The sequence below is a fragment of the Peromyscus eremicus genome, chromosome 17 (genome assembly GCF_949786415.1).
Source record: "Peromyscus eremicus chromosome 17, PerEre_H2_v1, whole genome shotgun sequence".
NCBI classification, from domain to species: domain Eukaryota; kingdom Metazoa; phylum Chordata; class Mammalia; order Rodentia; family Cricetidae; genus Peromyscus; species Peromyscus eremicus.
This window is the reverse complement of record NC_081433.1, coordinates 7838644-7980224: the sequence shown is the minus strand read 5'-3', so window position 1 is coordinate 7980224 and position 141581 is coordinate 7838644. Positions and strand designations below refer to the sequence as shown.

Genomic DNA, 141581 nt, shown 5'->3' with positions numbered 1-141581 from the left:
GGAACAGCAATTACTATTCCAGAAACCCAGAGAAATAAGCAGAGACAAAGCAGAGAAAAGGTCTAAGTTGTATGTAGATGATGGCTACAGGGTGTGAGTTGTGGGATTCACATCAGATTAGATGCAGCAGATTAAGACAGAGAGGAGCCTGAAACCTTACCCACCCCAACCATGTTCACACTCCCAGGCCTAGCTGGGGTCATGCACAGCCTGATAAATGTTAGTTCTATTTTCCTTTTGCAGCAGATGGAGACTGTTACAGAAGTCCACAACTGGTCAAAATACAGAGAATCAATGGCTGTGGGGTCCCCAGACATAATTGATACATCTTCAATGCAGCCCCTATACCTAAGGCCCAGGGGAAATTCAAGAAAGAGGTGGAAAAAACAAAAAACCCAGACCAGGATGCCTGTTGTGAGATAAAGTGTTCTAGACACAACAGGGAAGCTACATCCATAAAATCTCAGCAGTACAGTTGCCTAAACAAGACATGCATAATGACAACACCAGCTGACGTGCTAATGTGGGTGGAGAAATTTCACAAAGCCCCACCCTTAAAGAACAGCCCATTGATGTGTACTGAGAAAGGAAGAATCGGTTTTCTCCAGGGACGAGCCCCCTAATAGGTTATCCCACGTGGTCAGCCCTAAACACACAGACCTATGAGGTGTGTGTTCCCCAAACTCCCTCTCAAATTCATGACCTCTTCCTCACTACACACACACACACACTACTGAGTCCATTTGATGTTGCTCATATGTATACATATAAAGAAAATGGAAATCTGATATATTTTATATTTATAAATATTTAGTATATATTTGGATTGTATTAAAACATTACAATTATTGATTTGGATTGAATTAAAACATTATAATTATTGTCCCCTGTTTTTACTTATATTAGTGTGACTACCGGAAACTTAGCTCTCTGCATGGTGAGTACCACACCCTTCTGAACAAGGCTGCTGTATGGGACATTAAGATCTACAGGTCAAAGGCTGCCATGGAGACCCGAGTGGTGAACAAGGTGGAACACAGGGACATCAAAGCCAAGATGGGGCATAAAACCACGAGACAAAGCAAGACCCGTGTGGCCGGGTCACAAGCAGAGCACGCGGAGACTAAATTAGTGGCCAGAAAGCTGAGACCTACAGTGTGTGGCATGGAGCTGGGGACAGGGAGAAGTTCTGTATATCAATCACATCGCTCTAGATATGACTGATATCTGCCCAGAGCGACTGTTCCAAATGCTTCAGTTCTAAGTCAGTCAATGGACAAGGAGAACAAAGAGAAATGGGAGGTGAAACGGAGCAGCTTGGAGGCCAGGCCAGGGGGTGGTGGGGGAGGTGTGTGTGGATCAGAGGTTGTGCACAGATAACCATGTCCCCTGGGGCTGGGCCATGGCACAAGCCTGGTGACTATAACCAATGCACACTTCTAAGGTGGAGTAAGTGCTGCAGAGGGCCGAGCTTGTGCCCCCGGAGAACCCACGGAGCTCAGGAAAGAGTTCGTTCCCAATTCCCTCGGTCATCACCCATTTTGGGCCAGAAAGGGGAAATGACAGATGGAGTTTGTAACAGGACAGAAGTTGTTAGCGGACGCCGTTACCTGCCACGGGAAGCTAAGTGGATCCTGGCCGTCTTTTTCCATAGTCCTGATGTGTTTGGAAGTCAGGGCCCCACAGGCACATTTGTCTTCGTTTGCGGTGGCAACATGAGAAGAAAATCAGTGTTTTCCGAGTGGACGTGGGATCTACCATGGTGCTAGCCGGAAGCCTCATCTGAATGCTGGCAGACTCGAGGTCATTGGTGGCCATGGGGAGCAAGGCAAAGCTGAACTGCCAGCTCCCAGGCTTATTTAGGGGGCGGTTTGGATAACAGAGTCATGGGCCTCCTGACACAAAGCACTTACGGCACTCCGGTTGCTCTAATGTGGAGGCCAGAACCCCGAGTCAGCAATTACATCTCACTAACCACAGCACTCCACCCCGTAACCGTGAGGAGGAAGGAAGGGGCCGTGGAGGGTGAGATGGCCCACCGCTGTGGGAACTCACCACTTGGACTGCATGATTTGCGGTCCGTTCCCAGCTTGTAGCCTTTTGCACAGCTGCACATGTAGGACGACTGCCCTGGATGGCAGAAGTGCTGGCACCCGTCGGTCCTCTCGAGGTGACATTCGTTTTTAGCTGAAAGGGAAGAGAAAGCTAAAACCAGCCATGCCGATGTGGAATGGTCAGTGTTGTCTCCTTGTGCGTGGGTCTGGCTCGCCTGGCCCAGTGTTGTTTGTATGTTACATGTACAAAGATAAATAAATAAATAAAAAATAAAAACATGGAGCTACATCCACAGTCCTCATTCTCCCCCGCTTGCCAGTTTTCATATAAAGCTTCCCACACTCAAGTGTCCCAGGTATGTCCATGGAGACACAGTGAGATGGCGCCCATGTTCAGCCTCAGGAAGAGTCACCCAGTCCTGGACATCTGACTGGTATTGCATTATGTCCCTAGCTGTTTCCTTTCCCACTGCAAAGGCTGCTGCAGTCTTTGGATTGTTCCTTCAAAGAGCAGAAAGCGGACCAAGAGGTGGGTCAGAGACCAGTGTAGGCAGCGGAGCAGCTGAGGTGAGACACCCATAATTGCCCGGGAGGTGGTGGTGTGGGAATCTGGAGTGGGGAGCAAAGATCTGGGCTGAAGAACCTTTTCTCCCAGAGAGCTGCTTCTGAGCTACAGTCACGGGAAGAGTGACATGTATTTCTTTCTGTAGTTGACAATTATCAGGAATTCATTCCCTTGGCCCCATGAGGTCATTTGCATTGTGTATTTAAGGACTTGTCTTAGTCAGGCCTTGTGGTACAGGTGTCTATCACAGCTACTCTGAAGTCTGAGAGGGGAGGATCATTAGGACTGAGGCCTGCTTGGACTATATAGCAAGTTCCTTTATTTTTATTTTTTATGTAGAGGGGTGTTTTGCCTATATGTGTCTGTGTACCATATGGGTGCAGCACCCACAGAGACCAGAGCAGGTGTTAGATCCCCTGGGACTGGAGTTATAGAAGGTTGTGAGCTGCCATGTGGGTGCTGGGAATCAAACCTGGAAGAGTAGCCTATCCCATATACTGAGACCCTGATCAAAAATAGAAAGTAAAAAGGACTGGAGATGTAGCTCGGTGGGAGAGTGTGCCTGCCTGTGCGAGACCCTACATTCAAACCCTACAGCTTAGATGGGGGTGGGGGGCTATTTACTTATGAAGCTTTGCTTTGCTTTTTCTCTCTCTAGAGTATCCCTGACTGGCACACCAGTCAGACACATCTGTGGGCACCCCTTCCAACTTGTGTGCAGATTGTGGATTGGGATGGTTGGGAAAGAGGAAAAAAGGAGACCCTATGCTATGAAAATTTCAAGAGGGCTAGGGCTGGACAGTGGGTCACAGAATGCAGCCAGCACCTGTGGGTGATTTCTAGGGGTGGGGTGGAATAGGGGAACCAAGGAGTCCCCTGAGATGAGTGTATCAAAGTTCCCAGGGCACCCTTTCCTGCCTGAGCAAGCTGCTCTCCCACCGAGCCCCATCCTTGGTTGAGAGTGGGTGGAGCCTCCCCCTTTGCACAGATCTTGCCCTCCCCCATCCTTGGTTGAGAGTGGGTGGAGCCTCCCCCTTTGCACAGATCTTGCCCTCCCCCATCCTTGGTTGAGAGTGGGTGGAGCCTCCCCCTTTGCACAGATCTTGCCCTCCCCCATCCTTGGTTGAGAGTGGGTGGGGCCTCCCCCATTGCACAGTTCTTGCCCTCCCCCATCACGGGTTGAGAGTGGGTGGAGCCTCCCCCTTTGCACAGTTCTTGCCCTCCCCATCACGGGTTGAGAGTGGGTGGGGCCTCCCCCATTGCGCAGTTCTTGCCCTCCCCATCACGGGTTGAGAGTGGGTGGGGCCTCCCCCATTGCGCAGTTCTTGCCCTCCCCCATCACGGGTTGAGAGTGGGTGGAGCCTCCCCCTTTGCACAGTTCTTGCCCTCCCCCATCACGGGTTGAGAGTGGGTGGGGCCTCACCCATTGCGCAATTCTTGCCCTCGTAGCCAGGGGAGCACGTGCAGCTGTAGTTGCGGATGTAGTCCTTGCAGATCCCGTTGTTGAGGCAGGGCTGGGAGATGCATGGAGAACCTCCTACGGAAGCAGAAGGGCCTCTGAGCGTGCACTGTGGACTCCTTGAGTCAGGAGCATCCTAAGCTTGCTCCACTAGGGAAGAGGAGACCAAGTTCCGGGTGCTTCCTGTCCCGTTGGGTGTCATGTGCCCCCAACCCCGTCTCTCACCATTATCACGCACCCCAGGACCTTCTACCCATTTCAAAGTGCGTCCTTGCTTTCACCCACCCTGTCTTCTCCACTCACTTTCATTCTTTCTGTTGACACCCACCCCATGCTCTTCCTGAGGATAGCCTACAGAGCAGATCCCAAGACAAACATCTGGGTTACAGCTGCGGTTATCAAATCTGACCCATCTCCTGGCCGACACCACGCCCTTCCCAGAAGCAGGATGAGCTATGAGGTGAAGAAGGGCTCCTGTCTGTTTTCTGAGCCCCGGCTGCCTAGGAACTCACAGACATCAGCACAGTGAAACCAGAGGCCTCACTGTGGTCTTGCTAGCGGGAGCCTAGGGACCAACCTTCCCCGGGCAGACAGCAGGTCCCAGGAGCCACAGGTTTAGAATGTGAATCCATGGGCCCCAGTGGAGACTGTCCTGAGCCTCAGCCCAGGCCAGAGAGCTGAGAACGCACTTACCATTGTACTGTTTCCAGAATCTTTCCTGCCAAAGCAAAAGGTAAGAACGTTACCGTGGGGTCTTTCTGTATTCAATCTACCATGGATGGACTCAGGGGTAAGAAAACATGGGTTTTACTCACTCATCTGGAGGATGTGGACTTTTTCTGTGAGATTTAACAGCCTGTTTACATTGAACAGGAGTGGACTATTACCAGGCTACTTACCATGTCTCATGGAGAGGGAGGATGTTGTGTGTGAGGACACAAAGGTAGCTACAGCGCCTCCTTCCTGGCTGCTTTCTTTTTTTCTTTTCTTTTCTTTTTTTTTTTTTTTTTAAAGATTTATTTATTTATTTCTTATGTATACAATTTCCTGTCTGCATGTATCCCTACAGGCCAGAAGAGGGCACCAGATCTCATTACAGATGGTTGTGAGCCACCATGTGGGTGCTGGGAATTGAACTCAGGACCTCTGGAAGAACAGCCAGTGTTCTTAACCTCTAAGCCATCTCTCCAGCCCCCTGGCTGCTTTCTACCTCACTCTATGGAAATGCCTGGCGATTGTCTGTCTTTTTTAAAGTTATAATTTTAAAGGTTCGTGGGGGAGGCTGGAGTGGGACATCCACATGAGCTACTCAGACGTGTGGTGTGTCCCCAAACCATACTCGAACTTCCTAATGATGTGTGGATGACGTCATGATCACTCTTTCCCTCACTCAGGAAATCAGCAAATTGAAATTTAGGGTGGGCTACTTTAAAAACTTTTATTAAATGACAGATGGGCTGTTTCAGAAGGATCCTCTGTACTGTATGAATCTTTAAGAAACTATAATTTAAAAAAAAACATTTAAACACTCTATGGATAAGAAGCCAATGTTTTATCCACAACCACTTTTAAATATTGCTACATTAACGTGTAAAACTACTGCAGTGCTATAGAGATTGAGCTAGAGCTGCACCTAGACCAGCACTCCGCCGCTGCGTCACGCCCCAGCCTGGGAGATTGCTACTCAATATTTTACTGCTATATTCTGAAGTATTTACAGGAAAATAGTCACCGTTCCTTAAATTTTGGCTCCCTCTCTCTGTCTTCTGATAATCTGATGACTAATTAAAAACGCCAAATGCTTACCTGATTGTTAGTGTCCGTGCATGTGTGAGAAAAGGATTCACCTAATCCAGACCATGGAATAGGAAATTTCTCTCTCTCTCTCTCTCTCTCTCTCTCTCTCTCTCTCTCTCTCTCTCTCTCTCTCTCCCTCTCCCTCTCCCTCTCCCTCTCCCTCTCCCTCTCCCTCTCCCTCTCTCTCTCTCTCTGTGTGTGTGTGTGTGTGTGTGTGTGTGTGTAAGGGAAGAGTTTTGTCTTTCTAAAATTCTCCCAACATGTGCCAACCGTGGATTTTGGCGATTTGGTTGTGGTGTGGTGGGCAGGCCTCCCCAGCTAGGTAGCCCAGCAGAAGGAGTCTAGAGTGTGGTCCCCACCTGCTGCTGAGGCCCGCTTGCTCCCACCTCTAAGTCTGCCTTCTGGTCTGTGAAGTCAGGCTCACACCAACCCCACCACAAGGAAATGGGCGAATTAAACCTGTTCCCTGAGACAGCTGGGCCTGAACAGTTAGAAAGCACGGGTGCCCCGCGGGGCTCGTGGGGGCTCGCGGGAGCCCGCGGGGCTCGCGGGGCTCACGGGGCTCATGGGGCTCGCGGGGCTCGCGGGGTGGGGGGGTTTTCGGGGCTCGCGGGGGGGCTTTCGGGGCTCAGGGGGCTCGCGGGGCTCACGTACAGTCACGACATCATCTTCAAACACTTCTCTCGCTTCCTCATACTTGCAGATTTCCTCGTAGCATTCCTTTTCCAAGTTGCCCTCGAAGATTTCTTCCAGGAGATAAGAACCAGCACGTCTCCATCTCACCAGAACTTTGTTTGCCTCCGAGGCTGGAAGAAACACTGCGGGTGGGGGGTGGGGGTGGGGGTGCAGCAGTGTGAGCAGGAGCCCTCTCACATGGTGCCTCGCCTCGGCTGGAGCATGCTGTTCCCTCCTGTTCAGCAGGGCCTGGTCTGTGCTCCTCAGGCCAGCTAGCTGGTCATTCCTATGCTGTGCATGTATTTTCTGTGTTGAGTGGGTGGATGACCCTTATGGGTTAGGCACACACGGGCCCTGAGAGGCTGTGCTCAGTTAGCTGTGGTAGTTGAGTGTCCACGCAGAAAGCATGATACGGGACAGGCACATCACTGCTCGCTTCAACATTATCTACACTGGTACTTTCCAATCTCGGCGTTGCAAAAATGCACCACCTGTGGACAGACCCATGGGATAGATGCTTCACGGAGAGTGGGGAGTGTCTGTATGTGAACATCCAATAAAGGAATGTAAGGATTGAGTGGTTTCTCCATGGTGGGAAAGAGTCCTGAGCAGGCAGACTGAGACAGACACCTCTGGAGCATTTCACATGAGTGTGGGTTCAGGCGAACTCCCTCAGACAGAGCTCAGATCTACAGAGTTCTCCTTCCTGCCCATTCACAGGATAGTGTTGGGCTCTGCGCATCTCCTATCCATGCTGCCACCTTGGATACTTTGGGCAGTGGTCAGGGGAGAGGACGGTTTCCTCAGAGATGCACCACAGTTGGGCGTTAATGTGCCAAGATGCCTGTATCCACCCCAGGGACAGTGATGCTACCACAGGGCTTAGAGACATAGCCCTGCTCACGAGGAGCACTCAGCTCACAGCACCTGTCTACAGGGCGCGCATAGGTACGCAAGCTGTCTTTCCCCCAGTATACAAGGTACCAAGAAGCCCCGTTTGGCTAAAGCTGTGGCACGTGTGGATCACAAAGGCTCAGCAGGCTCGGCCCGACACCAGTGATTTTCCTGAGAACTTTGGTCGTGCTCAGGGGCCCAGGCCAGTGCTGAGAGCCAGCGGACAGGACTTGTCCGTGTGGGCTCCACCCTCACAGGGAGTTGGCATTGAGCAAACTGTTACACATGCAGTGACTGGTGGCGAGGAACGTCAGGTGTGGATGGAGGGAGTGTGGGAGGCAGAGAGAGTAGAGGCTAGTGGCCTGGAACCACAGCTGAGCTGAGGAGCCGTGGGCTGCAGTCAGGGTGGGGGAGAGGAGGGCATGGACAGACAGAGGGCCCAGAAGAGACTCCTGGACGCTGGGATGGGGGCTTAGATAACTCCAGGATGGAAAGAGCAACGTGGATCAAGGCTCAGGCTAGCTGTCCCCTGCAGTCCTTCGGCACAGAACAAGAACCCCGACATCTAGATGGACAGGCTACAGCCCAGCTTCGGCTAAGGGGTGCCCAGCCAGGTCTTGTCCTGCACGACTTAGGCTGTCCTTGGCTCGACAGGTCCCTGTCCCTTTCAGCAGCCTTTACCACATGGCAATGAGATCCATACCGACTTTCAGGAGGGAGAATGAGAACGTGGCTTGTCCTTAGGACCCCTAGAGACAGTACCATCTATAGAACCACTGGGGCAGTACCAAGGAGGAGATGGCTAGGTCTGGTGGTTCTAGCACTCGGGAGACTGAGGCAGGAGGATTGCCAAGAGCTGAAACTAGCCTGAACTACATAGTGAGGTCCCAGCTTTAAGAAAATGTTTTTATTTTATGTTCAAGCTATCTGTGTATTATTTCTCCTGCAGTTGTACATAAAATGTTTTTACATTAGAAAAAAAGGACAAATACTATGGAATTGTATTACATGAAATATATAGAATATACAAAAAAAGAAAAAAGAAAATGTTTTTAAAAGAAAAAAACAGCAAGTGCCTACCTGAAAGCTCCGCCTGGTGCAGGACAAGGGTAAGGGTGAAGGCGAGGAGGAGGCCCCGGCGCAGCAAGACGCAGCCAGCCATGCTGACCCAGAGCCCGGCTGGCCCAGGCAGGGCAAAGTCTGCAGACAGGCAAAGTCCAGGGCCCCGGGAGGCCCAGTGGTCAACATGGGCCTCAGAACACATAGAGGGCTAGAGTGAGTGACCCGTGGACCTAGATGTTGATGGCTTGTGTAGGAGATGCACCCCCGTTACGTTCCCTTTCTGCATTTACTGTCAGCCAGGGTGGGAGGAAAAGGTAGACGTGGAGGGGACGGTGGAGGCGCCTCTGTGCAGGTGACCTCCTTTCCCTGCAAGGCGCCATCCTGGGTCCGGACCCAGCCGTGAGTGGGAAGGACGCCACCACAAGGAATGTGTAGCCTTGTAAAGGAAGGGTACAGAGAATTCACAGGGGGAACGAGACAGTGCCAGATGAACAGTGGCAGGTAAGCAGGGCAGGCGAGGTCTGAAGGCTGGTGGACAGCGTGTCTACCCCAGAATCAGCTTCTCCAGTCCATCCAGGATACAAAAAACACCAAAGACATCTGGGGCTCACGTTCCTCAGCACTGGGAGGGGCATGGCCTCTGTGAAAGCCTCCTCCATCCGGAAGGAAGTCTTTTCTCTTGCCATTGGCTAGGTCTTGTTTCTGGATCAGGAGCAGAGCCGAGTGAGGAGGCTGCCTCTGTGCTCAGTCTAGAAACCATCATCATCTGCTCTGGGAATCCGCGCTCTCATCACCAGTACCATAGGGAACCTGGGTCCCCGTCGCACCCCAGGGAGCCTGTGCCCACATTACCAGCACCACAGGAAGCCTGGGTCTTGATTGCCAGAGCCACAAGGGGAGATGCCTCGCTAAATCTGGGGTTCCCATTCTTGGCCCCTGACACTCAGGGTCTGGGTGCTGGCTTTTCTGTTTGCTTTGAAATTATTGGTGATTCTCTTAATGTTTGTAGTGGTGAGCGAGGTCTAACATGATGTGCTCGTGAGTAAATTCCCTTTTCAATGTCCACTCCGGTTCCCCATGAGCTGACCTCACACCCACACAGACTCTTGCGCTTGTCTTTCTGTTGGTACGGGACCTGTGTGGGTGCTGACCTTGTCCTGGGGTTGTTGGAGACCAGGGAGTTCTTGTTCTTAAGGACAGACACAAAGTCCATTCATGGAGGTGGGTAAAATCGTGGTCTTCCCACTCCTGACCTGCATGTAGGACCAATGGGCCACGACATGGTGTTCTCCAGTGTCCACAACACTGACCCAGCTGTGGCTGCGGAGCTGAGCTCTGCTCTCAGACCCCAGCCTCGCTCTTGGTCATTATGGTTCTAGGAAATCAAGTGCTGTTTTTGTTGATTTTTCCCCAATCTTGCAAAATCTGTTTACAAAGGACTCTGTCCAGCTCTTGATTTGGGGGGAGGTTTTGTACTAGAACCTTTAAACTTTGCTTAGGAAAGTTATGCAAAATGCAAACTATAGGAAACCTTTTTGGGGAAAAAAGTCTATTTACTGAAAGTAGGCTTGGTTCTCACAAACATTTAACTTGGGGCTTAGAGGCAATGGAAGACTGGAGGCAGGAGACATGCTCTGAACACCTGCTTTGGTGGATGACAGTGTCTGGAAGAGTTCCAGAAACTTCTGGGGTGAGGCTCATTCTAGAGACTTAGAATTTAATGTCTGGGATAAGGCCAGGATTTAGGCTTTGCCAAGACCTTTCTGGAGTCTCCTAATCCAAGCAGGGCTAAGGCCCATGTGTTTGGGGGTAGGGTCACTATTAGCCCTTCATAAGCCAATAGCGTGCTCAGGAAGCAGGGCCCATGCACACTCAACACCAAATTTAGCTCAGGGAAATTCCATTCGCTCTCACCAGGCAGGCCATCTTGGGAGACTCTTGTGCACACTTATCACTCAGCCTCATTCAGGAAGACACATGCACACTTAGCATACAGCCCATCTTGGGAGACTCTTGTGTACACGTATCACTCAGCCTCATTCAGGAAGACACATGCACACTTAACATACAGCCCAACTCAGGGAGGCTGCATGCATACTCAGCACTCAGCTCAGCAGAGTCCGTGTGCACTCACCAGGAAGACTCCTGGACACACTCAAAGGCAGCCCAACATAGGATTGGTCCTTGGCTTGGATCTGGGTTAAAGGTCCCTTTATCTTTAGACAAAGATCTTAGCCTATCTTCCAGGGATTTTTTACTTTCAGTGGATGGCATGGTAGCAGCAGTTCTATGTTGCCTAGTTCCCAGAGGTGAGTGAGGGTTCTCTGGCCAAGCAAAGGAGTTTGTGAGTCTGGGCCCCCTAACCTAAACCACCTGCTGAGGGGCTGAAGTTCCTGTCCCACTGTGTGTGTGTGTGTGTGTGTGTGTGTGTGTGTGTGTGTGTGTGTGTGTGGTACCTATGGCTGTGGGCATTTGTTCTCAAGGTAGTTAAGCAAGTCAGTTGGGAAGATCATACACTGTGATGGTGGGCAGAGATGACTCCCTAAGAGTCCTCCAGTCTGGCTCAGGAAGAGGAACCTTTGCTCAATTAGAGCCTGTTTCTTATACCATGAGGTGAAGGGGACATCAGATTGGGACCCAAAGAGTCTACCACTGCAGGTGGGCAGCTGCCCCAAGAAACCTCCTGCTCAGGCGGCGGTGGCCACATTCACTAACACCGTATGTGACCCAGCAGGTCTGGAGAGCAACGGCTTTAATGGGGAGGGCTTGAAGAACTTGACCTTGGGCTCTCAGACGTGGGCGCCACCCTGGCTTTCATGGACTTGTCTATCCACTTGAGGAAGGCCGTGACCTTCGTGTAGACCCCGTACTTCCCTTTCCTCGCACACCCTTCTCCCCAGCTCACGATGCCAGTCACAAAGTAGGTGTCCTTGAACCGGGTGACGTGGGGGCCCCCGCTGTCCCCCTGGCAGGCGTCCTCCAGCTTGGCGTCATAGCCAGCACAGAACATGTTCTGTGTGATGCTGAAGCTGCTGGAGAGCTTGCAGGTGTTGCGGTCCACGTAGGGCACCTCCAGCATCTTCAAGATGTTTGACTGGCGGCCCTTCTCGTGCGTGCGTCCGAACCCACTCACGATGCCTGACTTCTGTGTCATCAGGGTGGCCTCGGCCCAGTCCTTCTGAGGCAGGCAGGCGGGGGCCACGTTCATGCGGAACGTGATGGGCGTCTTCAGCTTGAGCACCGCGATGTCGAAGTCGTAGGTCTCCCTCACGAACTTGTTGTGCTTTATAACCACATCTACCTCGTGCGACATCTCATTGCCTTCCTCCTTCTCTGTGTTCCGGTCGCCTGGAGAGAGAGGGAGGGGGGAAGGAGGGAGGTGGGGGAGGCAGTTAGTTCTCTGAGGGCCAGGTGTTTGTATATCAGCTACCTTTAAAGAAGCATGTCTTTAGTTCCGTCAGGAAGGAGGCAGAAGAAGGAGGATCTCTGTGAGGTGGAAGCCAGCATCATCTACATAGTTAAGTTCCAGGGCAGCCAGGGCTACATAACCAGATCCTGTCTCAAGAAAGAGAGAGAAAGAGAGTGTGGGGGGAGGTGAGGGAATGATCTGGTTGGTTTTAAGTCACATTGACACAGGCTCCTGCTTGAGTTCCTGCCCTGACTTCCTTTGCTGAGGAACAGTGATGTGGAAGTGTAAGTTGAATAAACCCTTCCCCCAACCCCACAAAAGAAGTTTTTTTCCTAATAAAAAGAAGACCAAGATGAAGAGTGTATGCTTGTACTCCTAGCACTCAAGGATGAGGCCAGTGCCTTGCAAATTCAGGAACAGCCCTGTCCTCCATAGAGAGACTAAAGGTACTTAAAAGGACTTCTGTCTTCCTTCCAGGGTTTCACCTTCTGATCATATTTTTAAAGACTCTTTTTTTAAAAAAGGTTTATTTTATTGTATGTGTATGAGTGTTTGCCTGCATGTATATGTATGTGTGCTTTGCACATGCCTAGGGCCTGTAGAGACCAGGGCATCAGATCCCCTTTGAACTGGAGTTACAGACAGATGTGAGCCCCCATACGGGTTCTGGGAACTGAACCCAGGTCCTCTGTGAGAGAGCGGTCAGTGCTGTTAACCACCTAGCCGCCTCCAGCTTCCTGACTGTATTTCTGTGTGAAGGTTTCGGACTCCAGTTCTTTCTAATTTCTCATGCCTTGGCAGATGTTCCCTGAGTATTTCCTGCAGGCTGAGTCCGTCAATCTGCTCAGAGCCCAGGGTCTCCTATTCCAGACCTGGGCTGCGGACCCAGCCCTGACCAGTCTGAGTTGAGATGAACCGAAAGTGCAGAGCTGCAGACTGTGCGGGGAGCATGCAGTAACATCTCGGTCACAGCACTGCAAACCGTGAGGGGAGCATGCAGTAACATCTCAGTCACAGCACTGCAGACCATGAGGGGAGCATGCAGTAACATCTCAGTCACAGCGCTGCAGTCCGTGAGGGGAGCATGCAGTAACATCTCAGTCACAGCGCTGCAGACTGTGAGGGGAGCATGCAGACTGTGAGGGGAGCATGCAGCAACATCTCATTCACAGCGCTGCAGACCGTGAGGGGAGCATGCAGTAACATCTCAGTCACAGCGCTGCAGACCGTGAGGGGAGCATGCAGTAACATCTCAGTCACAGCGCTGCAGGCCGTGAGGGGAGCATGCAGTAACATCTCAGTCATGACTGAAGTTTCTTTCTATACACACTGGAAGTTAAGGCTTTGGACACATAGCGTGAAATGAGACCCTGGACTAGCCTCACCTATCTATACTTGTTAAATCTGGAGCAGAGGGACTGGAGAGATGGCTTAGTGGTTAAGAGCACTGGCTGCTCTTCCAGAGGTCCCGGGTTCTGTTCCCAGTATCCACATGGCAGTTCACAACTGTCTGTAACTCCAGTTCCAGAGGACCTGACACCCATGGCCAAACACCAATGCACATAAAATAAAGTTAAATAAAAAAAATTAAGAAAAAATCTGGAGCAGAGATGTGTCAGACATTTTCAAACTGCATTTGAGGCTTGTGCTGGATTTTTCACTGGCTAGCTTGTGGGTCTTGTAGGAACATCAAAATGAACTAAATGACGTATAAATGAAAGTAAGAGACCCTGAGAGATCTGTGGAGAGAGGCAGCTGGGAAGGCTTTGGGGGAAAGGACACTAAGAGGGAAGTCTCTGTGCAGAATGGGCTGGCCTGGGGAAGTCTGTCCATGCCCACCCACTTCTCCTCCCTGACCTTCCTCCTGTGGGATGACCTCTCAGTCTCCAAGCAGAACTTCTGGGGTTGAGCAAGCGTTGCTAACAGACCCCATGAGTTCTAGAGGGCCTGGGGGACAGCAACGATAGTATTCCGAGGGCTTAAGATGGCGGTGTCCCCAGGGCTGGAGTGTCACTTACCTACCCTCACCTTGAATCGCTTGGCTTGGTGCAGACAGTGGGCTGCCGTGAGGATGTAGAACTCATTCAAGATGGTGCCGCCACAGAACCCCTCATTGTTTTCATTGATGAGCAGAGCCTGTGACCAGAACAGAACGTCTGCAAACCACCTATGGTCTGCACGAGGGTGGTGCCAAGCTGACTAGGCTGTGTGGGGCCCCCAATGAGTCTCAAAGAGCCTTTCCTGGGAGCCTTACACCTGTCTCTCTGACCACGTCCACTGGACTACCCCGAGAGCCTTCTGCCTGTCTGCTTCCTAGAGAGTGCATGGTACCCTTCTCTTAGTGCTAGAGTCAAACTCCTGAGCCTGGCAGAGAACCCATGTATTCTGCACAGCCGGGCTCTGCTCTCTGCCCCCACTAGCCAGCCCTACATCTCCTGACCCTGCATCTCTGGTGGCATTTACGCAAGTGGCCCAGCCCTTCCTGCCTGATGCTCTGTATGTTCTCTGGTGCCCATATTGTGACCAACCCCATGGAAACACCCAGCCTTGTTTCCTCACGATAGGTTTGGTCTACTTTAGAGATTGACCGACAGACATTTGCTGAGGCTCTAACCCTGGGCCAAGTGCCAGCCCTGCAGGATGCCTTTGCCTGTCTCCTTCCCATCAAGATGATAAGGTCACTCTAACAGGGCCTCCTCTTTAAGCTTTTCCAAACCAATCCTAGCATTTCCTCCCTACGCACAGAAAAACATTTCACTGTAGTAAGAGCCTTTGGGTTTACGTGGCTGTGACTCATGACCTAGAGCAGCCTGGCTTTGCAGAAACACCTTACTTCCCAGAGTCCTTCCTGCTCATGAAATGCCACTCTCTGGGATGACTGGCTCTGGGTCTGTATGTCTGCTTTTGAATGTGGTGTTCTGCTGACAGATGCTACTGAGCAGTGAGCCAAGGGAAGCAAGTGATGGCCAGGAGAGGAACCATGCCCACCCCAAAGCACTGGGTCTGAAGTGCTGGACACCAAGTGTTGACCAGCTTGCCTTTCTCCAGGGAATTCCCTACCCTCTTACACACTGGTTCTCAACCTGTGGCTCACGACCCTGTTGGGATTGCATATCAAATATTTACATTACAATTTGTAACAGTAGCAAAATTACAGTTATGAAGTAGCAACAAAATAGTTTCATGGTTGGGGGTCACCACAGCATGAGGAACTGTATTAAAGGGTCACAGCATTAGGAAGGCTGAGAACCACTGCTCTAATGGAAGTTAGGGGCTCCACTCAAAAAGTCAATGGACAGGCTGCATGTGGCACTCATCTTTAATCCTGGGACTAGGGAGACAGAGGCAGGCAGATCTCTTATAAGTTTGAGACCAGACTGGTCTACATAGTGAGTTCTAGACTAGCCAGGCCCACATTGTGAGACCCTATCTCAAAAAAAAGTACACGGAAGTATTAAGTCTTGAAAGAATTCTTGAGGTTGTTCATAGCTAAAAAAAGACAATTTGTCCTTTATTGAGTGTATTTTATTTTTCTTACTTTAAAGATGTATTTATCTTTATTCTTTATTTGTGTGGATATGTACACATGAGTGGAGGTAGCTGTGGAGGCTGAAGGTGGCAGATCTCTTGGAGTTGGAGTTACAGGAGATTTGAGGTGCCAGGAATTGAACTCTGGTCCTCTGGAAAAGGAGCATTCCCTCTTAACCACTGAGCCATCTTCCAGCCCCTGTTTATCTTTGATAATTACATAATCTCAAACTTGCTTGAGTGGCAAGAGAGGGGAAACCAGTCTAAGACCCAGCTCCACATGTTTTTTCCTAAGGAGGAACCAAATCTTTTAGGAACAAATTTCTCTTATCCAGACTCCGTCAGGGTCCCTGTGAGCATTCTCCAGCCTCCCTGCGGATACTTGATCTCATAGCCAACACACAGAAGCCTCTCTGGGCCCAGTGAGTCCTCAGTACGCACGTCCAAAGAGTTATACATAGGTGGGGACTGCTTCTCCTGCCTCTGATCAGCCACGCCTGCCCAGTGCCCTGTAGGTGATCTCTGGGGATTGCTGGTGACTCTAGGTCAGCGGTTCTCAACCTTCCTGATGCTGTGACCCTTTAATACAGTTCCTCATGTGGTGGTGAGCCCCAACCATAAAATTATTTCATTGCTACTTCATAACTGTAATTTTGCTACTGTTACAAATCATCATGTAAATATCTGATATGCAGGATATCCGATATGCATCTTCAAAGGGGTCAGACTCACAGGTTGAGAACCACTGCTCTAGGGTTTTTGCTTCTTGGATAGGCATTTAGGTTTTGGAAGTTGGAAATCTCAAATGCCAGTGGAGATGATGGAAGAGATTCAGAGCACCCTGCCAATCGAGGGTCAGAAAGTGGATGAGCACTTTCCTGCAGAGTTCAGGACATTTACATCAGGGAGTGTTCATTGGGGGAGGCTCAAGTTTTACTGAGGGGCTTGGGATTTTTTCCCCCTAAGTCTGGCAGCCCTAGACCACATCAATTAACCAAAGAGTGGTTGAAAACAAACATTTTGAACATAAATAGATGTGTCTTTCTTTAAGGTATTTTATCCCTCTTAGCATTTGGATGTTTTTGTTTGCAAAATATTCCCACACTAGAAGTGGAGTGATGACCCCTGGGAAGGCGCTTTGCGGGCCTGAGTTGCTGACCCTGAGTGGGTTGCCCCGCCAGCCTGCAGCACAAGAGGATGGTTCTATTTGCAGCCAGTTCTAGCTTAGGCCAGTTACCTGCCAGGGACACTCTCCGTCATCACATGCTCGGCCACCCACGATCCGAATAAGGTTTTTGCTGTCCTTTGTGGGCTGTGTCTCATTGAGGTTGAGCAGCTCAGAAGGACTCTTCGTAGGGAACAGCATATCCAAGTCCTGTATAAAGTCTTCAGTGACAGGCTCACTGTCGCTGGTGTTCTGGGCCACGGCCCTCTTCCTACGTCCTATGGTGGTTTTCCCACAGGGGAAGGATACTGGAAGAACAGGGGTAACAGAGGCCTCGTGAGGACCCCTGGAAGGCCAGGGTGTGATGTTTAAGCCTGACTGAGAGTCAACTGAGAGGTTAGTAAAACACAGCTTGCGGGGTGTGTGTGTGTGTGTGTGTGTGTGTGTGTGTGTGTGTGCGTGCGTGTGTGTGCGTGTGTGTGTGTGTGCGTGTGTGTGTGCGTGTGTGCGTGTGTGTGTGTGTGCGTGCGTGCGTGCGTGTGTGTGTGTGTGTGCGTGTGTGTGTGTGCGTGCACACCTTTAATCCCAGCACTCTGGAGGCAGAGGCAGGCAGATCTCTGAGTTCAGGGCCAGCCTGGGATATTGTGACAACTCTGGATTCCAGGCTCTGAGCCCAGAGGAGCATGGGGCTACCCTGCACAGAAGTCAGTGCCAGGGCTGTGGGTCGGCCCAGCACAGTGATGCCTGGGATCACCTCCTTTGCCAGGCATGAGGTAACAGTGCCAGCCCCTTCAGCTGCTGAGGCGGAGCAGCTGTTTGTCCCTGGGTCTGACGTATCTTAACTCAAGCCTAAAGCTTTTATGGTTGAACTGTCCAGAGCTCCAGTTCTCATTCTCCATCTCCTGGCATCACTGGCCTCCGCAAGTCCCATCAGAACATGCCACATTAGTGCCCACAGTCGTGCCACACTGTCTCCACGGCCTGACGGCCCCTACCTGTGGAGATGCAGGACTTGCCATCATCACCCAGGTAGTAACCGCTGGCACAGGAGCACACCACTGAGTTCTGCTCTTCACTGCAGAACTGGTCACAGTCCCCGTTGTCTAGGCTGCAGAGTTTCCGAACCACTGCAAGGCAGAGGACAGATGAGCCCTTCCTGATAGACACGTGCTGAACTCAGACATGCCAGCTGTGTCTGCCCAATCTCAGCAATGCCCAGGCTGGCGTAGGCAAAGGAACAGAGTCCCAAGAAAGACACACATGGGTGGTTTTCATGATAACAGGACAGGAAGCCAAGTGAGGTGCCAGTCTCACGGAAGCCTTTCTCCCTGCTGCTGCCTCCCCAGACCATGGGAGGGACATTCAACATATGCACAGGAGGAACACCTGGCATCCTCACAGGCCACGAGAGGGACATTTGACATACACGCAAGTTATGAGGGGAATGCCTAGTATCCTCACAGGCCGTGAGAGGGACACCTGGCATCCGTACAGGTCTTAGGAAGGACATTCAGCATCTATACAGGCCATGGGAAGAACACTCAGCATCCTCACAGAGCTCTCCAATGAGAAGCTTTGTGAGGAGGGGGCAGGCACATGCTCTCTGTTGAGGGCTGTGCACATCTTCCTCATCCAGGGTGCTGCCCTTGACATGGGCACTGTCACCTGCCTCATGGTGCCCCACAGCAGCTCTGACCCACAGGGAAGCATTCATGACGCACCCCACAGGGCCGCTAGAGGACACACACACCCAGCGGTTCAATGTGTCGGGGAATTACAAACGACTTAGACGGTCTCGTCAGGCATTTCAGTGCCTTCCCTCTTCCCTCCTCACGGCATGACCCAGGTCCATCAAGCAGAGGGACTTACACAATTCACAGTTTTTGCCTTCATATCCCTCCAAGCAGGTGCACGTGTACTCCCCAAGGCCATCGCGACACTTGCCTTGATTCTGGCAAGGACTGCTTTCACACTGGTCACCATCTGCAAGGAGAGGATGGGGAAACGGAAGCCGAAGGCGTTTCACCATGGGAACCACTGGCCCTGCATGACCCAAGCTTGCATCCACTTCGCAGACAGCTTGAGCCCTGCTTCTCCTCCTGAGAGTCATTCGTCAGACCTAGATTTGTTTGGGCCCCACTTCGGTGGCTATGTCTGTGTGATACCCCTGTCCATTGCTTCATTGGCTGGGTTCCTGGTTTCTGCTGGGACGTATGACAATGTGTTCGTGGCCAGGGAGAGGCGCTTTGCCTCCTCTGGAAAGGAGGACAAGAAGACAGTGTGTAGCACTTGTTTCTGGACTGGGTGCTGATCAGGGTGGCGACCCTTTTTCCCAAGGCCTCTGGGTGTGGAATGAGAATCAGGGGTTGATCCAGCTCTGGCACAGGTTCCACCTCTCTTGGTATGCCACTTACTCAGAGGAGGGGATCTAACTGCCATTTTGAAGTAACTTCCAGGTAGCCATGACCAGTATCGTCTCTGATGCTAAGAACAGTCATCAGGGTGACCATCTTTTAGAAAGTCCAGTATTTCAAGCTCCACTTTTTGCTTCAACTTGCTATACTTATTAAAGATGTCATGGAATTTGGTATCTTCAGGTAAGGAAGAACTTGTTTAAGTCTGTATCTGAGCCAGACACGGTGGAAAACACACACAGTCCCATTACTCAAGAGGCTGAGTAATGAGGGTGGCTTGAACCCGGGAGTTTGTGGCCACTGTGGGCACCAAGATCCCATTTAAAAAGATGTGTATTTTAATAAATAATAAAATTGGAATCAATATAAACTTACTATAAAATACTTTAAATAAGTATCATGGAAACCCAGAAGAGAAAAGTGTAGATAAATAAGATTTGAACAAGAATGTAATTAAAAATGTTTTCCAAAGCCAATCCTTTATCTTAATTTAAATGTTAAGGAGTCTCTCTCATGATTGAAATAGGAAATACCTTACCTTTGTATTTGTTCCAGAATTCATTCTAAAAGAAAAAATTATTTTAAAACACATTAGAAAAAACAGACATTTCACACTAACAGTAACCGTCTCCAGTAACCTGCCCTAAGGAGTGTTCCAGAACTTCTCCAACTGAAAGGTTGAGCTGCCAGGATACTTCATTCCTGAGAGGGCCTATCTCCCATCTGCTTCAACACATGGTCCTTGCCGAACATTGAAACCACATTTCAAGGTAACAAGAAATGGGCTAGAAGAAATAGCTCCATTCCTTACACACCACTGGAGCATGATGTTCAGTTAACAGACCCCCATGCTCACAATTAAGAAAAGATCACAGGCTGCCAGTCATAATTATGTGAATGGGAAAAGTATGAACTGCTAATTATCTGAAAACAGGTCAAGGCCAATGTTACACTAGCAGACAGTCACAGTACACCCAGCTGGTCACAGTCCCGCTCCCCATTCAGATCTATGTGGGACCTCAGAATACGACCTTAACTAGAAATGGAACTTTGTGGATGTAAATGAGTGTGAAGACTCAGATGAAGTCATCCAGAATTATCTCATTCTCTGAACCAATGAGAGTGTCCATTTCAAAGTTAAGAAAGGTCACCTGTAGCAAACAGTGGAGGGAGATCATGGGAGGTGACCACAGAGGTAGCATCTGGAGCCACAGCATAGCTTCTTCTGGCGCTTCCAAAGGACTCTGCCTGTGCTCATTGTCTCCAAAATTTCAAGTGAATAAATCTTTGTTACTTTAAGCTGTTCCGCTTATAGGAATCTGCTATGGTAGTCACAGCGATGAATGTGCTGTCTTTAAAATATTCAGTTTAGACTGGAGATACAGCCTGGGGTAGAGCGCTGGCCTAGTTTGTGGGAAGTCTTTGATTCACTCTCACGGGGAAGGAGAGAAAGACAGATCTTCTTGGTTCAGAATATATTTTCAAAAGTCAAACAGAAATTGGGTGTAACCACACATGCCTGTAATCCCAGCACTTTGGAGTTGAGGCAGGAAGACTGAAATTCTAAGTCATTCCTCAACTTCATACTGAGTTTGAGGCCAGCCTGCTACATGTGCTCCTATCTTAAGAAAAAAATAAAGTCCAGTTTCTCCTAATTTAAATGTTACACAGTAAAATCCATTTTTTGTGTGTGGACAATTCTTTGAACTTCAGCGTGTGTGTAGACTTGTGTGACCACCCATACAATCAAAATACACACAGCCCCCATCTTCACCCAACCCCTCAATCACAGCCCCAACCTCACCCCCAAACCCATCAAGTCCCGGTATCCACCGCAAACCTGCTGCTCTTCAGTAAAGCAGTGACTTTTGAAGAATGTCTGATAAGTGAAATCATACACGAAGCAAGCTTGTGAAAGTCTCTTCAGCACCGTGCCTCCAGAACATGTCCAGCTACCTGTGTGCCTGAGTTTGCTCCAGCTTGTTGCTGGCTCGAAATGTGCTTGCATTCATCCAACAGGGGATGATGCTCGTGCTATTTCCAGCTTGGAGTAATTATGATTGGAGCTGCTGTAAACATACATGTCCGGGTCAGGCAGTGGTGGCGCACGCCTTTAATCCCAGCACTCGGAGGGAGGCAGAGGCAGGCGGATCTCCAAGAGTTCAAGGCCAGCCTGGTCTACTGAGTGAGTTCCAGGACAGCCAGACTACAAAGAGAAATCCTGTCTCAGAAAAAAAAAAAAGAAAGAAAAGAAAAGAAAACCCCATTTGTGTTTTATGTGAGATGGTTTTTATGTGAAAATAAGTTTTCATCTCTGTAGGGTAAATGCCCAGGGATGGCTTCCCCCACAGCAGTGGGTCACTTTATATGGCTTTCTGAGAAACTCCCACTATTTCCAAGGGCGTGTGAGGTGCACTTCCCTGCAGGTAGCACACGAATTTGGATATCTGGTGGCTCCCTTGCCCCAAAGCTCTGCCTTATCTGCAGTCAGCCACTGGGCACAGCCCTACTGATAACCACTGTCAGTAGAGTAGGCCTTGCTGTGCCTGTTCCCGAGCCCCACGATGGTTAGCGGTTGGAGTGTCTCCTCAGGCGCTTGCCACCACATTTCATCTTTGGTGATGTAGCTCTTCCGGGGTTTTTCTCATTGAACTTTCTCAGGTGTTCATTTCTTCTCTTGGGCTATGAGTTCTTTAAGGAGTCTGGATCACTCATTGGAAGTGTGAGTTGCAAACTCTTTCTTGGTCAGTAGCTTGTATATTCATTCTCTTAACTGTTTTTTCCCCCAGAGGAAAAAAAATCCATCTGACCAAGTTTGACTGATTAATTTTTCTCTTTTGAATTATTTTTGGGCACTGTGCTTAAGAACTGGCTACCTCCGCATCCTACATTTCTATGAAAGGTTTTTCTTGTTTTGCCTTTAGGTCTCTGATTCAGTTTGTGTTAGGTTTTGTTTAGTGTGAGGTTTGTCATTTTAGGATATAAGTATTTGAATACCGTGTTTTGCCCTCCGGTTCAGAGGTTGAAACTCAGTATTTATGAAGAATGGAATCTATCTCCTGGTGAAGACATACCCTTGTCTCCTCCTCTCTTAAGGGTTAATCTTGTGTGGTGGGTCAGGCACCGGGCTAAGAGTCCACGTCTAGGAAGATGGGTTCACCTTAAGATGATATGTTTTTCTGAGCAGACCCAGCCAAACTTTATGACAATCTATAGGGGCTATGCTAGGGCAGCAGGAATTCTGGGATGGGAAAATGTAGTTCATAAAGGGATAATTAATTTAAAAAAAAAGATAATATATTTTTCTTCCCACAACTCCTGTGCTCTTACACACTCCATGGGGGTGAGCTGGGTCTTCCCACCCTTCCAAGTCTTTGACGTTACGAAGGCATAATTACATTTTCTTTCTCTTCGCTTTCATTTGGATGCTGGCTAGAGTCTAACTGTACCTTTAAACTCCCCAGCCAATGCACTGGGCTTCCTCCTTCTTTTTCCAAAGCGCCTCTATCCGCTGGGTGACTGCTTGCAGCCGGTGACTGACCACCATGCCACCTTACAGCAGGCATGGCTCCTGTCCCTTGTTTTCACGCCCCTCCTCGTCCCCCACCCAGACAACTTACCTGCCCTTGGGCTGTCCTTTTCAGCCTTAATCAGTTGTCCCTGAGCCTCCTTTGGAGTCCATTCTTAGCCCAGGAGCTTCTGTGTGGGTCTTTTAAATACTGAGTTTATTAACAAGACTGAATCCAAAAGAGAGGACCCAGTTTCCCAGGTATCATATGGTAGCTTTGCTGGGACTCCCTGCCCCAAGACTCCCAGTAATACTTCTTCCATGGCTCTTAATTCTTTAGCCTCTTCTGCAGCCCTGGATGGCATCGTATTAAGAGTTAAGGCTTTATGCAGTGGCTAGATCGTAAGGGCTCTGCCATTGTGAGGTGACTGAAGCCTTGTGAAGCTTTTATACATCCCTTCTTGAGCTCTTCCTCCATGAGTGGGGCAGCGAAGCCCCTGGAAGCAGACACAGGGTCCTCATCAGACACCAAAACTTCTGCCGTCTTGGCCTTGAACTTCCCACCCTCCACATCTACGAGCAAAAACTTCATGCCATTTGTGAATTCCCTAGCCTAGGGAATTTTGTTAGAGCACCACAAAGGGAGTGAGATGGATTCCATGTATTGAAGAAAGTAATTCCTTATCTATTGAATAGTTTTATATTCATACATGTGTAGCTATTTTAAACAGATGCTTAAAATAAAAATAGTTCCCACAACTATGGATTTTTTTATTAGATATAAACCATTGTTTTGGTATTTAAGTAATTAAAGGAATTAATCTCTCTCTCTCTCTTTCTCTCTCTCTCTCTCTTCTCTCTCTCTCTCTCTCTCTCTCTCTCTCTCTCTCTCTCTCTCTCTCTCTCTCTCTCTCTCTCTCTCCTGAGACAGGCTCTTGCTATGTCTTCCTGCCTGGCTTGGAACTTGCTGTGTAGACCAGGCCCTCAAATTCACATTGGTCCACCTGCCTTTGCCTCCTGAGTTCTGGGATTAAAGACGTGCACCACTACATTTGGGAATAAGCAGCAGCCCAGGAGCTGGGATGCGACAAAGGAACTGAGATGACTCGGCCCAGCCAAAAAGGAAGGTGGGATGGCCTAGCCATCCTCATGTGGACCTGGCCTGACTCACCGTCATTTTATCATCCTCAAAGACTTCTCGGGCCTCTTCATAAGAACAAATTTCTTCCATACACTCTCTTTCCAGATTTCCTTTTTTCATCTCTTCAAAAATTGAGTTTGCCCTCCGAGTCCTCGACAGGACGTTGCTGGCACGTTCCCGGTTAATAAATACTAGAAAACAGAGGATTCTGGTGAAGGACCCTCACCAGTTACCAGGTCTCCTCCCCCGCCCCCAAGGCCTTTGCACATGCTTTCTTCCCTGTCTGGACCATTCTTCCCTGGTATGATGATGATTCCGCATTGTCAACCTAGACTGGGACACGCCGCTGGGTGTGTCCGTAAGGGCGTTTCCAGAGAGAACTAGCTGAGGGAGAAAGATGCACTGTGAGCGTGGGTGTGTCACCACGAGGGCTGGGAGCCTAGAGAGAATAAAGGAGGAGAAAGGAAGGCCCAGCAGACCACATGCTCTCCTTCTCCCTTCTCTCGGCTTCCTGGCTGCTGCGGTGGGAGCTGCGCCACTCTGTCACACCCTCCCTGCCATGACCGATTGAGACCTCTGCAACCAGGAACCAAAAGGAACCCTTTCTCCCTTGATCTGCTGTACCAGGCATTTGGTCACAGGGACGCAAAAGTGATTGATTGCCCAGCGGCACACGTGGATCGCCCCATCGCAGGACCCCCTCGGGAGGCCCAGCACCCTGACCGCCTCCATGTCTCTGGGACCCCCTTGCCTTGCGCTGTTTCTTGTCTTCTCTGATGTTATGTGTCTCTCGGTTTGCTGCTGTCACCTCACTGGGAATATGGTCCTATGAACAGATGTGGCCTATCTGCCCGTGGCTGGTCCTAGGCCTGGAAACAGTATGTGCTACTGAGTCACTGTCCAGTGAATGAAGGCAGCTGGTCTGGCCTCCAGGTCCTGCTCTTTTGACTAAACCTTAGTCCCCATGAATGACTTTGCTGGAAAGCTATACTCAGCTTCTAGACAGTCATGCAGATCCACTCGGCTGGCAGCCAAAGGATCTGATTTGAGTAAAATCAAGGTTGGCCACATGAAACTAAAACAGGGTAACGTTGTGAACACTGGTCCATGGGAACCACCGAAGACTCCAAATGTCCCGACACAGGGCTGCTCAGTGTTGGCGGTGTGTTTTGTTGCTTGTGGCCTTCGATTTTCCCAGCCCCTGCACATCGCTGTCCTCAAACATGGGGTTGTCTCTGTGGTGCCGACCTTGGCAGTGACTTGCAGGCATTGACCCATGGATCGGGTGTCAGGTTTGCCAGTGACTCTTTCCTCAACAAGGACCAAATGTGTGGGAAGTGCCCCTGTGTTTCCAGAGGTTGATTCTTGTCCTGGTGCAAGGCCAGCTCCGTGTGAGCGGGTGTGAGTGGAGCCTGCTCCGGGTTAACTAAAACAAGCCCTTCTTTTGAGCAGGCCTGGGGGCTGCTTGTTGCCTGTCTGCACAGCCTTGCCTTGTGCAGTCTCTGGCCCAGCTGAGCTTCCAAGCTTGGGGGCCCTGTCTCCTGTCTCTCCCGTGTCTGGGTGGCTTTATCTCCTCTGTTTATCTCTGTCCTCCCCTCCCTCCTCATCACTGCCCCCTCTCCCTCTGTCTCTGTTTTACCTCTCTTCTCCTTGCTCCAGACCCCTTCGCCCGTAACGACTTGTGCCCTGTGTGAGCAGTCGCAGCTGGCCCTAACTATACCAGTAGAAGACAGCCTGTGGCTGGGCCAGTGTACCCACCATCCCACCCTTCCGACTACCCACCCTCATGCCCTCCTCCTGGGCGCTCTGCAGTGTGAAGAGCTGGAGCACTCACTCACCACTTCCTCCAGGTAACAGGAGGCTGGCCAGGACAACACAGAGCAGGCTGAGTCGCTGCAGGTTCCCCATGGTGTGGTCAAGGACAGCAGCTGCTGTGACAGGCACAGGGCAAGGTTCACTCACCCTGGGCCCCAGGTGGCTGTGGTCCTTCTGCTTATCTCAGCCTCCTGATTGGAGCCCAGGCCAGCAGTGAGGTCAGGGGACTGGGAACTGTGGTCACCAACTCCAGCCTTTCAGGGCGGGCTATCCTTATCCCAAACTGCCCGGAAAGGCCTGTTTTGTGCTGAGAGCTGTGTTGGTTATTTGTAATCTAAGACATAAAACTGGCCTAAAGTTCAGAGGACAGGGCCAGCCACAGAGTTAGCCACAGAGGTCAGGCAGTAGTGGAACACACCTTTATTTTTTTCCCCATTATGACATTCTTTATTAGTGTTTTCTAGATATGAAATTCATTTTCATATTTATATTTTTATGTCCCTTGAGTTCATAGGAGGTAGCATTCAAAATATTCGAGGGACAGCACAATTATCTTTTAATCAACACACTAACTTCTGTTTGAAGTAGATAGGGAGTAAGGACAGCCTGGTTCCTGCTTTGTTTTACCAGCAAAACTAGTTGGGTATAGCCAAGAGCCTGCGTTCAGTTTCAACCAGCAGTAGCCCAAGCTGAGAAGTAGGATGAATTAACCAGCACTCTGCATTCTGGGAAAGGGTATTTTTTAAAAGTATGTCCTATGAGGAACACAGCAATGCAGGAGCTTGAGCAAGGCGTGCAAATCCTGGGAATTACACAGCGTGCTGTTCTCATCACCACTCACAACTGAGCACAACCGACCCCGTCACTGAATCTGTAACTGAGCTTTCAGTTTTTCATAATCGGACATTTACAGCAACATCCTCAGGGCCTTTAAAGATGTAAAGTACTATAATACAAAAAAGAATATTTGCAATGCAGTTTAAAGATCTCTATGTCAATATCTACACCAAGCAATACATACAGTATACATGTCAACGAGGAAGACATTAGAATTAAAATGTTACATCATATTTTTTAATACTTCTGGGAATGGCACACACCTTTAATCCTAGCACTTTGGGAGGCAGAGATCCGTCTGGATCTTTATGAGTTCAAAGCCACCCTGGACTACATGAGATTAATCCAGTTTAAAAGAGAAACAGCCAGGCAGTGGGGGCACACACTTTTAATCCCAGTACTTGGGAGTCACACACCTTTAATCCGAGCACTAGGGAGGTGGAGACAGGAAGTGATATGGCTGGGCAGAGAAAGGAATATAAGGTGGGAGGAGACAGGAATTAGACCCTTTCAGCTGAGGACTCAGAGACATCCAGTCTGAGGATTGGTGGAGACAGGATCTTCTCTTTTCGGCTGAGGAGTTGGTGAGGTGAGAAGTGGCTGTGGCTTGTTTCCTCTGATCTTTCAGCATTGACCCCAACATCTGGCTCTGGGTTTTTAACTATGAGACCATTTAGGATTCGTGCAACAGAGAGTGACAATACCATTTGATGGGTATTTTCTGGGTTTCTGATACTCATCCTATCCCCTGCTGGTACTTATACATCTGGTCAAAGTGTCACTTTCTCATCCTTTTTTTTTTTTCAGAAACAGAAGCTGAGATGGAGATGAGGTAAAACCTGGGTAGCAGGGCACATGTGGCATTTGCATCCAAGCCCTCAGTCCTCTGGCTAGCCCCAGCTAACTCTGGGCACAAGTGTGTCCCTTGGACAATGGCTGCACAGTCTAGTCACAGAAATAGTCTAGGCTACTGGGGACCCAAGCCCTGAACTGTTGGTGTCTTGGCACAAGTTCACTTCTCTGTGGTGACATCCAAGATAGTCCACAGGGACCCATGGCACACGTCAGGGTTGGTTGGGGGAGGGTGCAGGGAGGGTGTGACTGTCCACTGAGCCTGACACTTCCAATCTTGCTGTAGGCCTGGAAGGTGGAGAATGTGTGAGGGGAGGTCTGGGTTTTGACGGTCACGGACACTTATGCAGAGCACATGGCTCACACCTTGGGTGGGTTCTACAAAGGGGTGGCCATTTTCCCTCAGTTCTGAAAGAGGAGGCCAGAGAGGGGCAAGTCATTGGGGGGCTGTAAATGTGGAAACAGCTCCTCTCCCATGCTGTGGCCACGTGACTCTGCTGCGAGTGTGTCTGCACGTAACTGGGACTACAAGCCAGCCGGCGGGGCTTCCCCGAGCCCAGACGTCTTTCTCGTAATGTCAGACTCAGAGGTTTTGAGCTCACAGCCCGTCACCAGGAGGTACCACTGAGAGTCTATGCTTTGGAGTCCCCGGAAAACAGCAGCAGCGGACAACAAAACTCTCTAAAATTCAGCATTCACCCTGTCCCCACTTTCTCCAAGTGGACGAGACTGCTGGAGCTCATGTTGACCAAGTCCTCCTTAGCAGCCTCATCTGGTGAAGACGTTTTTGAGCTGGGGAGTATGCATACAGTGTCTGCACGTTAGCGGGCAGAAACGGGGCTCCTTATGCCCACTGTACTGGCTATAGCCTGTGCTGCCTACGGTGGCTGATTAGGCAACAGCTCATGCCCGTGGCTGTATGCACGTAGCCAGAGAATACTGGAATGGTGTTTGGCTTATCACGGTTGCCAGTGCCAAGAGGGCCTTGGCACGCTGTGGGTGCCTGACAAACACACCCAGGGATGGCAGATGTTGAGGCTGATGCTGGCATCTCACCAGGAGGGAAGTCACTGCCCTTAATCGGGCTGTGCCAGACTGTAATAGAACTTGGAAAAGGTGTGTGGTGCTCTGGTGACTGTCAGACCTCTGCCCTGCCTGGTGGTGCCTATGTGGAGGTCACGGTGCCTACACTGAATCTGTGGTGGCATCAGGGCTGAGGAGGCAAGGTACTCATAGCAGACCTGTGGTCTGGGATTAGGGCCAGAAACTAATGCTGGTTTGACGGAGGATTGTGGGGGGTGGGGTGGGGGGGGTCCTTCCTTTGTACCCTACCCTCTCTCTGGCCCCACTCCAGAAAGGAAGTGCTGGATAGAGAATCAGCACATCTCAAACTGATCGTGTCAAGTAAGGCCTCTCGGGGGCTCTTGGTGCCATCTCAAGACGGCTCTGTGAGCTGGACACCTGCGTTACCTACTCATGATCGGGGAGACCGAGGGCTCGCAAGCACTTGATGGAACCCTCTCGGCTCCCCCTTGGCTATCAGTCTGCCTTCTCTTTCTTCCCAGGAAGAACAGCCCTGCCCACGTGCATCTGACTGGGCATCAGAGGCTCCACTCAGGGAGTTAAGGTCAACCCAGGGGCACAATAGGCATCCTCAAGATGTGCTGAGAAGGTCAGTCATTCGCTGTCAGGTGGGAAGCAGTGAATGACAGGCGCATACACTACCTCAGGAACACTCTCCCTTGGGAAACCCGGAAGGATGACCCCCACAAGCTCAGGTGGTATTTCTCATTTAATTGAAATAGAGACAGGGTACTCACACAAAAAAAGGAAGAAATGAAAGTGAACAATGGTGCAGATGATGTATGTGTCATGAATGCACACACATGCTTGTGCACACACGTGTTCCATATGCGTGTGTGCACACCTACTGTCTGTAGCACCGCAGGCAGACGGGAGGTAGCTGCAGGGAGACAGTAGCAGAGGCTGGGCCTCGTCTCCCTCAGGACCGCCCTGTCTCTTGGGGCTGCCTGCCTGTGGCTCTGCTACCCAGCCTCTCTGAGTGTCTTTGTTAGTCTCTAATTCAGACTTCCCTCTGCTTCCCTTCCTGTTTCCCTCTCTCTCAGCCTCTTTCCTTTACCTCCCTCTCTGCCTCCTTCACTCTATCGCTTTGTTTACTTCACGCTTGGTTTTTTAATTTATTTTTGTTTGTTTTTTTGAGACAGGGTTTCCCTGTGTAGCTTTGGAGCCTTTCCTGGAACTCACTCTGTAACCCAGGCTGGCCTCGAACTCACAGAGATCCGTCTGGCTCTGCCTCCCGCGTGCTGGGATTAAAGGCGTGCGCCACCACCGTCCCTTCACTCTTGATCCTCTCTTTATCTCTTTCTCCTTCCCCACCCCAGGAATAGCAGGAGAGTCAATAGGTTTTGATACATAACAGCATCCCCACAGCAGCAATTTCCTCCTTCCGAAAGGCTGGGCTGTCCAAGGAGCTACAATAGTTTGACTCGCTGAATCCCAACCTGGAGCTTGGAGTTCATGACTTGGATCAGCCAGTCCGTGTACCTGGAGACCCTGGTGTACACCCCAATGTGGCCGACAGCTGCACAGCCCTCCCCCCAGCTGACCACACCTGTCAGGTACCACGTGCCACGGTAGTGTGTGGCGTGTGGGCCACCGCTGTCTCCCTTGCAGGCATCCTTAGTGCCGTCCATGTAGCCAGCGCAGAACATGTTGTCTGTGATTTGGGGCGTGTCAGGACTGTGCTTGGCATGCTCCAGGCAGTCCTGAGTCATCATCCGGGGCACTTCGACAGCCATGAGCTCCAGGGCTGTGGCGCCACGGTCCAGCAGCTGGCCCCAGCCACTGACCCTTGAGAAGCGGATTCTGGATAGGGTCATCTCAGAGAAGGCCCTTTCAGGCAGACACAGGGGTACCACGTGGTCAGTCAAGGTCACAGGCCGGTGGAGGCGAAGAAGGACGATGTCGTGGTCGATCTGGCCTCGGACGTACTTGTCAGGGAATACGACCTGGATCACCCGCCGTACTTGTTCGGTCCCATCGCTCTCACTGAAGTCATGCTCACCTGAGAGGAAGCCGTACCTCTCAGGGTACATATCCTACCATGTGTGGTCACATCCCCACACAGAATTCCTGCTTGTCTTGGCCCTCTGGCCTAGAGCATATGGACAGGGCTGTGGCCAGTTCAGCCTCTGGTATCTGGAGAATCTGTATCCTCTACAGGGTCCCAGGGAAAGCCAGCACCAGGGCCCGCTGCGTTCATGGATGGAAGGTTGTGAATGGGCTGAACCTGGGGCCTGGGTACTGAGGGGGAGTGAGGAGTGGATGGACCCAGGTTCATGAGAGGAGTAGGATGGAAAAAGCAGCCCCAAACCTTGCCCTATTCCCTGAGTTGGGGGGCGGGGGGAGAAGCCCAGAGGACAAAGTGGGTCAGCTCCAGGGTGGCCCTCCTTGGAGACGTCATCTGGTCAGGGAGGCTGATGGGCCATGGAGCCTCAGCCCCTGAGCCATGGTCAGTTTGAACATGCCCAGGGACAGGTCATACCTACCCATCACCACCGTTATGTTCCTCCAGCTCGGGATCCTATCAAAACAGTGGGCTGCAGACACTATCCATGCGGTGTCCAACAGGATGGCCCCACACAGCAATGCCCCACTGCTTTTCAACACAGCCTGGGCAGGGGCACACAGACACGGAAAGTCACACTATTGTTATGGTCTCCTTGCCTCCAGGAAGCAGATGGCTTGACAAGATTCCTGCCTGCAATACAGGGCCTCTGGGGATTTAGAGCAGCCCTGGATCTGGTGGCTCTGGTAGACAACAGGGATGCTAGATGATGGGGTGTGCATGCAGGCACTCAGGTGACCCACCTGAGCATGCATGTGTGTGTGTGTTTGTGTACCTTGGGATGTGGGTGGGGTGGAGGCCCATGTTCCTTATGTGTAAACATGACCCAATTCGAAACTTCCACACTCGGGGTACAAACCCTGAAGTCAGAGAGGCAGAGCTAGAGAAGCGGGGTCTGCACAGGACCGAGGGCCTTACCTGCCATGGACACTCCCCTTTGGGGCACTCCTTGCCTCCCACAATCCGGCCTTGGGGACCACTGGAATTTCTTTTTTCCAGAACAGGTATTTTTCCACATGGATACTCAACTGTATAAAACAGAAGACAGGAAGGGGGTGTGTGCTGAGGTGAACGTGCTTGTGGGAAGAGGTTCAGAAGCAGCGGGCCCCTGCTAGGGACAGTGGGAGGCCTCAGGGCAGAGGAGATGGGTGCTTCCCTCTAGGGTGGGCAGGGAGGCCTATTGCAGCATCTGGGAGAGGAGATAGACATTGGTTTAGGGAAAACTGAGGTCCTGCTTTCTAGAGCTGCAGTCTGGCGGGTCTTCCTAGGGTAGACATATTGCTCGGGTTTGGTAAGTGATGATCTGTGTGGAAATGAACAGAATGATGTGCTATTTTGACCTCACTCATCCTTCCTCCCTTACTGCAAAGTCCTTGGGTAAGAAAGAAGATTTAGTTGTGGGGTCCGCTAACCTTCCAGTTTCACGGACCAGGCTGAATCCATCCTCTCCTGAGGAAGCCGGGGCCTTTGGAAATAGAGATTCAATAGTCTCATTATGGAGAACTTTTGTTTCCCTTCAATAGTCTCATTACGGAGAACTTTAAGGCATCTGGGGCTGAGGCTGGGGAGATGGCCCAGCAGTTCAGAGCGTCTACTGCTCTTGCAGAGGGCCCGAATTCGGTTCCCAGCCTCTACATCAGGCAACTCCCAGCTGTAACACAGTAACTTCAGGGGATCTGACACCCTCTGACCTCTGCAGACAGTGCATTCACAACACGTCCCCCAGCCACATGCACGTCATTTGTTATGACAAGTCATCTCACGTTCTTAACTGTGCAGCAGTGGGCACATTCGACAGGTGTGTCTATGTGACTCCCAGGTGTGTCTCAGAGATGTCCAAATTGGGCATCAGAGGAGATGAAGGGCCTCATTTCCCTCCTGGCCTGCCTTCGATACTCAGGGCACTTGAGACAGTGCAGGATGCTGGCTCAGAGTTCCAAGCTAGGAGCTCCCCGGCAGGGTGCCCTTCAGCTCCCCATTTTTCACCTGTCAGCCATTCAGTGTCTGTCAGATGCTGGCTTAGCAGGGGTCTGGCCTTGTTATACGTCTTTGGGTTGATAACTTGCCGCAGGCCAGCGAAGGTGACCGGCTCTTCGGCGTGTGAGACAGCACCAGCCCTTGGGGCCTGTTACCTTTCGGTTTGCAGGACACCTCATCCGGCTGGAGCACATAGTCCTCGTGACAGGAGCAGGTGCGCTTGGTCCCCGGATGGTCAGCACAGTACTGGTCACAGTCACCGTTTTCCTTTGCACAGATCAGCTGCTCATTCTTGTCTGAGGACGGGAGAAGACAGTCTGAGAGGCCTTGACAAGGCTGGCAGGTCAGCCACGAGGGTGGTTGCTTTCGTCCCCTCGGGAGGCGGTGTGTGGCTGCAGATACTGAGGCTGAACTTGGTGTCACCTGCCCTGCGGTGACTGAGCTGGAGGGAGGAGACCTGGAGCTGGGAGTCAGACATCTAAGCAATCCTGACGGCGGCGGCGGCGGCGGCCTCGGTGGCATTTGGAGGATGCTAGGCTAGGGTGCAGTGGCTTCTCCTTCCAAGAATCTAAGGAGATGCTGGGCAGGGTTCTGAAGGTAAGCAAACGCTTCCCAGGGACAGTGAAAACTCTCAACAGAATGGGAAACTGGCCCATGGAAGGGGCAAAGGGGGAAATTATTCTAGGGCCAACCTTCAAGACCACGTGAGCCATCCAGGCCCTTGGTTCCAGCATAGGCCACTGGCCCAGACAGAAGAGGGGCGTGGTCAGTTCAGTTGTGCAGCGCATGCGCATTAGAAGCTGGCTCAGCATGTGAGCCCAGAGCGTCAGTATGGAGGCCCGTCCTGTAGCTCACAACCAGTGCTCACTAAGATGCACAGGCCTCTCAGGTCAGGGACCTTTTGTGAACCCCTTCTCGCCTTCCTGTTTACTTTTTCTGGCCTCATCTGATGAGAACAGGAGGCATCCAACACCAAGAAGAACCCACTTAGGCAATAAGGAGCCCTTGGTCTGAAGAGAGGAGCCCTTTGCCCTGACCCAAGAGGCGACCTTGGGAGATTCTCCGACCAGAATACTGCTGCTTGTCTGGGGCCTTGGGCCATACAGATAGATGGCTAGCTGAAGGTATGATTGAGAGTGGTCCTTGGGCCCTGGGAGGGGCTGGAGACAGGGCTTTCATATCTATGTGACTGCACATAGGGCCGGGGTTAAAGGACTAGCTAGGTTGGTGATACTCCACAGTACTTTACATGCCATTCCAGAAGGATCGAGGGCGGCCTGTGCGAGGCCACAGAAGAGCACACCTGGAATCCTGCTTCGGGTGAAACAAAATACTCATGTGTCTTTCTGCAGCCAGGAGAGTCTATGAGGCCCACTAGGGGACTGCTGGGGCCAGAATGCTTTGCTGCTCTCCAAGCTTAGCGATCGACAATTTGATGTTTTAATGCTGAAGAAAGACTTCATACCTTCAAACCCGCGGGCAGAGGATGGTGTTTACCCGGCTGACTTGCCTGGTGGGGACAGAATCTAGATAGTGACACAGGGACCCTCCCTCAGCTCTCTCCAGACCACCAGAATTCCCAGAGAGCCGAAAGGGAAACCGAGTCGGAGACCCCAAATCTTAGACTCATAAATCAAAGGCTCCCAATTTGAAAAGAGTACTTAATGTCTCCTAGATGGATTTCCCACAGGGGCTGAGGCTGGACTGGACACCCCCCCCCTTTCTTGATGGGGCTGTACACCCTGGAACCAGGCACTCAGGCCCTCCCCTCCCCACTCCATCCATCTGTAAACTGAGGCAGGGAGCTGGTCTCACTCGTCTCACAGTTGCGGCCCTCAAAGTCTAGGAGGCAGAAGCAGATGTAAGCCTGGAGGTGGTCCTCGCAGGTGCCCCCGTTCTGGCACGGATTTGAGGCGCATTGGTCCCCATCTGTGGGTGAGTCGGCATTAGCGGGCTACAAAGAAGGGCTCTGGGGGAGGGGCACAAATAACTTCTCACCTACTCACCAGTGTAAACAATCCAGAACTGCTTCTAGGGGGAAGAAGAAGCCGTATGAGGCACGTTCACAAGGAGTAGAGTTAGTGTCCATGGAGGGAGCCTGGGAGCTAGGGGTGGGGCTCCTGACCCGGGCCTCTCTGAGGGGCTTGGGAAGACAGGTTTCCTTTGGAAATGAGGAGGGCTTATCTGAGGTTGATGTTTTCTACGCCTTTTCTAGAGATATCTAAAGCCACGAGGCAGGTCAGAGCACCTGAGTTCTGGCCCTGAGTTGACTTTCTCCAGCTGTGGCCTGGAACTCTAAGTGTCGGGGCATCATCCCAGGGGAGCCCTGGACTGAATAAAGAGGAAGAAGTGAGGTAGATGAGCACCAGCATCCATTGCTCTCCGCTTCCTGACTGGATGCACGGTGACTAGCTGCCTCCTGCTCTCACGCCTTCCCTGCCGGCTACGATGGACTTCCTCCTGAACCGTGAGGAAAGCAACTCCTACGGGTTCCCGGTGTGAGGTGTCCCACGCGTGTGAGAACACTTGTGAAAGAGCTGTTCTGTGAATGAGGGGTCTCACCCTGTGTGACGCATCCTCCGAGTTTGTGAGGTATCCCGGGAGAACGAGGTGTTCTGTGGGTGTAAATTCTCCTGTACGTGTGAATTTCCTGTGTGAGGCCTTCTGAGTGTGAGGCCTCCTGTGAGTGTGAGGCCTCCTGTGAGTGTGAGGCCTCCTGTGAGTGTGAGGCCTCCTGTGAGTGTGAGGTCTCCTGTGAGTGTGAGGTCTCCTGTGAGTGTGAGGCCTCCTGTGAGTGTGAGGTCTCCTGTGAGTGTGAGGTCTCCTGTGAGTGTGAGGTCTCCTGTGAGTGTGAGGCCTCCTGTGAGTGTGAGGTCTCCTGTGAGTGTGAGGTCTCCTGTGAGTGTGAGGTCTCCTGTGAGTGTGAGGCCTCCTGTGAGTGTGAGGTCTCCTGTGAGTGTGAGGTCTCCTGTGAGTGTGAGGCCTCCTGTGAGTGTGAGGTCTCCTGTGAGTGTGAGGTCTCCTGTGAGTGTGAGGCCTCCTGTGGGTGTGAGGCCTCCTGTGGGTGTGAGGTCTCCTGTGAATGTGAGGTCTCCTGTATGAGAACTCCTGTGTGTGAGAGAGAGATGTTCTGTGAGTGTGAGATGTGATTTGAGTCAAAGCTGGTGAGGAAAAAAAAGCCCTCGGAGAATGAACAGGCCCCTCACATAACTTGGGGATGTGACTGTGACTGACTACTTTTTCCAGAGATGAGGACAAAGGGAAATGGGATGAACCCAGTCTCCCCGACACACCCATCCTAGGAAAATGTTAAACCAGAAAGGGAAAATGTTAAACCAGAAAGGGAAAGGCTCAATAATGTTTAAATATGCCTTGTCCACAAAATGAAACCACAGGGCCAGGCAGAGTAGCGCAGACTTGTAATTCCAGGAATTGGGGGGCAGAGGCAGGGAGATGGAGGGTGGAGGCTAGCCTGGGCTACATAGCAAGACCTTGTCTCAACAAACTAAAACAAACAGATCAAATCCGAAGCGAAGACAGATCTGTGCACATGGCCAAGTGTGGTGGAGGAGGCCACAGTGTTGTCACATGTTTCCAGAGGGGCTGCCTGCTGCAGGGACAGCAGCGAGGAGTGTGTGTGTGTGTGTGCGTGTGCACGTGTGTGTACGTGTGTACGTGTGTGCGTGTGTGTACGTGTGTGCATGTGTGTACGTGTGTGTGCGTGTGTGTGTGCGTGCACGTGTGTGCGTGTGTGGCCAGCCCTTCCTGGGAGGGCAATCTCCCCTTCTCAGGTCAACTTCTGGGGCAGCCCTGGATCCCTAGGGAATAAGGGATTTTCCTTTGGGAAAATAGACACATCAAGTGTGCTTCAGGAGTTGTGTTTTTTTTTTTTTTCTGTTGTAAAAATTTGTATGTTGAGAGTAGAAGCCTGTGTGTTTCAGGGTTTCTATGTGTACTGAGTGACAACTACCACAGGAATGGGGAGACAGGTTCAGAGACAGGTGTGACCCTCACAATCCCCAGCTCACTTCCTGCCAGTCTCAGTGCCACACAGGAGCCGGTACCCGGGGTGAGGGCACTCACGGTCCTCTCGGGGCTCTTGAAGATCTCTTGGGCCTCCTCAAAGGAGCACTTCTCCTCAAGGCACTCTCTCTCCAGGGAGCCCGGCCAAAGCTCCTCCATGAAGGAGTTGGCACGCCTTTGCCTGTGTAGGACACTGTGTGCTTCCTCCTGGGTTATGAAAACTGAGAAACAGAAGGTCCCATGCAGTACTGGCGGCTTTCCTCAAGCTGCTCAGAAGCCACCTGCACTGGATCCTCCACACCCACACCGGATCCTCCACACCCGCACCGGATCCTCCACACCCGCACCGGATCCTCCACACCCGCACCGGGTCCTCCACACCCGCACTGGGTCCTCCACACCCACACTGGATCCTCCACACCCGCACCGGATCCTCCACACCCACACCGGATCCTCCACACCCACACCGGATCCTCCACACCCGCACCGGATCCTCCACACCCACGTCGGATCCTCCACACCCACACCGGATCCTCCACACCCACACCGGATCCTCCACACTTACACTGGATCCTCCCCAGCAGCACTGGATTCTCCGCACCTACACTGGATCTTCCACACCAGCACTGGATCCTCCATACGGACATTGGGTCCTCCACACCAGTACTGGATCCTCCACACCCACACTGGATCCTCCATACCCACATTGGATCCTCCACACCAGTACTGGATCCTCCACACCCACACTGGATCCTCCACACCAGCACTGGATCCTCCACACCAGCACTGGATCCTCCACACTCACACTGGATCCTCCCAGTGAGTGAAGGAAACCACACTGGGTCAGCTCATGGAAACCACACACGCTAGATTTCTCAGTGATGGACACAGCCATATCCATCTCCCTCAGTGATTGAACAACCTACCCACTTTAATCTTTTTCTATTCTGGGGTAGGAACCAAAGAGTTCCTGTCCATCTCAAGGAATGGAAGGCCATAGGTTGGTTCCTTCAATGGCATACCCTCTTCTACGGGCTGAAGGTCACAGAGAATGACAGCTCCCAGCTCAGCTGAATTTAAACTGGGTGGGTTTTCACTGATGGTTGGTGACAGATAACACGGCACAGCTTACATAGAAGTGTATGGTGATACATGCATTAGATGAAATGAAAACTTACCGTATGCACATGGTTTGACCTGCTTACTATCTCTTTCAGGGATTTACAATGAGAAAACAGTTGGAGGGCATACAAAAAACTCACTAAGTGATGTTTTGGTAGGAATAGTCTGGGGCTGCCAGTCTCCTGTGATGTCAGTGAACACAGGCTTAAGACATGACATCCAGCAAAAGGGAGGCAGTAAACCACACGTTGTGAAATCCCCTTCTGTGTACACAGAAAAAACATGTGCACAAGCACTATTTAAATTCTTTGTCCATTCCCACATCTGTGTCCCCTGTGCTGTGTCCTGAGTCAATTCAGGAACCTCAAGTCATACAGGCCTAGGGCTTCAGATCTTATGAGAACATATCACCAGCCCTGGGTGCCACGGTCACACCTGCCTCACCTGGGCCTCCTGGGCCTGTGATTTGCTACATTGGAGATGTTCCATTAGGTCCCAGAACCAGATCCAGCCTTCCCCACACAGCCCTGCCTGCCAGCGATCCTGACAGAAACTAGGTGACCAGTGCTTCCCACCTGGCTTCGGAAAAGCAAAGGTTTGGTGAAGGCAGCCACTATAGTTTGGACATGCTGAATTTGAGGATTCTTTGGGACACCCCAATGGACATGGGGTCTGAACCCCAGATATGAATGTGGGGGGAGGGGATGAGGGTTTTAAGTAACCTAAAATTAGTCAGGAGTGGAAACCAAGTGTGAAGATGAGGCCCTGAAAGTCCCCATAAGACAACTACGCTACATGAACTGTGTGCCTGGGATGTCCGTGAGAGGGGCAGCCATGGGAAGGCGTCTACCTGGGGTCGGAAGAGAGAAGACAAGAAGAGAGACAGTTAGGGAAGAGTCAAAAGCAGCCAGTGTATTCAAGAAGAGGGTAAAGGAGATGGGGACACAGGTCTTCCCTATGCAGAGGTGGCACATTTAAGGAAGGAAAACCCACACGGGCCTTGCTGGGAGGGATTGGCATTAGGTGGGGCTGAAAGGGTGGCTCTGGTCACCAGGAGGATGCTAGCATACCCAAAAGGAGGGTCCTCTGGTAGGACAAGAATGGAAGTCAGATGAATCATCTTGGGAAGGGACAGCGAGAGGGAAGAGGAAGGGCCGAGGACCACTGTGTCTTTTTCAAGTTGGAGAGTCTTTCATAAGTGGTGTTCCTAGAGACTCAGTCTGGTTTGGAAAGGAAGGATGGGAATGCTGTCAAACATAACCAGTCAAGGACCTTCACCAGGCAGAGGAAGACCCATCTGTCACCAGCCACCGGACACATACAGCTTGATCAGGCTGAGCGGTGAGCCCTTAGGAGAAGGCAAGTTTGCTTCCATAAACCTCCTAGGGTTCCAAAGCAAACCTGATCCCGAGGTCCCTACCCAGCTGCAGAGTGTCTGGGAAAGCTGGGAACGTCTGGGAAAGCCATTGCTGTCCTGTTGCCACTCAGCTCCACAGGAGAACAATCCGCTACAATCCTCACTTGCCATAGATTTTCAAGGGGACAGTACCAGCTGGACCACCCATGTCACTATGCAGCGGACCATTAGTGGCATCCTCTCTTCCTGTATGTGAGGCCCTGCAACTTTCCACATATGTTCTCAAACTTTCTCCCCTGAGGCCTCAGAGCTGTGTGTGTGTGTGTGTGTGTGTGTGTGTGTGTGTGTGTGTGTGTATGTGTTTAAATGAGGAACTATGGCTGTGACCACAGTGAGCAAGCCCTGTAGCTCAATGTCCTGTGGCTGTCCTGACATGTTGGACCTCTGGCCCCAGAGCTGTGCACTAAGTGGCCTCCAGGGTCCAACTTCACAGGCAGGTGTCCATAGGGGACAGTAAAGCTCCCTACTTCTAAAAAGTCTTTGGAAAACAATTCCCAAAGCTCCCGCCCCTGTGAAGAACAGCCTATCTCCTGGTGGTAAACATCTAGACATTATTTGCTTTTGGCTGGGACATACATCAGATGGAGCCGCCTGTGAGGGGGTTCCTGTTGATGTCCCAGCCGCTGCTGCAAACAGCTTGGCTTCTCAACTCACCCAGTCCACAGAGTAACCCTCCCCGGACAGACAAGACTTCCATACCTACAGCTCCCAGGGGTCCCTGAAGCTGGAGCAGAAAGCAACACAGTACCAGCCCACGAGCCCGAGGAACCATGATGAGACTGTCGGTTCCTGCTGAGGCTTGTCCAGATGCTGCTGGGAGGGCAAAGGGCAGCGGGGAGGGGAGAGGGGTGGAGAAAGCTCGAGCATAGGCGGGAAGTGGTGTGAGGCTGGCTGGAGGCTGGCATGCATGTCTCCAGCAGCTGTCCAGGAAAAGAGGGACGCTGTGGCAGGCAAAGCTCAGACCAGAGGTGGGACAGATGGACGTCCAACACAGTCATGACGCTGTAAAGGATAGAATGCTGGGTATGGCCCTAAGACCTGGAAAAGACCTGCAGGGGAGACCTGGGTCATGCAGCTCACACTTGCACATGTACTTGTACCCATGCACAACATCTTCACACTTATGGACCATCCTTATGCATGCTACACTCACTCACCTGCACATACGTGACCCCTACACAGATACAGGCTCCCTCACTCCACAAGGAACAAGAATCTTAGGAGTGGTCCTGAGTAAGAGCAGAGCTTAAAGATGCCCGTGGGTTCTGATGCCCTGGGAAGGTTGTGGACCAGTGGTGATGATGTTAATAATTGGAAGTTTAAGAGCTAGAGAGCTGACCCGAATCCTAAAGATTACAACTGTGTCACTTTTATTTTCTCTGGATCTGTGCCTTGCTTTGTGGGTTCGTCTTGAGAACTCTTTTGCTAATAATGGGTGATGCTAAAATGCTCCTGGATTTTCTAGTTACAGACAGTTACACGACCCATGTCCTTTTCCTCTGTGCCGTTCCCTAGTCTTTCTAGTAAATGATCCCAATAGTGGGGCATCCCCGTGCTTGTCCTCTGGGCCACAAAGGCTGTTGCTCATCTCTCTCTTCTACTCCTGCTAGGATGAGGACTCTTAAGACATCTAGAAATGGAAAGATTTTGCTTTAAAGATTGTTAGACATGCTTTACCAGGTTAAAAACTGGTAATTTTTAAAAAGCATATCCTGGTATGATAACCATGATAAAGAAATGATCAATAAAAATCTTGTACATCTATGAAGCTGCTGACTTACATGACTGAGTTTAACATGCTAAATTATTGCAGTGTTTTTCTGATTTTGCACCCACCATACTTCAACGACATGGACCCATTTACTTGATTAGAATATGTGGGTCTGCTTTCCAACACAGGCCATTATTCTTGGTTGCCCACCGTAACTAGATGATGGCTGAAGATACACCATATTTGCTGGCAGCATAGAGAAAAATCAGACTGGAACTGACCTGGAAACTTCCTCCCTGGTGGCTAGTTTTCACAGTCCTGGAGGTACCCACCAGGAGAAATAGTCATCAGCTGTTCCACCCATCAGTGGACCCTGCACGCTAGGACGGTGACCTGCCAGGTAAATGAGCCTATGTAGTAGTGGCATGACTGTTACGGGGTAAACTGCTCTTCTCTGATTTGGGTTTGAGGCCGGCTCCACAGGAAGGAATTCATGTCTGGTACTGTAAACCTGGCCAAAAAATAAAACAAACAAAACAAAAAAACCCATGGCTTTGGAGGTTATTGGCCCTATGGTGCGTGCGTGCGTGCGTGCGTGCGTGCGTGCGTGTGTGTGTGCATGCCACCACTGTGTTTTGTTAAACAGACATGTTGTCACACTGTCTCCTAAACAGCTTCTTGGTTTTTCTATAAATTATAGTTTTTCTATAATCAAGGTTTTGATTTTTTTATTTGTTTTTATTTTCTTCCCTCAAGGTCGTAATTTCTTCTTTTTACTTTGAGTTTTACTGATTGTATTCGTTATCTTACTCAAGGGAGTAACTATAATTTAGTCATGTTAGATTGAGGGTGGTACAATTCCAGTCACGATTCAGCTGCAGCCCTCATGTGCTGAGGCTTAGCTATCTGTTCAGCTCTAGGGAGCAGAGTTTTGGTGACATCAGAGTAATGGCTACAGACTTCCAAATACCCTTTACCAACTGCATATTCCATTGTTTGGTGTATGCCGTGTGTGCGCTGAAAACGACGTCATTTTCTGTTTGATGGACAGGTATCAGTGTCTATGACAGTAACATCTGACTGCTCGGGCTTGCTGTCTGCACTGTGGGCATTACTCCTGGCGTACAAGTTTGTGATCACCTCCTGGTTCCTTATTCTCTAACCGCCCTAAATTTCATCTTTGTTATCAGCATTGCTATGTCAGAGTTCTTCTGTGTTCATGTGGGCTAATCTTCTTGCTTTCATTTCAGTCATTGATTTAAATTTTACACACCGTTCAGGGTCTCCTTCAGCAGCTATCTGAAGCCTAGCCTACTTGGAGCTTGCTGCCCGCCACATCAATCAGGACATGAGTCACACTGTGAGTCAGACATGTCGGGATCCATCTCTTCATTATATTTTTGTGTTTTCTGCTCACCATTTGTAGTGGGTAGCCATTCCAGCTTTGTTCTGGAAGTTCCAACCCCCATTGAGACTTCGGCAACTGTCACGCCTACAAGGCGGGGCCAAGGGAGGCGCCTGGGGACCCGAGATCCGGATCGGCGAACGCTCTCTTGGTTCCAGGACGCTGGATGGCGGAGGTAGACAGAGGAGAGCTCCAGAGAACACCGCTGGACTGTGATACACCTTCCCCAGACCCCGCGACCTACCTATCCCTTAATTTGTAAGTTACGCCATTAAATAAATCTCCTTTTAACTACGTGGAGTGGCCTAAATAATTCCACCAATATCTGGCGCTCACGTGGGGCAAATCCCAAAAGCCTGGGTGGCTCCTGCCCTCAGCCTCCTCCCCGGCTAGCGGGTACCTAAACCCGCCTGCAAAGTTCCATATAACCAGGGAACACCTACACGGTTCCATTCCCGAAAAAGGGAGCAGCTAGTCCGGTCTCAGCTCCCTAGCTTAGCTCTGAGACCAGCGAAAGAGGCACTCCCCGGCTTCCTGAGTGCACGCACGCCAGCTGCGGCTCGGCTCCGCCATCTTGACTCCAGCGATCTGCAGTCAGCCAAGATCACCAGCAGGCCCTGCTTTGGAGCTGTACCATCGCCACCTGCTGGCTGAAAAGTGCTACTACACCCCCCAAAACCACGAAAGGTAAGTAAAAGTACCTGATAATTTTACACCTTAAAATTGACTGACAAATTTTGAGTAATTCTGGTAATATGGCTGACAACATTACCTCACAAGAATTTGAAAACCTTTTTGCCTGTATGATGAATAACATCTTCCTGGAAATATACGACCTTCCTAAGGCATATCTGGCCTGTACCATTTTGGCATTCATCGTAATAATTCACACAGTGTTCAAACACTGGTTTAAAAACAAGAACAAAGATGAGTTATTATTGGGACTGATACAGGCTTTAAGCGAGAGCAATGACGGCTTACAGAAAAAGATTCTATCTCTGGAATCTGCTTTAATGGATAGCAATGAGACCTTAGAGAAAAAGATTCTCTCTCTGGAATCTGCTAACCAGGATTTACAGGCTTTCAAAACTAACAATGATGGCTTACAGAAAAAGATTCTATCTCTGGAATCTGCTTTAATGGATAGCAATGAGACCTTAGAGAAAAAGATTCTTTCTCTGGAATCTGCTAATCAGGATTTACAAAACAGGCTTGTACCAAAAATTGATCTTATTGATAATAAATGTGAATATTTAATGGACAGAACACTAACTCTCCAGACACTATATAAGGAAGAAAGATTATCATTAATTGATAAGATAAGGTCCATGGAATCATGTGTTTCTGAGGAACATAAAAACTTCTATGATTCCATGAGAAATCTGGAGTCCCTTGCCAGAGAGGAGGTTCACTCCCTAGAACAGACCCTAGGTGCTCGTTTGCAGGCCTTAGAAGAAACTCTCAGTAAACATGACAAGGGACCTAATAAGCAGAAGGGCAAGGCCATAGAGGTTGTAACATCTCCAAATGGCTCTCACACAATGGCTTATCCTGTTATCATCCATGAGAAGCCAGCGGATGACACACACCCCGAGCCATATAATACATATACATTACAACCAATTTCAACAAGGGACTTTAAAAATATAAAGGAAGCAGTAGTTACGTATGGGATACACTCCACATACGTAAAACAATTGTTAAATTCATGGTCTACCTCACATAGAATCATCCCAGATGACTGGCATCAGTTGATTTCAGCTGTTCTAGAATATAGTCAGCAGCTACAGTGGAAAAGCTGGTTGAGAGAAGAGGCAAAAAATTTAGAACAACAAGGTAAACTCAGAGGTTTTGTGATCTCCCAAGATCAAATACTTGGTGAGGGATGTTTTGCTGACAGGAATGTACAAGCCATTTATGATGAACATACAATATCCCTATGCCGTACAGCAGCTCTAAATGCTTGGGAAAAAATTCCAGAACCTGGAAAACCAACTGAGGTATACACAAAGATATTTCAGGGACCGCACGAACCCTTCACTGATTTTTTACAAAGACTGAACACAGCTATAACAAGAGCTGTATCAGATAAAGAATTAAGAAAAGTATTAACTGAGTCCTTGGCATTCGACAATGCTAATGCAGAATGCAGAAGAATACTTACACCATTAAAGATAAGATCAGCTCCTTTGGAAGAATGGATTCAGTATACTAATGGTGTTGAGTCTCGTAACTACAGTAATGAGGCTTGGATAGGAGAGACAAATCCCAGAGGTGAAAGAAGGCCCCGTGTTACCAAATGTTTTAAATGTGGTACACCAGGTCATATAAGTAAAAACTGTACATGGGGTACTCCTAGGAGTAATACTCCTTTTAGGAATAGCCTAAACAGGAGACCCCAACCACCTCCCGGATTATGTAGAAGGTGTGGCAAAGGCCGACATTGGACCAGTGAGTGCAGATCAAAAATAGATATACGAGGTAACCCTTTACTGGCGGGAAACGCTTCAGGGGGCCTCTTGCAGGCCCCCAAATCAAATGTAGTACGAACATTCCCAGCCACTGTGGAAGAAATTCCTCTCCAGGACAACTGAATAAACCACTGCCTAATGTAAAAACCGATACTGCAATGGATGATAAAACAGCTCTGATGGATGGATCACAGTTTACAAAGAACACTATAAAACAAATATTTTGGCAGACTTCCATAAATGGTCAAAGACCAAAGCTTAGAATTCGAATTAATGGCCTGGTTATGGAGGGACTGGTAGACACAGGTGCAGATGTGACTATAATTACACCAAAATCATGGCATCCGAATTGGCCTCTTCAAGAGGTAGATGTCCAACTTTTAGGGATTGGCACCCTATCTCAGATAAAACAGAGTTCGAGATGGGTTGAATGCATAGGGCCAGAAGGACAGAGAGGAAGACTGAAGCCATATGTAGCAAATGTAGCAGTAAATCTTTGGGGCCGAGATCTGTTACAACAGTGGAATACCCAGATTAAAATTCCTACACTTTCAGAAAAAGAATACAGACCAATGCATGTTTCTAGGAATAATATCATCGCATGCTATAAAAATCAGGCACCAACCATTCAGGCTGTTCACAAACAGAGCACAACTGCTGTTGAACTCTCAGAAGTACCAACTGCCTTACCTTTAAAATGGCTAACTAATAAACCTGTCTGGGTTGGACAATGGCCTTTGACAAAAGAGAAGCTACAAGCTTTAGAACAGCTGGTTCAAGAGCAGTTAAATGCTCAACACATTGAAGAATCTACCAGCCCTTGGAATTCTCCTGTATTTGTTATTAAAAAAAAGTCTGGTAATTGGAGAATGCTGACAGATCTGAGAGCTATTAATAAAGTAATTCAGCCAATGGGCTCCCTACAGACTGGGATGCCCTTGCCCTCTCTGCTACCTAAAGAATGGCCTATAATAGTTATTGACTTAAAAGACTGTTTCTTTACCATACCCTTACAAGAAAATGATAGAGAAAAATTTGCCTTCACAGTACCTAATTATAACAATTCTCAGCCAGTCAAGAGATATCAATGGAAGGTCCTCCCACAGGGAATGTTAAACAGCCCTACTTTGTGCCAATACTTTGTGCAGAAACCATTGGAGATAATTCGTGTAAAGTTTCCACAATCCATAATTTATCACTATATGGATGATATCCTATTAGCTGATCCAAAGTTAGATACATTAGAAAGCATGTTTGAAGAAGTAAAAAAAGTTTTGCCTCACTGGGGACTGCAACTTGCTCCTGAAAAAATACAAAGAGGAGATTCTATTAACTACTTAGGATATAAGATAGAGCTACAAAAAATTAGACCCCAAAAGGTACAGCTAAGGAGAGATCGATTGAAGACTCTTAATGATTTTCAAAAGTTATTAGGAAGCATTTCCAACTTACTGGGTATCATGGGAATACCCAAAGATGGACTACAAAATTTGGCTAATACTCTAGAAGGGGACAAAGAATTAAATAGTCCAAGAGAATTATCAGCCGAAGCTGAGAAGGAATTGGCTCTAGTAGAAAAGACAATTCAAGAAGCACATGTGGATCGTGTGGATCCAGAACTTAAATGCATTCTTGTCATATTCCCCTCCAGACATTCCCCAACAGGTATTTTGATGCAGAGGGAAGATATTATATTGGAATGGATATTCCTACCACGTAAACCAAATAAGAAATTAAAGACTTATATAGAAAAGATCTCTGATTTGATTCAAAAAGGTAAACTAAGACTTCGCCAGTTGACAGGAATGGACCCAGCAGAAATTGTAGTACCTTTAACTAATGAAGAAATTTCATCACTATGGAAAGATAATGAATACTGGCAGAGAGCCTGCAGTAACTTTTTGGGAGAGATTAACAACCACTATCCCAAAAGCAAGAGAATAGAATTTATAAAGAAAACCGAATGGGTCCTTCCTCACATTGTACGACAAAAGCCAATTTCTGGAGTCCTCACATTCTATACTGATGCAAATAAATCAGGGAAAGCAGGATATAAATCAGGAGACTTAAGTAAAGTGGTACAAAGTCCATACAGCTCTGTACAAAAGGCAGAACTGTATGCCATTCTTATGGTACTGATGGACTTCACAGAACCCCTCAATACAGTCACTGACTCTCAATATGCAGAGAGAGTTGTTTTACATATTGAAACTGCTGAATTTATTCCTGATAATACAGAATCAACTTCATTATTCATACAATTGCAGGAAATCATCAGAAAAAGGGAACATCCTATATATATAACACATATCAGATCCCATACAGGTCTGCCAGGACCTCTAGCACAAGGTAATGATGAGATTGATCAGTTACTAATAGGTAATGTGCTAGAAGCTTCAGAATTTCATAAGAAATACCACACAAATAGCAAAGGTTTGAAGAAGGATTTCTCCATCACTTGGCAACAGGCTAAGGATATTGTGAAAAAATGTCCTACTTGTTCCATCTATAACCAACTTCCATTACCTGCAGGGAGCAATCCAAAAGGTATACAAAGAAATGAAATTTGGCAGATGGATGTGTTTCATTTTGCAGAATTTGGAAGATTAAAGTATGTACATCATACCATTGACACCTATTCAGGATTTCAATGGGCAACTCCTATGAGTTCTGAAAAGGCTGATTCTGTGATTACACACCTATTAGAAGTTATGGCCATCATGGGGATACCTGTACAAATTAAGACAGACAATGCTCCAGCATATGTCTCCAATAAAATGAGACAATTCTTTGCTTATTACAATATAAAGCATGTTACAGGTATACCACACAATCCCACAGGCCAAGCAGTCATAGAAAGATCCCATCGAACTTTAAAGGATATGCTAAATAAACAGCAACAGGTAACAATGACTCCTAGAAATAGATTGCATAGTGCTTTATTAACCTTGAATTTTCTCAATGCTGATGAGAAAGGAACAACAGCTGCAGAGAGACATTGGACGACAGACAAAACTCCCGAGCTAAACCAACCGGTTTATTTCAAGGATGTGCTGACCTCAGAATGGAAACCTGGATATGTTCTACGTTGGGGAAGGGGTTTTGCCTTTGTTTCTGCAGGAGAAGAAAAGCTATGGATACCAACAAAATTAATAAAAATTCGATTTGAACAGGAAAAACCCCTTGATGAGGTGAAGTAAAAGATCATCCACCAATGTGACATCTCTACAAGTTGTAAGAAAAATTTAACAATCAAGGTTGGGGTAGGGTTCTGTTTTTGTCTTTCCAGGATAATGGAAATACCCATCTTCCAAAAATCATAAGGCCTTGGATATCCGGATGTTTACAGCAGAAAGAAAGAATCTATTGGTACCAATCTACACACGGTAAAATCTCACTGTCTAACATCTATCTCTCTATTAATATAGAAAAGTTGTGGTCCCAATTCAATTATAAGCCAAGCTGGCTTTGGAGATGGAATTGGCTCACTCCTTCTCTAAACCCAAGCACATTGCTAAAAGAAAAGTTTGAGAGATTCTTCAGTACCATATCAGAAGAGCCCTCTGGTGTGGGACAGAAGGAAACCAATAAAAAGGGACCATTGTCTTCTAGATTCTAATTCTCTCCATGCTTACTCTTGATTTCTCAGAATCCTTTCTTACATGCTATGTCCTCTTTAAATCCAAATCTTCCATTTTGATAACAAATAAGTTTTTCTAATAGCAATCTCAGAAGTCTCCAGAAGGAAGATGGGGCCCCAACAACAACTCTACCCAATCCAGAATGATGCCATGGTAATCATCATCATACTACACTTCTTACCAGAATTTCAGACAATCTTACCCATTACTCTAAGACTTGCTGCAGAACCTACAGTTAGTCTAACTGAAATTTAACTATCTGCGCTTTCTCACAGTACCCAACAGAGATAACATCACCCCCTAAACAGCAGGAAGCAATCCTAAGAAAACGACGCCCCTTCTCCCTTAGGTTTCATAATTCTCAGGGTTATGGATGATGGTTACAGGGTTGGGGGTGGAAGGAAATATTAAACTCAGTACTCCCAAAAAAAAAAAAAAAAAAAAAAAAAAAAAAAAAAAAAAGGAAAAGAAGAAATGGAATGGATACGTATAAGACATTATGGTAGATTATTGTGTATACTAGTAAACAAATTTAGTAAAATAGCAGCCTTAAATAATTTGCACTGTAATTTACACTGTTATGGATTCTTATATGTTGATACAAATGTAAACTATTTTTATATTCCTGTTTAAGATAATTTGTATATTGATACAAATACAGAACTATACTTGGTATAATGTACATATATTTCTACTCTTATTTGAAATGTTTGTATATTGATACAAATGTAAATTTATATCTGTCATACTTTATGTATGTTCTACTTCTGTTTAGGATATTCGGTATATTGATATATATTTAAGATTATTGTCATATTGCATATCCCACTACATACTCCTACCTCTGTTATAAATATTGATATATATTTAAGATTATTGTCATATTGTATATCACACTATACACTCCTACCTCTGTTATAACATCTTGTGTATTGTCACAACTTTGAAGTCATCGTTCTTTACCATACACTTGCTTATAGACTGTCTACCTTGTTTACGTGAAGCCTTAGTCCTTAGGTTATTTCAGTAGATAAGACTTGTAGATTTATAGTCACCTATGCTTGTCATCTCTATAGTTACGTTAGTCAGGTTATACAGATTTACAGATACATAGGTCAGATGGACAGGTAATCTTCAAACACTTCATAGACCTAGAGAATATGGCATTTAAATAACTTAGAATTCTGTTGATGCGAGACACAATTGCTCCTGGCTGCACCAATTTGATCCCGAGAGAATGTTGGGCTTCTAGACATTTCCATTTGGAAGTTTGTCTTCTTGGCACAAAATGGCCTACTGGGCAAAGAACTGCCCTTGCCTCGACAGCTGACAGTACAAATGCAATGCTATCCTTTCTGGACAAGCGGGACACAAGGAAAGCGACCACTGTACTCTGCCAAGACAGGGTAAGATGGTCTTTCAGAATTCCTGCTTCTGAAAATGGTCTGTCAGATACTTTAGGCCTGTAGCCAATTTGAATGCACCAACAATGCTGAGAAACATTAGGTGATTGTCCAGGCTGCCAGCTGTCTCGGTCTACTCTCGCAAGATTCCCGAAAGTTGCTTGCATCCATCTACCATTTCTCAGGTACCATTATATTCCTTCTCAGGTCTTTGATGGGATTGAAGACTAGCAGTTATAGTTACAACTTAGTAGATAGAACATATTAAGTATTAGATTCAGGTTCTTTAGGGTAGGACACCTTTTGGAATGATCTTTGTAACATGCCATTTATCTATGCTCTATACTTCTCTGGATTTTAATATGTGTTTCTTGCTTGATATTGTTTGCATTGGTTGTAGTTCCATCTTATCTAGGTCATTATCCCTCATTATTCCTGGACAATATTTGATAACCATTCCTTTGTATATAGTCTTGTATTAGGTTAGAACCTTCTTATTTAGACAAAAAGGGGGAGATGTAGTGGGTAGCCATTCCAGCTTTGTTCTGGAAGTTCCAACCCCCATTGAGACTTCGGCAACTGTCACGCCTACAAGGCGGGGCCAAGGGAGGCGCCTGGGGACCCGAGATCCGGATCGGCGAACGCTCTCTTGGTTCCAGGACGCTGGATGGCGGAGGTAGACAGAGGAGAGCTCCAGAGAACACCGCTGGACTGTGATACACCTTCCCCAGACCCCGCGACCTACCTATCCCTTAATTTGTAAGTTACGCCATTAAATAAATCTCCTTTTAACTACGTGGAGTGGCCTAAATAATTCCACCAATAACCATTCTTTCCCCATTTATCCACCCTTCTTTTCTCACAGATAAATAAACCTCCTTCATTTTCTAACTTTTCAGCGAAGAGTTGTCGAGTGTGATATCGTTGCTCTGTAACGTCTCTGCTGCACGTCTCTGGTCCCCTTCACGTTTTTCACAATTATATCCTGGTACTATTTTAACATCATCACTGTCTGATGAACTAAAACAGACATCAAAACATACTTGGTGCCTGCACGCCCTCTATATCCTGCCACCTCCTGCCTCGTTCCTCATCCTTGCCATACTGGGCATTCGTGACCATCACCAAGGGTCGGTGTGCTGGGAGCCCGGTGCCTTCGCCAACATGGTGGACAGCGGGCGTTGCTGGCCAGTATCTAAACTTCATCCATACAATAAAGACTTCTGACTTTAAGTGTTCATTTATATCAGCAGTAGAAAGTAAGAGCAACCATGAATGAAGCGTGACATGTTTGTTTTTTTGAGACAGGGTCTCACTGTGTAACTCTGACTGGCCTGGAACGCTCTATGTAGACCAGGCTAGCCTCAAACCCAGAGAGCCACCTACCTCTGTCTCTGCATCTGCAGAGTTGGGATTAAGGCGCGCCACATGCCCGGCAAATGTGACATTTTGAAGTGTCTTTATGAGGATGAGATCATAAAAGAGGGTGGCATTTTTCGAACAGGCTGGACAGATTATATTCCATGATTCTTCCCACGTAACATATACACCAGAAATGCTACAGAATCTTTGTACGTTTTTTATTTTGTTACCATTCTCTGAAGGTGTGGCCAGTAATGGCTCTGCAAGCCGTAGGGCGGGGGGAGGAGGGCATTTTACCTGGACGTACAGTGGTGAACGAGCCTCGGTGGCCTCCCATGGCAGCGGGGTGAGGAGACAGGGAGGGACCGTAAAGTGACAGATGTTCGGCAGCATGAGGCCATAAATACATCCTTTACACCCAGACCATATGTACACACATGAACATATATACATACATATAAAAATATCGGCCCTACCAGGCACAGAACGTTTCCAAAGAACAGAATTTGTTTCTCAGACACACACACAAAGGGGGAAAAAACAATGGTTTTCATGGCAATTCTGCCGTGACTTGAATGAAGGCTGCAGGTCCCCCGAGAGCTAGGGGAGGGGAAGAGGGGCCTGCCCTGACATGGAGAAGCAGCCAGTGCCCATGTTGCTGAGGATGGCTGACAGCATGGATTTTTACATCTTCTTTAAAAACAATAAAAATATCCTAATTTAATGACATTCTTTTAAAAAATGGAGAGTCTCCCTTTTATTGTAGAAAAGAAGGTTAATATTTTAAATTATACTTTACATTTCTTGTGAAAACAAAACCTATGCAGATGTGAGACTCTCAGTGATTTCCAACTGTTTCTGGTGGAGGAGACGTCCGCTGACTTACCGGGCCTTCCTTCACCTGGGACTGATGTGTTCCAGGGAGTGCCAGGTCTCAGTGAGAGTGCCCCAGAAATCATTTAGTTGTATAAACAACATGCTTCGATGTAAACCCCAGTAACAAAAAATAGTTTTATATCAAATACGGTATCAAATTGTCATTTCATGTAAACACAGTGATTCTTGGTAAAGATTTGAGGCCAGAGTACCACAAAAAAATGGCCGTGGGATTAATCCCTGTTTAAAAAAAAAGTCAAAAACTTATAAAAGACAAGAGTCCCTTGATTCCCCTCCTGGGCTGTTGGTAGCAAACTGTCCACTCCTGTTAGAAGTGCCTTCCTCGGAATGATGTTCCCATAGAGAGCACCAGAGAGGTCAGGACACCTTGGAGAGGCTGCACAGCAGGGTCTGTTGGCTGCCCAAATATGAGAAGGGGCCTCTCCCACATTTCTGCACAGGGGTCTCCTGACCCATAGCCCCTCCTCTGTCCACTCTGGAGTTTTGAAAGTAGCTTTGGTGGTGGACTGTGGTCTCCTGGCTTCTGCACATGCAATGGAGTCGTGGTGCCAAGGCCCCAGTGTCCTCTGAAGCCCACGGCTGATAGGGTCCTCCTGTCCAGATGTCTCCGAGCACCATCCCCTCCCACACTAAGCAAGCCCAAGCAAAAGAAAACTTAGAGATCTGCATGCTGGTCTACTGCACGGTGGCCTCGAGCGCCTGCCGCAGAGGCCTGGCCACTATCCCTGGAGCTCGGAGAAGGGGGTGGAGCAGCCCTCGCTGCAGCTGGAGGAGTTACTCAGCACGGCTGACCCTGGACTGGAGTCTGCGGGAAACCAGCGGAGACAGACTTCGGCTCTGGCCCTTTCCTCTGCACACCTAGAAACCTCTGCCTTTAAACAGGCTCCGGGCTGAGGATCTTGGCAGGCTCAGGGCACAGCTGGCGCGCACAGTAGGTCTTACCTGAGCTGCTCAGACACTGAGCCGAGCTGGATTTGCCCAGGAGGGTGGACAGACTGCTGGCTGGCACCCATCCCTCCTTGCTGCTGGTCAGGTCCCGGACATACCTGCAAGGGGAATTTGGTGGCTATAAGGTGCCCCATGCCTACAACCTGCGGTTGGTGTCTCTGAGGTGGCATGCGGATACACCTGAGGTGAGAACACACAGAGATATGTCTGAGGTGGGATCACACAGGGGCATGTATGTCTGAGGTGGGATCACCCATGGTCATGTATGTCTGAGGTAGGATCACACATGATCATGTCTGAGGTGGGATCACCCATGGTTATGTATGTCTGAGGTGGGATCACATAGGTCATGCATGTCTGAGGTGGGATCACACAGGTCATGTTATGTCTGAGGTGGGATCACCCATGGTCATGTATGTCTGAGGTGGTATCACACAGGTCATGTATGTCTGAGGTGGGATCACACAGGTCATGTATATCTGAGGTGAGATCACCCATAGTCATGTATGTTTGAGGTGGGATCACACAGATCATGTTATATCTGAGGTGGGATCACTCATGGTCATGTATGTCTGAGGTGGGATCACACAGGTCATGTATGTCTGAGGTGGGATCACACAGGTCATGCATGTCTGAGGTGGGATCACACAGGTCATGCATGTCTGAGGTGGGATCACACAGGTCATGCATGTCTGAGGTGGGCTCACACAGGGGCATGTCAAAAGTAGGATCACACAGATCATGTTATGTCAAAAGTAGAATCACCCATGGTCATGTATGTCTGAGGTGGGATCACCCATGGTCATGTATGTCTGAGGTGGGATCACACAGGTCATGTATGTCTGAGGTGGGAATCACACATGATCATGTCTGAGGTGGGATCACTCATGGTCATGTATGTCTGAGGTGGGATCACACAGATCATGTTATGTCTGAGGTGGGCTTACCCATGGTCATGTATGTCTGAGGTGGGATCACACAGGTCATGTATGTCTGAGGTGGGATCACACAGATCATGTTATGTCTGAGGTGGGATCACTCATGGTCATGTATGTCTGAGGTGGGATCACACAGGTCATGTATGTCTAAGGTGGGATTGCACAGATCATGTTATGTCTGAGGTAGGATCACACAGGTCATGTATGTCTGAGGTGGGATCACACAGGTCATGTATGTCTGAGGTGGGATCACACAGGTCATGTTATGTCTGAGGTGGGATCACCCATGGTCATGTATGTCTGAGGTGGTATCACACAGGTCATGTATGTCTGAGGTGGGATCACCCATGGTCATGTATGTCTGAGTTGGGATCACTCATGGTCATGTATGTCTGAGGTGGGATCACCCATGGTCATGTATGTCTGAGGTGGTATCACACAGGTCATGTATGTCTGAGGTGGGATCACACATGATCATGTCTGAGGTGGGATCACTCATGGTCATGTTATGTCTGAGGTGGGATCACTCATGGTCATGTATGTCTGAGGTAGGATCACACATGATCATGTCTGAGGTGGGATCACTCATGGTCATGTTATGTCTGAGGTGGGATCACACAGGTCATGTTATGTCTGAGGTGGGATCACACAGGTCATGTATGTCTGAGGTGGGATCACTCATGGTCATGTTATGTCTGAGGTGGGATCACACAGGTCATGTATGTCTGAGGTGGGATCACACAGGTCATGTATGTCTGAGGTGGGATCACACAGGTCATGTATGTCTGAGGAGGGATCACACAGAGGCATGTCGGAGGTGAGAGAGCTTACTGCCGTCTTACCAGAGGCCCTCGGCGCCCTCTTCCACGACCTCCACCATATCTCCGGTCCTCATGGCAAGCGTGTCAGGGCCCTCCTTCTCGTCATCCATCACCACCGTGTATTTACCCGGAACCTGAGATGATGAGGGGACAAGGCCGAGGTTTCAGCGTGTTAGCACTCGCTGCCTCCCAGTGCCAGCACGCTAACAGCACAGCTACCCGCTCTCTCCCGTGTGGTGCCAGCTACACACCAGCAGCAGTGCCCACATCAGAGCGGGCTTCCGAGGGCCGGGATGGGGGCAGTGCTGTGCTGAGGTCCTGCCATTTGTGGAGGTTTGCTGAGGTTTCTGGTTTAAACCAGAAAGGCTCCTAGTGTTGGGGGATGGTACAACGCGTACTGTGACCATGTTAAAGGTAAAAATGGATGCGCCAATGTGTCCACAGCACTGCATGTCTTTACAGGCTCCTGAGCTCCTTGCTAATTTCCAAGCCAGTATGGGTACTGCTTTAGGAAAGCTTGGTTAGAACATTCTGCCAATGTGAGGTGTGGGCTGCCCCCTTAAGAAGGGGTGAAGCATGCCTGAGCTCTAGGCAGGTGGGCACACAGTTCCATGGGACTATGGGGAGTGGATCGTGATCCAAGTGAGCGTTGTGTATTTCTGCATGAAGAGCAGTGACCGCAAAGGAGGGCCCTGGGCCAAGGTGGATTTTCTAGACTACTTCCTCTTCAGGGGACACAGGGCCCACCCTGAGCCCCCCACAGGGAGGCCAATGTTACCAGCTTTTTAGGGCCCACTCCACCATCTTCTTCTGCATCAGAGGAATTGATGAGCTCCTCAGCACTGGACCAGCCTCCATCTTCTTCAGGGGCCTCCAGTGAGTGGGATGTTTTGCTCCAGCCTAGGAGAAACAGCTTCCTGTGAGGTCCACACCCAGGATGCAGTCACTGTTGCCCAAGTGTGTTCCATATGAGGTCCACAGATCCCCTGGAATGTTTAGCTGTGGGACTCTGAACATGAGCCCATTATCTTCCTAGGTTCTTCAGACTGTGCTGCATGTGACGGCTCTCTGTCTTTGTTGGAATCACCTGCTGAAGACTCTCCACTGGTTTCTACTATACTGTTATGAAATGCTGGGTACATTCTGCTATGACTGCATAGTGTAATGGGGTGTGAGCATATCTGCCTCCATCTGCTGGGCTACTCTAAGAGGTAAGATGAAGCCCAGAGCTGCCCTGGACATCTATACGTTCTTCAGGTCCCCAGCCCTACCAAACCCACCTACTTGGATTCTATAGCAAACCCTGTGAAGGGAAGGTGTCTTCAGCTAAGACTATGATAGCTAACACCTACTTTTCTGGCCAGGAAACAATTTCCAGCAAGAATGACTAAATAAATTGTGAAATGCACACGATTGTGGTTCTCACTGGACAGGTTAACAGCCAGGAGGATGTCAAGCCATGTGTGGGTAACCTAGCAACCCCAGTCCTGCCATCTGGCAAATCTACTGGATTGGCCCATGGGCCCCCACATTTCCTACTGCTTCATTCTTGTCTCCCTGCTATGTGCTCCAAAGAGTAACATCAGTATTTCCCTTTTTGGAGAGATGGAGATGACAAATTCCTATTGAGTAAATTCCTCAGACAGTAATAAGGTGAGGCCACTACCCTGTCCCTCCTGGTACTAAATAGGGTCACTGTGTGACACTGGAGAACACATCGACACACCAAGAAGCATACCAAGGAAAGCCAGCCTGCTTATGGGATCTCAGTCTAGATACCCCTGGTGTCATACTGTACCAGGTGCTGGTGCAGTGTGGGGAGCGATGGAATTACAGAAGAGCCCCCCATGAAATCAGGGTGACAAAGAGGCCTGTTAGCTCTGCAGCCACTCCCATGGCTGAGCATGCCCAGAGCCAGTGATGAAAACCCTTGGCTAAAGAACATTGGGAAGGCTCTTCTGTCTTCCTAGGGAACATGTGGGCCTAGACACTCCCCAGGTTCCGACTGTGCAGACTCAGGGCTCACCTCACTATGGCAGGACTAGCTAGAGCCCCTCTGATCTACCTCCCTGAGGCCAGACTTCAGAGCCTGGGGACAGCTGTGTACGTGGAAAGTGTTACACTAGGCTTGCAGATGTGTAAGAACTGCGTTCTGGGGGTTTCCAACTACAACCATATATCCCTCTTGCTCCAAGCACATGTGCAGGCAGCTTGACTTCTTCCCCTACCCCCAACCATCCTGTTGCTACAAAGCTCACATGGGGGCCCCTCAAAGTCTAAGGACAGTTGGAGCAGATGAAAACTCCCAAGTACAAAAACCTCCACCATCAGAGACCACACAGTTGGTCACAAACTATATAGAAATCATTGCCTTCCTTAGTGTATCTATGAGAGACTTCCAGTAGCTCACGCTTTGGCAACTACCATCAGTCACAAGTGTCTGTTGACCCAGAGTAGCACGGGATCATGCTGCTGCTGCAGCTGTTGGACACTATTAAGAGGAAGCCCAACATGCTGGTCCAGCAGTGTCCAGGTACCAGGTGTGGGACAAGGACACAAAGGGGTTTAGAAGGCTGATGACCTCAAATTAGCTGGCATCGCTCTTTCTGGGGATTCTGGAGACTGCATGAGAATGTTAGCCAATTGCCTTATACAACTATCAGCTCTCCCCCGGCCCTCCCCCGGTGTGGGCTGCATCTGCACTCCAGAAGGCAGAAAGGAAGGAAAGGGATGACTGGCCCTCATCTGTCACCTGGCCATCTTCTCTGCAACCCAGAAGGCTGCATTGTGGCCACTCAGACTCAAGGGAAGAGATACTGGCAGAGACAAAAGCACTAAGCGGGAAGAAGATGGGAACAGCTACAGAACCTGGCCGAGCCACAGCTACATCTGTCACCTTCAAACACCATGTCCCATGGGGGGAAATCTCGGGGTTCTAGGTAATGCGTGGAAAGGGCTGGATGGATAAAAGCAGACCTTCACAGGAGATCTTAAGATGGAAAATGACTCCTGAGCAACTGGGAGCGCAGCATTAGCGAGCTGGGCATCTCTCTATCCATCCGTGAACTCTAGGCTGCTGCTGACCCTCTGAGGGTTGCATTTGGGTAATCGGGGCTTGGAGCACGGTTTGGGGGAGGGCAGAATTAATCTAGCAGTATGATGAGCATGGCCCTGGGAACCTCTCCTGGAATCTGAGATCCTGGCCGGGGGTGGGGGGGGGCACGACACGACAAGGGAGGACTTGGGGTTTCCAGGGGGAAGGTAACAGGGACCCAAGGTCCAGAGTGGAGCTGAACTCTGGTGGCCCATATGAGTGGCCATCTGCCTGCTGTGAAGACCTGATCCTTCCACTTGTTTCCATACAGAATAGTTGGGCCAGCTGGTGACTGGCGGGGGGGTGGGGGGTGGGGGGGGGTAGGGGTTGGGGGTGGGTGGGTGCTGGTACCGTGACCCTTTGAACAGGGCACCTCTAGCCTACACCAGCACTGAGAGATAAATCTCAGCGTAAATGCTGGTCAGCCAAGCTGTGCCTGAGCATCTCTGCTTGCCAACGACGGGCCAGGCAGACAGCGGGACTGTGGCCTCTTCCAGCACCTGTCACCAGGCATCAAGCTGCGAACCATCAGTTACTGCTCCTGGCTTGTCTGATCTATTCGCTTTCATCCTAGGTGCCCTGCACAGCCACAGACAGCGTGCGTGGCTGGGGGTTCAGGGGCTGCCGCGCTACCTCGCAAACCAAAGGGGGTCGGGTCGCTCTTGACTTCATGCCGCTTAGCTTTTTTGTCAGGACTGGTCGGAGAGGCTGCAGGAAGAGGAAGAGGCAAAAACACAACAGTAGAGAGAAAGCAGAGGAGGCGTCAAGTGAGTGGAGGAGGCAGATGAAATGTCTGTGAGATGAGATGGCTCGGGGATCGCACAGGGAAGCGGGGAGGCCCGGAGAGCGGAGCTGGTAGACGGTGGCCCTAGCCGTCAGTCATCCTCTTAGGGGCTGCCCTCAGCTCTGCTTTAGAAAGAACGTCGGGAGAGAACAAGCGTCTCTTTCATTCAAATTTGAAGCCGACTAAGAATGATAAACTGGGAAGCCCTCTAATTCTTTGGACCCATGCCCATCACTTGGGAGAGCTGGAGTATTGGAAGGGAGCACTGTGCAGAACCAAGGCATGCCAGGGCTGTCCCAAGCTTTGGTCACCAAGGAGCATCCCCAGGTGACAAAGCTATTTCAGCTCTCCGTTCAAAGGCTCTTTTGCTGCTGTTCACTAGCAAACACCCTATAGAAGACACCTGGGCTTGGCACTCAGCCTCCAGAGTCAAGGCGGCAAGAAAGGTGGAGGCCTGCAGAGCCAATGGGAAAGTGCGAGGTGAGGCGGAAGGGGCGGGGACGGGGGCGGGGACGGGGCGGGGACGGGGGAAAAGTGGTTAACAGCTCCAGTTTTTAGCAGGCCACACTCGCAAAGCTGCCTCTCTCTGTATCCAAAAGGCACCCCTAAAAGATAACGTCGGGCATCTGCGTCTACACGGCGTCAGTTGGCAAGAATGACAGGGTGGGAAATGTGCTTGTGTGGCTGCGTGTGGCGCCGGGGGTCGCCACACAAAGATGGTGTGGAAGGCAGTTGCGGGGTACTGCCTCTTTACCTTTCTGACCTTTGAGGTTAGCCAAGCCCTGCAGCGTGAAGCGCTTTCTGGAAAGCGCAGAGCTTTCAGAGGTAGAACTAGGGACCGCATCGTCTAGGAGGGAGGAGAGACAGAATGCAGAGACAGCATCTGGGAGGGAGGATGACAGGGTGCAGAGGGCACTGGCCATGGCCCTATGCTCGGGGGTTGGTGGGCAGAGAGAAGCTGCACATTTTAGGGTGCACCAGATGGAGGCACACGCTGACCATGAATGAGGGGGGTCTTCTACTGGGAGGTCAGGGTGCCGGAGCGATCCTGAGCTCTCCCATGCCAGATGGTGGACATTCCATGAGCAGTGCCTGACTGGGCCGCACTGCAGGTGACCCTCACCTTTGCCCTTCTCAGGGGGCTTTGGCAATGACGAGCTCACATATCCTTCCAGGCTCAGTGGGTCCGTCTTCCTGTCTTCGAGCTTCTTGACATTTCTTGAGGTCCCTCCTTTTGTGGGACTGAGGGCACCACGGACCGATAAAGGAACAGTATGTCAGTTAATTTCTCAGGGCTGTCTGAGGACTGTAGGCACCGAGACATCGTGGCTCCTAGACTGTCTTCCAGGCACCGTCCCTCATTCAAAGCTGGTGACCAACTGTCACCAGGCTGTACCCTCCGCACGCTGACTACCGTGAGTAGTGATCCACAAACAGGAAGTTGTGAGGCAGGGGACGTGCTGAGGGAAGCAGGGGGGGAGACCAAACCCTTGGGCCTGACGTTCAGGCATAAGCCACCGACCCAGAATCCCCAGGTGACGCCGGAGAGCCTTGTGCAAACTCATCTCAGTGACACAGTGAACGCTGTGCATGTGCAGGAGCCCTGCTATTTTCCCTCGTCTTGGAGACAGTTTCCCTGTGTTGCTTTAGTAGATCCCTTCGCCCCGCTGTCCGGGGTGCTAGGACTACAGCGTGCCCACCTGCTTTCTAGGCTTCTGACGCACACACTGGCATGCTCACCTGGTGCTGGATGGCGCAGGCAAAGGCAGGCTGTGGGACTGCTCCAGGGCCCTGTGTTGGCTGGCCTCTGTGGGAGGGCAAACGACCGCGCATCGTTTATCAGCGGGAACTGAGCACCGCTGTGCTCACAGGTTAAAGGCTCTTGGGCAGCTGACTATGGCTGGCCCGCGAGAAAACAGACAGAAGCCAAAGGGAGCCTCACCACGGCAGGCCTGGAGCTGGCTGGTCAGAACCTTCCGAATCTCATTCACCCATGCCGCTTTAATCTCAGGAGTCGGTGCCTGTCCCCAAAGAGAGATGGGAGTCGGTGACCAGAAAAACATGCCGCAGGTCCCCATAGACACCCTCCAGGGGACTTCTAGGAATCAGCAGACCCCTGCGTGTGAGGGACAGAAGAAGCAGGTGGTGGGAATGTCCCTTTGTGGGTCTTTTAACCCTGCAGCACAGGACTGGCTGCAAAAGGCCGAGGGTTTATGTTTATGTTTATGTTTATGCAGGTGCCCAGGGGCATGGCAGAGAGGGCCAGTGACTAACAGGAAGGCCAGCTCTTCTGCTGCTGATGGTGTGCTGGGCTAACTGCACATGTGGCTCGGCCTGCAGAACAGGTATCCTGGGGTGCCCTCTCTTTGACCTTGTTTTAGGTGATAGGCACAACAGCGAGTCTCACGCTCACACCAGATGAGTGTGACCAGCCCAAGAGCATCACCTGAGGCCATGACTGCTATTATTAGTAAAATGGTCTGATGCTCAGCCTGGGGATTACTGCTAGGACAGCTGCTGGGCCCCAGCCTTGATTCAGCTCTGTGAGGTCTTCTGGGCTGGGTATAAAACTCCAAGGCACACTGGGGCTGTGACACCACCATGGCCACTGTATGCTGGCCAGTTGTCAAGTCTTCTGTGACTCCGAGGGCAAGTGAAAGGTCCAGCTAGGTTGGGCTAGGACCTTCATGGAGTATTATGTTCTTGCCAGGGTCTCATGGAGAGAATGTTATCCCAAGAGTCTATTTCCATAGCTCCTCCCTCTCTCCCATTGGCCAATAAGGACAGGTATGTCATATACTCCACCAGAGAGCCAGACTGTGTGGACAAAGCTCTCTAGGGCTATCAAGAGGTGTGGGAGCCAAAGCCATTTCTGGTAGTGCCTGTCTATCACCTGATATGCACTTGCTCCCAAATTCCATCCTGGGCCTAGCACATTCTGTGACCTGACCCAGGGAAGTATCGTAGTATGACAACCCCTGCTTCTAGGGGATGAACCTCGTGAGGACTGTTGACCTGGTTCTCATCAGAAGTCTCTCATTGGCCACCCTGAAGAGGCCCAAGGGCTCCCTTGGCTCCTGGTTTGCAGGGCAAGTGAGTGGCTCTACCTGGATGATGTAAACCTCCTCTCTTGCGTTGTACCAGATCTCAAACTTCTTGGCGTCACCTTTCACGTTCTCTGTGATGCCAACCGCTGTCATCTGGAGGTATAGAAACAGAGACAGGCATCAGTGTGCCCGGTGGAGCCATGCATCCTATTCAGCGATGATGGAAACTGATGGGGCATTTGGAGGTGGGGGTAAGGGCTAAGGATGGTGGGAGCCCCAACGCCCCCTTCCATGGGTAGCAGCTGGTGTCTGGTAACCCTTTGTGTTAGTTTGAGGCTTGTTAAACACAAAGTGGTGACTTATTTCCTCCCCTCCAGTTGCTGGCCGAGTCACTCACATTCAAGGACTGCTTGTAGCTGTAGGAAGGAGCCTTCTCATATCCCTCCCCGTTTTCCTCCCTCTTCTTGCAGAAGAGGACAGCCTTCTCGTGCAGAAACAGGTGCCGCTGCATGGGCTTGAACCTGGCTAGCTCCTTCACCTTGGTGTGGCCCTTCTTGTGGTCTGTCCACACACTGAAGGAACCTTGCATCAGCAGCTTCCCCAGGTCACTGAGGTTTCCCTGGAAGACAGGACACATGTCGGGGCACCCAAAGCGGGTGAAACTTGGGCGGGCTGGGGTTCCGGTGCACACTGGAAAGACTACACACTGTACGGTTCTCCTGGCAGGATATTCCGAAAGGGACACATCTCAGGAGGTGACAAAAGATCAGTCGGCTGCAGGGGTGGGGTGAGAGAGGAGCCATGGGACACTGCTGTGGTGGAGAGGGGACAGCACCAGAACCCTAAGGTACAGCGGACTTCAGTTAATGACATACTCCACAGGCCTGTCGGTGGAATAGGTTGTCACCACCAACACAAGAGTTTATGATGAAGGAGGCTGGGGGCGGGGCTGGGTGTTTAGGGAATATGAGCTTCACACTCAATTTTAGTAAATCTAAAACTGTTAGAAATAAATAAAGTATAGTCATTTAAAAAAAATCAGAAAATGAATGCTAAATGGACATTCAGAGAAACAAAGCCCTTCTATGCTGACTTGAGGTGGGCCTACACAGAGAAATTTATTCTAGGCAGCCACTTGACATTACTCTAGGCAGCCCTGGACACACACTGTATCACAGAAAACACAGGGCCCCACCTGCTGTCCAAGAAGTAGACAGGAGGGAAGAGTTTTGGGGTATACCCCTGTTGGAGAGGCCTCACGCTCCTGGGGGAACAGTCGTGGCCTGCTCCACATATGGACAAGCTCCAGACTCAGAACCTGGGGCTGCCCTAGGCCCTGGACCACATGTGTCCACTTCCAGACTCAGAGAGCTTGGAAGTATTGATAGGCTCGCTCCTATCCATTTGCTCCTGAGACAAGGACCAAGACAGGACAAAGGGCATGGTGTCCTTGGCACCATGGTGCCACTGTGGGGCCTTACATCATAGCCAGTGATGGCGATGAGGTGCATGGAGTCGTTCACCGCCTTGAGGATGCCCAGGATGGAGCTCAGCGCCTCTTGCAGGTCCTCAGCCCCCTCACAGTTCTTGCTGTATTTCAACATTTCCTGAGGGGGATTACAAGACGGTGCAGTTACACACCAAGATCTTCCCTCTCCACCCCCAGGAGCAGCTGACGGTCGCACAGATTCAGACTCCAAATGGGGTCCCTGGAATCCTGGTGTGGCGCCCGGACAGACACCAGCACACCAACCACAAGAACCCACTTAAGAAACACAAACCCACTGCCGGGCGGTGGTGGCGCACGCCTTTAATCCCAGCACTCGGGAGGCAGAGCCAGGCGAATCTCTGTGAGTTCGAGGCCAGCCTGGGCTACCAAGTGAGTTCCAGGAAAGGCGCAAAGCTACACAGAGAAACCCTGTCTCGAAAAACCAAAAAAAAAAAAAAAAAAAAAAAAAAGAAACACAAACCCTCCTCGAAGCCGGGATGGCAGATGGTCAGCTGGGTTCTGCAGGGCAGAAGCTGCCAGACTGGCAGCTTATCACACTTATCACACTTATGGGCACACTTATCACACTTGCCTCCTACTGTCGCCATGGCCCTGCTAAAGGCACAGTGCTACAAACCCTTTCCTGCCCTGCCACACTGTGCAAACTCCAAGACAGAGACCCCTTACTCCCACTGTGCCAGGGACCAACAGGACAGACATGGCTCTCATCCTCCCCCTGGAGAGGCCACAGGCTCCTGGTATAGCTGGCCGTCTCTGTGTCCCTGGCACTCTACAATGTTCAGCACACAGTAGGCCTACACAAATGGTTGAATGAATCCAGGCCACAGCAAGGTGGAGGATCAGTAGCTTTTAAGAGTGCTTCTGGGCCTGGGCCAGGGCTCGGTGAAGAAGAGCTGGGCTAGGCCCTGGGCCCCCACAGACACCTGGCCAGAGGCAGGTGTGGCTGACCCAGGCAGCTGCCCTGGAGGCTCACCTTGAGCAGCAGCTGGTACTTGGTTATTCTCTGCACAGGTTTCAGCAGGTAGGAGTCGAGGCTCAGCTTGTGGTCCAGCTTCTTCTGGCACTCCTGCAACCAGCAGACACTCGGTCACACAAGGCCACGGCTCTGTCCGAGCCCCGAGGAAGAAGTACTAGAGTGGGGAAGGAGCTCAAGACAGACCTGGAAGAAGGGACAGTCGGAGCACTGTCTCCACAGGCTCTCGGACCGCGGCTTGTTCTGACAGTACTTCTCGTAGATCTGGAACTCCTCCATCTGCAGCCGGAGAGACAAAGACAGTACAGGCTGCTCTCCAGGCACACCCAGCACCTTTCCGTTCTCAGAGCTGAAGCCGTTGCCGCTCCCAGGCCAACTCCCACAGCCAGGCTTGCTGTTCACCACCATCGGGGCCTCATACTCTAACCCCCTCGCCGCTGATCATTCACAGCCCAGAGAGGTGGAGGGTGAGCTCCGTCAAGAGGTCGTTTACAGTACAGTCTGTTTATGTACATGGAATTCCAGGGTGCTCTCAGGCAGTTTCGCAGACTATACAGGGTATTTTGTAGAAATCCACCTGAGCAGGACTCAAGAGATTGCTCGGTGGTTAAGGGCACTGGCTGCTCTTGCAGAGGACACAGGTTTAGTCTCCAGCTGCCACATGGCAGCTCACAACTGCCTGTAACTCCAGTTACAGGGAATCCAGTGCTCTCTTCTGGCTCCTGCAGACACCACACACACACACACACACACACACACACACACACACACACACACACACACGGTATAGATACGTACACTCATATATACACATTAAAAAATAAATATGAATATTATGTGAATTAAATTTCCCCTGGGCACTTCACAGGATGTAGAAAGTCCTAGGCTGCAGCTAGAATAGAGAGCTCTGGGGGTTGCAGATGATTTCGGGGTACAGAGGGCTCTGGGTCTTCAATAGCTGTAGGGTACATATGGCTGTAGATGACAGAAGCTCCGAGGATACTTGGATCTAAATGGAGGGGGCTCTGGGATAAAGACAGTCTGGGGATACAGATGGTTTGGGGATACAGTTTGAGACACATATTTTGGAAAGCAGACAGTGTTGGGCATATGGTTTGGGGCACACATGTTTCTGGGGCATGAAACGGGTTTGGAGTATAACCGCAATGACTTATGGGCACAGAGGACCCGAGGGTAAGGGTAAGCTTCGGGGTGCTGTGAGCCCACCTCTCCTGGCTTGCTTTGGCAGGATGGCCGGGCCCAACTCCACATTCTCCACCCCTGGATGTCCTGCTCTGCCTCGGACGCTCGAGTCCTCCTGGCCTCTGATTTGATGCTGTCCCCAATCTGTCTGACCCTATCAGCTCCGCGCTGGATCAAGTGAAGCGGAGGTCAAGCATCCATGGATGAGGGACATGGGCAGGCAGCCTCAGCTGCCTGCTGGCAGGGGTCTTGTGCCTCAGTCTCCCTGATGATACAGCTGCTGAAGGTCGGCAGGCTATGGGCACTTGGTGAGTGTGGAGCTCTGACAGTTCCAAAGACAGAGGGCATCCTGCACCTCACCCCTGCCAGTGCTGGCCCCTCTGACCCCAGGTTACCCCACCCTCACCCCTGCCAGTGCTGGCCCCTCTGACCCCAAGTTACCCCACCCTCACCCCTGCCAGTGCTGGCCCCTCTGACCCCAGGCTACCCCACCCTCACGGACAGCTGGGTAACACCTCCCCCAGAAGGTCACTTTCTAGGGCTCTGTTTGTCCTAACTACCTTTCATTAGCTCAAAATAAGCTTGCTCAGCAGAGGAAGGAGCTGTTCAGACCTGTGATTAAGGACCACACAGACTCCTACTCTATTGGAGGGACTTCAGAGCTTGACCCAACCACTATGCTACAGACTTGAGGAGCACTTTATGGGTTATTTTGTAAAAGCACCTGTGAGCTCAGTGTAAAACAAAGTTGTCCCTAGGCATCTCAAGGGGACTCATACAGCTCTCAGGTATGAATGACTGTAGAATAGAATACTCTGGGGTGCAGAGGGTTGTAGACATTGCATGGGGGGGGGTCCTGATGCTGCTGGTTAGGGACCTCTGACTTGCAGAATGATGACCACCTAAGGTTTGGGGACTCTGGAGACACATTAATTGCCAGGCTGAGTCAAGAAAAATATGGCTCCTTCTTCTTCCCTTCTACTTTGAGACAGGGTCTCACTGTGTTGCCGTTGCTGGTCTTGAACTCACAGAGATCTACTTGCCCCTACCTCCTAAGTTGCTGGTGTCATGGAGGTGTATACCACCATGCCTGGCCCTTGGTGGTGACTTACAAGACCTTCAGCATCCGCTTCCTGCCCCCTACTCTCCAGTTCAGTCTGGGGTGGAACCTGGGACCCGGTGTGCTGGACAAGCGTTCTGCCCCTGAGTTGTACCCCAGGCCCCTCTAGTTCTTTATTTCATAATGTTGCTTTATTTTCCCTGCCAGGGGACCTCCCTTCTGTACCATGTGAATCCCACTGGTCCCAGTGCTCAACATGACAACATCCCATGGGTCTGAGACGTTATGTATGGGTTCCACTCTTTCTGCTCAAAGAATTTATTCCACACACCTCTCTTTTTAAACTCATCTCCATTCTCCTGATGAGGGAACATCTGCGATTCCAAAGAGGAGAAAGTGGACCTAGAGAGGCCCCAGGGCCTTCTCCAGTGTTCCCAGCTAGCAAGGCTTAGACAAAGATGAACTAACCCACAAGGAAAGTTCAGCGGCACCAGGCCTCAGAAACTGATTTCTGCATCCCCAAACATTGAGCTTTATGGTTTTTCTCTTTTACTGAAGTAGTTATTAGCCTTCAAAGCAAGATCCTATTCCTTTTTTCTCCTCTTCCCACGACACTGTGCTCTCTGGTTTCAGCTGTAGTGGGATTGTGGTGGGAGCTGAAGGCATCAGTGTGAGCAGCTTTGATGAGGTAGTCAAGGCGCTACACATGGTCAGTGATATGGAGGTACCAAGGGTCTCCCACACACTTAACGATGTACATTCAGGCCCCCTCAGAGGTTAGAGATACGCACCTCCTGTGAGGCGTGCAGTTAGAGATACGTACCCTCTCCAGAAAGCACCTCCCCACCAGCTCTGGGCAGTCTATGCAGCTCTCCAGGTCCCGCAGGAATATTCTGCATGGAGAGGGTGTCAGTGAGGCAGGGAACCCAGTGGAATCAGATGACACTGTCTTCCAGAGACCTCGAACAATCTCATCCCAGAGTGGCAGCGACTCCCCACCTGGCCTGGGAGCCTGCACCCTGCCAACCCTGGCTCCTCAGTGCCCACAGCCCAGGCTGTCTCCCTTTATTTCTGACCTTGTAGTTAATACTAACGTTGGAGGTGACCTTCTGTGGGCAGGGGCAAGAAGGGCGGAGTCAGAGACGGAACATGCAAAGGCTCTCGAGGCCCTACACACTGGCCATGAGCTTGTGGGTTTTCTGGGGCCCACCGAATCCCCACCGCATTTCCTGTCTAAACACTGACTTGCACCTGACCTCTGGGGAGATCCCAGGAAGGGAAGGCTCCATGGGGTCCACTGCAGTTTGAAGCCACTGGGGCCAAGTCCAGGACCAGCCTCAGTGATTCTAAAGGGGAGGTTCTAAACGCCCTTGGAAAGGAGCAGCTGTGGGAGGAGGGATGGACGGCTGTTTCCTTTGTAAGTCTTGAAATCCTGCTAAAGGACGTCGCCTCTGGAGGTCCCAAGTGTTAGAGAGAACATCGGGGCTAAACTGCTTCCCAGCAGCACCCCGGTCCTCCCAACAGACAGCCTGCCTATCACCCAGCCACCTTCGGCATGAGCCGGCAGGACAAGGGACCACAAAGGTGGTCAGAGAACGCATCATGGGCACCTACTACATGTGCCTGTGACTTTCTGGAGAGACTTGGGCTGTGGGGCCCGGCTTCCTGCAGGCAGCCATGTCAGAAGCAGGAGATCACAGACGCCGCGTGCATCTATGTCCAGACGGAGGGCCCACCTGTTATGGAAGTGATAGATCTCCTCCATGTTTCCGAACAGAATGCTCTTCTTGTTTTGCAGGCCTGTTGAGATGAGATGTGCCATCAAGGGGTTGTCCATCTCTGCAGCATAGCCCTGCAAGGGAGCGGGAGGCGGTCAGCCAGGAGAGACTCCCGTCGTCCTTTCTGACCTTTTTATCCAGGTGTAACCTACACAAGGCAGAGCCCATGCTGCTCTTGTGTGTATCCAATGTGTCTAGCTTTCACTTCCAGGTCACTATTGGGAAGACTCAGGACCCAGGGTCCCCTCCTCAAAGTCCTCTTACTCCAGATCTGCCTACCTGCCTTGCTCTGGAACTTTCTCTTTCTTCTTCCTTTTTTTTTTTTTTTCTTTTTTGTGGATCAGAGATAAGGTAGGGTCTTATTCTTTAGCCCAGGCTGGCCTAGACCTCATTATGCAGCCCAGGCTGGCTCTGAACTCAAAGCGATCCTCCTGCCTTAGCTTCTGAGTGCCAGGATTATGGGGTGCACCTCTACACCATACACAGAACTGTGTGCACTGTTTCCTACGATCCCAATCATTGTCACTGAGGTCGTGTGGGCCATGTGTTTACTATGTGCATGGGCAGCTCTCTTGTGGCTGATATATCTGCTCCTGTGCTGGTCCAGCCACTATTCCTGCTGATGGACATTTGGGCCGTTTCTCATTTGGGCCTGAGACACCTTGAGCTTTGGTCTGTGTCTGAAGCAGAGTCTCTTGTTTGGTGTTGTGTATGCCAGGCTGGCTGGCCCGGGAACTTCCAGGGGTTCTCACGCCATTACCTCCTGTCTCGCCACAGGAACACAGGGGTTACAGATGCATCCTGCCATGCCTGGCTTTCCATGGGTCCTAGGGATTTGAACTGAGGTCTTCATGCTTGCATGGAAAGTTCTTTACTCACTGAGCCACCTCTCCAGACTCCTAAGAAGCAATCTGTGTATGTGTGTGTGCATGCGTGTGTGTGTGTGTGTGTGTGTGTGTGTGCGTGTGTGCATGTGTGTGTGTGTGTGCTGATGGTGGTGGAAATGAAACTAAGGACCTCATACACGCTAGGCAAGTGCTCTTTTCACTTTTTATTTTGAGATAGAGCCTTCAAGCTGGCCTTGAACTCGCTCTGTAGCCCAGGTGGGCCTTGAACCTATGATCCTCCTGCCTTGGTCTCCAAGGGTAGCTGGAAATATCAGTCTTTGCAACAGGCCTAATTGTAGTAAAAATTTTAAAAAACGAAGCTATGGTGTGGTAGCGAGCAAACACCTGGACCCGTGTCCAGCCTCACCTCTAAGACACAGAGCAGCTCCTCCACGTAGGCCCGTTCCGTGTCCAGGAGCTCATTCATCACGTGTCTGTGGACGGGGACATAGAAGAGCAAAGATGTTAGCGTGGGAGGGTCATCCGGAATCACCGAGTCCCTAGACTTACCTGTGAAGGAAGAAATCATGGCATGGAGGACTTGCCCGGTACGGGAGCTGTGGAAGAAGCTGGCTCCCTGGCCTCTTGACAACGGCCTCCTGTTTCCACTGCCTTCTGGGATCGATCTCTCTACCCACCTTCTAGCCTTCTGGGGCCCATCTGTACAAAACCAATGCCATCTCCACACACACTGGTGAGTGAGATGCCTCCTGCTTCCGTCACAGGCCACTGGAGTCTCTCCAAGACCTCTTTACCAACGAGACCCCCCATCCCGCCACCCCAGAGCCTCTGAACAGCTGTGGCTCTTTGGGTGTACTACCAGCTCCTATGTGATAGCTACAAGGTGACCATCTGCAGCCATGCAATGTGCTGTCATTTGTGGAGCCCCAGGAGGGGATGAGGGCTGGCTTACAAAGCATCCAGTCATTCACAGCTTTCAGAGATGAGGACCACCTGCCAATGGCCTATAGCCAGTCTGCCCACTTCATCTCCAAGGCTACTAGATGGACAACCCCATTTCAACCCCATGGGCTACTAGATGGACACCTGGGCATAGACTAGAAAACAGCCAACAGCCAAGTAACTAGGCTTTGCAGGGGAGCCTGGGCCTGCTTCTCATCCATAAACTGCCTGGGCACAGGGAGGTCACCTCCACCTCAGGGCCCCGTGTGTCGCTCTGCCTGGAAGCTTCTCTACTGTCTCCCCTTCTCTGCCTCTTGCTTGTCATCGTCCATCAGAAGCCAGAAGTGACAGAACTCATGTTCCTCTCAGCTGCTGCTCTAGTTACATAATTCACCCTGTCCTGCATCTCCACAGCGGGACACTGCTGAGTGTGTTGGGGACATCCCAAACAAGTCGCCTGTGTATATACACCTGTTTGCTCACGTGCTCCCAGGAACCACAGCTTCATTCCTACTGTGTTTAGAGCAAATTCAAAGAACAAGGACAGTGTAGGGGTGATGTTTCCTTCCGCCTCCGATGCCATGGCCCCAGCTCCTGGCTGACACTCTCTCCCCCCGACCCCCACTCTGGGTGTCCTTCTCTGCAGTTCCAACCTCTCATGTTCACATTGTCTGGCCTGGATGCTGCCCAGAGACTTCGTGAGGGAAGGGACTCAGCTGAGGGCAGTGGACAGGCAGGTCTCAGTGGGGGCATTCCGAGTGCACATCTTGAGTATGTCACGGCATTTCACCCACTACTCTGCAGGACCCTTTGTGAGTAGGTATGAGTCCCCGTATAGCAGAAGGTAGGCCATACAGGAAAGGTGACAGGTGGCCCCAGGAAGGGCTCAGATGATCACCAGCCCAGCCCAGACAAATGGTTGTGTGTGTACGTCCCATAGTCTACGTTTGTTTTCAGTTGGCATATACATGGTGCCAGCTTCCTTCCTTCCTGCCCTGTACACCTGGGTAAAAGTGCTGCTTGCCATCTTTGTGTCTCTAACACCCAGACACTGGAGGTCACTCACCTGCGCAGGATGGCCAGGCTCTCTTCCTCCTCCCCCGTGGAGCTGGTGCGGCCTTGCCGGGTCTCACTCATTTCACTCTGAGGAGAGAGCAGCATGCTGGGTTTTGAGAATGAAGAGGGCTGCCTCCGATGCTGACTGCCCAGCCTCGTTTCCCGTCTGGAATAGAGTCTGAGGAGGGCAAGTACCTGCCCCGGAGGCCAGGAGACCCAGAGAGACAGACCAGGTGGACAACAGCAAATGGAGGATGCTGAGATAATTTGCTGTGGCTATGAGCAACAGACAGACGCATGAAGAGCCGATGTGGTGTGAACCTCACCTTGGCTCTCCTGTAGGGCCCTCTGCGGAGTGCACTGCCCTCAGAGCTGGAGTTCTCAGAGCTTCGCCAGGAGCCTAGTTTAGAAAGAGGCAGAGATGGGCGTTAGCTCTGCTGAGAAGTGTGCCCAGAGGGAAAAAGGAAGGGAAGAGGATTATAGCAGTGAAGACAGAAGAAAGGGGTGATCGGCGAGCGAGGGATGGAGAGCTACCTGAAGGAGCCTCTGACTGGGGCTTCCGCCGCCCCTAGGATGGGAACTGCTCTAGCTGACAGGGAAACAGTGGGAGGGAACTCATGCTGGCACCCTGGAAACCTTGGAATTCCTGGCTAGGGGCATCTCTGTGCAGGTCAGGTCAGAAAGCAGCTCTCCTCCTCCTCCTCCTCCTCCTCCTCCTCCTCCTCCTCCTCCTCCGAGGCTGGTGTTGGAATGTTTCCCCAGGACATTTGTGGCTGCTGTTGGCCAACACAGAGGCACCCAAGCCCATTCATCTCTGGGTTCTTGTCCCAGAGCGGAAGGGAGAATGCTCTCCTGATGTAGGGAGGAGGAAGTTGCTAAGCAAAGGTGAAGGTTAGCAGGTCAAGGCACCCTGGTCGCTACGGGGTCTGGGGCATGGTTCCATAGTCAGTGACGGCCTGGAGGGCTTGTGAAGAGGTCAGAGCTTGTGAAGAGGTCAGTGGCAAGGTTCTGGCAACAGCACAGGGAATGGATGGAACAGGGACACACTGGCTCAGAGGAAATGACCGAGGACCTTTCTTTTTTTTTTTTTTTTTTTTGGTTTTTCGAGACAGGGTTTCTCTGTGTAGCTTTGTGCCTTTCCTGGGACTCACTTGGTAGTCCAGGCTGGCCTTGAACTCACAGAGATCCGCCTGGCTCTGCCTCCCGAGTGCTGGGATTAAAGGCGTGCGCCACCACCGCCCGGCCCGAGGACCTTTCTTAAAGGCTCAGTGTCTCCAGTTCTGAGGGCCATCAGGACTCAGCTGAGAGGACCCAACTCTGCTGTGGCCAAAGCATAGAAGCAGCCATAGTTGATGAGACATGGCAGAGCATGGCTGGGTCTTGGTAAAACTTCATTAATCAAAATGGGTGGCAGATCAGAACAAGCCCTGGCCTGCAGACTGCTGACCACGGACCAGGGCAGGAAGGACAGAGAGGACAGAAGCATGACGGCAGGACTTGGCACATTCGGCCTCCTCAGGTGGCTGCCTGGGAGGAAGGTGCCCCGCGTACCTGGTGACGGGGAGGGGGACTTGGTGAGCGCCTCCGGCCGGGGGGCCACAGGCTGCACAGGCCGCGTCTGCTTGGCTGCCAGTTTCTTCAGGCTGGCCTGCCTGCGGTGGAACATCTCCTCAGTGCTCTCTTGCTTCTGAAAGACTTTTTGCACGTGTTCCTGAAACGACACAGCTACTGAGACGCCCTGCGAGTGTCAGTGCGGGCCCTAAAAACCACCGTCATCCACAGAGAGTGTGTCCGTGTGTGCAGCTGCCCCCGCTTCCGGTGAGCACCGCACTGTACCGGCTCTGGTCAGACAGTGAGAGCTGTGGGAGATTGCACGGCAGGATGGGCAGCCGTCTCCAGAGCTCTGGAAAGGGGGTCAGTTTCTTCCCATTGCCTCAGAAGGGGAGTTCAGGCAGCTGGCTGGGGGTGAGGAGGAGCCAGCCCGCCTTTGGTGTACTAGCAGAGGTACTATGGCAAGGTCAGGGTTCCAGTGAGTGCCACACCACGGACCACACCTATCTCAGGTGATGCTGGGGGAGATGGTGGCATGGTTAGAGTAACTTCTGCAACGGAAGCCGAGCCGAACTTGATGTTCCTCATCCCTGCACGTCTACCTAGCCTCCCCCACCTCTCCTACTCAAAGGGTTCTTTGAGGGTTGGGGATATAGCTCACTGAAAGGGAGCTTGCCTAGCATGTGGGAGGCCCTGCGTTCGATCCTCAGCATCTCAAAAACATATTCTTTGAAATATCCTATGAAGTGGGTCCCCACTTCCCAGGCCCCAGATGGGAACCCCCGTTGGCATTACCAGAAGGTCCTGGTTGAGGATGCATTCGTATTCTTTGTAAATCTTATTGAGCTCCTGAATCTTATTTTCTGCACCAGTCTCCAAAAACTTCTCGATTTCCTGGAGGGCGGCCTCTGCGCCATCCTGGGACTGGCACTTGTCCACAGGCTGTGAGGCCAGCAAGAAGATCCCCTCATCACACCACTTCATGGACTGGAAACAGAGGAAGGCTGTCAGCATCAGGACCTGAGGCACCATCCTTCCCCTTGTGAGGCTGCCTGCTGCAGCTGGGCGCTCCCCACTCCTGACTAAGGCACTCTCAGGATGGGAGGCTCCCCGCCACCAAGACAAAGGGTGCCTGGAGGGGACGAGACACTGCAAAGCTGACTGGGCTTGAGGGCCCGAACTCACCGTAGGAGGGGGGTCAGAATAAAGCAGGACTAAAAAGGAACCTAAGTTGTGGTCCCTCCTAAGAAATCATTGCTGGAACGAGTGAGCGCATCAGGACCAATGCTCTGAGTGACAGGACAGAGGATGCAAAGGGGAGGGTTCTCTGGCTGTCCTGTTAGTGACTCTGATCGGCTCAGCACCCCCCTTGCTGGTAAGGGACAACAGCTGGTTAAGTCCAGCCCGGTTGCCTACCATCTCCAGGAGGCTGTGCAGCTCCAAGGACTTGCTGAGAAGGCCCCTCCTCCTGGTGATCTCAGTGGCGAAGTGGTCACAGAGGTGCTGGAGCTCCTCACACTTGGGGTGGATGGAGTCTACAGCGTAGTGCTTGTTCTCAATCAGCTGCTGACCCTCCAGGGACAAGGCTCGGGCCCTGTCCACAGCCACCTGCAGAAAGCATCAGGGTATCAGTTTAGTCCTGTGTGGAGAGACAGACAGGGGACATAGTCCTATATGGGTGTCTGTACTGGAGGTGGGCGATGGATGTGGAGTTTGTGGATTGCTGTGGCTGACTGAGGCCACTGAATCCTCGAGCCATTCCGAGGCCCAATTCCTAAAGGTCAGGAAGGTATTGGGTTGGCTTGGCCTAGAGGAAGTACAGGTTTTAAAGCCAGGGAATAGTGAGAGGTCAGGACAAAGGGGCTGTGGAGGACAGGGCGTGCACCTGAGACAGAGGAGGGCAGCTTGGGCTCTCTGCACACTGCCTGTGTTACCCCCTAGGTGCCACAGGAGCTTAAGTCCAAGTGGGAAACTCAGGTCCTGTGCCCTCTGCATAGCTAAGGTGATGTGACCACCATCCCCTTCCACCCATGCCCGACTCTCACGCTGGACTTCTCCTCAAAGCTGGTCAAGTCCTTCAGGAGGTGCTGCACGTGTGCCAGGCTGTTGCCAACGTCCGTGAAGGCGGCTATCTTCTGAGACATGGAATCCAAGGTGGTTTTGACCTGCAGAAGAGGAAGACCCGCTTGGAGCACCTGTGCCTCATTCAAGAGCCCATGCCTGGAGGGGCAGGGGGTCGGGACCCCAACAGCAGCAAGCTGATGGGGGTCATCAGGGCCCAGCCAAGCCACCCAGGCCTGCAGAGCCTCTGGGGGTGCTGGCCCTTCCTAGGGCCTCGCTCTCTGAACACTTGGAAACAAAACAACCCAAAGTACTTCTAAATGACCCCAGGCCAAAGCGGCTTCAGAGGAAAATCTCCAGACACTGCAGTGGATGAAAATGGAAATGCAGCATGTCAACACTGTGGGTCACATAAAAAAGACAGTGATAGGGAAACTGGTAACATTCCTAACAAATACACACATTATCAATCAGCTGGGTATGGTGGATCACACCTGTGATGCCTGGACTTAGGAGGCTGAGGCAGGAGGATAGCTGTGGGTTTGAGGCCACCTGGGCTACATACTGAGTTCCAGGACAGTAAAAAACTGTATACAGAGTGAGACTCTGTCTAAAAAACCCAAAATAAATAGATAGATAGATAGATAGATAGATAGATAGATAGATAGATAGATAGATACGTGTATTATTAAAGAATAATCTTCAGTAGCTAATGCAGGCTCCTACCCCAAGCGCCTACAAGAAGACTGAAATAAATTCAAAGCCATCCATAGAAATAAATGATAGAGATATGATCAGAAATCAATTAAACTGAAAACAAAAAACATAAATTGTTGTTTCTTTGAAAAGACGAACCGCTGCTCCTCATGTGGTACACTGTGACGTATCACAGTCAGTACCTTGCATCGTGAAAAGATGCAAACCGTTACTGTCAGGGAGGAAGCAGGGGCCATCACTCCAGGCTCCCACAGACAGGAAGAAGCAGAAGCCCCTCTGGAACCGAATCTCACCTGACATGACACAGAGAAAAGGGACCACCTCCTGACAGCGCCCCACCCCATCTGTTCAGCGTGAAACAGCAGGCACTCTCCACAGCTGCAGAACTTCTAGGATGCTCATTCACTATCTAACCATCCCCCTGCGCGCGCGCACACACACACACACACACACACACACACACACACACACACACACGTACATATACTACATACACACATGCAAAAAAGCACAGCTTTGATGGAAGGAAAGACACACCCACCACACACCCGACAGAACACTGGCACCGAGAACGATAAAGAACCCTTAAAATTCGGCAATAAAAACAGAGGCAGATCATGCAGCTAGAAAATGGGCTCTGGATGCCAGAGGCAAGTGCCCCAGGCAATGGTGACATCCAGTGCTGTCAACAGAGTGAGACCACAGTGCACCCACCCACCTAAGTGTGCAGAGCATAGCAAGAGTAATCTTGAGCATGTGTGGGGATGTAGAAGAGCTGGGGAGTGCCAAGTGTCACAGGGAACAGTCTGGCAGTTGCTTCTTCTCTTTCCTTTACATGTGTCTATCTATGTGGGGTTTGTGTGTGTGTGTGTGTGTGTGTGTGTGTGTGTGTGTACAGATAGAACGTGAGTATGTATGGGTGCTTGTGTACATGTGGAAGCTCAAAGTTGACAATGGACATCCCCCTCAATTTCTACTTCATGTGATTCTGGGGATCTGAACTCCAGGCCCCATGGTTGCATGACAAGATTTTTAATCTACTGAGCCATCTCCCTAGCTCCAGTCTAGAGCTTTCTAATATTCAAACAGATGGTCCCTATCACGCATTTCAGAGAACTAGAATTTATGTCCAATGTGCAAATGTCTACAACGGTTTTATCTGTGACAGGAAAACCCGAAACAATGATGTCCTTCAACAGCACCATGGCAGGCTGCTCAGACATAAGAAGAGGGGGCTGTAGGATTTGGCCACCACCTGAAGGACACCTGTTGTGCTATAGTGTCCTGACTACAGTGTTCTTGAGTTGGCCAATATGGCAACAGAGAAGATATTAATTGTCCCCAGGGACTGGGGACATGGGGAGGGGGTTGGGAGCCTGCAAAGGACATCCCAAGGGTTCTGGTTGGTGTCCTTCACCTACAACTTCAACGTCAGTCTGGGCTATTGAGCTATGTCTTGTTACCACTCAGGGAACTGGCAAAGGGCATCAGGATCTTTCTGGATCACTCTGTATGATTACAAATGAATCTAGAATTACCTCTGAGTAAAAAGTTTGATTTAAAATGCTATCTGGGGGCTGAGGAAGTGGCTCAGTGGGAAAGAGCACTCAGAGTAGGTGACCTGAGTTCAAATCCCACAGCACCCACATAAAAAGTTGGGCATGGCTGTGTGTGCCTGAAATCCTGAGAGCTCTCAGGCCAGATGGTCTAGATTAAATAGCAAGCTTCCAGTCCAGTGAGAGACCCTGTCTTTGGGCAGCGAGGTAAAGTAATAGAGTAGGACACCCAACTTCTGTTTTAACCTACAAATGCATACATATGGATTTATGTACCTACACACTCACATGCTTATACCCCTCCCACACATAAATACCTTTTAAGTGCCACCTGCTTCAAGCCTTCCTCAGTTTCCATGTAAGTTAGACCTACAGCAGACAGACCCACACCCCTCACTTCCTGAAAGGCAGCATCCCACACCTCGCGGCCTAGCCACTCACCTCCCGGAAGCCTTGCTCAAAATGCCGCAGCTGCAGACACTGTTCCAGCTTCTGCTGATGCTTTGCCCAGAACTCGTCAAAGGCGGCTTCGGTTTCATTCAGCTGGGCCAGGAGCCTGAGAAGGAGGAAGGGGCCGCGGGGGTGAGGAAGACTGTGCCTCCCAGGGTGCACAGCGGTCTCCCTGACATGCTTTCCTGTGATTCCTTGGCCTCATCACTGACTCCTAGGGTTCTCAGAGTTCAGAGTTCTGAGAGACACGAGAGATGCACTCAGACAAGACTGTGGGCTCCCCAACCTGTGCCACATTGACACAACAGATAGAACTCAGTTTGCTAATGTGTGTGTGTGTGTGTGTGTGTGTGTGTGTGTGTGTGTGTGTGCGCGCGTGCGTGTGTGTGTGTGTGTGTGTGTGTGTGTGTGTGTGTACACCGCATATCTTCTTCAGTGGCTTTCCATTTTGTTATTTAAGGCAGGGTCTCTCACTGAACCTAAAGCTTGCCAATTCTAGCAGAATGGCTGGCCAGTGAGCTCCAGGAATCTGCCTGTCTCCACCTCCACAGTATGGGGCTTACCAATATGAGCCGTTACACCCGGGCTATTTTCCTGGGGATCCTAATCCAGGTTCTCATATGTGCATGGCAAGCACGATCAACTGTGCCATCTCCCTAGTCCCACATTTGTTAATTTATGAAAGGCCACTGGGTTTTCTGTTGACAACCCTGGGCAGGGTGGACAGCAGTCTGCTGCTGAGGTCTAGAGCTGGTGTTTGTGACCTCACTCTCAGCCGTGGGATGACTTCTTGCTAAGGGACTCTAAATAGGACCAACGAGCACCGCCCTATTCTGTCCCTTGTCCTAGTCTTGGAGGAGTTGACAAATTCCCCAGGGTGAACCTGCCTGGATCTGCTAGTGAGCCTTGGTCTCCTACTGTGTGCCTTTCCCATGTTCCCAATATAACATGCCTGTTCTGCATTCAGCCACGGTCCATGTGGGAGAGACTCATGTGAAAGCCAAGAGCCTGGCTGCCTATTGTTGGGTTTCTGGGCAAATTCTATCCATACAGGTGCTCTGAGCCTGTCCTGTAGGTGGGAATGACACCCATCTTGCCTGCAGCATGGAGAAGGCAGAATGCCAGGAGACATGTGGGGCTCTAGATGAGCCAAAGCATTGGGGGCACTAATGGACATTGACTGATGACACTCTGACCTTGTGCTCTGTTATAAACATGGAGAAATACAGACAGTGAGAAACACAGACAGTACCCTTTACTATGAGAGTAAAACGCATGCTCTAAAACAAGGCTGGACCACAGGCACTCCGAGCTGCTCTCCTACCTACAACGACTCACTGGGGATGTAGGAGCCACGTGAGTATAAGGGGTTATGCTACTACTGTTCTTGACTCCTGCCTCCTTGTCATGGGTGCTGGGGTCCACTCCAAGCCCCGAGAGGGAGAAGGGCCAGAGGACTGGCTGCTGGGATCTGTTACAGTTGCCTTAGCTATTAGCCTTGTGTTTTCACAATGGCTGCATATCTGCAGAGGTCGGGCCAGAGCAAGGTAGGGCAGGAGGGTGTGGGCCTCACCTCTGCACGGTGGCCTGATTGTCCAGCTGGTCTTGGTTCACGCTGTGGGAAGTGCTCTCAGCCAGTGGCTCCCTGAGGCTCTCGAGGATGCCGTTCCCCTCCTTCAGCGCCAGCTGAAGATCCTCCTGCAGAGAGCGTGCACACAGAGCTTGGACTGCAGCCAGCTGCCTGGGCTCAGGTCTCAACACTGAGTACGTGGGGACAGCCTGGGATGGGGCACTATGCCCTGTGGGTGCCAACTGTCCTTCTGTATGATCACACAGTGCACTTAAAACTGTCAAATGTATATGTGTATTGTATACATATGTGAGATTCTCAAAGAATTAAATTTACACACACATACACACACACACACACACACACAAACTGGCAAGGAAGGTGTCACACTCCTGCTTGCTGCGGCAAAGCTAGGGTCACTCAGGGCATGGAGATAAGGTCAAAAAGTAACTGGAAACCAGACTTTTTAACCATCCCTCTCCTGCAGCTGGCCATGCTGTGCAGGCAGAAGGCCATCTCTAAGGAGTGGGTGGTGTGCCTGGCAGAGATGGAGCACTATCCTAGGACACACAGTGGTTTACAGCCACCCAGACCCCGCTGTCTCAAAGCCATCAGGAACGCAGATGTCTACAGCAAGTGACGCAGCGTGTCTCTGCCCTAGAAGGCCATGCAAACTGGTGGCACAATGGTACTTATGCAGCCAATTCAACCATGACTTCTTCAGTCACTGGTGAGAGGAGCCAGGGTAGAGGCCCTGCCTGGTTACCCTGGAGCTGCCCTGCCCCCCCCCCCACACACACACACAGTGCACAGCCACCAGGAACTGCTCTGGTCTTGGCTTTGCACAGACTCTGAAGTCCTTCGGGGTTTCTGGGCTGAGGGGTGCCGCCCACAGATGCACATGCGTTTTTAACAGGGCTCACTTAGGGGCTTTGAAAAGGAGTATGGTCAGTCTTCTCAGCGTCTCAAGCATCTCGTTGACTTGCTGACTTCTGGCCCTCCTTCCGTGCGGCGACTCACCTGACATCTCGCATCAGGTATCACATTTCCCGGCCCCCTGATCTGCACTCACCTTCGCTTTTGCCTTCTTCTCTGTGTGAACGCTGAGCACCAGGCTGGTTGACTGGACATCGTTGGGCAGTTCTGTTTCAGCCAGCTCGGTCCCAAAGGTCTGCAGCATCTGGGCCGTCTGCTTCACCATCAGGGCAAAGCTTTCAATTGCCTTGGGAGAAGGGAGAGCCCGGTCACAGAATCCTGCACACGGCCCGTGGCCTGCAGCTCTGAAAGCTGACACCATGACTGTTGTTAGAGAGGAGAGGGTGGCCCCCAAGCCCTGTGGACACAAGCGTGCCAGCAAATACCTTCCCATGAGTGTCTCAACCTCATGCTTCTCCTTCTTCTTCTTCAGAGACATACCAGGAAGGGTCTGCAAATGTCCCTGCCACCCAGGGTCATTCTCAGCTCAGAGTCTCTGCCTCCACCTCCTTGTTAGGAGACTCGTGAGTGTCGAAAACCACCACGACATAGGGCTTGATAATTGTTTTTTTTTTTCTCTCCAAGCCCAGAAAGCCACGCCCGGCTTATTACTCATGCTATTTCTTTACAATGACTAAGGTCTACTGAGACCATCTCCTCATTCTTGGGGAAGAAACTTCAGTGAGCATGTGTTTTAAAAGACGGTGTTGTCATGTAAAAAGAATTCTGCTGGGTTAACTATGAGCTAGTGAGAACACAGCTCCACAGCGCCCAGGCCCACTCACAGTGCGGTGGCACAGCCACCTGGAGTGGCAGTAGTCCAGGGTCCCCCCGAGGTCCTCGGTCAGCTGGGATTTATCAATGTAGCCATGTAGCTCTGGCACTGAGCTCAGCATCATGACCTGGGAGAGAGAGGGGATTTAGCACCAGGCAGCTTGCCCCGACTCCAAGTTGACTTGGGACTTGAAGGGGTCCAGCTCCGCCCTCTGGTTGGTGGGCCTAGACAAGCCTCTTATTCACACTGTTCACTTGGCTTCCTTGTCTACACGATGGGAATATTATGATGAATCTCACTGGGTGATGGTGAGGACCCCGTGAGGCCAGGGGACAGGAACAAACCCTGCATAGGGTACCCGGCCTGCCACAGATACTCGGTGGGTGTCAGTACCTTCTCTGGCAGGGGGAAGACAGGAAATAAGATGAGGAAGCTCTGCTTCCTAAGAAGCCAGTTTATGCTTGCTCCTGCTGAGAACACCACAAACTCCCTTTTAGGCACTGGTGAGGATCATTTTAGCCGGTCCTATCTCATCAGACTGACTGACAATTCCGAAGAAGTTCTACTTCGTGTGGTCACAGGGGCCAGGCAACCTTTTCATACATGGCTTGATTTCATCTTTCTCTGGTCATTTTCAAGGCTATTCTGCCCTTGAGTTTTAGATTAAAAATATAGACTTTGCTTTGTAAGCGGCCAGACAGATACTCAGAGCGAACTACAGAGGCTCGGCTCAGATGTTACTTGATACCACGGTATACATTATTCAACACTGAGTCAGTTTAAAGTGGGGCTCATCTGGAGATAACCCAGGTGGTTACAATAGAGAAAATGCTCCTGGTGACTGCCGGGCAGAAGTCAGGGTTGCTGGGAACCCTACCACACGTGGGTTGGCCACCAGCAAGGAACTATTCATACTGCCCAGAAGCAGTATGGATGCTAAGTCCTGAACGAAGCATGACTGGCAGACAAAAAGGCGTCAGAGTCTCAGCTTGAGCTAGAAAACAGAGTTCTCACAGAGCTGTTCCATTTTCTCTTGGTTCTTCTAATAAATTTTTCCACAAGCTGCCAAACAACCTTGGCTCATGGCCAGTAAGCCAAAGATGGATTGGGTCATCCAAGGAAGCATGCTGCCTCCTTTCTTAACCTTAATACTGGTGTGTGCGTGCGTGCGTGCGTGCGTGTGTGTGTGTGTGTGTGTGTGTGTGTGTTATACATTTTCCAACACAATAGAGAAGGCTAGGAGCCCAGGGATGCTCCTAGAGACCTCTCTTGCCTGAGGTCAGTACTGTGGAGAAGCATCAGATACCTTCTAAAAGCCAAGTCCTTTGGTAATTCTGGAATTTATCTAAGATTGGTCTGAGCTTTCAGGTGCCATGGCAGTTTCTGTAAACCTGTTTTTTGACACCTCTTAACATAATACCACAGAAGAGTTTACAAAAGAGACCATACACTATTATAGTGTATGCTCAGAGGCAAGAGAAGCTGTTGTTAGTGTGGCTCACTTGCTGGAGTGTGTTGATGTCATCTTATCATAAGAGGGGAGGGACACACTGTTACTACAAGTATCCATGTATTTGGAGGCAAGAGCCATGGACACAACTCCCACATCTAGTTTCGGATTGGGACTTGAACCTCGAGCTGGGTGAGCTACTGCCCTGGGTAGTTGTGCCCTTAACTAGGTCTAATGAGTTGTCCAGGAAGAGATGCCACAAGAGATGGGGTGTGGTATCTTCCCACAGACCTAGGGGCTGGTTACTTTCAGATCTACTAAGGCATGACTCTTAGACAGAGTCACTGTCACCTCTTGAGGCCTTGGGCCATGTTGAACATCCTTCCCTGCCTTTACTCTGGTTCTCGAGGAAGGCTGTTATGAAGGTGGGACAGGGTGGGGTAGGAACCCAAGCTCCACTGTTCCTGTTTCTCAGAGAATGGCTCTACCCTGTTGGAGCAGAGGACAGGGAGCAGTCGTGGGGGATGGGCAGAGGCTTTAGACAGCTGGGAAAGAGGGTATATGCCACCTAAACACTGAGACACAGCCGGGCGGTGGTGGCGCACGCCTTTAATCCCAGCACTCGGGAGACAGAGGCAGGCGGATCTCTGTGAGTTTGAAGCCAGCCTGGACTACCAAGTGAGTTCCAGGAAAGGCACCAAAGCTACACAGAGAAACCCTGTCTTGAAAAACCAAAAAGACTGAGACACAGCAGACAGCATCGTGGACAGCAACCGGCCCAGATTCTTCCGTTTCCAAAAGCAAGGGTGTCACTGCAGGGGAGTCCCACAGCCTGGCAATGGCCCCTGTGTTCCTGTTCTCTTTATGAAAAAGACATGAACCCACAGGGCCACTCTGGCAGCTCCTGGGTGCCACACAGGTTGTGGCCAGGCTTCACTGGCTGTGGAGTGTGTGTGTGCTTTCAGGAGCTTTAGAGCCTTGGCTTTTTGGGGGAAGCAGAGCAGTGTTAGGGCCTTTCTCGGGGGACGATGGGAAAGGGCTGACCCATGCTGGCTGGAGACGTGGCGATAAGGTAGGGACTGCCTGCTGGGTTGTTCCTGGCTGGGGTCCAGCGCATGTGTGGCTGGCAGCCGAAGCTCTGTCCGTGGACTCAGAAGATGCCCATGTCCTCTTTACTAGCCCTCCTTTCCCCGGAGACATCTGGGGTGTGCCCCTCACCGTGAGCTAGCATAGGACTATCCCGTGATTTACAATATTCTGATGGAGCTATCCCATGGGACCTGCCCGAGGCCGGGGCCTCGCATGTATGGACCGCTAGTTGGGGGCAGGGCAGGGCAGGGCTCAAGGGAAGAAGAAATCACAGCGCTTCTGCCTCCAGAACACAGGGGAAGTGTAACTTCCGACCAGATCTCGTGGGGTTTTACTTATGGCCACGGAATGGAGGTCACTCCGTGAGAGTTTACCACGCGCCAGGAGCGCACTTAAGCTGGGTTCTGCTGACACAGCACGAGGGCGAACTCACGGGTACTTTCATCTTAAAGTCATCTCGGTTGAACTTGAAGGCGATGTCGGAGAGGGTCCTCTGGAAAAAGCCCGTGGGCCGGAGAACAAGGACGAGCTGCAGGTTTGCTGGGAAAGACGCCTGCAGAACACAGGAAGAAGGGCGTTTGCCGTGAGCGGCCCAGGCCGTGGAATGGACCTGCCGCCGCCGCAGCTGATGGTGGGCGTCTGCAGGGACGCTGCTTAAAAAGAAAAAGCCGGAAGCATGTCATAGCTGTCAGGGGTTAAACGAGGATCTTCTCCTCCCAGTGTGGAGTTCTAAATCCCAGTACTCAGAATAGACTCCTTTGTAGCATGGGTCTTCCCACAGGAAAGGCACCTGGATCTCAGACTAGTCTAGAGAATAAGTTTCTGTTGTTCAAGCCACTCCATCTACGGCACCTCATCATGCCAGCCACAGGGCACTGATGGACTTGTTAAAGAAAAAAGAAGACATACTTGTGGAGTACCTGAACCCAAGATCAACATAAACTCGCCCGGCATGCACAGGCACATGCCTACCCTTGAATAGTTAGTTCCCTGTGTTTGGTTACTCCTTGGCCTAGTGCAAGGTGTTTGATTGTGCATAAGTTACAGCAGATGAGACATGAAGCCGATGCCTGCCTCATTCCACTGGGTGAGGAGGGAGTAGTCACAGCTCATGTGGTACTAGACGCTCATGTTTGCCACCCCCAGCTGACCTTCCACCCACCACACTGTGCATCAGTGTCCATCACTTGTGGCTGGCCTTCCATTCAGGAAAACGGACATGGGTCTTCCCCTGGAAGGAAATGTTCTTCTGTTGAACCCTGTGTCCTTGGTCCTCACGGGGCCTCCAACATGGTGATGTTCACATCACCTGTGACGTCACACTTTTCAGTCACAGGCACGCTGAGAAACGGGGGCCTGGTCAGAGCTCTTCCTGAGTGGATATGGAAGCAGGGTGCTAGGAATCTCTGAGGGCCCTGCTGTAGACAGTGCCTTCCAGTTCATACCCTTCCCCTGGTGTCATGGCTTCCCTCTGCCCTCCATGGCAAGGAGGCTGGGACATGCCTCTGTCCACAGCCTTCCTATACCGTGCAGGCATGCACCAGCTGCTCCCTCAGGAGAGAGTTATGAATACGCAATGCTAGTGATCAGGCTTCGTCTCTGGTGTCCTGGGAGAGGGTGAGTGCCCAGACCAAGGACAGAACGCAGCCCTGCAAAGGCAGAAGCTGAGGGCAGATTCTGGGCTACTGAACACAAGGACCTCCAGACTTGTCCTCTGGGTGAAATCGGACACCACTATTTAAGGCGACACTGTCAGGGCCGGCAGCTTTCCTCGAGGTGACAATGAGTCACATTTTTCTAAGCTTCAATTAGCTTTGTCACCCAGACCCACACCTCCCAGAAGACTGGGTCTGGAGGGCAGGCTAATGATCGGACCCTAAAAGATAGACAACACCTGTGCATTCCTGATAGGTACAGGGCTCCTGGGGTGAGGGGCCCTGCCACTGGCCGGAGGTGACCTCCAGGCTCACAAGCAGCTACTTTCTCTTCCTTAAGCTGCTTTAGTTTCTGTTAAGCTATTGACTTTGCATATTAAATAGCTGTATAAAAAATAAAATAAACAGAAGCCATGCGGGAGGTTCTAAGGATGTGCACAAGCATCCATCATGAGTGAAAACAATGGCAAAGTGAATATTCTCTGCTGCAGAGTCAACCATCCGTGTTCAAAGCTGGGAAAAGGCTAACATAAAACCTTCATTTCTAGAACAGGGTTAGGCAGATGAGAATTGGATATTGGTGTTTTGTACCATACTCAATAATTGTGAATTGTAAATTGACAGTAGGTTTTTATCTGATGTAAAACATCACTCACTTTCTGTTGTGTGCCGAGGTGTGCCCAGCCTGCTGTTCTGTACTTAGTAGTAAATAGGGCAGCTGGCACCTGGCCAACCTCTCTTGTCTGATCTCACCCAGCAAACACACGTTAATATGAACATATCAGAGTTTGACTCTCAGTGTTAACCAGTCAGAAGACCCTGGCTCTGAGTCGGAGGTTCCTTTTGCAAAGCTAAATGCTGGCTGTGGAGCCTATGATGAGGTTTCACAGATGCCAGCGAAAGGAGCATGCATGAGACCAGTGGTAATAAACCCCACGGCCTCCCGGGACTGAGGTCTCAGGATGGATCTGCACTGACATCCCACCCAGCTGTGCGTCCCACAGGTGACATGCAGCACATCCTCACGGACTTGACATCAGTCAGACCTGGGAAAACAAACACATATGGATCCTACTACACAAACTTGGGAGACGCTGTGTCGGGAGCCATTAGGAAAATGGGACAATACGATACTGTCAGAGAAGCAGCTGACTCTCCTGTCCCCACCCCACCTCAGGCGGGTGTCTGCACCTGTTCTTTCTGCTCTGCTGTCTAGAAGCTCCAGCTGGCTCTTGTCACATCTCCCATGTGGGGGGCAACGTGACTACAGAGCTCACACTGGGAGCCGGGAGGGTTTTATACACTATTCTGGTCCGTTTGTAGCCCCGTTTTTCTCTCAGTGGTGATGGAGTCCACACCTGCCCTTCAGGCCGAGAGTAAAGAGTCATCCAATCATCGATGGGCATGCACAGCTGCAGAGACATGGGTGCAGGTTGAGTGGGAACCAGGAGGGGCAGGTGGGGACGCAGCACCACCTGGCACAGGGCCACACAGGGAGAACATTCATGAAACTACCCCAGCACAATCTCAACTTGGGTGGGAGTCCAGGAATCCCTGTGGCTGCAAACACAGGCAGGGAGAGTATCGAGGAACAAGCTGCTGGTTGGCCCCAAAGCATCGCCACAGATGACGTGACATGCTCATCGGAAACAGAAGAGACATCTTCTGGAGGGGAAGTCGGGGATTGGACCTGATGGACACGTGAGTGCCCTGTAGCCAACTACAGAGGTTCCTGCTGTGGTGACCAGCGGAAGCTGGAGGCAAAGAAACCCAGTCGGGGGTTTCCACAAAGTCCCGGCTTCCGCCGACTCAAGAGTCACCATCACAAGACTTAAAGCGAAACGCAAACCGAAGGATGAAATGGCTGCCGCCCTCCCCGTCACCGACCTTGGATCTTAGCAGAAGATATAAAAAGTGTTTCTGGGAGATGGGGGGATCTGAAAACACAGTTTGTTAGGAAATAGAGTGTTTCAATAGTATGTCCCCACCTTTACACACCATTTTTACTGCCACAGTTGTGTGTGTGGTACACTCATGTATGTACCTTGGTGCATGTGTGTTTATGTATATCTGTATGTATGTGTTGGGGTGTATATCTAGGCACATGTCTGTGTGTGCAAGTGTACCCATATATGAGTGTATGTGGATCTGTGTACATATGTGGGTACATAAGTGTTCATGAACTAATGTGTGTGCACACAGACCTCCTCATGTGTCTGTATGCATCCATGTGCACATGCATATGTGCACCTGTGTGCATATCTCTTTATGCATATATCTTTGTGTACATGTGCAAGCGTGCCTCTCTATGTATATGCATGCATGCTTATCTATACATATACCTGTACATGTATCTAGGTACACACATGGTGCATGTCTGTGCACGTGTCTCTATGTGCATGTTTCTGTTGTGTATGTGACAATGTACAAGTCTGGCTGTGTGTGTGCATATCTACATATGTATACGTGCATGCACACGGGTGCATGGGCACATGGGCAAAGTCTCGATGGTGGCAAGAATGTCTGTGATGGCCAGCTGGGCTGGCCTGTGGCATCCAGGCCACTAGTGAAGAACCTCCCTCTGGTGAGTGAGTCCCCAGAGAGGGTTAGATCAGGCTCAGTAGTTAACTCATCGGTTGATTAAAGGCACAGCCTATCCAGAGATGGAACTGTGGGAGGTGGCTGTGGGATGTGTCCTGAGGGTGTGCCTTTGACAGGTGCATTCTGTCCCTGAGTGCGGCCTTTCACTCCTCTCGGGCTCCTGGCCTCTGTGAGTGGATACTGTCCCCTGCCATGACCCTCCCTGTGGAGTCTGTCCTGTCACCAGACCACAGGCCGGACCCTCGAAAACTGTGAGCTCGAATCCACCTCCTCGTCTAAACTGCTCCAGTATTTGTCAAAAGAAAAACCATAAACCAGTTCCAGTACGTACACACGAGAACTTCCCCCCTAAATATTAAGACTGCTCAACATCATTAAGAAAAAAAATCTTAATAAGAACAAGTAGGAAAGTGTGGTCACTGAATGGAGGGAAATTGTTTAAGTAGACACCCTGAGGCTGTGCCCACTTTCCTTCTGGAATATTCTGTAAGAATCATCTCACCCAGTTGTTTTACTGGGACCCCACTGTAGGGAGAGCTCAGACTCCAGCGACAGGGAGGCCTAGGCTGCCCGTCCCGAGCCATCCTGGCCTCTTGGTATGGGAAACTGGAGCATTTCAAGGGAGCAGTGGGTGCCTGGGTGATTATCAGCAACTGGTCCCCAGCCTTCCACACAGACTCACGGGGGCTGTGTTCACTTGGTCAGCTCGGGGTGCACACATCTCCATGTGCCACGTGGCTCCTCACCATCCATGTCAGCTTCTCTACCCAGTAAGGGAACTGATCACATGACCTATTCTCCCTAAGTGGTCTTAGCTCTGCCCAACTTCTGGGGTTCACTGACTGGCCTCCATCTCTGGCCTGCACCCTGGCATAGTGGCCCATGGGGAATCCATCTGCTCGGCTGGGAAAGCACCCCTGGGCACCTCTCAGACACCTGTGCCTGCCAGTCCTCCGGTGCTACCTCCCCCTCTCCCTCCACGACGCTCCTGACCTCTGGTGGCCACTTGACCTTGCAGCCCTGGTGACCGGAGCAGGACAGGGATCAAGGACAATACTTAGCGCAGCAGATGTGACTGTTGGCTGGATGACCTGAGAGCCCAGGTCCCTCCTCAGACATAAGTTTTAGATTGCTCTGCACAGACTACATCAGTCCCAGAACAACAGCAACAAAAAGTTCTACCCCTAGGCAGACTGAGCAATACTTTCAATTCCATTTTCTTAGGGGCTGAGGAGATAGCTCAGTTAGAAAATTATTTGCTATGCAGTGTGGGCCCTGACTTCAATCCCTCAGAACTCACATAAAAGGAGGGGGCATGGTAGTCCATGGGATATGGGAGTCTGTACCTGTAACCCCAGCACCAGGGAACTGGAAACAGGAGGACCCCTGGGACTTGCTGCTAGCCAGTCTAGCTGGATCAGAGTCCCAGGTTCAGCGAGAGACTTTGTCTCAAAGAATAAGGTGGAAAAGTAATTGAAGGAGACATTTGACCTTGAACTCCAGTCTCCTCACTCACTTAAACATAAATACATTCTCGACACACAGGTTCACACATACACACTTATACATACATACATTCTCTCTCACACACAGGTTCACACATACACACTTATATATACATACATTCTCTCTCACACACAGGTTCACACATACACACTTATATATACATACATTCTCTCTCACACACAGGTTCACACATACACACTTATACATACAGTCAGACACACAATCAATTTCCTTGCATAAAACATGTTAGGGCATAGATCTAGTTTGAACTAGGCTACCTACATGAGTATAAACGTGTACACTCTATGGTGATGTCCTCGAGGGTAACACACCCATGAGACACACAGAAAGAAGCGCACACTGTATCGTAGGGAGGGTGAGACGTTGACAGGGCTCAGGTGTTTTTTTATCCCTGTGAGGATGGCTACTCAGAACTTTGGGCCAATCTCTTGGCAGTGAGGAGGTGCCTGCACTCCCAGCCTTAGGGCTTGCCGTCTCTGTCTTTGCTCACTGATGGAGACCAGGAACCTGGAGCATGAACACACACACACACACACACACACACACACACACACACACGTGGGCAGATGGACACACATACTCTGGATGGAAACACTGGGGTCTGATTTTAGGGAGACTGGATTTTTGGCTCCTCTACTTTCTTTCTTTCTTTCTTTCTTTCTTTCTTTCTTTCTTTCTTTCTTTCTTTCTTTCTTTCTTTCTTTCTTTTTTAGTTCCAAGCCAAGCTGAAGGCATCAAAAAGGAAAAAGATCACCCCAAAGCAGGGAACGCCAACTCACGAGGTAGCACAGATGGTGCCTAAGAATAGCAGTCATAGCGAGGCTTACGTAAGTGTGGCTCAGCAGGAACCCAGGCAGCAGGAGGCAGAAGCCCCTTCAGCCTCCTTGCTTCTGTGGCACCCTGAGGTGGCACCCTGAGTGGGCCTATTTGGATGGCCTCCTGGGGGCCTGGCTGGTTGTATCTGATGCTAAGCAGTAGTTTCCCTGAAGCTACCTGGACAAGAAAACCCGGTGATCAGCAGAGCTCTGATCTGGGGGGTTGTGCCCACGCAGCTGCTTCGGACACACTCTACCGTCAGGATCCTGGAGGAGCTGTATGGGTCTGCCTCCACAACTACATGCAGTGTGTGGATGGGGCCTGGATGGCTTCCACAGCCCCAGCCCCCACCCCCGGAATAGATCCCACTGTGCTCATACTGTGCCTCCTTGCCAGGTGACCCTTGCCAGAGGCTCTGAGGAGGCCAGCTGAGCACCTTGAATGGAGTCTCATTTCCTAGTGTGCCATCCTTCCCTGGGCTTCAGCTAGAGGGGCTGAGATTCCTCATGGCAATAACCCAGACTTCTACCTCCTCCTGGAGACACGCTCAGCCCTCGCTTCCTTCTGCCTGACCCTGCCCTCTGTGCTGTCCTCCCACACACGCAGCAGCCCTTTCAGGGGGCCTCCCCAGGGGTCCCAGCCAGACAGGAAGGTGGGCCCAGTCCTAGGGCAGCAACAAACCGGCTTGCAGATCCTGCCTCCACACCGGGGGATCTCAGCACCTTCCTACACTGCCTGCCTTTCCGGTACCCTTGTGGCAACCTTCCCTCGCTGGACTCCACACCCAGCTTGGCTGCACACTCCTGGGTCACTTTCCTCTGCATTTTCACAGGCCTGCCCCAGGCCTGGTCTACAGTAGTTTCTCAGAACACCTGCTGGGTATGTATGAGTTAATACCCTGGATCATTTCTTCTCATGAGAAAGCGCTAGAGATCAAAGAGAATTCACGGCAGTTTGCTGGAATGAATGGCAACCTCTGCTGTTTCCAAACTCTCACCAGCAAATGCTAAGAGTCACAGGAGAAACGCTTCCTGTTTTACAGTGTAAGAATCAATACACGCCATGGTGGTACGCACCTACGATTCCAGTGTTTGGGAGGCTGAGGCAGGAGGGTCAAGATCCTTGACCACGCTCTGCTATAGCATAAGATCCCGACTCAAAACCAGGCAATAACAACAGAAAACAAAGGACAATGTAAAATTAAAGTCAAATTCTTTCCTTATAGCCACGTTCACAAAGCCAGGTTTTAAAGATAAGCCAGCTTGCTCAGAAGTCCACCTTGTTCTAAGCTCAGCGACATCCACACTTGACAACAGGAGCCCAGGCTACACCGGGGTGTGTGCAGCCGCCATGCTGCATGTGGGACAGGTTCACAGGACCACTCCAGGCTTAAAACGTAATTCCTGTGTTTCCTGGGGAGATACTTTGTATTTGGAAACACATCTTCTAACCTGGGTGTGACCCACTAGATAAAACAGATGGCTCAATGGGTGAAGGTTCCTAGGACCCACAGGTTAGAAGGGAAAAAACTGATTCCCGAGAATTGTCTTCTGACCTCGACACACGTGCCACAGCACGTGTCCCCAAATAAGTAAATGAATGTAATTAAAAAAAATAAAACTCTCTCTCTCTCTCTCTCTCTCTCTTTCTCACACACACACACACACACACACACACACACACACACACACACACTGTGATGGTCTTGGCAGACATGTGACCAGGTGAGTACATGTGGTATGTTTGCCCAAACCATGGTCACGCTGGCCCCACGCAGGTGCACAGCTGTACCTCTGTAAAAGAAGTAAACAGGAGCTGTGGAGAAGGGAGCCTAGGCTCTGAGTAGATGTGAGCAAGCGTGAGTCAAGGAACAGAGGCTGCCCCAGTGGCTGCTGGGGACTGACGGTGCAGCAGAAGTGTGTGAATGAAGGTTCTGAGGGCCTGCTCTCGTCACAGACAGGTCAGGGTCATCCTGGCTCCCGCCACCCACATTGGCTTCTGTGCACAGACGGAAGAGCCGGAGGGAGGGGGAGGATGCCCCCGAAATGCCGGGGTGGATAGGGGCCTCGTGGTGTCAACCCAGGACACCGCTCCACTCCAAAGAGCAGTCCCAGCAACAGGTTGACCTGGGCCCTGCTGCTGGACGTGGAGAAGCCTGTCACAGCCTCCCATACAAATCTATACACCTGGAAATGCTGGTGTGGACACATGTCTGTTTACAGTTGATGGGACACCAGAAGCCCTGTATCTTGTGGGACCCCTCCTCGGTCCCCCCCTGCACTGGGTGTTCTTATTATTTCACGTCAATGATGACAGGAAGACTAGGTAGGGACAAGGGAGATGGGAGCTTGCTCACTCCTAGGCACCCCTGCAGAAGCGCACCAGGTGCTTACAGGATGATGCTCAGTGAGGGCTTGCACCCGGACTGTAGCCTGCGAGAATCACAGTAGACACAGAGCCTTTGATTTTTCTTATAGAGGAATGGGTTTCTTGTGGCACCCAACCCTCAGCACGGCAGGCCCCGGGGGGGCCGACCCAAAGAATCCCTGACCCAGAGCAGGAGGCCACAAAGAACCTGAAACCATGGGGTCGGTTGCCCAGAGACCTTAGGAGCAGCTAAACAGTCCCAGCCCAGAGCCACAGTGCTGGTGGACAACCAGACTTGGGGTCCTTCATGAAGCTGTGGGTGACAGGTGGGGACGGCAAGTGTGGGTGAACTCATCTCGGAAGCAGTGGCCTGTGTTAAGTCTGTGGGTGGGTGGGGAACAGCTGCTGAAGGAAGATTTCTGTTGCCTCCGTCTTGCTGTTCCGAAATGATAATTGCAGCCTGAAAATGCCAGCAAGTCCTGCCACTTTACAGCTGTGGGGACTGCAGCCAGTCCTTGAAAGTGAGGGTCTCTGTACGCTACTAGGGCTTCGTCACAAGGACCAACACATCTCAGGACTAATGTCAAACAAACAACCCAACGTGGAACGGTTAAGGTTGCTTAGCAACAACGAGTGGATTCAATATCCAACTTCTAGCCTAAAGCCCGACATGCTCAGAACTTTTCTGCTCAAAACTCCTGTGATCCATTATTGAGAAAATCACAACAGACCTTATGAATGACCACCTGGGCAAATGAACATACCCAGAGATCAGGAGTCCCTCTGGGCCAGGCATGGCTCAGCCTACTCCCCACCCCAGGTCCCCTGCTAGCCACCTTAACCCCCCACCTTCCACCCAGACTAGAAAGAAAAGCAGTGAGCTGCCACCCTCCAGGAGTGTGGAGAGCTCTGTGAGGTACTTACGGCTATTCGCAGGACCGATGCCTTCACGGAGGTCCATTTGTCCTGCCTTCGGTCTATGACCAAGATGAATCCAATGCCAGCATCTTGCAAACTGAAACAGGGAGAAACACTTGCAGTCAGCATGTGCTGGCAGCCAACCTGACTTCCACGTACATCGGTGACCCCACCATCCCATGCCATCTCTGCACCGCAAGCCAGAGTGCATGCCAGAGAGAGGTCTCGGCAGAGGAGCAGGCTTCCGAAGGCCCGAGCAGCCCCACCCTGTAATCCCAGGACTTTCTTCTATGTAGAGGAGAACAGATATTTTCGGTATGGTGTTTATTTCTGAGCGTCAATTCACAGAGCAGCAAGAGCCCTCCTCCTGGAACAGAGTGACATCTCACTGCAAGGGCCAAGCCACTTCTTGTTCGTGTGCACGGACAGCCACACAAACCAGCCCAGAACAAGCTTCAGGACCCCATACGTCACGTAAGTCCCAGCATCTGAGGTCCCGTGCTCATCCACATTAAAAAATGGCTCCTGATGACATCACAATTTGGGGTGAGAATCTCCAAGGCTTGGGGGGGCTCCCTGGTGTCTGTGGGGTGTGAGGCACGAGCTTTCGCCCTCCGCAGCAGCGACATCTGTGATAAAGGCAGGGCAGCATCGTGCAGCGGTGTAGCATGCCCCGAGCCTCTCCGCTCACTCAGCCTGGCGGCAGAAGCCTGAGTCATGGGGTGGAAGTGGAGGAAGTGGGAGGCCTGCTTCTGTTGGGTAATTTCACATCCAAGCCAATTGTGCAGTGCCAGCAGCCACCGCTCCCAGCCAATCCTCGGCAGAACGGACCGAGACGGGCTGGCGGAGGCACTGGCTCCTCCGAGGGCCTGATTTCCAAATCGACGAACGTATCTCCTCAGCAAGCCATTTCTGTACTTAAGGGAAAGTCAGAACTCCACTGCGCACTATAAATTATGCAGTCGGCAAAACTCCGCATGCTGCAGCTCCATTAATAGACCACCCTGAGTCCCAGGAAGTAACGTGGCAGTGGTGTGCAAAGCACACAGTCGCTAGTGTGCTGCTGAGCATCCGGCACACCAGGGGGGATGACATGCAAAATGCTCCTGATAAAAGGCCCATATCCGAGTAAGCTCTCTCCCCTCTGCTGCTGGTGCTCAACAGAATTACAGACCAACCCACCTGCCCAGCTGGTTCCGCTGGGCCAGTGCCTGAAGCAGTGGAGACAGAACAGACCTCCTGTCCTGCTCTGGCCTGGGCAATACAGGCGCCCTATACCCTAAGGTTGTATGGGGGGCTTCTGAGTGACCCTACACAGGGCTTCACTGTAGTGCTTAATGGTTGGTGGGTGAATCCAACTAGCCTGTCCTGGCCTGTACCATGTGGTCCACAGCGCAGCCCGAAACCAGGCAGGGAGGTGACAGCATTGTAGTGGCCACCTGCAATACAGACCACTAACGATGCCAGGGTGATGGGTACCTGACCATCCCCTCAAGGTTACAGGCCATTTCTCTATGATGCATGAGATTCACACACAATCACAGAAGCCCCGAGGCCACAGGACAGCTGGGCTGATGGGAGCCCACCTCCCGCCTCCCTCCTCTGCCACAGGGGAATGTGTTGGGGCTGCCACTGTAGCTCCGAGTCAGTCATCCAAGCCTGACCCTTCCCAGAGTGACAGAGAAAAGAGGGTCTGGAACAATGGGTTGTCACCATACACACAAACAGTCCAGCTGCATGCTTCCAGTCCCAAACCCGTGGCGCACAAAGGGCTTCCTAACAGCAGCCCACACCCAGGGGGGCGCATGAGGCGAGACACTGCCCGTCTGTGACTCACCGCGACCACCTCTGGGTCCTCTTCTACAAACACGGGAACCTGCTGGGGCCCCTGACATGCAAACCCAGGAAAAGGGGAGCTCTATGGCTGGGGTCACCATTTCACAGAGCACCACAGCCTGACTCAGTTCCCCCCTTCTTTTCTGAAGCAATTTTGTGGAGGAATCACAGCCTCTTTCTCCAATCTCTCCATGTTTCTCATGGAATCCCTTCTTGGAGGAGCTGGTGAGATGACCAGGAGGTAAGTTTGCTTGCCATGCGGTATGAAGGCCTGTGCTTGGAGTCCAAGCACCCACATAAGAAAAAGCTGGCATGGCCGTGCACACTTGTAAGTTTAGAATGGGGGGAGCCTGAGATAGGATCTCTGGGGCTCATTGGTCAGCCAGTCAGGCCAAATCAGTGAGCTCCAGATTTGGGGAGCAACCCTGACACAAAAAAGTAAGCTGGAGAGTGATTGAGGAAGACATTGGATGTTGACCTCTGACCTCCGCATACACATACATGTGCATTTGCACATGCCCATACACAAACGTGTACACATGCATCCAATACACTCATATATATGTGCATACAAACATAAAGATACCCCTTCACAATTCCACAACAGGACCTAGACGTGAGGCCCTAGTGAGTTCTGAAGCCAGAATATTCTCTTCAGGAACCAACTTCCGCAAAGCATCTCAGGGGCACTGGCCCTCCCCAGCCTAACGTAGAAGCTTGAGAGCCTACACCCAGCTTGCCAGTTCCTGAGTGCACCCGCCCAAATGCCCAAGCAAGCAAAACACTTGCCCATGGCCGCACACAGCACAGCATGTCCCTCGTCCTCCGCCTGTGAAGCTCTGTTCCTACACCCAGTGCCATGGGCGTGGCTTTACTCACTCAAACCAAACACCTGGATTTTTCTAAAATCCTGTACTATGAACCACTTCCTCCAACACGTCCACATCTCCTAATCCTGTCCAATAGTGCCAGTCCCTGATGACCAAGCATTCAAACCTACAAGCCTATGAGGGCCATTCTACTTCAAACTACCACAGACACAAAGGATTAAACACACACACTAGGAGGACGGGCCACATTGCAAGCTGTGCTTCTGGATGGTCTGCTCACGATGGCTGGTTTATGGCTTGACAACCGAGGGTGGGAAGGCAGCTGTGTTCTCATTCCGCTGCCCAGCAGCTCACAGTCTGGGCACAGAGGACTCCCGGGGCAGTAGGCCCCATCACGATTCCTGCCGGCCAGGACCAGGCCCCTCTTTCTGGGTGAGGACCTTCTGACTTTCTGTGTGGCTATGGGCCAAGTGTGAGACTAACACCACCACAGTTCTTTATCACGGCCTCATGGTGACTCTGTGAGGGTGGGCACTACCTTGTCAGGCACAAGAAGGTTACATTTTTGCCCGTTGTCACAGAGCTCAGACATGGATCTGCCATACTAGGTCACTAGGACACTATGGCTGCCTCCCAGAGTCACACTCACTGTAGGAAATCTTGGGATGAAGCAGTCCGTTTCTCCTCACCGTCACTGGCAGCCTCCAACCGCAGGGCATACTCAGTTGGTTCCCAGCCCCAGCTCTATCTTGTGTCTCTCCATGTGGGCTGAGGCAGACCCTCCTCCTGCTGCTAACATCCCCCCCTCCCACACCAGGGAACACTGATCTACAGGAAGAGGAGGCACAGCTGGAGGTGGTCCCACCATCACAGCTGGAGGTGGTCCCACCATCACAGCTGGAGGTGGTCCCACCTTCACAGCTGGAGGTGGTCCCATCATCACAGCTGGAGGTGGTCCCATCATCACAGCTGGAGGTGGTCCCATCATCACAGCTGGAGGTGGTCACACCATCACAGCTGGAGGTGGTCCCATCATCACAGCTGGAGGTGGTCCCACCTTCACAGCTGGAGGTGGTCCCACCATCACAGCTGGAGGTGGTCCCATCATCACAGCTGGAGGTGGTCCCACCTTCACAGCTGGAGGTGGTCCCATCATCACAGCTGGAGGTGGTCCCATCATCACAGCTGGAGGTGGTCCCATCATCACAGCTGGAGGTGGTCCCACCTTCACAGCTGGAGGTGGTCCCACCATCACAGCTGGAGGTGGTCCCACCATCACAGCTGGAGGTGGTCCCATCATCACAGCTGGAGGTGGTCCCACCATCACAGCTGGAGGTGGTCCCACCTTCACAGCTGGAGGTGGTCCCACCATCATAGCTGGAGGTGGTCCCACCATCACAGCTGGAGGTGGTCCCATCATCACAGCTGGAGGTGGTCCCATCATCACAGCTGGAGGTGGTCCCACCTTCACAGCTGGAGGTGGTCCCACCATCACAGCTGGAGGTGGTCCCACCATCACAGCTGGAGGTGGTCCCATCATCACAGCTGGAGGTGGTCCCACCTTCACAGCTGGAGGTGGTCCCACCATCACAGCTGGAGGTGGTCCCATCATCACAGCTGGAGGTGGTCCCACCTTCACAGCTGGAGGTGGTCCCACCATCACAGCTGGAGGTGGTCCCATCATCACAGCTGGAGCTGGTCCCATCAGCACAGGTCTCCTTGCCTGCACTCCCAGCAAGCCAGGCCCTGGAGTTGGCCCCAGGAGGGTGGTGGTTCCCCTGGGATCCTGCAGGGAGGTTTCCTGGGCCTTGAGAGACAGCATGGCTGGTTTCTCTAAGAGTGGAGAACTGGAGGAGGCGGCGTGAGGGAGCCTCAGGTGTTCCCTGCGTTCAGGCACCAGCATTGCTAGCGACACCCACTGTGATTCCCAGCTCTAAAACATGGTGTGTGTGGGGGGGGGCTTCCCAGGCAGGCACTTGAGCTAAATTTTATACAAAAAGGCCCAGCGGTCTCACAAAGGCTGTTTCGGGAGTTTGGAATTTGCTGGAATCTTCTCTAAGGTGGCTGCTGCTCTGGTTTTGAAGGCCTGATGTCTGACCACTGGGTAGGAACAGCGATCACAGAATGACAGGCACAGGGCCAGGCTGTCCTGTGATAGAAGTAAACTCCCAGCTTCACATTTCCCCCAGGACCTAGCCCAGCCGGATCTTCTCATCTGACTCCGCAGGGGTGGAGGAGGACTTCCTTCATCCCACATTGGTTTTGGGGCAGCAAAGGTCCAACATCCCAAGCCCTCTGACATCAGTGAGGGAGGCCCCATCAGAGCTGCATAAGACTCACTATATAGAACACTGTCCTCCGGCCATGGTATGGCTGCCTCCCTCTGTAGGTCAGAGCATCTGTGAATAACCACAAGAGACCCTCACAAGGTCAGGCCTGCTATGCCCACATAGATGGAGGGGTTGGGGGATCTCTAGACTCTCACCTGAGATTCTCGGCACTCCCTCCCTCCTACCTGCCGCCCCACACCTTCACTGCACATCATCCTGTCCCAGCTTCACATGGTTTTGGGAGATTGCACCTTTTCCATGATGCAACTCTTTTAGGGTTACCCATGTGCCTACAGGAAGGCCCCATTAATTCATCACAGTGATTGACAACATGGACTTGTTGGGAATCTTTTCTCTGGCTGGTCATCTGTCCCTTTGGTGTCCCTGGCATCATCTCTCCTGGAAAAATTAACCCCACAGCTCACCAAAGTAGAAAGCGAGATGCGAGATGTTAAATATTTAAGGACCAAACAGCAAAGGTGAGTGTTAGAGCCAGGGTGGAGCAGCCAGCCCTCAGAGCCGGGGTGCAGCAGCCAGGGCTCAGAGCCAGGGTATCGCCACCAGCACTCAGAGCCGGGGTACAGCAGCCAGCGCTCAGAGCTGGGGTACCGCCGCCGGCGCTCGGAGCCGGGGTACAGCAGCCAGCACTTAGAACCCACGGTCTAACCCAGTGGATGCTTGCTTTCCAGTGGTTGGTGGAGGGCTGGATAAGTGTGAAGCATTCCCCTGTGGTGCCTGGATGTAAGGAACCAGCACACGGTGTGTGTATGGGGGTGTTTGGGGGACCTGGAGAGACAGCTAGTTGTGAGGTGAGCCCAGACCCAAGGGTCACAGGATATGTTCACCACAGATGGAACATCTCTGGCCAGTGGGCCATGTTCCCTTCGTTTCTCAGTGTGTGAAAAGTCTCATCCCACCTGAATGCCACTGTGTCTTAGTGACACTGGAGTTTAAGATCGGGTCCCGGAGCACAGTGTACAAGATTTACAAAGTGGTTATAAGAATGAAAGGGGGCAGGGAATTATGTGAAACCAGGGCAGGTGGGAGGAGCCATGCAGTGCACGGTAACGTTCGGGATTTTACAATGGTTTGACTAACGGCGCCCCCAGGTGGTCGGCCTGAAGCTGCACATTCAGGACGGTGCTGGGGCTGGACCATCCCCCTAACCCTCTGGCCTCTGACCAGATATCCAGTCCTCACTGGTTGAAGCCACAGCTGGCTGCCTAGGGCATCCTGAGATCATAAAGGTAGAGTCTGTGAGGACCCAGCCAGGGCACAGGGGCCGTCCAGGACAATAAGGCCATCTTCCTGAGCGAATCCACCTTCTCTGGGCCGCCTGGCTGGCTTCTGTGGGTTCAGGAGGCCTGGAGTCAGTCAGCAGACTGGCAGCTCCACTGACTCTCCTGAAACACACAGGACCTAGTCCCTTCTGGGCAGGAACAGGGACGGGGTCACGGAACCAGGTGGACTCCCTCCCATCTGTGGATGTTACTTAGGCCTGGCTCTGGGCAGGTGTCCCCCAGCCTCAAGGCCTCTCCGAAGGTACAGGAATGTGCTGTGGGCTGGTGGAGGGCAGAGGGACTCAAGACACTACACGATCAAAATATTCCTGGCTCTGGAGGACGAGGAGACTAACGGAACCCACAGTTCCACGGCAGCTCCCGAGCTCAACCGCCTTTATCTGGACATCAGAAGAGAAGTGGATTCAGGGGCCCTGTTGTCTGAAATGGCCTGAGTCACCCAACTCTCAGCCATGTTGGCTAAGCAGTCTCTGCCTTCCCCTTTCCCTCAGCCTCCAGAATCCATGGTCTCTCCACAGAAGGCCTCTATGAGCTCTGCTGAACTCCTGAAGACCTGAGTTGGACTGTGCTCAGAACCAGAGCTCAGCACACCTCACAAAGAAATCACTGGTGTGTGTGTGTGTGTGTGTGTGTGTGTGTGTGTGTGTGTGTGTGTGTGTGTGTAGTGGGAGCCATGCCACTGATTGTCTCCACTGTGGCTGCAGGCGTTTGCTAGTCTCCTCCCTGAGGGCTGCCCAAGGCTGCCAAGACCTCCCCCATCAACTCTTTTCGACCCTAGAACGAGCATTCTAACAAGCAGTATTCAGACGCACTGGCCTCCTCTCAGCCATCATAGCTCCCAGGACAGTGTGTGACAGGAAGGCCACCCAGGGTCACTATTTGTGCCTCCCTGAGCTTCCTTACAGTCCAGTGACGCCGCCTCTAGCAGGGTGACAGATGCTGTCCCTCCTCTTGGACAAGCGGCCAGGATAACCACTGGCCTGGGCCTGCCTGGGATTTGAGGCACAGGCTGTTAACATGGCATGTATTGCAGACTGCAGCTGCCCAACATGGGATCCCTAGTCATGGGTGAGCAGAAACAACTCTTTTAAATTTAAGTGACCACGTGTGGTCGGTGGCTATCATGCTGGAAGACAGTTACAGAGAAAGATAACTAATAAACAATTAAGAGGACATGGCCTCTGGTGGGGTTAGGAGAACGTGACCCAGGAAGGCACAGGGACAGAAACTCATGAGAAGGTCACCTCAGTATGAGGTGTTCAAGGGCAGAAGTTGTGGGGACTCTGGGAAACCTCGGGGGGCTCCCAGTACTCAAAGCACCAGACTATAAACCTAGCACTTTATAAATCGAGCTGATGTAAGAAGCTGAAGTCTAGGGCAGTCTGTGAATACTCTGAGAAGGGATGGGGGCTCGTCCATGCGAGCGTGAAGCAGCCCTGGCTCTCTGCGGTCCTCCTGGCCTGGCTCAAAGCTGGCAGAGGGATCTGAGCTCCTCCTGGAAGCCACGCACTGTTTCATTGACACCCCAGATGTCCTGGCTAGTCTTTTGTCTACCTGACACAAGCTAGAGTCATTTGGGAAGAGGGACTATCATTTGAGAAAAGCCCCCCATAAGATCAGGCTACAGGCAAGCCTGCATGATATTTTCATAGTGTTTGATGGGGGAGGGTCCAACCCAGTGTGGGTGGGGCCATCACTAGGTTAGTGGTCCTGGGTTCTATAAGAAAGCAGGCTGAGCAAGCCATGAGGAGCAAGCCAGTAAACAGCACCCCTCCATGGCCTCTGCATCAGCTCCCACCTCTAGGTTCCTGCCCTGCTTGAGTTCCTGCCCTGACTTCCTTCAGTGATGAACAGCGATGTGGAAGTGTGAGCCAAATAAACCCTTTCCTCCCCAAGTTGCTTTTGATCCTGGTGTTTCATCACAGCAGCAGTGACCCTTACGAAGACCAAGGAGCAGACCTGGATACATGAGGCTCAAGGGAGCATCGCCTGGGTAATTTAGGAACTGTCATCACCAAGGGACAGAACATGAAAACCTACTAATCTAGTAATGGCCCGTCACCGCAGCAGGGTCTCAACTGTGAACACAAGGGCCCCAAAGCCCCCGTTGACAAGCGGGTGCACTTGGCCCGTTTACACTGTGGGGGACCGATCAACAGGGCGCCATGCTGCCCACCACATGTGGAAGTGAGCAGTCTTGAGGTTCACCGACCCTCATCTGTGGCTCCCAGTGAGGAGGAAGCAGAAGCAGAGCTTGCACATTGAACACGGGCATGGCTGTGGTGTGGCGCATGCATGGTGTGCACACACTCTCTCTACCTGCACACTCACATCCATGGGAACTCTCATCTGAATTCATGGCACAGGTAAGGTTGTCTCGGGGCCACACGTCTGGCTGCTTTGGGGCCTGCGTGAGTGGGCAGCAAGGGAGGGTGAAACAGGCGTCCTAGAAGACAGCATGAATACCACCTGACAGAACCCAAGTCCCTTAGCTGTGCTTCTGTCCCTCGCATCCACCCTCATCCAGTCCTCACAAGCCGTGTATCATTTCAGTGAGCACTTGCGTCTGTGCACACTTGTGAGCATGTGTGTGAGTGGTCATGCCTGTGTGCATCTGTTCATTTCTACCCACACGTTTCCGTGCACATATGGCATGTGTGCATCTGTACATGCGGACGTGCACACGGGCACCTCTTAGGAGCAGCGGGACCTCATCACCAAGAACAGCTGGAGAGCTGTCCCTGTCAGCCTGTGTGAACTGTGGGAGCTTTGTAAATGGAGGTGCGGTGTGCCACAGGGGGAGGGGGTCCGGTACCCTCTGGCCGCTCCCAGGCCTCCAAATGAAAAGGGCCTCCAGGGGATTTACATCTGCTTAGGAGAAAACACTCTCTGCACTTGGCTCTGAATTTGTGCTGGACCAGTGTGTCTTAGCAACTTAACCTAGCTCGAGTGGAGGTTAATAGCAACCAGCTTCGGGTCTGCTGATGAGGCAAGGCCTGTGGTCAGGGCTCAGCATGCTCCCGAGAGCAAAGGCTCCTGGGAACTCCACCAGCCCCCTTTCCACCCAGGCCCCTGGATATCTGTGCCAGAGGACACTGGCCCCACGGAAGTACCCACAAACTATGGCAGCAGAATTCCCAAGGAGCCAATGGTAGCTATAGCAAAGAGAACCCACACTGTGGCCCCCGGAGTTGGGTCTTTTCCCGATCAACATTCTTCCCAGGGGCAGCAAGCCTGGAATGACTTCCTCCTTCCCTTCAATATTCATTTTTTTCTTTTGTTTATTTCCCTCTTTCCCTTAAGCTCCATCTCTCTGGGGTCCCCCATGTCTCAAACGTGTGGTCTTCCTGCCTCAGCCTTCTGAGTGCGGAGTTTACAGTAGGAACTATCCTGGGCTCCTTGAATATACTTGTTGTTGTTGTTTTGGAGACAGGGCTTCTCTGTGTAGACCTGGCTGTCCTGGAACTCACAGAGATCCTCCTGCCTCTGTCTCCCAAGTACTGGGATTAAAGGTGTGCCCCACTACTGCCTGGCCTAGAATATTCTTAAAACTTGCAACTCAAACTGATTTGCTTTGCTTCCTCACATGGTAGAATGTGAACATGCATAAGCATGTAAATGCACATATGTAAACATGTATGTGAATATGTGCATAATGTGTATAAGGATGAGTATATATGCATGAACATACATAAGTGTGTGCGAGCATGCATATGTGAACATGTGTTGGAAACACATAGGAGTGTGTGTGTGTGCATGTGAGAGTGTGCATGTGGGGAGTGCAGGTGTGAACCCTGCATATGTATGAGCATGTATGAATTCATTGGTGAGTATGAGCATGTATAAGGGTACAAGCACATGGGTAAGAATTCATGTTAGCCTGTATATGTGTACATGTGCAACTGTGAGAACACATGAGTGTGTGTGTGCACATGCATGTGGGTGGGTGGGGCATGTCTACAAAAAGCTTTGGTGGCCTTACTTGTCCCTGGAGGTGGTCAGGGAAGCTAGTGTGGGGTGGGTGAGGCCGACTTCAGAATTGTGAGCCTGTGGAGGCGTGCAGGATGGCTGACAGCATCTCCCACTGGGATCGGCTAAGCCCCTCTGCCTTGAAGAATTCACGCCAGGCCAGGATGGAGAGGTGACTCCACCGTCGTCGGCTCCCTCTTCCTCTCCACAGGCCGCTTCCAGCAGCACATCCAGGACTCTCACCTTGGGGGAGAACTACAGGCTTCCACTCCTGTCACGCGGGCTACCTCTGTGGTCTCGCGGGCGTCCCCGTGTGCCCTTCGTCTCTCTCATAGCCTGTCAGATCTGCTCTAATCACCCAAACTGTCCTCAGCAGAGTCCTAACATGCTGGGACAAGCCAGAAGGGCAGGAGGACTCCCGATAATCACAGGAGGGACAGGAGAAGGAGCAGAGCTATGTGATGACCGGAGGGGACAGTTGGGGGTGAGGCTACTGTTAAACACAGCATAGCACGGTACTGACCTAGAAACCCATGAACCGTCAGTATCTGGCGGTCCCTGTTCCTCACCTCTACTTCCTGGCTCAGTCCTACATGCCTCGGTACAAGAGATCTTCCTCCTCTGGTGACACCTAGGGGCTCCGTTTCAACTCTTCCCTGGTTCTACTCACCATCAGCCCTACCCACCAGCTTTCACTCATTCATGACCAGGCCCTTGCTCTGGCCTCCAAAATGGATCAGTTTGGCCCTGCCACCTCCCCGTGGATGTCTGAGTGAGTCTCAGATGAAACATAACCACTTCTCTAGCCCCTTCCCAAGGTCTGACAGACTGAAGACCAGCAGCCCTCTAGGAATCCTCCAGTCCCTCGGTCCCTGATTGGGAACTGCTGAGACATTCAGCCTATGCATGAACCAAATAGTCCTGGAGTTCTAGGCCTCTCTGATGGGAGACAGCCATTATTGGACTACCTAGTGCATAGAGTATAAACCAATCTAAGAAAGCCTCCATATATATTCATTCTGTGGGTTCTGTCCCTCAAGCATATCTTGACTAATATGACCACCAGACACAGAAGTGGCTGCAGCTACTTCTGCTTTCTTGGTTTCCAGGGCCCCAGGGACCAGGTCTTGTAGGTAGATGACCTCGTTGGGGCTGATGACTAGACGGAATGACTAGAGCCTGGTGACCAGGCTCTGGGATACATTGAGCCTCAGCTGCAGAGGGTCTTCCTCCATAGACATGACCCCATGGAGCCTTTCCCAGGGATGAAGAGAAAGACTCACTGGGTTCTTTGAGCCCAGAATAGACAATGACTAGTGACATTTTTAAAAGAGAAAAGTGATTATATTTTGTTTTCTTGAAACAGGTCTCACTGGTAGCTCATGCTGGACTTGAACTTGGGATCAAGTGTTGGGATTTCTATCGTGCTAAGTAGTCCATGGGAAGAGGCCAGGCCCGGGGTCTGTAACAGTGGACTCTGACCTGTGACTCCTCTCCTCCATGAAGCTCCATCCTGTCCCAGGTCCCCTGGAGTCTCAGTCAAACAATCACTAGCACAGAACCGGCTCAGGCTTCAGCAGCCCCTACCTGGGGATGCTGGTGAGATAGGTCATGACATTCTGGAACTCCTTGTCCGGGATCTCACTGAAGGCTGGGTAGTCGGGGAAGGTGATGACCGGACTTCCGTCCTGTCCCCGCCCACCTAGGGAGGAAAAAGGGCAGATATTCAGCAGAGCCTCGGCCTTGGAGCTGTCTCCAACAGAGCAAGAGAGGCTTTTCATGAAGACTGGGTGTTTTAATTAACCCCATCAAAGAAGCTTATCTTTATGTCAAATGGAGACCATCACAGAAAACCACCGCTGGACACATTGCAGAGATCAATGGATCATGGGAAGTCCAGGCCCCAATGGAACATTTATATCACACCCCCAAGAGCCATAGACAGCAAACAAAACACCAGCATCAGGCATGAAACTCTCTTTGGAGTTGCTGGTCAGGGCTGTCCAAGAGATTCTCAAAACATTATAACGTATTGCTGCTGCCTTTGGCTGCCCCCAGAGGTAGAAGGTAAGCCACCTTTTACTGGAAACACCATGCACTTCAGATACAGGAACCAGAGGACCTGAGCTGGGAGTGACCTGAAGCTTCCTTCCTGAGGACTAGCTTTCTTGGTATCAGAAGATAAAAATGTTTCAAAGGGAGGGTAGAGACCAACAGTCCCACCCAGACATGATGCCTATGAACCACAGCAAAGACCAAACACAAACCTAAGGGTGTAATAGCGGCATGCATGTTGGGAAGTAACCAACAGCTCTCTACTAGGACTTAGGCTCACTCAACAAGAGGGAACCTATGCCTGGTCCTGGAAACCTCGCCAACACCCTGGGGCTAGTGTAGTCATGGACCCTGGAGGAGAACTTATAACCACCACTTACTAAACAAGCATGCTTCCTAATTACAGTCTAAATATTTATTCTTGTGCCCACACATAAGTAGAGTTCTCACCCTCATCAAAGAAACTTCTCTTTGCAGCAGACAGAGACCAATACAGAACACCACAATGGGTCAAAATGCAGAGAACAAGAGACAGTGTGGTGCCCGGTCCTAGCTGCTGCATCTGCAGTACAGAAGGCTGGCGGGGGTGGGGTGGGGGTGGGAGTGTCACTGTGGGAATGGGGCAGGGAGACTGTAGTAGCAAACAAACAAACAAACAAACAAAAACCAACAACAAAAAAAAAACCTAAAAAAACAAACCAGGAATTCCTCTGTGATACCGTGTCTCTTACAAATGTCACAGAGGCTACATTCGTGAAGTCTCATCATCAACTTGGCTGCCTAAGCAAGACCCAAACAATGATGACATCAGTGGACATACGAACACGGAAGAGGGGACGCTCATGGGAACTCAACCCTGGACAAAGAGCTATAGGCAACTAGGTAATGCTGAGAGTCGAAGAAACGGTCTCCTCCAGGACAGAGCCCCCAACTGATTATCCAACACCCAGCAGTCAGCCTTGAGATCATACACATGATAACATGTAACACATGCCTGTAACATTATACAGACTGAGAAGGTTGCATGTGTTGATTTAGGAACACACACACACACACACACACACACACACACACATTGTAACAACACCTAAAGAAAAAGAGGCTCTGCGTTTGAAAGACATCACGGGACGTGCACGGGAAGGGTAGAGGGAGGAGAGGGAAGGGGATAATGGTGGGACTATATTATAATTTCAAAAACTAAAAAAGACCTAAAATTTCATAAAAGAATGAAGGCATTCCTCAGAAGCTGAATATTTATAAAAAAAAAAATCAAGGAATCTTAAGTTGATATAAGGCCTTTGTGAGTACAAAGGATTTTGCACACTGATTTAGTAGTTTTTAATAGATATTAGGGTTTTCAACTATTTGGTGTGCAAAAACAAAACACCAACTCATGGCTTATAAACAATGGAAGTGTCCTTCTCAGCGCTTTGGGGGCTAGATGTCTGGGGCCAGGGCGTCAGCAGCGTCAGTGTTTGGTGAGGGTGTTCCTACTTGATGGACCGTTACGTTATAGAGTCTGTCTCCTGACACCACCTCACTAGGGCCTCCACATGCGGATGTGGGAACACAGTCACTCAGGCCGAAGCAGCTATCAGCTAGCTCAGATACCACGTGACTGTGGACTCCTGAAGTGATGCAGAAGCCAGTGAGCGATTCCGCTCCTCAGCCTTCTAGGAGCTGTGTTGGTTACTCCCATTTCAGGTTCTCTGAGCACTCAGGACTCCCGGGCCCCTGTCCACTTCTGTTTCTCATGAGGTTGATTAACGAGAGCAGGGACTGCCCCAGGCTGACTGTGGAATCAGAAGCAGCTGATGCCCTGAGGGAGCCTGCCACAAACTCAGGTGTTAAGTGGAGAAGGCATTTTTGGTCCCTGGAACCTGAAACTCCATGGGTCATAGGGCAGCCTCACATGTAAAGAGAACTTCAGGCCAGCTGCAGTTCTGCCATGAAAGCTATCAAGGGGAAAACAAGGCTGTGAATACCAAGAAAGTGAGGCACCAGCAGAGAGGGACAAAGGCCATGGAGCCCACGGGGGCCCGGAGTACGGACCAGCCAGGAGGCTGCTCTGCCAGGCAGAGCGAGCTGCATGAGGTCCCATCTCTGCACATTCAGCCACAGGGTTGGAAGGGCATGCTGCCCCAGACTGGAGGGTCCCAAGCACTAGATGAATGTGTCTGATGATGCATCTTCATCTCAGTGTGCTTGCTGAGTGCCGAGACTTCTGTGGAACGGCCACACTAAGGGGGCAAGAGAAAGGCCTGCTTGGGAACTCTCTTGAAAATCGTGGATTTGTGTGGCTAAGAATGAGTTCTTTGCCAACATAAATTTGGTCTATAGCAGGGGAGAGAATAAATGTAGAGTCCTGCTGTGGGATGGTCTGTATGTCAAATGTGTTGCTCTGATTGGCCAGTAAATAAAACACTGATTGGCCAGTGGCCAGGCAGGAAGTACAGGCAGGACTAACAGAGAGGAGAATTGAGAGAACAGGAAGGCGGAGGAAGACAATGCCAGCTGCCGCCATGACAAGCAGCATGTGAAGATGCCGGTAAGCCATGAGCCACGTGACAAGGTATAGATTTATAGAAATGGACTAATTTAAGTTGTAAGAACTAGATAGCTAGAAGCCTGAGCCATTAGGCCAAACAGTTTAAATAATATAAGTGTCTGTGTGTTTATTTTATAAGTGGGCTGTTGGACTGCCTGGGCTTGGTGGGACCTGGAGAGAAAACTCTCCAGCTACAGAGTCCATAAGCCAGTGTAGCAGATCAGAGAGCAGGCCAGGGATGGTTTTAAGAATGAAGCCGTGCCTTCCAGAGGATAGAAATGGACAGGCCAGCAGAACAGGGGGTTGTTCAAAGCATGGATGCAGCTCAGATTCAGTAAGAATGCAGATCCTTAGGTAGGGCTCCTGGATGTTCTGGAAATGGGGCATGGGAACAAGAGAAGGATGGAGATGTCTGGTGAAGTCTGCAAAATGTCTCAGGTGTGAGTCTCCATTAATAGTGACAGAAATACAGCTGGTCTGGCTTGGAGAACAGTTATATCTGAACATTTTAGAGCAGATTCTCACATGCTTGGTCATGAAGGACACGGCCATCTATCAGCTCACAGCTGCCCTGCTTGGCTCAGTGGATCCTCCAAGTCTCAGAGGCCAAATCAAGGTGCCCATGGGCTGTGTCTTACAGGAGCTGGGGACTCTTCCAGGCCTGCTCAGGTTAGAGCAATGCTGCTCCTCCTGGTCCTGCTGGACACCAGCAGGGGCTGCTGTCAACTCCGAGGCCCAACACACTCCTCCTCACCAGTCACCTCTGCACCTTTGCAGCTGGATGAAGAATCGCAGCTTCTTAGACCCTCCCAGCAGGAGGAGCCAGTCTCTGAGGCCACAGCAGAGAGGCCAGGTTCAGCAAGGGACCTTCGCTGATGAGAACTGACCTCAACTTCACCTACTAAGTGACCTGGAGCTCCCAGGCTGATGTTGGACAGCGGAGAGGTGGGCAGTCAGTGGGGCTGCCAGGGTCTTACCCTCACGTACCATAGACCCCCACAGAGGGACATACGGGCAGTTCGTATTTAAGGTTAAGGCCCATGACCCAAGGCTGGTGGGGCATCCATGTATCTAAGTCTGGAGCCTTGTCAGGGTGGGGACAAGTGAGAAGAAGTTGAGGTGAGAATTGGGGAAGGGGAGGCAGACACTGTGGCATTTCACAAGCTTTTTCTGAAGCTTGCACTTCCAGGGTGAGGGTCACCCCTTCTACTGACCTTTTAGGAGACCCGCTTTTCTCTCCCCCCTTGGGGAGACCCTTCCAAAGGGAAGCAGTGGCCTACCTCATCGGTAGAACATCTCAAGAGGTTCCACTTTCCTGCTCACCTCATATGGCTAGACTCCACCTAAGTCGGTGATATACACCCCACAAACTGTATTTCAACTCCTCTCCTGTCCCACATCTCAGAGCTCCCTGGAATCTATGTGACTGGAACATGTTGTATCCTGACCACAGGCAGGAAAGCCAGAGAAGGCTCCGAGGGGTGGGACGCTCCTAGGGTCACAGATACGAACAGTTTCTCCTTACGTGGCTAAGTGGTGGGGGGTTCCAGGCTGACTAGAGGGGACACCCTGAGCTAACCTGGGATCTGGGGGAAGGCTCACATGTGGCCCTTTTCAGAATTGGTCTTGTCAATGGACACGTCTAGGCTGGAGGGCAGCGTCCTCATGCTGAGGGTGCTCTCTCCATCGGCCTGTGAAACCTCAGTACCTGAGTGTTGTCACAAGGCTGGACGTGCACCAGCTGCTGCACAAGGTGGGACGGCCATGTCCCAAGGCCATTGCTTACGAAGCAGAGCTTGAGAAGGGGCGATGGCAGGGCCAAGGAAGGCGCCCAGTGAGATCCCACAGCCCTGATCATAGAAGGCACCAAGGTCAGTAGGACTGGCATCGACCCACTCATGGAAGGACCAAGTTCCAGGAATCCCAGGTCAGGAGCACCCGGCTCACCCATCTCTAGATCCTGACTGCCGCTCAGTAGCCTGATAGCTATGACACATTTAAGTGTGTTTCTTAAGTCTTCCTGTGCTGGAGTTCAACCTGGGATGTTCTGTCAGGCAGAAATGTCCAACTGTGGTACACAGAGGGAGGCCTTTGGGAAGTGATTGGGATTAGTCATCAGGCTGGTGGCCCTTGATTGAGTCCTAGTGGTTTTATAAAGAGAGACTTGAGGACACAGACACACATAAACATGTTTGCACACACTCATGTACCCCGCCTCTCACCACGTGATAACTTGCATGGCCTCGGGATTCCGGCAGCAAGATCACCCCAGATGCATCGATCAGCCTTGGACCTTCAAAGCTGTGAACTAAATAAAACTCTTTTCTTGATGACCCACCTGACCTGGGACACTGTGGTGTGGACAACAGGACCCAAACGAGTGTGCTGACATGGCCCTGCTACCTCCTCCCCATGGCCAGATGCTTCAGAGACAGCAGGAAGCACCAATGGGTCCAGAGAGGGCAGAGACCCTGCAGACTGCCCCTTTTCCAACCCTAGCCAGGCCCTGGCTTCCAGCACTCACCAGACAGGTAGGCAAAGCGCTTCTTCAGCTGCTCCTGGATGTCAGCAGCACAGAGCGGGACGATGTCTTGGTGCATGATTTCATCTGCAGGAAGAATAGACGCACTGTCACTGGGAGGGAACCTGGCCTCTGGCTCACTGGGGCCCTGGGAACAGCCCTCAGGAGCTTCTGGAACAAGCTACAAACACCTAGGGAGCCGGGGTCACGTGGCTGGAAAAAGGCATTTCAGTTTTCAATGATCAGAGCAAGTCTGTTTCTCAGTGCACCGATGCTGTGTGCTGAGCCATTCACCATCAATTTTTTACAACGTGTCTCAGAGCCGGAGAAGAAAAGAGGAAAGATGGGAAGAAGGGGAATATGGAGAGACAGAGGAAGTACTGGAGACAAGGGGAGAGGAGAGAGAGAGAGAGAGAGAGAGAGAGAGAGAGAGAGAGAGAGAGAGAGAGAGAGAGAGAGAGGCACCAAGGGAGGAGGGCAGGGCCTGAGTCACAAGTAAACAAAGTGCCTTCCCCTCCCCTGCTCTGGCAGAGGTGCAGGCACCTCAGGGCTCTCACCTGCTGCCTATAGATGACTGGCTGGCTAATAGGGACATCTGCCATCACCACAGACCTGCGGCCACTAACAAATCATCAGATGCTCAGGGCCCTGTGCCTGTCCTCGGTCCTACCATGCACCTGATGCCTCTGAGGACCCTGGCTGCATGCTGGTGTCTCTGCCCTGGTGTGCACTGTAAGCCACAGATTAACATGGGCACAGACAGGCAGCGCCCCAGCTCTCCCAAGATGGCCCTGACAGGAAGGACCGCCAGGACACTCTGGGGGAAGCCAGCCCAACAGACGGAAGGTGGTGGTCCTTACCACAAGTCAGGGCAGTGCTGACAGTCCTGACCATTCAGAGTCTGTTAGACCCATGGCTCACACTGATCCCTTGCAGGTGGCTTCGAAGATAATGTGTACCCCTGAAGACCCAGGTCACAAGAGACCCTAGAGAGTGAGTAGTGCAGACACTGTAACCTGTAAAGCTCACACGGAGGCAGCGGATATTAACTGTACAACCTTGAGCTTAAATCCTGCTCTTTGGTGCTACAACTGCCTGCTGGAAAGCTCGTGACACTCAGCACACCTGGGCTCCACACCGGGGCTCCACACAGGGGCTCCACACAGGGGCTCCACACCATCATGGGGCCAAGAGGCGCCAGGGATGCCATGTTCCTCAGAGGCTTGGGGGGCGGAGCCGCGGCACACAAGGAGAAGGCAAGGCACAACTGCTTCCATTTATCACACTGCAGACACCAGGCTGGCCTCACGTGTGAGCTCAACACACAGAAGCCAACATCGTTCAGACTTCCTGGCAGTGGTAGTTCACTTGTGGGGCGTGCAGGCCAGAAAGGGTCACCCACCAAAACGTGTATCTTTAAATTCTGCGGAAGTGATTTAGGGCTCGTACACACGTCGCCTTGTGTGGGACACTCATGAGGGGTGGCTCCTCCTGTGGCCTACCTCGGGTGATGATGTGAGAGGATTCCTTCTCTCGGCAGCATTAACTCTAGGAGCAGGAAGGAGGCGGAGGAGGCCTGCTCTCAAACCCCATCCTGATTTAACGAAAAACAGTAACGGGGCCGAGAGTCGTCCTGAACTTCTGAGAAATGTGGGGTCTACCAGGAAGTTTGTGGGCGACACCTTAGGCTGGTAGTTTCTCCACAGTTGAGAAATGGTCCATACAACGGTCCTCCAAAGCCAGAGCCACTGGGGGCTCATGCCATGGCCCTGGGGACCTCTACCATAGGACCACAGATCTGGGCCCTTAAACTTCTAGGCTGCACCTAGTCCCAAGGAAAGAAAATCCCAGCCTCGTGGCCCTTGGTGGAGATATTCCTACAGAATCCTCCAACTAGATTCCATGAGATTGTAAATGACATTGTCCCCCATGGGAGACACATTCCCAGATGGGTAGGCTCCAAAGGTCGTAAACCCAGCCTACCTCACAGGCTCTGTCCCATGCTTTGACCTCCTGAAGGAGCTATTTCCAATGGATAGGGGCAGGTTTACACATGGCTGAGTTCCCCTTGGGGTCACCCAGAGGCCTCCTGGCTCACCTCTCCCCAGGAACTGGCCTCAGTGTATTCCTGAGCTCCTCAGACAGGAGAGGCACGTCCAGTCTGGGTCTCAGCACAGCTACCCCAAGAGGTGCCCATTCTGCGGGTGGTCTGACTGCCATGGCACCTTCCTGAGCAGGACCTCAGCCCTCAGCCTGTGAGCTGCCACATGTCCCCATCAGGCTCATAGCTGAAGAGACCATGATACTTGGCTTCATCCTCCCTCGACGTCATACAACCGCAGGGACAGGGTTGCTCAGTGCTTGCCTTGAAAACAAGGATCTGGGCTGAATCCCCAGAAGCCCTGTGAAAAAAGCCAGGCGCGTTGATGTGGCCGTGGAACCCCAGCGCTGGGGAGGCAGGGACAGGCAGGCAGGTCCTGGGACTAGTGACCAGCCAATGTCGCCTACTCCGGCAAGTCCCAGGCTAATGAGAGACGGTCTCAGAATAAACAACAACAACAGAAGGGTACCGGAACCTGAGGAACCGCTGCGGAGGCCCACTGGTTCCCACAGGCACATGCACAGAGGGGCACATGCCCTCTCACATACACGCACACACATCTGAACAGGCACACGAGACATAACATTACATGATCTAAATATTGTGTGCGTGGTGCACAATCGCCAGCCAGTCCATGAGGACTCTACAGGTGGCCACGGGCACGGTATAGCCAACACTGGAGCTTGGTCTTTACCGTCCCAGGCTCTAGAGCTCAGCAGGCTGGTGACATTTCCTCCTGTATTATAATCTTTTTTCTTTCTGATGTTTCTGCAACTGGAGAAAGATGGGTGAGCTCGTGCCTTGAGAGGCACGCTTTCTCAGTCTCCTCAGCCAGTCCGATCTGTAGACCAGAGGTCCAAGTATAGGGAATTGTACTGCTGAGACTGACCAGCAGGGGGCAGAGTCCCAGAAGGTGACTTGGGCAGGAAACAGGTCACCCCCTCCCTTAGTGATCAAAGGCCAGGGCAGGCCAGCTTTCACAGAGCTCCTCTGTGTGAGCACAAGGAGGTACAGACAACACCCCACATCGAGGGACCCCGGCCATGACCCCGCCAGAGTCGGAGAGGCAGTTAGAGGACTTCAGGACACAAGGGCAGTCAACAGCCCGAGTCCAAACCCTCCCCAGCCTCAGGCCACTGGTCTCCCCCCTGGTTCCCATGTCAGGACACAGGAAGTGGGGAAAGAAGGCAGGTAGGTGTCCTAGCCCTTGAAGTGCAACCTGGGTGGGGTGCGCTGGTATGGCCTTTCTAGGGGTGAAGGGACCATCACCCAACACAAGATGAGGGAGACTGTCATCTCAGTCCAGCTCAGTCTGGACTGCGGTCCGACGGCCTTCAGCTGCTGACTTTTATCCACACAAAGCAGCTACCAGATCCTGGACTCTTTGAGTATCTGAGTCCACACAGGAGGGGCCGTTCTTTCTGGGTATCTGAGTCCACACAGGAGGGGCCGTCCTTTGGTCTCTAGATCTTTTCATTCTACAGAATTAGATGGCTGCAGTAAAAGTCCTCACAAATCGACTCAAGGTGTCACTTCTCACTCCAGGCGGCAGACACCTACACAGCATCTCATGCGCTTCCGCCTATCTGAGGGGCATTCTGACCCCTGGCTCTGCTACCCAAGGCCAGAGAAAGGGACAGTAACTGAGAGCACCTTAGGGCAAGGTGGGTTAGAGACCTGGGGGGCAGGGGGCGACGCACCCTGTGTAGGGAGGAGGCTGCTGTGAGGTAGGAGCTGAGGATCTGGATGAGAGCTGGTCCCTGCTTTGTTGATGACTCTGACCGGGGCCCTGGCCTCCTTAAGGGGACAAAGCAGAAAGGCTCCCTGTGCTGGCTGCAGGGGAGAGCACGCCTTAGGGTCACGTAGTAAAGTCTGTTATTTGCTAATTATCTCCTTTTATTTATAGCCAACAAAAAGCCCATCCCCAAGGGCTTTTGCTCACTGTCAAACATAATGCTTCTTTTCAAAGTCCAAGGTTGAAGGTCAAACGGGATTACATCACCAGTCATCCGGGTGGGAGGTCAGCCGCATCAAGCCCCTCGGAGAGCCTCCAACCACAGACATGGTCACATTCACGGGAAGGGGACGCGGGGAAGGCAGCTGGGCAGAATAAAAATTAATTCTGCAAAGTGATGCTTGAAGTGATAGGCTTCACACCAGGGGCAGCCACAGGACAGCAGGTCTGGACAGAAGTCACAATACCAGCAGGCCAGTGCTGCAGTCACTTGCTGGGACAGAGGGCGGACCTGTGGCATGTGCTAAGAGCTGCTGGCCGGAATTGGCAGAATTCTTACATTTTCAAATCCCAGTTGTTTTGTTTTTGTTTTTGTTTTTTTGTTTATTGGTCATTTTGTTCATTTTTAAATATTTACATCACACACACACACACACACACACACACACACACACACACACACACACCACTAACTATCCTTACCCCCCTGAGCTTAGAAATCAAGTTCTTGAAGGCTTTAGAACTGAGGCCCATAATAAAGACGGAACGTAAGGCAGTAGGTTTGCCAACTCAGAATTACAGAGAGCCAGGCCAGCAAGAGCTAGAAACCACCCATGCCCACATGCTACCGGGCATCTGACAATGGTGTGGGTAACACAGTTACAGGCTGGCACAGAGGATTACAGCACCCAGGGTGCTGTCCCCACCTCTGCCTCCCCCAGGCGTCTTCAATACCAGCCCACAGTTTTCAATTCAGTGTGTGGGAACCGACGTGGATGCTCATCCGTGCGAGGTGGGGAAATCCACTAATACATGGGACACAAGAACACACCTGAAATCTCCCCTGTTGTTCACCCCACATCAGGCATGGCCCTGGGGCGGAAGGTCAGGGGTTAAACTCTCACCTTCCCAAGGCCTGGAGTGTTGCACAGGCAAACACCTGCCCTAGCCGAGCATTCACACCCTGGAGTGTGGGTGTCACTATGCACGGTGGTTTCCAAGCTCGCAACCACTCCTTAAAGGAACACTGCACTCAGGAAGTTTGCTGTGCCCTCTGCCTGGCTCTCACGGGAGACACTGTTCACTCTCACATAGGCTCCCACAACTGGATGCAGCTGGCAGGCATGACTGGCAGCCTCCCTCGCTACACTTGACCTCTGCTGCCACCCATCACGGGATGGGTCCAGTTCCCGCTGTGGCATCTCTAGGGTCAGGTTCATAGAAGGTCACCTCTGCCTGTCCCACAGAACTCTCTGCCACACTCAGGAAAGATAAACATCACATGCAGAACCATCCCACACTGGAGAAGCCTGAGACGTCCTTGGGTGCCCATATTTCTTTCTCATCCTCAACTCTCCGGCCTCAGATGTGGGAGAACCACCTCAAGTATCACAGTGTGTGTGTGTGTGTGGGGGGCAGTGCTGCTCAGGCCAGCCCTCACGATCAGGAAGTAGTCAGCTCTTCTAGGAAACCCTGACACACCCACTAAACTACCACCAGGACAGTTTAGGGAAAAGCGCAAGTATGAAGCTCGCCCTTTCTCACATCTACCAGGAAAGCCATTGTTTGCTGAAGTCTGCAGAAGCCTGTTCCCACGGTGAAAAACACAGAGAACTGTGGGGATCCTTGACCTTGGGTGTCCCAAGCAACTGAATTGTATTTCAATTGGTCCATACAGGAAACTGTTCATCGTAGCAGCAAGAGCAACGTGTGCTTTCTGGTTGCTAATGAATTTAACCATCACAGGCACTTAGGTAAGGTTACTCCTTGCATGAGTAAGACAGCTGGCCTAAAGTCACATGGTGACGCCTATGTGATTGCCGGGCCAGTGTCAAGGAAGGATAGACAGAAGAGTTGGCTGGCTTGAGGCTCCGAGGGGAGGGCCCAGCTGTGGGGTTTAGAAGTAGAAACTAGGGGTGTCGTTTCTGATACAGAGAGGGCTGGATAAGTGGGCCTTGGAGGGGAGCTGCCCCTCGGTGCCTCCCCATGGCCTGTTCAGGGGCAACATCCACAGCTCAGCTCCCCTGAGCAGCTGATTCTCTCCTGAACCCTTCATCTTTGAGTCATCGGACCGAGAAATGGCTTTAGCGTCTGTACGTCTCTACTCTGTGAGGTCCGTATCTTAGGTCGGCTCTTTACCACAGGCAGAAGGAGAATGACCAGGGCAGCTGTCTCCAAGCCGTGGACTGCAGTTGTAAAGATGGATGGGAATGGTGTAGAGGGGCATGGGAGGAGGGCATGGCAAGTGGGGCCTAGGGGACACAGAGGATAGGATGTGGAGGATGTGGAGGATGGGGCCTGGGCCGTGGGGCTCCACCTCAGGTCATGGCTGCGGAAGCCAGGACAGTAGACAGGTGAGGGTGCAGCCGAAGTCTTTCAGCCCCAGGCAGACTCCACATTGTCCTCATATAGAACATGTACGAAGCTTACGCCCAACATCCTCAGGAATCACTTTATCGAGAGGCTGTGTTCCAGGCCAATTCTCACACGGGGCCCTGATTTCCTGAGACTGTCCAAGAGGAGCCAAGTATCCTGGGCATGAGTTACAGCCTGGCCGACAGGAGCTAAGTGACCTTGGCCATTGGTCCTAAAGTTTCATCACAGCCATAGAAACCCTAAGACAATTGCTTGACTCTCGGGGGCAGTCTGAAAAAACCTCGGCACTCGTGTGGCCTCTCCCTTCAGGGTGACCTGCACATCTGGTCGTGGTGACCTGCACATCTGGTGGTGGTAGACATTTAACCATTACTAACATGCTGGATGAACACCAGCCTCTTCCCTGGTCCATGTCCGGGGTAGTCGCCCAGGACCACCTAGCTCGCCAGCCAAGCTCCCCACATGTGCTGTGGGGGGTTGCTATCACTCTAGTACCGGCAAAAGAATCAGGTGATGAGCAGGGCCCGTGGCCTGTGCCTCCCCAGGGTGGCTTGGCCACCTTCAGTCTCTGTAGGTCCTTCTAGAACCAATCATTCACAGACAGGCCCTGGATTTGGAACAACTAGAGGAAGCCTAAGGCTGGGAGTCAGGGAAGGGGTGGGTGGGGGGGTGGGGGGTGGGTAAGTGGGGGGGTGGGGGGGTGGGGGGTCAGGTCCTGTAACTGGATGCTGCCACTCCCATCCGCCTGAGGCCACACCAACTGCTGCTCCAAGCTGTCACCAAGCCTCAAACACTGCACTTGTCAAACGTCCTGTGACACTCGTGATTGCTGTCACACTGCCTCGGCCCAATTCTGAATGGTGTCCTATGGGAAATGAAAGCATTTACCAGCCAGTGGGCCCTTCCTAAGCGGGTGTGAGGAGAGGAGCCTCTGGCACTGAGTCCAGGCCCAGCGATCCTGATTCAGAGGATGGACGACCGCAAAGATGGAGGTGTACGGTTCCTGCTCCGATACAGGGTGGGAGCCACACAGCCAGCTGAGGCTGAGTACAGAATGTGGGAGTTTCCTTTACAGAGCACTTGCTGTGTATGCGTGTGGGGGTGGGGCTAGTGTATCTGACCTCACAGAAAGCCCAACAACCCCACTGAAGTTGGGGAGGTGTTCGCTGAGCTAACCTTCAACAGGGCCAGGGAAGGAACTGCAAAGTCAGTCGGTCAGCATGGCTGGCCCTCCCAGCCTGCCTGTGCTCATCCTTGGCTCCTGGCCTGTGGCCTCTGGGAAGATTCTTCTGATGCTCAGGCTGTAAAGTCTCTGTGGCGCCTTCCATCCCACCAAGCAGCAGAACGGTGCATTCTCCTAAACCTCTCCACAGTCTTCTACAGAGCATAAGCACTATACAGAACTCTGTTATATTTTAATCCTCCTGGATGGCCCATGAACACCTCAAATCACCCCCGCAGGCATGGTGGATGGTGTCACCAAGGCCCAGTGTCCCATGCAGTCATGGGCAGCAGCCACTCACTAGGTAGCATGCGATGGAGCAGTACCCTTTGTGGGAGGTTTGTCACATGCCGGTCCAGTAGAAGGAGGTCACTTCCATGCTCTTGGAAGACATCACATTTATTTTCACGGGACCAGCCCTATGTCAACCCACTGGCCTCAGTCAGAGGCTTTCTCATCAGTGGGACGCGATAAGGCAGACACATGGAAATGATGTCTGGGGTCATCCTCAAAGGCTGGAAATCAGAGGAAGTATTCAAGGTTCTCATGGGGAGAGAAATGAGTCTTAGGCCTGTGAAGGCTTCTGCTGTGGAGCTAGCATCCTGATGCTTCTGGTCCTTCTGAGTACCAAGGGGTCAGGTTTCTGTCACAGAAGCCTGTTAGCTGTGTGCTGGTAGCCTCTCCCAGCATCTGAGCATGTGTGGCCCACAGGTGGCTTTGAAGAGTCCCCCTTCTCCGCAATGCTGGAGGGAGGCAAGGCCACGTGAACTGTTCTAGAGAGCGGGTCCAATCAGTAAGGCTGGCACCACTGACATTTGCCTTTGGTTTGTTAAGAAACAACATTTCACTACAGCCAAGGGCTCTGCAGGGATCTGGGGAATCAAACTGTTTCCAAAGTGACGCCGAGGTCACTTGCCTTCCCTGTTCTTCTCTGAGCTTTGTGTGTCCATGCTCAGATCCAGTGGGGCACTATATATACCAGAGCCCAGCAGCCCCAGGGCCCAGCCAAGTTCGCTAGGTCGTAAGCCAGGGTTATCAGAACAAGATGGAACCGAGGCCTCTTCACAATGGGTTTGCCTTTTTTCTTTTTTTTTTTTTCAAAGTGAGTTAGTATTTTTAAATCTCTGGAAAATTTTTACTATAAATATTTGACATCGGGCGCTTTTTGCAATTCTCATTAAGTTTTAAGAGCATAAAGGGGTCTAACTCATGGTCTGAGAATCTGGATGTGGTGGTGGTGGAGAAGTGGAGGTGCGTGCACCCCCCTGAAGCACAGGTCTGGGAAACACACAGCGTCTACCATGACGGGTCCTTGGAGAGCGCGGCATGACGCCCAGCCTTGCTTTGCCTTTTCCTCACAGGGATGCTTGTCTGCCTGGCTCTGCCATCACAGGCCACAGCCCACAGTTGTGGCCTGGTGGGAGGGGCCGGGTACCTGACCCACGCCCTCCCCAACCTCAGCTGCCTCCTCCACCTACACAGACCTGGGTCTGCCCTGAGGCCCTGGGTTCTGGGAAGGCCCTGGGCTCAGCTACTCAGGATGTTCACTGAACAAGGGACAGTTGATCAGGCGAGTGGATGAGAGTGAGCTGTATGAGATCCCTGAACAGAGTATTGCACAGGGCACAGACTCAAGGGTCTTTGTGTCTCAGGGCCACCCTGAATTCCAGAGTGGAGCCAGTCTGTTTCAGTCCACCTTCTTCCCTGCAGCCCCAAGTTCTTCTCCACGGCCTCTTGAAGTCCATGTGGCCCTGAAGGCAGCTGAGGGCTCATTCTGGCCAGCCCCACCCTGCTGGAGGGGATGCCTCAGCTGCCACATCTTAGGACAGCTGGAGGCTGGGGAGCCTGCTGGGCTCTGATGACCACACCAACCTGACCTGGACTCACCAAAGGATGGGGGCTGAGGGACACCTGCTTCTGCTCACCTGTGTCAGGGGCCACCTTGGGCAGGCAGTGTGAGGACACAGTTATTGACCCATGAAGCATAGTTATACGATCACAAAATGGGGCCTCATCCCATTTCAGACACAGATGCTGAGCACAGGCCATGAACATCTCAAGACTGCAGGGGCAGCACCAGTGTCCAAACTCAGTCCCACTCTGGGACCTAGGCTGAACCATGGTAGGTTTAACAACATGGGTTGCAGAGGGAGCTGCTGGTATGCATGGCAGGAACATCCTGCGCCTGACCACTGGTTAGGCTGACAGGTGAGTCTCTCCAGCAAGGGAGGGGACAGAGATGGGCTGGAATAGAACTTGGGAAGCACAGGGATTCCAATGAATATAGAGGCCCGGTAGATGGTAGCCTCACAAGGGAGTGAGCAGCCTTTGACCCCCCAGCCCATGGATGCAGCTCTACTCACTGGGCATCTTTCAGTTGGGATCTCCCGGTGACCTACAATGTCAAACCCAGCTTCACTGAGGTTCATGGACAAATAGACACCATGTGTGGCTGAGGTGTACAACATGATGCACGCTCACACCATGAGATAATTTCTATGATCGCTCCATTACCTCAGCAGCATGTGTGGTTAGAAGGGTTCAGACTCACTCAGGAAATGGCCTCCAAGGTGGTACTAACTGGAGTTTCCATGCACAGCTTCAGTCAAGCCATTCTGTGTAACTGGGACTTTGAACCCCCAACCCCAAGAGTAACCAGCACTCCTCAGCTCCCCCAGCATACCACCCAATACTCTCATTAAGTTTTAAGAGCACAAACAGGCCTGACTCACTGTCTAGGGGCCACTGTCTGGCTGTGATGATGGAGAAGCTGGGGGTGGTTGCACCCCCACTGAGGCACGGGTCTAAAAGACACATGGGTCCATGATAGATGGCCTTTCTCTCTCCTGCACAGGACCGCTCACCTGACAGGCTCTGCTCAGTCCTTCATACTGTGGAGAGGGGAGTTATGGGAGGAATCAGCCCTCTACTCCTCACTCTCCTTCTGGGAGGTGCAGCCTTTCAGGTCCCACACAGAATGAGCAAGGGCATACAGCAGACTGTTGTGGAGTACTACTTTATGTAAAGATGTGTTATGTTTGTTTATGTTGAAGAATATTACTTTAACTATGTCTGTTGCTTTTGTTTATGCTGCTTTTTTTTTTTAGCTATGTAAAGATGTGTTGCATTTGTTCAACTATGTAAAGATGTGTTGCTGTTTCACCTTACCTGCCTAGGGCACCTGATTGGTTTAATAAAAAGCTAAACTGGCCAATAGCTAGGCAGAGGAGGGATAGGTGGGGCTGGCAGGCAGAGAGAATAAGTAGGAGGAGAACTCTCGGCTCAAGAGAGAACAAGGGAGAAAGAGCGGGAGATGCCTGGGGCTAGCCAGCTGCCAGCCAGCCAGCCACAGAGAAAGCAGGAAAACAGGACATACAGAAAGAAAGAAAGGTAAAAAGCCCCGAGGCAAAACACAGATGAAGAGAAACAGGTCAAATTAAGTTATAAGAGCTAGTGGGACAAGCATAAGCTAAGGCCGAGCATTCATAACTAATAATAAGTCTCCATGTCATGATTTTGGGGGCTGGTGGTTCGAGAAAGCCTGCTACATTTGGTGCCCACATGTGGGGCGCCAAAATTCTGTTTTACCTTTATCACAGTGGCTGCTCTTTAAACTACTAGCGCCTGGCTGGAACTAGTAGCCTGGGGGGAAATTCTGTTCCCCCAGACAATGGCTGTGTTGCTGCTGCTAAAGGCAGCTTTAACTAAATCTCTATTGTTCTAATCAAACTCGAGATTCAAAGGCTAGGGTGAAAATCTGCAAGCTCAGAGAGTCGGAGTAGCAACTGGCTAACTTTCTCTTTTTGCTGGTGTCCCTGGAAGCCTCTCTCCTTCCATAGCATCCCAACTAAAAAACCCACACTACGCTCCTCCCTGTTACTTCCTGTCAACTAGTTGCTAACCCTGCCTCTCTGAGCCCAGGTTACTTTTATTTAATTAACACAAATGCACCATAAACAAATGCAGTACATCTTTGTCTGGTCAAACAAATATTCCTCAAGAGCAGCCAGTTCTCTGCCTGGCTTACTTCCCTTTTTACAGGGCTCTCCAGCTTATCTGGGCTGCTGAAATGACAGGATGTCTTTTTATGGCCAGGTTGTATCCCACTGCGTCTGTGGACCACATTCTTCGTATCCATCACCCACTGATGACACCAAGGCAGATGCGCCTTGGCTGCTGTGACTTCTCGGTGAGCAGGGATGCAGGTGTAAACCTGTGAGAGGCACAGCTGGATCGTGCTGTAGCTCTATTTTTAGTGTGCTTTCCATGAGGCTCATACTACTCTGCATTCTCTCCAGCGGTGAAGCCTCCCCTTTTCTCCACAAATCCTCTGTGATGGCCTAGTAAGGGATAACCACAAGCACGGAGTCCAGGAAGCGCCTGCTGATGATGTTCATTGTTTGACTGTGGCACCTTGGGTATCATCACTACCGTGCCACAATGACCTAGAAGCTCCAGACACAGTGTGGGGGATACTGAACCAGCCTGCAGGAGGGAGGGATGCACTCTGGGCACTAGCTTCGCCCGCTGCATGCTTCTGAGCTATGACACCGGGCAGTCTGTTTTTCCTTTCTGGCCTCCTGATACGAAACAGGGCTGAGAATTCTCCCCTCGTGGGCTGGAGGCCGCCGTCTGGTGAGCACAGCCTGTGGGCACTGCTAACATTGCTGACAGCAATACCTCGCTCTATGAAGACATTGCCAGATACACAGTACCCAGCACCTTACCCTTGGCCCGCTGCGGCTGACAAGGGTCAAGGCTAAAAACACTGGAGTGGTAGCTGCCATTGCAATCAGAGGCTCCTTGGAGGTAGGATGTGGGCCACAGAGTGGGCGGGTGCACAGGAGGCTGAGGAGACAGGATCACCTAGGTTATGCCCTTGACCAAGGTCACCACGAGGCAGTGACACTTGTACTCTCCCAGCCTCTCCTTGGACTTGCCCTCCAGGATGCCAGGGATGAAGCAGAGCCCAGGCAGTGACCGTATTAGAAGGACGATTCTTACTGGTTCTTGGGGTACTCTGACTTTTCCTCTTCATCCCTGATAAGAGAGCCCAGAGGGACCGGTGGTGGGTCTGCTGGCATCAGACACAGAACCAGTCGGCATCAGGGGGAATGCCCATCCTCTGAATGACTCCTGCCATATTGTCAATGCTCCAGAACCAAACCCACAAATCAGGCCTAAGAGGTACCTTCAAGATGGTTCCCACCCAAAAAAGGCAGAGCTGCTTACTACTAGAGGGAGGCCCCAGCCCTGCTTCCTGTCCCTGCATCCTGCCCCTGCCCATCCTGGGGACCTCAGTGTGCAACAGAAAAACTGGCTTCCAGATGCTGTGTTTCCAAACACTCAAGTCCAAGAGTCACGACCGTCTGGCCATGCTCACTTCTGGACTCAGGAAAGGAAGGGAAGTCTTGGAACATATCTCTGAAGGAGCAACCAGACTGGACCTGGCATGGTGAGGTGTAGCATGTGAAGAGTGGTGGGGGCAGATCTTTAGCACGTCAGAGCCGAGCCAGGAGTCCACCTGGCACCTCAGTGGCTAATATGCCCTGTTAGCCACACAGTGGGTTTTTGGTGCTGATGCAGGCAGGATGAGCCCAGCCTAGCCCAAGGCTGAGGCAGAGTGATGGGCAATGCAAAGAGTCCCACGCCGCACGCCCCTGCTCCCCAGGCAGAGAGCTATGTTTTGTTCCCACGGACACTGGGTTCCCCATGGCCTGGTGCTAAGAGCCTCCCAGGATGGGACAGATCCTGTGCCCCTCCCCTAAATGCACAGAGGGACTTTTTAATCTCCCATTAAGAACTAAGGCTTCTACAAATCTAAAAACAAACAATTATGTCAACCTTCACCAGAGACAGCAAACGAGTCAGCGCACTGAGGAGGCTGACCTCACCAGGGCCAGGGACAAGAGCTGGCCCTGCAGCAGACCGCGGGCACACTAGGGGATGGCAGAGGGGACAGGGGACCACCGGTGGGGACTCGGAGACGATGAGCAAAGTCAGTGTAGTCAGTCAGAGCCACCAGAGTGTGGCAGAGACACTGAGACAGAAAGTGAGATACCCCGAGACAGACGGACTGAGTGAGTGGCAGAGAGGTGTGGGACTGGTGGGACTGGTGGGGGTCTCACACACACCTGTGGGTCTCACGGATCACAGACAGGCCTGGGCCGAGCATGTGTGCTCAAACGTGACATACCCATTCTCCACCAGCCATGATAACCGTAAGGTCTCCCACCCTGGCTCAGGGACAGGGTTCCAGGCCCACCTGTCCCCACTGAGTGCATGGGCACTAATGAGCACTGGGTGTCCCAGAAAATGGCTTCTGGGTGCCCACAGGGGAGTGTCCACTTAGAGAAACGGCCTACAGTTACAGAAGGCCGCTGTTGCATCCATCACACGCACTAACTGTTTATTTGGAAATCTGACAAATGGTTCCTGGAAGCCAAAGCAGAGACCCTTACCCTAGTCTTACCAAACTCCCCCAGGAAAGAAAGACCTCTGAGTGACTGATATCTTAAAAATACAGCACACTATAGGAATGCACCAAGAACTTAAGGGGCGGCTGTAAGGATTCAGAACTCCACCTGGCTAAGAAACAAGCAGATATCAGCTGTGATTCCGCGAGGCGCCTTGCCTCTGATGTGCTGGGGACCCTCTATGACCACTCACTGTCCCCAGGGGCTTCACCGGGAAATCAGACACTCTGTATTTATTCGTTGTCACAGAGCTGAGGACTGACTCATTAAAATTCACAAAAATCCTTTATGGGTCATTCATCAGTGCTTGGCAGAAATACCAGCAGGAAATGTAATTATGACAAAATACTTCAAAAGGAGTGCCCTTCCTCTCAGAAATAACGGAGGCACTCCAAGCTACTTCCTTTCTGCCAGTCCCCTTGTTCTCTTTTTTTCCTGGGATGACTCTGCTCCCTTCCCTGTTCTTTTAGTGCCAAAGCCCAGCACCAGGCCACCGGTACCACCTCATGGCACCTGCCCTCCCACAGAGGCAGAGCCAGGTTGCAATGAGACTGCCGAAGCCCCCAGGAAGCAGCCAGTCCACTGCCGAGAGGCCATGGCCATCTAGCCCTGTATCCTGCTGTCCCCTAGGTTCTGCCATCAGATGGCAGCTATGGGGATAACCCTTGCCAGGTATTCCTGCTAGGAGGAAGGCAAAGCCATGCCACTGGCTCTGGAGGTAGTTTTCGCCCGCCAGCCGGCATGTCCACGAAAAACCCCGAACAAAGGAGATCATTCGTTTCCAGCCTTCCAAGAAGGTGTGCAGACACCCTTCATCTGGAAGCGGATGTGACTGCCGCTGTCCTCAAGGGACGCTCAGGCTGGGTCTGAGGGGTACTGCCCAGACCACAAGGGCAAGGCATCATGCACCCCACCCCACCCCCCGACCCTGCGGGAAAGGGTGGTTTTTCTCCATAACCTAGCCAGCCCGTGCCCCACCCCCATCTGCACCCTGCCGTATGAGCCGCAAGCGTGAGAGTCTTCAGCCAACAATAGGACCCCAGCACCAGAACAACCCCACCTGTCCCCCACTCAATCATCCTACACATACTCACTCCACCCCACCCCCCTGCCTCCTACGACACATCCACAGCAAACTCGCTCATTCCGAGGGAAACGGGGACGGGGACGCAGCGGAGACAGACGCACCTGCACTTGTCTTCAGCAGGAGCCACAGGGCTGTGACGTCCTGGGACAGCAGGGAGATGAGGCTCAAAGTCATGCTGTCGCCCTCACCACCGGTCAGGAGTCGGCGACCTGTTTGCTGGCAAGCCCGCCCGGGGTGCACAAAGGAAGCCGGCGGCGGCGGCGGAGCTCCATCTTGGGCTGCTGAGTGGGGACACTACGCAGTGCTGGCCTCTGAGTGCCGCGGGCTGCGGCGCCTGCTCCTGCTCCTCGCAGGGTCTCAGATTCATTCGGATTCGATGTCCTGATTAAGGAGCTAGAATCAGCTCACTTATCCTGCTGCAGATGATTAACTGTTGAGAGCCTGGCAGCAGCTGAGCCCTGCTGGCGGCAGAGCCAGGCGGCTTTGTTGTTTGTCTGGACCCTCCCTGCAGGGGCCCTACCTCCGTCAGGTTCCATCCACAGGGACAGCCGGGCACAGGGACCTAAGCTATAGAGGCCCCAGCTCAGCCAGGTCCTAGCCACCCACACAGCCCGGGGAAGCAGGCCCTTAATCACGGGTGCTCCAAGTTTAGCCAGGTCCTGTCCATTCAGACAGCCCTTGGGTGCAAGGCACGCCCCCTACCCAGGTAGACTATTCCTCTGGGTGTAACCCTCAGACTCCTCCATTCTCCAGAGGGTGGGCAATGTCACGGTGGAGGGAAGGGCTCAGAAGTGGGGTCTCCCAGGCTCCAGGTTCAACTGCAGCTTGCTGGGAGGTTGGGCGTCATTGTTTACACCATCTGCAGCCTCAGTTTCACAGTGCTAAAACTGGTGAGAGATGAGGAGGCTTTTGTGGTGCTTTGCAGGACTCCATCTTCCTGGACAGTAGTCATCACTCCCGTCCTGTGGCCACTGCCACCAGGCAGTGATGAGCAAAGATGCTAAAACTCGGATCTCACACTTGCCCCTGAGCCTGCTCCTCTGGACACCAGCCATGTGACGGCCTCTCTGTCCCAAGTCCCCACCAGGGTCAGAAGTCCCTCAGCAGCTCTAGCTTCTTCTTGCCTCTCATCCTCATTTTGGGGTTCCCAAAATGTTACTGATGCCTAATGAATGATTTCCTTTACCAGAGTCCTGTTGCCTTTGTGCTGGGACTCTGGTGCCTGGGCACATGCTCTGCCAGCTGACCTGACAGGCCTGCTCCACAGGCATCTGAGGCTCCTGCCTGCTACCAGCAGAATAAAACCTATCTCAGGTCAACCTTGTCTGGACTCAGGCGGCCAGGCCATCAGAGGCTCGCAACCACAATGTAAATAGATGTGCCGGGCTCACAGTCTGGAATCCACCCTCATCCTTCCCCATGTCCTGACCCCGTTCTTGGAAGGTGTCAACTGCCAGGGGAATCCTCTTCAGTCAGTCTCCTCGTCTTTCTCAGCCTCTCTGACATCATCTGTATTCTAATGGAACAACCCTCTCTTCATCAACCCACAGGGACGGGACAATTGCTGGAGCCACCAAAGCAGATCAAGGCATGATTCTTGGCATAGTGCGCAAGCAACCACCTTTCCCATGTCCAACCTCCAGTTCCCCCAAACTCAAGGCAGATGAGAGCACACCCCACCCCGAGTACCTACTTTGTGGAGACATGTTCAAGATTCACCCCCACTGAGGCCACTGAAGGTCCATAGTCTCCCACTGTGCTGGAGCCCCAGGGCAGGGAAGGCACAGGGTGACTTCAGGTGCCCACACTGTAGTAAACACATTTGGAGCAAAAGCAAAACTGTGTTCTGAGAAGCAAGCTGCTTACAGAGGGAGTTATTATTAAGTTCAGGGACAGGAGGAAGTCCAGGGCTGTCCTCTGCTGAGAAGGGGCCATGTGACAGAGGGAGGTGCCTGGGGACAGAAGCAAGACCCATGGAGCTGGCCAGTTCCTTCTTCTTGCCTGCTCTTCTCTCCCAGGCTCTCTGTGTCCTCAGCCACATGCTTGTCAAAATGAAGTGTGCGCAAGGACCAGAGATCCGCGGGGAACACAGCGGGTTCTCACTGGCTGACCAAGTGAATGATGTGTCGGAGGGGATGGAGGGCCCACCAAGGCCTACTGTGACGCAGATGAAGAGGGGCTGGCTGCTGTCCTGTGTCCAGGCTTCAAGGTGTTCTTGTGGCCCTGACCGCTCACTTCATGATTTCTTTTTGGGAGAATGACTCCCTCGCTACCCTGAAGCCCTGTCACTTCTCAGAGATCCTTAGCATTCCAGCTTCCTACAGAAGGTCTGGCCTGTGAGCCACCAGCTCCCATGTGACTTGAGCAGTGCCCTCCCCTTCCTAAAACCTTGCCTACACTTTCACTACGACATGAAAGTGACATCCCACAATGCTAAGGCCACCTTCCCGGTCTTTTTTTTGCAGCCCAGCCTGCAGCAGATTCATGGCCAAGCCCAAAGTCTGGGAAATATTGAAGTGAACTGAGACATTTAGCCCAGAACCCCAATGCAGGTGTACAGAGAACAGCCCCGACCAGCAGGGAGATCCTAATTCCATTCCGGATCTGTACTAAAGCATAGCCCACAGCCATAGCAGGGTTCACAGAAACTAGCTATGTTTTTGTTGAATATGGTCTAAGAAGCCAATAGAGTTTAGGAAAGAGGCCACTGTGAAGAGGGGGTGTGTGTTCCTTTATGGAGGTGCTCATGTACCTATGGCCATTCAGGCCCTAGGGACAAAAGGGACTGAGATGGTCAAGTTTCAGCTCTACGGAAGGCAGATTCCCAGACAAGGACGAAGCTCCTCTGAGCTCATATTGTCTTCCCACAACAGGCCACATTTCCTGAACGCCAGGAGAAAACACTTTGAAAGCCCATTTCAAACCCTGCATTTGTTCAGCTCCTACCCACACACTCCTCCTTCCCCAGGGTCGCCTTTCCTGAGGGCAGCTCCCCTCCTGCCCTCTGAGCCCACTCCTTATGTGGATCCAAGAACTCCCTATGCTTTTCTCCTGTGCTCCACTGTGTGTTAGTGTGCCATGAGCGTGTGGAGTACATGTGTGAGCCACTGAGCCCCGTGTGGCTAAGTTCTCTCCCCATCTTGCCACTGCTTAGGATCCACTGGACCCAGAACACATTGTACGGCAGATAGGTATCAGACACTGACCAGGCCTTAGAGGCGGGTGGGGGTAGGAAGCTCAGAGCCACTGTGCAGACATGTCTCTGGGAGCCTCCTCCATGCTTTCCTGTGGTCCTTAGAGGCCTGGGGATGACACAATTCCCATGCAGCTGGTGGCTGGGGCCTTCCCACGCTCTTCCACATAGTGCTTTGTGATAGGCCCTAGAGCATCCTCCATCACGCCAGCAGGAAACCCTCTGGCTTTGCTCCCAAGCAATGATAAGCACTGTGGATAGAAAGTGTGCTCCTTAGCATGTGCGTGTTCAGGAACAGGCTCCAAGTAGCTTTATTCAAGACTGGAGACAAGGGGCAAAGTCAAAGGGCAGAGAAGAATCTCAGGGCCAGACCCCAGGTCTGGGTGGCTGGGTGGCCTTATGATGCCCTGCAGGAAGAGAGACTAGAGTGTAGGGACAACGGCTTACTTGTTGGTGGCTGCTTTCAGACTCAGGCAGACAGCTGAATCGTGAGGTCCCCCCATGGAGGGTCACGGCCTGGGAAGCAGCTGACGTAAGAGAGGGTACAGCTGAGCTATGACCAGGAGTCAGTGAGCTGCCGGCCCCTGGCAGATGGAGGAGTCTGCCACACTTCTCAAAGACTAGGGTAGCATGACAGCTGTCATTTCATGTCATTCTCCCCCATCAGATGCACCAAGGCCAGTGGTGTGAGCCTGGGGCCCACACTTCCCATTCAGCCGAGGGCCCAGGGTTTTGCCATCAGGCAGAAAACTCTGCAAGGGAGTTGTTTACTTAAGAGTCACATATTTCAGTGTGCTGGGTGAGGTGGTTCCGCTGACAGGCACTTTTCTACCTGTGACAAAAGGCGATTTGAGGGCTAATGTGTAGCTGAGCAGAAGAGCCCTTGAATTGTATGTGCAGGACCCTGAGTTCCATTTCCAGCCACACACACACCACACACACATGCACGCACACACACTCACACTCACATACACGCACACACACACAAGGTAACTTGACAGGGCTCTACCTGACTATACAGTAGGGAAACAGTGTCAAGTCAAAGCGTGGGTCCTGCAGGGAGGAAGACCACCTGCTGCAGAGGACTCTGGGGAGGGACAGCCAAGCCTCCGGGGGACGGAGACTCCACCTTCCTGAGGCTCCGACTTCACTGTTCATCCCCATGGTTCTCAACCTTCCTAACGCTGCGACCCTTTAATACAGTTCCTCACGGTGTGGTGACCCCAACCATAAGATTATCATTGTTGCTGGGCAGTCGAGGGGCATGCCTTTAATCTCGGCACTCGGGAAGCAGTTCGAGGCCAGCCTGGTCTACAGAGCTAGTTCCAGGACAGCCAAGGCTACACAAACTTCATCTTGAAAAACTAAAAAAAAAAAAAAAAAAAAACCAAAAAAACCCTAAAAACTAAAAAAATTATTATTGTTGCTACTTCATAACTATAATTTTGCACTGTTATGAATCATGATGTAAATATAGGCAGGATATCTGATATGCGACCCTCAAAGGGGTCATGACCCACAGGTTGAGAACCCCTGAGTTAAAGTTTGGACCGTGATTGTTGGCTCTGAATTCACCTCTTCACTGAGGAGAACTCCAGGCTCTGGTGCAAGGGTGGTCCAGCCTGCCCCATGCAGGGATGGCTGATTGATGCGATGAAACATGGCATTATCAACCAAATTTCAATATTTGGCACATAGTACTTAAATATCCTATTTAAAAATATTTATTTTACTTTTAGTTATGTGCACGCATATGTGTCTGTGTGTGGATACGTGCACGTGAGTGCAGGTAACTGAGGAACTTAGAGGTGTTGAATCCCTCACAGCTGGAGTTCCAGGTGGTTGTTAGCCACCCACTGTGGGCTGCTGAGCACTGAACTTGAGTCCTTTGTGAGAGCAGTATTTGATCTTAGCTGTTGACCCATCTTCCAGCCCAGAAGTATTATATTTTAAACATATACTTTAAATGGCTGGTGTGGATTGGTTCAGCCAGAAAGAACTATAGCCTGTGACATGTGTGGCCAATGACATGGGCTCCTGTCACCAAGTTTCACCTGCCCTCCAGGTGAGTCCAGAGGGCCATATCTCCCCACGGATGACTGAGCTGGTTACAGGTAATATCTGCTCTGTCCTGCCAAAGAATCCTCCTGCCTTGGTAGCAGAGCAGCCCTTCCCTAAGGTCATCAGAGTCCCACATCCTCTAGACACTGTACACACACCAGGGAAAAACATTCTAATTCATTGAAGTCCGAGCTCTCGGAGGAAAGCGGCACTTTGTGACCCTTGCTGAAAGGAGCTGGAAACCCCAGAAGACCAGCTTTTCACTCAGTGGGATCGTGCAAGGAAACTACATCATTGTCAGAGACACCAAATGTATCCAAGGAAAAGCCAGCCTCACCCCTGCATGGTGGCGCAGGCTGAGAACCATCAATACCACCAAGGCCAGGCCAAAAGCACACAGGCTCAGGCCCTCCTAGGGGTACAGCTGTCTCCCCAGACCCCGTCTGTCCAATTCTAAACAAACTCCAGCTTAGACATAAGTCCCAGCACAACCTCCAAGGCCAGGCCCCGAGCCTCAGAACCCTCCTACTCAGGTCTATTTCACCAGGGACCCCCACAGCCTCCGATCCCTATCCATGGCTCTCCACACCGTCCCCACTTCTGAGCCTCCTGACCTTGGAATATAATCGTGACACTGGGTTTTATGTTTTACAGCATTTTTGTGTACCCCTTTCCAGTTTTCCATGGATTTAAACTTTTTCTTCCTACAGCAGTGGTGAGCCTTCATGTCTTTGGTTATAGGGATTAACAGTAGCAGAAGGCAGAAATTCTGCTTCTGTTCACCTTTAACTAACCTTCACTTCTTATTTGTGTGTTTTACAGAGTCGGTGATGGTTAATATTGTCAACATGATTGACAGGATCGAGACTCTCCAAGCGGCAAACCTCAGGACCCGTCTGTGAGGGAGCCTCCAGACTGAGTTAATTGGCATGGGGCGACCACCTAAATGAGGGGTCCGCACTGCCCCACGGGCCGGGGTCTTGCGATGAATAAAGAGGAAGAAACCAGCTGAACACCAGTGTGCATCACTCTGTTCCCTGACTGCAGATACAAGTGACCAGCTGCCTCCCCATCCTGCTGCCAGGCCTTCCCCGCCATGACAGACTACCCCAAAGACAAAACAAACCCTCCCTTCCTTCAGCGGTTTTCGACAGGTATTTCATTTCATCACAACAACATGGAAAGTAACTAACGCAGTATCAGTGAGTGTGGCGGTGGTATTTACATACAGCAGGGACGGAAGCCGGGAAAGGCCTCTGTACCGAGACTGAGCCTGGAAACACCCAGAACCTTGGAAAAAAGGCAACACCAGGCCCAGAATCAGCTTCCTGAAGGCTGCAGGGCAGACTCACCATTGGCAAGCCCACCTATGCCCATATTGATTAGCTAAACAGGAAGACCCAACATGGAAACCAGATACACAAGCCCCAGGGAACCGATGGCTTTGGAAGATCCTTGCTTCCCCTAAGCCTGGAAGAGGCCTAAAAGCCAGGGTCCAGTGGGCTCAGGATGCTGGGCCACATCCACTCTCTGGGCTTCAGGAGTGGCAGCTTTGTTGGACAAGGGTGAGGTCACTGGCCCCGCACCAATGCTGTGGGCAGAGCAGCCACCCCTGGTGGACAGCGGCATCGCACAAACCCGGGCAATCCAGTGAGGCTGGCAGCTGTGGGCAGATAGGCATCTCGGAAAGCAAACACAGGTGGGACCTAAGTCAAACAAAAGGCCACAGGAGCCGGGACACAGCGGGTGTGGCCATGCCTATCTTCCAGGATGCTCCTGGCACACCGGGCACTGTGGCCACAGGGACAACAGGGGAGGGACAGGGTGATACCTCTACTCAGGTGTCAGAAGGACTCCTTGGACAGGGCTATCAGATTCTGTACCCCTAAACCTGTCTCCATCCCAAGTCTGGAAGTTGAAGCTCACCTGTAGTTAGGGGTGCCAGGATTCAGGGTGGTTCGCGGAAGTCACCTAAATCCCCTAAAGGACCAGGGGGTCTCAGTCTCAGGACCCCCCTGAGACTACTGAAGGCAATTCTGGACTCCAGGTTGATGAGAAGTGGGGGGGTGATCTGCCTGGGTCTCCCCACCGAGAGGCTCAGGACATGATGGATTCGATGGTCCTGGGGCTCACGGCTGCTGTTGCAGGGTGAGTGGGGTAAGACACAGCCGCCCAACTGCTCAACGGCCCTGTGGGAGTGGCCCAGGCTGCAGGTCACGATCCAGCAAGGCCAGCGTCCTATGGCTGCCTGGATGTACCTGGGATGATGAGAGCTGATCAGTCCCACCCAGCTGCCAGGGTGTGTCTGAGGTCTGTGCTGAAGTTTCGTGGGGGTGGCAGAAAGGAGGGCGAGGCCCAGGATTCCAGGCCTGCGGAGCAGGGCTGTGCAGACAGAAACACAACCGCCCCGTGTTGAGCATTGTGGGCAGGTGGCTGGAAGCCTGGCTTCAGCGCTGCCTGAGGCTACTCAGATTTGCATCCACGGGGGTAAAGTGAGACGATGCAGGCAGCAGCAGGAGACGGAGGGCGGGACGCTGCGTGCGCATGGAAAGCATTCATGATGTGTACAAGGGAAACATGGAGCGGGTCCTGTCTGGCTCGGTCCCATTGCTCTGGCACAGGGTAGGTGGGGGCAGGAGGGAGGGAGAAAGGGATAGCAGGGTGGCCAGAGGGCAGAGAGGAGGACAGCGGAGTGAGAGATGGGAGGGTGGGTGGGCAGGGATGTAAGAGACAGAAATACTGAACAGGAAGGGGCAAGGGAGCAGGAGGGAAGGGAGCAGGAAGATGGGAAGGCACTAGGGTAGGGATACAAGACGTAAGTGTCAGGGGGTGAAGGGGTGGGGGTGAAGGGGCAGGGGTGAAGGGGCAGGGGGTAAAGGGATGGGGTGAAGGGGCAGGGGTGAAGGGGTGGGGAGTGAAGGGGCAGGGGTGAAGGGGTGAGGAGTGAAGGGGCAGGGGGTGAAGGGGTGGGGGGTGAAGGGGCAGGGGTGAAGGGGTGGGGAGTGAAGAGCAGAGGACAAGAGTGTAAAGAAAGCAGCAGATGATAATTGACTAACAGAAGAGAGGAGGAGGCCAGAGGGTGGGGTGTGGGTGCAGGGACCACTCCCTTGGCATTGGCAACCCTCACAGCCAGCTGGAGAACGGCATATTTAAAAATTCCATTCTTAGCCGGGGGGTGGTGGTGCACACCTTTAATCCCAGCACTCAGGAGGCAGAGGCAGGTGGATCTCTGTGAGTTCGAGGCCAGCCTGGTCTACAAAGCGAGTTCCAGGAAAGGGACAAAGCTACACAGAGAAATCCTGTCTCGAAAAACCAAAATCTATTCTTATGGGGGCTGAAGACATGGCTCAGCAGTTAAGAGCCCAGGCTACTCTTTCAAGGGAACTTGGGTTCCATTTCCAGGACCCCTGTAGCGGCTCACAACCATCTGTAACTCTAGTCCCAGAGGATCTGGTGCCCTCTGCTGGCCTCCACACACACCAGGTATGCACCTGGGGCACAGACATGCATGCAGGCCGAACACTCATACACATAAAAGAATCATGTTTAAAACACGCTTCTTCCTCTCAGTTCCCCTCTAAGCCGATATGATCTCCTTCTAAAGCTACCCACCTCTTCACTACAGAAGACGCTCAACGAACCCTGGGGACCAGAGAGTCTGGTGACTTGGGGAAGAGATGAAGTACTGACCTGGCCGTGGTAGGAACTGGGGAGCAAGGATGCTCTTATAGATCTGTGTGAGATACCCCGCAGCCTGTGCTGTACAGACTTGGAAGAGGGCCTCAAGAACATCCTTGCTGCTACGGTCATGGGGAGGCCGGTCCTCAGAGCATCCGGGACTGAAGGGCATCTGTGCATGCCTGCCCACGCAGCCCCATCACTGGTGACAGAGCACCAGAGTCTGGAGGGAGCACAAGAAGGCAGCTGAAACCTTATTATTCCTGGCAAAGGGGACAGGACTAGCTGACCGGACCTCACAGGCTCCCTATCCCCCAAATTGTTCACTTCTATGTCCTTTTGGAATTGTCTGCACGATCACCAGCCTGAATGTCCCTTCCATAGGTAAACAGCCAGAACTGAGAACGTGGGTGGCAGAACCTAGCTGGGATTCCTCACAGCTGCCCGGGGGAGACACGCTTGCATCAGACAGGGTCCAAACAGGGACAGGCAGAAGAGAAGCTAGAGCGTGAAGAGGCAGAGTCCCGGAGAGACCAGAAGCTGTCTGTCCCAACAGAAAGGGAACAGCCACGATGCTCAGGGGAAAGGTGCCCCGTGGGTACCAAGCTTGCACTGGACACTGTTGTGGCTTCCCACTGTGCATGTGGACATGTCCTCGAGCAAAGTGTAGGCTCTGGCACCAATCTCCTCAGGCCCCATCTGCTGGGTGCCAGCCATCCTCCCTCATGGGCTGTTTAATACCCTGTGCCTCTGTGAGCCTGTCTGTGCTGGGGACGGTAGCAGCCACTCACTCCCCGGTCAAGAGGATGGTACTTTTGGGTGTGTGAACCATGGTACATCACACACCGTGGGCCAGCACTGGTCCCCAGGCCCCACTGACGCTCCTGGGAGAGGATCGTGCTGAAGTTTGGAAAGAAGACAAATCAGAGGAACATGCCATGAGGGGTGTATGAAGTAGACGACCTGGGGAGTCCACAGCAGCGTCCTGAGCAGGAGAATGTAGGGCAGTAACCTCTGCTTCCTCCCGGAGCTAAGGAGCATCGTGTGGCCCCTCCACAGACCTCCATAACTACATAGCTGGGGCTCTACCCTCCAGAGAGCTGGGCAACTCAAGCAGCTGTGTCTAAAGGAGAATTTAAGTGTTTCAAAATGTTAAAAGTATTTTCCCTCCCTCGAACGTTTTTTTACAAGCACAGCTGACAGATTTATGTGAGAAAGAGCTCCCTTGGGCCTCCATGGCAGTCATGAAGCTCCTGCCCAAGCCTACCCTCACGTGAGGAAACTTACCCAACACGGAACACTCATCTGGCATCTCAGATCCACACTTAGTGCTCCCCCCAGTCAGCCCTCCCAAGTTTCTCTTATTCAAGGAATAAACAAACCAGCGGTGGAGAGGTGAGTCTGAGGCTATGTGTCCTGGGTCCCTGGAACCAAGAACAAGGCCCTGGGCAGTCCCCTCATGTCAGCTGTATCTACAGCCCTGCTTCTTCCTCAGATGCCACAGCCAGCCTCACTGACTACAATGAGGAATCAGCTCCCTTGTGGGGTTTCCTGGGTCTCACACCACGTCCGTCAGACTTGCGCTAACCCCTTAAGTTGACTGCATTCTGGGCCAGAGCTTTCTTGTTTTATTTTTCCCTCCCAGTACAGTTTCTTCCTTTCTCCTCTTCCTTCCCGCGGCCCCTTCGTCAAAATCCCATCTTTTCTTCAGCACTAGACACAACTCTCTCAGCTCAAGGTCCCACAGTTTTTGGCTCTTGGCTAGTTTCTCTCTTAGGAAGTTTGTCTTTCAATCCGTCCACAAGCAAGAGCTTTCTAGAAGCCAGCGTGTTACACACAAGATAGGAACTTCTTGTATCTGTGACTAGACAATCCTGGTGGGTCCCAAGCAACAGCTCCTCTGTCCTTCCCTGCATCCATGGTTTCTACAGTCCCTGAAAGATCTCTCATCCCTCCTCTGGGTAAAGCCCCACGGTGGCCTTGCGTGTAAGTCAAGTTTCCAAACTGGACTTGAGACTAGACTTTGCATGTTTGACCCATCCATGAGCCACAGCCCCACCGCGGCTGGTGCCTGCTGCCTCCATGTCTACACTAACAAGTGACTGCCTCACTCAGACGCCTGTCCGCCAAGCCCATCACAGATCATCCACGCGTCTCTGCCCGCACGATCCTCCAGTGCGGTCTCCCCACATCAGAACCGCCCCCCCAAGGCAGAACATGCGATAACATCTGCCATCTTACCGAGACACCTCTTCTCGTCTGCATCCCCGGGACCTGGCTTGGTGCCTGGTGGAAGCAGAGCCAATGACGCTGCCGTAGCAGGCAGGCTTGCACTTGGTCTGATCTCTGTGCACTGCCTATGTGGTGCACACCAACTGTTGGGAGGAAACAGCTTCTTTTATCTTGTTAGAGCTCAAATGCAACTCAGCAGTCAGCACTGTTAAAACCCAGAGCTGAGACTAAGCTCTCGGGTTTCAGAGGCTACCCTGTTATCGAAACAGAGCCTGCAGCGCAATGTGACATGGAGCAAGGGCTGTGGAGTGTCACAGGGGATTATGTGCCCCTCCCATTAGAACACTTAACATCGGTTTCATAAAGGGTTGGGGAGGGTGTGTGTGTGTGTGTGTGTGTGTGTGTGTGTGTGTGTGTGTGTGCATGTGTGTGAGATCTACTGGGCAGCCATGTCCCACGTCACTTCGTCAGGCTTAGCCATGGGCCCAGCACTCAGCCTCCCACAGGGTACACTGGCTTCCAGCGTTTGCCCCAGGGTTCAAGGACTCCGGACCCTCAGTGGTGAGGAGGGGTGAGTCCTTGAAGACATCTAGAAGGTCAGCAGGGAAGCGGCCATGGAGAGCAGCTCAGTACTAAAGTGCAGCCCCCAGTGGCCATCTTACAGACAAGCACACCCCAGATACTGTCCTGGCCTTGCAGAAGCAAGAGCCACATAGGTCTGGACGTGCTCCTGGGTGGTCGTGGTCCCCAGCGAACGTGGGCAAATGTCTGAGAAGAATGTGGCACCCTCTTTGAGGAAATGGCTTAAATGCAATTGGAGAGACAAAAGAAGATATTTTATAAGAAACTATCCCCATGGGCTGGATGCCACCACCATGGGGCCCTGCTGGGCACTCACAAGTGTAAGGTCAGAGTCCCCAGGTACACAAGTGAATGAATGAATGAATGGATGAGCAAAGAAAAGCATTCCTTGGACTTTTATGTCAATCTTCTCATATTTCTTAAAAGATGTATTTATTTATTTTATGTATATGAGTGCTCTATCTGCATGTACATCTTTATGCCAGAAGAGGGCATCAGATCCCACTATAGATGGTTCTGAGCCACCATGTGGGTGCTGGGAATTGAACTCAGGACCTCTGGAGGAGCAGCCAGTACCCTCAACCATTGAGCCATCTCTCCAGCCCCAAGTTTCTCATTCTTAGCTCATCATCAGACCATCTGTTTTCTGAACTTCTCCTCCCACGTGAACACGGCCCCTTCAGGTGGCTGTGACAATGGCAGAGTCTGGAAGAACTTCACAGGGAAGCCATCACCTCCTGTCCGCCATCATCTGGTGGTGTGTCATTTCTCTGTCAAGCGAGCGGCAGTGGCCAAGATCAGCTCTCGTGCTGGTTTTATTACCTGGCTCTTTACTTACTGCCCTTGGAAAACCAGACTTCCCTAGAGACAGCTCTCCCTGCGGAGCTCAGTTGAACTGTCCCCAACAGGGCTGACACCAGCACAAATCGTCCTGCTCTTTAAACACCAGGCTGCGGCTCAGCTGGCTCTTGCTCTCCGGGACAGATTCACTTCCTAAAACTCTGCGGGACGTAGTCTAAGAATGAGAACAGGGGGTTGGGGATTTAGCTCAGTGGTAGAGCGCTTGCCTAGCAAGCGCAAGGTCCTGGGTTTGGTCCTCAATTCTGGGGGGAAAAAAAAGACCAAGAACAAGACCTGGGTCCCAGCTTGCTTCTCCTGTGCCATAGATATGCCTTTGTGGGGTCGGAGTGTCACACATGCACACATAGAGGCCCTTCACAGAGTCACACACCCCCCCAGGAGCCTATGGGGGAGGCCTGGCTCCACCCAGGGCACCAGAGCAGAGCGATCACCCCACCACCTTCCTTCCCTTCCACACGTGATGGATGCATGTTTCTCTGGTGGCAGATTGGCTCCCCAAAGGCTGTGCTTAGCCATATTCTCTCACCGTGTGTTAGCAAAGACAAACAGCAGATGAAGAGTGTAAACAGAGCCCAAAGGCTGCTGTGCCCACATGGCAAACAGCAACATCTATTATCGGACCCTGTCACATTTGCTCTGAGTCCCAATGAACTCCTCAGAACCCAGGACGGCCACCCATGCTGGACAGCCACATCCTAGGTGGTGCGGAAGCTCCGTCCCCAGCCCTGCCACATCCCCTTAGCCGCTCTGCAGACACGGAACCCCCAAAGTGACTTCCTATTCCTTGTGAGCTGGACTTCACGCCGGCGCACAGAAGGCTTGTGTCCTGTTATTTGGGGACCCTTGCCTCACTTAGGCTGTGTCTTTTAGTTCCCTCTCTTGGGGCGGTTACGGTGGCTCAGAGACTGCCCCTGTAGTCATGGGGTGGGACATTCATGCTGGCCAGACACATTTACACATGCATCTTACCCGCCTCCTCCTCCTCACCCTGAGTAGGGTTGGGAGCCCAGGGCTAGAAGTGAATAACTCCACACCCTCCCCCACTCCACCAGGCCACGGACACCAGGCCACGGAAAACAGCTACTTCAAAGGCCTTACCTTTCCTCAGCCACAGCAAAGAAAGAACACCACACGCACTGTGCGGGGCAGGGTGGGTGCTGACGGCCCACAGTGGGCTGGCAATGTTTACAGACTGTGGATCCCTCCTCGGGCCTTCCTTGCAATCTCTGGGAGGAAGAGCCAAGTCTCTATGGTTCGGGAGGGCTCTGCCAGGCTGCGGGAGGACAATTTCAGTTCCTGTTACGCTTCTGACTTAGGCTTCATTCCCAGCAGCCTGGCAAAAGGGCAGGCAAGCAGCGTTTGCCCCTGCTCTGAGGCACCATTTCTGTGGGCTTTATTGCCTTTATTTACCTGCCACCCCTCCACACTCTCTGCAGTCAGTTGTCCTGGCTGGCTCCCCACCCCCTTCCCCAGGTGGGGCCTTCATGTACCCAGCGCCCTTCCCTACATCGCCAAGGGCTCTGTATGGCCTCAGCTTGTACTCATGAACAATGCGTCCCGTGGCAGAGGGACGTGGCCTCCGCCCCCAGCTTCTTCTGTGAGTGCCACTATCTTGAACACCCCTTGTGTCCTCTTAGGAGAGGTGACTAGAGCCACAAAATGCAGAGAGAAGCACTTGGGGGACCCGGGTGTGAGCAGGGCTGGCAGCGGCCACCTCTGCCGAGCCTCTCTCCACTGTCCACAGAGGCACTCCCCACACACTCATCGCTTCCGGCAACTACCTCTTCCACGGTCTCATCTGTTACACTGTCCGCACCGGTGAACTCTGTCAAATGCCAGGCCAGGTGGAATGTGGCTGAATCCCAGGCATGGCCACCCTCCGACCTTTAAAGAAGCCAGGCTCAAATCACACAGACAGATGGGGTCGGGCCAACCATACGCCTGCTCTATCGGCTAGATGTTGGGCTCAAGGCTAAAGGAAGGACCCTTCCAGACACTGTGGCAGATGCTTTATGGTATTGCAGCTCCCCGAGAGCTGATCATGAAAGCAGCTTGGTGGCATGGGGGGATTCCTAAGCGTGCCAGCCTATGAATGTTGTTGGCTTTGGTAGTCAATGCCACAAACTAATCGAGTGACGACTATGAGGTGAAAACGTGGGTACTCCAGATCCTACCCTAGCGGCCTCAGATCCAAAGGGGACACAGGGGTTGGGAAGACTGCTTCCCTCGTCATCAGAATATCAGCCACAGAGCACCCAACTGCATAGCGTGCCCACACCCTCGGAGGACCCCAGGACTCACCCTCAGCCCGAGAGTGTAGCCAGGAGCACCACTCAGAGTAGATGTAGTAGAGTTTCATTTCTGCCACAGAAATCCAGATAGGACGTCTGTGTGCCATGGCCACCCTGCATGTGCACTGTCCTCCCCAGGCGCCCGGAGCACCTGACTGCTGCATTCACCAATCGCGGGAAGAGTGTCCAGCCTCTTACTTTCGTTTTACCATTAACCAGGATGGAGCACTGGAAGGTAATTGCTCTCACAAGACTAACATCCCCTCCTCGCTCCACCCTGTGTATTTACACAGGGACTCCAGGCTGAGGCAGCCTGCAAGCGGCCTTGGGAAAAGGAATAATCGAGCCATTCTTGCCAGCTTGAAGCACGGGGACTCAACTGGGGGTAACTCCCATTTACAGTGATGGACGAGAAGAGTTATCATTCCCAGGGCAGGGAGGCAAGTGGGGTCAGCAGAGCACATCAGCAAGAAGTTAGAGGAGTCCTTTGTTGTCCAACTGGAGAGGCCTCCGCAGCAGGTGGAGCCTTGTTCCTGATAGGAAAGGAGCAGACAGTGTGCGTGCGTGTGTGTGTGTGTGTGTGTGTGTGTGTGTGTGTGTGTGTGTGTTTGTGTGTGTGTGGTGGCGGCGGCGGTGGAGACTGTCTACCTGACCCCTTTCCTTCTTCAGCATTTCATTCAACTTTAGAGGCATGGTACACAAAGAATACCCCCATCCAGAGCATGGTGTTGGGGCACATGTGCACGCAGCCAGTCTACCCCGACACAGTCGGGACCTGAAGGAAAAGGCACGGGTAGACGAAGCTTCAGAGGTCGGAGGGGCAGTTGGAAAACTGACCTCTCTGCCCAGTGATCCAGGCAAAGCTGGATTCCTGAACCCAACCAGCCATTCACAGTGAGGTCTCCATTGTTTAAGGACCCCAAATATAGTGACAGGCAGCCCCTGCCACCCAGACGTCAGGGACGCCATTTCCACAAGGTCAGCAAATGCACACTGTGGGGAGGGCAGAGCCTGGATAAGTGTGTGCCATTCAGCATTCCTCAAGAGCAGAGACTCCACAGGCACCCCAAAGATAACACACGGGGACCCAACAGAGACCTAGATCCCAGAGACCCCAAAGATAACAGAGAGACGCACAGAGACCTAGACCCCAGAGACCCCAAAGATAACACACAGGGACCCAACAGATTCCTAGATCCCAGAGACCCCAAAGATAACAGAGAGACCCACAGAGATCTAGACCCC

The 141581-nt window shown here is 51.6% G+C and overlaps 4 protein-coding genes across 5 annotated transcripts in view; all 4 read right to left on the bottom strand.

Annotated features, from left to right (window-relative positions):
* Positions 1–8606, bottom strand: part of Proz (protein Z, vitamin K dependent plasma glycoprotein) — a 12559-nt gene extending 3953 nt beyond the window's left edge. The window contains exons 1-6 of the mRNA XM_059244395.1: positions 8525–8606; positions 6530–6693; positions 4772–4796; positions 4043–4156; positions 2056–2187; positions 1611–1696 (exon numbers count right to left, since the gene is read on the bottom strand). Coding sequence (XP_059100378.1) covers positions 1611–1696; positions 2056–2187; positions 4043–4156; positions 4772–4796; positions 6530–6693; positions 8525–8606 — 603 coding nt within the window. The remainder of the gene's footprint in view (positions 1–1610; positions 1697–2055; positions 2188–4042; positions 4157–4771; positions 4797–6529; positions 6694–8524) is intronic.
* Positions 8607–11258: 2652 nt separating this feature from the next.
* On the bottom strand, positions 11259–25609 carry F10 (coagulation factor X). The gene is made up of 8 exons (XM_059244920.1): positions 25510–25609; positions 23702–23862; positions 19561–19585; positions 18478–18591; positions 17604–17735; positions 16681–16916; positions 13934–14051; positions 11259–11854 (listed from the first exon to the last, which is right to left on the bottom strand). Exons 1-8 carry the CDS (start codon positions 25577–25579, stop codon positions 11259–11261), a joined length of 1452 nt encoding a protein of 483 aa, XP_059100903.1. The 5' UTR covers positions 25580–25609.
* Positions 25610–29532: 3923 nt separating this feature from the next.
* F7 (coagulation factor VII) lies at positions 29533–39634 on the bottom strand. Its single transcript, XM_059244854.1, has 8 exons — positions 39562–39634; positions 36384–36544; positions 34307–34331; positions 34116–34229; positions 32456–32596; positions 31242–31351; positions 30745–30868; positions 29533–30260 (listed from the first exon to the last, which is right to left on the bottom strand). The coding sequence occupies exons 1-8, from the start codon at positions 39632–39634 to the stop codon at positions 29668–29670; spliced, it is 1341 nt and encodes a 446-aa protein (XP_059100837.1). The 3' UTR covers positions 29533–29667.
* Positions 39635–51075: 11441 nt separating this feature from the next.
* Positions 51076–125822, bottom strand: Mcf2l (MCF.2 cell line derived transforming sequence like). Of its 2 annotated transcripts, XM_059244645.1 has the most exons (31): positions 125540–125822; positions 110226–110309; positions 104686–104800; positions 92839–92929; positions 83382–83501; positions 80420–80536; positions 79732–79881; positions 78663–78787; positions 77081–77195; positions 74351–74470; positions 73722–73913; positions 73101–73292; positions 72306–72465; positions 71081–71154; positions 70765–70841; positions 69163–69229; positions 67867–67982; positions 66954–67023; positions 64054–64146; positions 63868–63960; positions 62866–62991; positions 61782–62003; positions 61445–61537; positions 60280–60358; positions 60078–60144; positions 59461–59579; positions 59092–59184; positions 58187–58261; positions 55238–55359; positions 54481–54593; positions 51076–52798 (listed from the first exon to the last, which is right to left on the bottom strand). In XM_059244645.1, exons 1-31 carry the CDS (start codon positions 125610–125612, stop codon positions 52627–52629), a joined length of 3525 nt encoding a protein of 1174 aa, XP_059100628.1. In that variant the 5' UTR covers positions 125613–125822; the 3' UTR covers positions 51076–52626. The 2 variants fall into 2 exon arrangements, with proteins under 2 accessions (XP_059100628.1, XP_059100627.1); XM_059244644.1 differs by lacking the exons at positions 58187–58261; positions 59092–59184 and having other exon boundaries at positions 125540–125821.
* Positions 125823–141581: the final 15759 nt, after the last annotated feature.

Bases quoted from the DNA above. Each gene is read 5' to 3' on its own strand.
- F7 (XM_059244854.1), bottom strand. From the start codon at position 39,634: ATGGTTCCTCGGGCTCGTGGGCTGGTACTGTGTTGCTTTCTGCTCCAG. The intron at 31,352-32,455 runs GTAACAGGCCCC...TGTTTTATACAG, and splicing joins GGTGTCCTGCAAACCGAAAG to TTGAGTATCCATGTGGAAAA. The intron at 30,261-30,744 runs GTAGGTATGACC...GCTTCCTCTCAG, and splicing joins GAACATAACGGTGGTGATGG to GTGAGCATGACTTCAGTGAG.
- F10 (XM_059244920.1), bottom strand. From the start codon at position 25,579: ATGGGGAACCTGCAGCGACTCAGCCTGCTCTGTGTTGTCCTGGCCAGC. The intron at 19,586-23,701 runs GTGAGTCAGGCC...TTTTTCTTTTAG, and splicing joins TTGAGGATGATAAAATGACG to AATGAATTCTGGAACAAATA. The intron at 16,917-17,603 runs GTAGGGGCCGTC...CTGTTCTTCCAG, and splicing joins CAAGTCCTGCATCTCCACAG to TATCCTTCCCCTGTGGGAAA.
- Mcf2l (XM_059244645.1), bottom strand. From the start codon at position 125,612: ATGACTTTGAGCCTCATCTCCCTGCTGTCCCAGGACGTCACAGCCCTG. The intron at 71,155-72,305 runs GTACGCGGGGCA...TTTCTAAACTAG, and splicing joins GTCCCCCTCCCCGTCACCAG to GCTCCTGGCGAAGCTCTGAG. The intron at 59,580-60,077 runs GTGAGCATGCCA...TGGTGCCCTCAG, and splicing joins CCTGCGCCATCCAGCACCAG to TCCCACAAAAGGAGGGACCT.